The sequence below is a fragment of the Haliotis cracherodii genome, unplaced genomic scaffold (genome assembly GCF_022045235.1).
Source record: "Haliotis cracherodii isolate W230 unplaced genomic scaffold, xgHalCrac1.p SCAF_6, whole genome shotgun sequence".
In the NCBI taxonomy this organism is placed as follows: Eukaryota; Metazoa; Mollusca; class Gastropoda; order Lepetellida; family Haliotidae; genus Haliotis; species Haliotis cracherodii.
In genome coordinates, this window is record NW_027266319.1 from 33,908,719 (window position 1) to 34,044,152 (window position 135,434).

General features: G+C 40.1%; 4 protein-coding genes across 12 annotated transcripts in view; 2 read left to right on the forward strand and 2 right to left on the reverse strand.

Moving 5' to 3' along the window:
- LOC139445596 (nicotinamide phosphoribosyltransferase-like) overlaps positions 1–2,344 on the reverse strand; it is an 11,886-nt gene extending 9,542 nt beyond the window's left edge. Inside the window, exon 1 of the mRNA XM_071226755.1 lies at positions 2,077–2,344. Within this exon, the coding sequence (XP_071082856.1) occupies positions 2,077–2,163 (87 nt within the window). The 5' untranslated portion in view covers positions 2,164–2,344. The remainder of the gene's footprint in view (positions 1–2,076) is intronic.
- Positions 2,345–14,430: 12,086 nt separating this feature from the next.
- On the reverse strand, positions 14,431–85,145 carry LOC139445210 (tubulin tyrosine ligase 3-like). 8 transcript variants are annotated; one of them, XM_071226347.1, is made up of 21 exons: positions 59,973–60,059; positions 50,496–50,588; positions 48,844–49,012; positions 48,348–48,470; positions 47,672–47,814; positions 45,644–45,908; positions 45,025–45,080; positions 43,287–43,415; positions 42,028–42,142; positions 40,556–40,804; positions 39,837–39,973; positions 37,989–38,050; positions 36,634–36,785; positions 35,809–35,904; positions 34,940–35,198; positions 32,958–33,063; positions 31,855–32,002; positions 30,274–30,954; positions 24,134–24,225; positions 21,891–21,920; positions 18,324–18,409 (listed from the first exon to the last, which is right to left on the reverse strand). In XM_071226347.1, the coding sequence occupies exons 1-20, from the start codon at positions 60,012–60,014 to the stop codon at positions 21,894–21,896; spliced, it is 3,144 nt and encodes a 1,047-aa protein (XP_071082448.1). In that variant the 5' UTR covers positions 60,015–60,059; the 3' UTR covers positions 18,324–18,409; positions 21,891–21,893. The 8 variants fall into 8 exon arrangements, 7 of the variants coding, with proteins under 7 accessions (XP_071082444.1, XP_071082445.1, XP_071082446.1 ...); XR_011651862.1 differs by having other exon boundaries at positions 18,385–18,409; positions 24,037–24,225; XM_071226343.1 differs by lacking the exon at positions 24,134–24,225 and having other exon boundaries at positions 14,431–18,409.
- LOC139445162 (protein rolling stone-like) lies at positions 60,766–75,012 on the forward strand. Of its 2 annotated transcripts, none has more exons than XM_071226275.1 (3): positions 60,766–60,843; positions 66,786–66,898; positions 67,511–75,012. In XM_071226275.1, the coding sequence occupies exons 2-3, from the start codon at positions 66,797–66,799 to the stop codon at positions 68,306–68,308; spliced, it is 900 nt and encodes a 299-aa protein (XP_071082376.1). In that variant the 5' UTR covers positions 60,766–60,843; positions 66,786–66,796; the 3' UTR covers positions 68,309–75,012. The 2 variants fall into 2 exon arrangements, with proteins under 2 accessions (XP_071082376.1, XP_071082377.1); XM_071226276.1 differs by lacking the exon at positions 60,766–60,843 and adding an exon at positions 62,077–62,119.
- Positions 85,146–90,013: 4,868 nt separating the features above from the next.
- Positions 90,014–110,077, forward strand: LOC139446689 (kelch-like protein 3). The gene is made up of 9 exons (XM_071227960.1): positions 90,014–90,476; positions 100,726–101,692; positions 102,218–102,329; positions 102,751–102,928; positions 103,707–103,829; positions 104,931–105,111; positions 105,782–105,985; positions 108,241–108,458; positions 109,914–110,077. Exons 1-9 carry the CDS (start codon positions 90,014–90,016, stop codon positions 110,075–110,077), a joined length of 2,610 nt encoding a protein of 869 aa, XP_071084061.1.
- Positions 110,078–135,434: the final 25,357 nt, after the last annotated feature.

Genomic DNA, 135,434 nt, shown 5'->3' on the forward strand with positions numbered 1-135,434 from the left:
AATGTGGGAGGAAAGCAAATGATATGAGTTGTTTACCACTTTGGTGTAGTAATTGAAAAAGGAGTCCAACTTAAGTCTGGAATAATTTGGCAAGTCTAGATTGACTCAGCTGAAATAAGGATTGTTCCGGATTCTTTATTTTGTATTTTGTATATATATACTAAAAGATAATACAACTTTATTTTGGGGACTAAATGTCAGTTCACACTTGGGTGTGGCATCCCAGGGATCATAATCAGAGTGAATCTGGGATTCAAATCTGCGACTAGCACTTCTGGGTACAGCTAAGGTATGCAACTCTGCATAGTAACAATGACAATCTAATGACATTGAAACTGTAGTGACAAATGATTATACCTTTTGTGGACAGAATACTAACATAATACTGCCCCATAACTTAAATCAAGAATTTGGAGCATTTTACATTTTTGTCAAATATCTATATAAATGTTGATAGACACAGTTCTCTATGTTTTCTTAATGGCATGGGTTCTGAATACTTTATTCATTGTACAGTTGTGCTAATGACAGAAATCAATCTAAACAACTGATCATGGTCGTACCTTGACATAAAACTGGGGGACCCCAGATAATTAATTTCAAGGGTTCTTACAGGAAATATGAGGGTCCTATAAAGCAATGAAATCTTGAAGTGTACTGTTAGATTTGATAATTATTTTAATTGCAGGACCTTTATAATTCTTGTTAAGAATTTGGTACAAAGAATATTATTGTGCACTATTTGGTCTACGTCCATTCTATCCATGTGTGTGTACTGGACAAACATTTCTCTGTCATACAAAACACAGACTTATTACATAAAAAAATATCAGAACCAATCTTGACATACTTCACTGAACCAAAGAGGTCTTTGACAACTTAGCGCATTTTAAAAACAGATATTTGCCATGAATAACCAGGGCCTGATTTAGCTACATAAAACATGCAACCTATTTATATTGAAAAATGCAAGCTTATATTTATGTCCAGATGCACCACGTGCAAGTCTAGAAAATTCAAATTTATGTCTGACTTAGCCTTAGGACCTACTTGTCAACCCATCATCAATCTTTGGACATACTCTACATCTCTAGGACTTATTTACCATACCATATCACTCGCCCCTGTGTTATGTGTAATTCATATCACATGACAGTCATCAGAGATCGGAGATAGGCAGTTTGTGTTTCAACCTTGATAAATTTATGGGACCAGGGCACAGCCCAAACTGGTTTACACTTTGCACCTTGGGCAGATTAAACATATCAAACTAAGTTACTTTGCTCCAAGGACTTTGTTACTAATAAAAAACAACAAACTTCTGCGAGTTTGTTTATTATTAGTAGTAGTAGTAGTCATGGGCTTCTATTCTGCCCTGACACATATCTATGAGACTAACATCTAGTCTCTGAAATGAACATATCTTATGAAAAAACAGTTATATTAATAAAATATAATGAAAAGGAGCCCAGAGACTCTCTACTGCAGTAATCTAGACTTGCCAATCATGATAGACTTGCATGGACTGTATTGGATATATTTGTATCAGGGTCTGTAACAGAGACTATACATATCTACTCAATAACACACACATCAAGTTACAACAAGCAATATCCATAATGTGTACATCCATAGACATCAAATGGAACGTACATTTCAGATCAGTGCAGTGCTTTGAATTTGTAGGCCTATTAATAAGCTAATTGATTATAGGTTAGGCCTATTCATACACACATCTTCGAGTGTCTAAAAATACCAAAACTATTGTCAGTTTTCTGTGTATGGCCTAACCAACTGCTTACGACGCGCGCTCAAATCATAAGATAAAATTATTCCAAAAAAATTGAACGCATTAACAGTGCAACTACAGAACACATAGATATAATGACTGGCAACCCCCGTCCTACATTCACTTTAGCACGAAAGCTTAGCAGGTGCGCGAATGCACCAAAACGAAAGTTAAAAATGCATTCTCCCAAAGTAACGAATGTCTGTTAACAAGTGTGCATATACTAAAGTTATTGTGTTTATATTATCACATCCTGGAAGTTTGACAAGTTTCAAATAACGGTTTACCTTGTAAGAATCGGTGACAAGGAGAATGTTTTCCGTTCCGGCCGCTTGATATGTCGCCATCTTGAACGCTTTGGCAGGTGACGTCATAGCAACCTGGAAAGTGGGCGGGGCGTCGTGTCAATTTGTAGACTGGATTTCTCCTATGCGGAACGCTACACTAACATGGTGTTTAGAGACAGAAACTAGTCCTTTATCAACGCTGAACCAGCCATCACTGTCTCTGTCGCTTGCTGTGAGCGGCTACGGCGCCGTGTGGCCGGTTATATAGTTATCAGTAGTCAGCAACTTATTTTATCTTGTACAGTCACACACACACACAGCCAATCGCTGATACTGGACAGAAAATTGCGAAATATACCATTTCAACATGACCAAACAACCACAAAATCGACAACCAGAATTAGCGCAGAGTGATATCTATATTTATCTTTTCAAATGAGTTAGTGAGTGGGTGATTATTGCTAAACGCTGCATCTGCACTTTTCAAATGAACAGTGTTGAATAAACAAAACACATTGAGCATGGATATTTGTAACTAGAAATATATTAGAAACAAATTACACATTATTTTGTATATATACACTGTATGAGAAATATGAATACCGGGCGTTTATATAATTTCAATCTAAATAAGGAAAAGGACGTTCTTTATCGTCTCTGCTCGTGTATTGGCAGGCGTGTTTCTGATTCTTAACTGATTGTTAAGCAACACCAACGATTTGTTGATAACACGAAGATAATGGACATTGAATGTAAGTAAATCTGTGTGACGCAACATGATATATTCCCTTCCCGGCCCCACCAGCTTATAACACGATCCTATACGCTGCATGCACAACGCCCCGTGGTGACGAACAACCACCTACTAAACTGGAATTTAACGCCTCGATCTCGCTATAGTATTGCACTTGTACAACGTTTACGTGGTGAAATTATGTTAAGAAAATATAAGGAGCCCAGAAACTCTTTATTTGCAGCCTGAAACTGCAGTAATCTAGACTTACTATATATTGTTGTATTTACTGTGGATGTATTGGATATTTTTGTTTCACGGTATTTATGACAAAACAGAGTAGTGCTAGCCACTGAGATACCATGCCGCAGTTGTAACATGAATACCCCACTCAGTGAGTGAGTGAGATGGGTTTAACGCCGCTTTTAACAGTATTCCAGTCATATCGCGGCGTGTCAGCTTAATGTGGGAGGACACACTCCACAGTAACATCATCTTCCCGAGGCAAGGGAGTTAACTGACTTTAAAAGTCCAGTTTCCACACTTGCCGAACTAGGCTGGAATTCCTGGGCTCGATCGTAGCGCCACCAGTGTCTATTACGAGTTATGTCCCTTCTATGCCTCTCCTATGGACCAAGCAGATTCCACCTCTCGTATCACTTGCATTTGCTTCAAACAAAACGGTGGCGCCCAGTCAAGACGATCTGATCGATAATCAAGATCTATATTGTGATAAAACGAGTCTTACATTGCGAAGTGCATCAAATCACGTGAGCACCTTGATTACAAAGATGAAAAGATATGGAAAGTATCTGCTGACGACGAGTTTGCGGTGCACATCCTTTGCAAATCTTGCAATCGACCGAAATCTGCATGACACTTTACGAACCAGATTTCGATTTCGGTGCGCGATATTGATTGGACTATGCATAGACTCGTTAGTCCAGCCAAAATGTAACTCCATACCAGCCCAGTTCGGCAAGGGTGGAAACTGGACTTTTATAGTCAGTTAACTCACTTGCCTCGGGAAGATGCAGTAACATAAACTCAAAAGATATCAGCAAGATATATCACTTCCGGATCATAGTACTATATAATAGGATACTACTATGACCCAAATAGTCACTCTACTGACCATGTACATGTACCCGTGACATGTGCACTCTCCGGGAAGACGCTCTATCCCCTGGGCCCACTTGCACAAAGCGATCTTTGCTCTACAGCTTTTGTAAACCCATGTTTAAGTATGGGAGTTGGGATCATCTTAGTGCGACCGACCAGAAACGGGAAACTGAAAATTCAACGACAGAAGCATGCATATATCGCATGAAAGAATGGAATCAAATGTGTAAATACATATTGTCCCACAGATGAAGTACCCAATTATACTTGGTCACTGATTGACTGACCATGTACCATGCAATTAACCGGCAAGTTCGTCTAGGGAATAATCGATCGATCAATCAGTTAGCTCGTTTAGAACTATGCACAACACGAAGAGAATCAATTTGCGCAGGACTAGACATAATCTGAGTTACCGGTTCATTTGTATATGGTGTGTGTATATATATTCTTAAAAAAAGAAACGCACAGGTAAATTTTTAGTAAATTTATTGTACCTAATAAAGTCGATAAATTTAATATCATAGATACAAATATGAAATTTTGGAGCTCGATAGTCACATGTCTTTGTACAAAGGCATTGAAAACTGTTCATTGTCATGTCACATAAGGTTGCGCTGAACCCAGCAATTACAGCTCTGCATCTCCTCGGCACTGACTGGATAAGTGTAGGAATTCTGTCCTGCGGAATTCTGCGCCATTCTGCTTGTTCATCCCAGAGGTGTTTGAATGGGTTGAGATCTCGACGGCCAGGGCAAGCCGTTGGTGTTGGTATTATGAAGGTAATCTACCTTTACACCAGCTGTGTACGGTGGAGTGTTGTCCTATTGAAACAGCTTCCCCTGGCGGTCAATGATTGGAAGAAAGTGAGGTTGAAGAATTTGATTCATGTAGCGATTTGCTGTCAATTTTCTCTCAATCTCGTGGTGTAGGATAGCGCTCCCCACCCCCTAACAATTGACAATTGAATGACAAATTATTGGCTTATGCTTGCCTTTTTATAGCCACTACCACGAGTTACGAATGCCATAACGTGCACGTGCATTTTGCTTTACTGTTTTCCCCCATGACATTTTTAACAAGTGTGAAAACAATACCCTTTAAATCATTGCAAATCGACAATGGCTGCGTTTTGACGCACTGTTTATCGAATTTTAGGCCACCAACATTTTCCAGTTTACATATCGGATTTTTTGTGTCGTCAGGTTCAATGAACTACATACTACCTGTGCGTTTCTGTTTTTGAATAGTGTATATATATATAGGGTGTGTGGCAGGGATGGTCAGGGTTGGGGATGGATGTATGACAGCTGGTATTTAAAACGTACCAGTTGAAAGGTTGACAAGTGTTCAGCTTCCCTTATTATTTGAAGAAACTTCATGGTTTTGGTGAATTTATTGGAAATATTATGGCCATACATAACATGCTGGAAATTTGTTATATCCTTTTTTCTAAATGTCACGTGCATGTCCATCACTCCTTTAAAGTCATGTCCTTCCCTGCCCTGCCCTGCCCTGCCCTGCAATACCATATCACAGCTAGATGGCAGTATTAAAAGTGAAGACTTTGGCTATGAGAAGTTACACGACGGTACGAAAAAAGACAGAAGGGTGTTATCTTTTTAAAGAAGAAATTAATTAGAAGTCATGCAAGATGCATCGATATGGATTCAAATATGCTCACCTCAAACTTCAATTTTATCATGCACTGTTTACAGGTTGAAACATAAATTGGTGAATTTTTGAACTCACTTATAGATGGTAGCATTGAAAATATCCTGTATATTTCGTGCAAGGTTACTTTTGTTGGTGGAATAAATGAAAACAAATGTTAACAGAATTACTGACCATACCAGTAGTTTTTTGGATCCTGTTATTATAAAGGAAGATATGAACGTCCTCGATAGTGGTGTGATTGATTTTGATAGTAGAATTAGCGATCATAGGGGAACTTACATTAATGTACGAACAGAATTAGCATATACAAGAGAAATTTAACCTTTTAACAACGGTGACTATGATAAACTAAATTCGCTCATTGAAAACACCAGCTATTAATTATAGAATCAAAATTCCTCCTGAGCATTTTGATTTCTCTAACCCAGAGTGAGTGAGTTAGTGAGTGAGTATGGTTTTACGCCGCTTTTAGCAATATTCCAGCAATATCACGGCGGGGGACACCAGAAATGGGCTTCACACATTGTACCCATGTAGGGAATCGAACCCGGGTCTTCGGCGTGACGAGCGAACGCTTTAACCACTAGGCTACCCGACCGCCCCCTAACCCAGAGAGATGGACAGGATGGATCCTTTGATTCGAGCGGTATCGCATACAAAAGACCAAGGAACCCATGTAAATCAGCTCATATACCTTATGGGAGCAGAAGCAAGCTGATGACATTTTGCCGACTTTCATGCTCTACGAAGAGGAACAGAAGAGCTATACTATTTTCAAAGCTAAGTTTGATCAGTACTTTTCCGTTTGTCGTAATGTCATATCTGAGCGAGCTAAATTTAACCAGCGTGTACTGAGAGACGGTGAACCAGTTGACAGCTTCATCACGGATCTCTATTCTCCTGCAGAAAACAGCAGTTATGATGCACTTCATGATGAGATGATTCAAGACAGAATTGTTGGAATCTGTGACCTCAAATTATCAGAAGAACTTCAGCATGACTCTGAACATTACAGAAAGCTGTCACAAGTGCCAGACAATCCGAAATTATCCACACGCAGCAACCTGTGATTCGAGGCTGTGTTTCATTCGAGTTCAGCAAGTGGAAATTCGAGAGTTGAAGAACTTGTGTCACCTAAAGGTAATGGCAAGAAACCTCGTGGCAAAACTAAGCCCAAGACTTCACCTCGTCAATTTGTTAACAATGCAAATCCTAAACCCACATGTTCATACTGTGGTAGAGATTCAGAATGTCCTGCAACCAGATCAACCTCTCGTAAAGTTGGACCCTGGGTATAGTGTGCATGAGTCAAACAAAACAGTGGGGTCTATCTGAGATTCGTCATGAACGAGGGCCTAACAGTGAGTGTACCAACGAGGAGGAATATGCTCCGATCCATCACAGCCTTGGCTTGTAAATCTTGAGGTCAACTCATGACTAGTTTGTGACTTTAAGATTGACACGGGTGCTGACGTCACAGTCATTCCCTATGACCTTTTATGTGTCTAAGCCTTTTCCAAAACTTCAGCAAAGTGGTAAGAGACTGTATTGTCCAGCTAACTCAAGTTTGTATGTTGTTGGAAAATTCAGAGCAAAACTTAAAACTGTGTACGGTGATGTTGTGACAGAGCAGGACATATATGTTGCTAGAGGTCTTACTCGTTCTCTGCTGGGTAGACCTGCAATTCAAGCTCTCAACCTTGTCAGGTTCATTGATAGTGTTGTTGGGGACAAGTGGAAAGACATGTTTCCTGAACTATTCACTGGGCTAGGAAAGATGGAAGGTGAATATTCTATCAAGCTCAAAAAGGATGCTTAGCCTTTCTCTATCTCAACAAACAGATGTTTGCCTCTACCTCACATGAAGAAAGTGAAACAGGAGCTCCAATCAATGGAAAGCAGTGGTGTCATATATAAGGTGGACTGTCCTAGCGACTGGTGTGTTGGTATGGTAGTCGTCCCGAAATCTTCAGAGAAAATCAGAATGTGTGTTGATCTGACTAAATTAAACGAGTCTGTGAGGGGAGAATGTCACCCTCTTCCTGCTGTGGATCACACACTAGGTCAGTTGAGTGGATCTAAAGTGTTCACAAAACTGGACGCAAACTCTGGATTCCACCAGATTTCATAATCCACCGATTCCTCACTACCTACCTGTTTCCTCACATCCTTTGCCCGGTATTGTTTTAACTGCCTACCTTTTGGCATCTCGTTAGCACCAAAACATTTTCATAAGAGAATACAACAGGTTCTGGGAGGTCTGGATGGGGTTGTGTGCCAGATGGACGATATCCTCATTCATGGTCATGATGAAAGCGAACATGATCAGCATGTAGCGGCAGCCTTGTGCAGATTCCGTGACGCAGGTATAACACTAAATCTAGAAAAGAGTCAGTTTTGAAATAATACAGTGAAATTCCTTGGACACATAATTTGCAGCACTGGTATTTATGCAGACTCAGACAAAATTCATGCAATTACCTGAATGAGCGAGCCACAGAAAGTCTCTGATATCTCAACATTTCTCAGATATGGTTAATCAGCTAGCAAAGTTTGTACCCAATCTTGCGTCTAAAACACAACCTCTTCGCGAACTCCTTGTCAAGGACGGAGCTTGGGCCTGGGAAGAACCACAGCGTTCTGTGTTTCAGTCTATCAAAGACCACCTGACATCTGCTCCAGAACTCGGACATTATGATCCAAATGTGGAGACTTGTGTTTGTCAGCCGATGCTTCCTCATTCGGATTGGGTGCAGTAATCTGTCAGAAAGACTGCTGTGGAGTATATAAAGCAGTAGCCTACTGCTCTTTATCAATGACGAACACAGAAAGGCGCTGGAAAAGGAGGCGTTGGCAATTACCTGGGCTTGTGAACGTTTTCGTGACTACCTGCTAAGTAAACGGTTTCACATAAACACTGACCACAAACCACTTTTTTCTCTGTTGGGAAACAAGAGCTTGGACCAATTGCCACCTCGCATACACCGATTCAAGATGCGCCTCATGGCCTCCACTCTCTAGAGCTCCAACGGATATTCCAGTCTCAAGCAAAGAGTCTTGTCTACTGAGTCACACAAATATCTATGTTGAATCTGTTCTTGCTACATTACCTGCAACAGATCAACAAGTGGATGAGATACGTCTCAAACTATGTCAAAACCCGGTATGTGAACTCATAATAAAATACTGTACTGATGGATGGCCAAAATACACATCTCTGCCGGACTGTGCACAAAACTGCTTGGCATATCAAGGGGATCTCACTGTAGCAGATGGGCGACTCATGATGGGAGTAAAAATGGTAATTTCAGCTTGCATGAGAACTGAAATTCTTGACATATTGCATTCTTCTCACCAAGGCATTACTAAGTGCAGGTCTCAAGCAAAACGAGTCAGTTTGGTGGGTATGCATCAGCTCACAGATAGAACATGCATGTGGGCGATTCCGACCTTACCCACCTGAACCTCTGAGATCTGCAGAAATTCCATCCCGCCCATGGAGTAAAGTGGGGACAGACCTATTTCAACTGGATTCAATACCATACTTACTTGTAGTGGACTACTACTCGAAGTATATTGAGATTGCAAAACTTGTCAGTACTACCTCTGCAAGTGTGATAAACCATCTGAAAATCTATTTTCACAAGACACGGTATTCCAGACATTGTGATTTCCGACAACGGTCCACAGTACTCGTCCTATGTCTTCACTCATATCACAAGCAGCCCGAGGTACCCCCGATGTAACGGTGAGGCAGAGAGAGTTCAAACTGTGAAGCAACGTTTGAAGAAATCATCTGATCCTTACATGGCACTCCTCACCTATAGCAGTACACCGTTACAAAATGGATTCAGCCCTTCTCAGCTCTGGACGCAACTTGCGGACAACTCTCCCGGTTCATACACCTCAACTTCAGCCTAATCAACCATCTTCATGGGAAGTGAAGTTGTCGTTTACCAAAATCCAACAGCGTAAAAAATCGAACTATGACTCTCGTCACAGATCAGGCATTCTTCCCCAGGTGAAGGATGGAGATACGGTGCTTGTTAATGACGGTGGATTCATCAGAGAAGGTCAAATCCAGAGGGAGGCTGAAACTCCAAGATCATTCTACATCATGGCAGGTGATAGCATTCTGCGCAGGAATCGTAAACACCTCACTCCTGTACCAGAAAAAAGCGGCCAACAAACACAGACGCCAGGTCACAGCCCTTGAATGTCTCGTCTGGTGTGCCATCAAGTGTGCAGCTTGACATTCCACCTGTGACTCTGACCAGATCCGGAAGGGTTTCAGTTAAACCTTAGAGACTTGATTTGTAGAAAAATGAACAGTAGTCAGTTAAGAAACATTATTGTTTCATGTTAGTAGTTTAAGTTAACAGTTCAGTAGATTTAAATCTACATTGTGTTTGTTTTCAGTTAAAAGACACTGAGGATCAAATGTTGGCTTACTCCAAAAATCGAAAGGACATTATTATATGTGATGTATAGTTTTATATATAACAGTTTTTCTTTTATTACTAGCTTTTAATGTTAGAGAACTCTCAATTTGCTATTGTGCTTAACAAAGGGATATGTGGTATTAGCTTAACCCTAAATGGTCCCCATCCTAAAATGGGCCTCAGCCAAAGACAGGAGGGGAGATAACTCTCACGAGCATGCTGCTGGCTGCAAGCACATAGCATCAGGTACACTGTTGTACACAGCTACACTTACAGTGATTCAACACAGTTATAAACAAAGATATATTTGTCATATCGCCACATCTTGCACCATGATATTGATGGAATATGGCTAAAATGGGTTTCAACTCAAAACTCCCTCACTCCACTACTGGTGAGGTGGTGGTTGATGCTGATGGCAATGGTGTGTAGATCGATGTAATACCTGCAGCTGGCGGACAGACGGTGGCTGCTCTGTTCTGGCGATATGGTGAGCGATGTCAGCTGCTGGTCGAATTTTGGATGCTGTTTCTGTGGTATGTACAGCAATGCTTGCAGACGGTTGGTTAAACTGTCATGATATGTACAGCAATATCTGCTCATTGCATTATGTCGATTGCTGCAGTGGTGGCGATATTGAGAGGGTATCTGCTACTTGTGTTTTGGTTGTTGCTGCAGTGGTGGCGATATTGAGAGGGTATCTGCTACTTGTGTTGTTTTGGTTGTTGCTGCTGTGGTGGCGATATTAAGAGGGTATCTGCTACTTATGTTTTGGTTGTTGCTGCTGTGGTGGCGATATTAAGAAGGTAACTGCTACTTGTGTTTTGGTTGTTGCTGCTGTGGTGGCGATATTTAGAGGGTAACTGCTACTTGTGTTGTTTTGATTGTTGCTGCTGTGGTGGCGATATTTAGAGGGTAACTGCTATTTGTATTTTGGTTGTTGCTGCTGTGGTGGTGATATTGAGAGAGTATCTGCTATTTGTATTTTGGTTGTTGCTGCTGTGGTGGCGATATTTAGAGGGTATCTGCTACTTGTGTTGTTTTGGTTGTTGTTGCTGTGGTGGCGACATTGAGAGGGTATCTGCTACTTGTGTTGTTTTGGTTGTTGCTGTGGTGGCGATATTTAGAGGGTATCTGCTACTTGTGTTGTTTTGGTTGTTGCTGCGGCGGCGATATTGAGAGTGTATCTGCTACTTGTGATGTTTTGGTTGTTGCATCTGTGGTGGCGATATTTAGAGGGTAACTGCTACTTGTGTTGTTTTGGTTGTTGCTGTGGCGGCGATATTGAGAGGGTATTTGCTATTTGTGTTTCAGTTGTTGCTGCAGTGGTGGCGATATTTAGAGGGTATCTGCTACTTGTGTTGTTTTGGTTGTTGCTGTGGCGGTGATATTTAGAGGGTATCTGCTACTTGTGTTTTGGTTGTTGCTGCAGTGGTGGCGATATTGAGAGGGTATCTGCTACTTGTGTTGTTTTGGTTGTTGTTGCTGCGGCGGCGATATTGAGAGGGTATCTGCTACTTGTATTGTTTTGGTTGCTGCAGTGGTGGCGATATTGAGAGGGTATCTGCCACTTGTGTTGTTTTGGTTGTTGTTGCTGCGGCGGCGATATTGAGAGGGTATCTGTTACTTGTGTTGTTTTGGTTGTTGTTGCTGTGGCGGCGATACTGTCACCTCAACATAGCTAAAACATTAACTACTGCAGCGTCAATCAACAGAAGACATGGATACATCTGAGCTCTGAAGGGGAATGTGGACTGATTGTCCTACAATCTGTCAAAAACCCTGGGTAACCATGGGATACTCACGACCTCAGAATTACAGAAGGAGCATATGCAACTCTGAACCTCCACAGTGCATTCATTCGCCAATGGTACAGTATTACCGATACCATTCTAAGTAAAACAGAGAAGTCCTGGGATTTTTGTTCTGAGAAGCAATGTTTTTTTCAGTCATTGCTTCAAAACATACAAGTTTGGTCTCTGAATGGAAGAGCCGAACATCTTATTTTTTGACAGATCACCCAGTAGGTCCAACGAACAATCACATTTTGTGTGTTAATCCACCTGCAAAACCATATTTGTCCAGTATTTTCTGGAACCCTCCCACCTAAAGTAAACTTTAAACAAACAACCAAAAAACAAAACACTCCCATTAAAGCCAGCTACCAAAAAATATTTGTACTGTATTTTCTTGAACACATTCCCCCAAAAACACTCCCAGTCCCCTCCCCTTCTACATCATCTTCCAATATCTATGAATATAATATTCTGTTTTAAAGATGGAATGAGCTGATGTTTTCGTAATGAAAAACGTATTAAACATAACAAACACCTTCATAAAGCATTCAATATAAATTTACTTCATTTTAGAAATCACATAAACAGCACAAACTCTGGATATGAAAACCTGATCTTCAAAAATAAAATATATCTTAAAACATATAAGCAGCAGGTAACGACACACACTTCAATAAAACAAATAATCATATCACAGATCGATATCAATGCTGAGAGTTGTGTACACAAGAAAAAAAACAACATCTGATGGGGCATCTCAAGATGCCTTGTGTTGTTTCATCTGTTCCAGACATCACAGGTGTTTGATCAAAGCATATCTCCACTAAAAAATATGTATTCTTGGAAAATATGTGAACTGAAAACATTATGTAAATGTTTTCAAAAATCAACATTTTATCACAAGCCTACAGAAATGAACATGGTGTTTCTTATGATGCCCATACCTGTCTTTGACTAATTTCATAATACTTCAGTACTGGCATTTGTCTAGTTAAAGCTTACAAAGAAACTAAGAGTTTATAGAAAATAACATCAATGTACTTCACAACTAATGTAAAAAAAATAAAGGATTATCTAAAATCAGATTAGCCAAATGAACTCATTTTATACTGGTAATTTATCTGAAAAAATACATTTGGTTTAAATTGGCTATAACTTAACATTGGATTTATAATTGAAATCTGCTTTTAGTTAGGTTGGTAATACAAAAATTAGTATGATAAGTCTGTAAATAGAGAGAAAATAAGAGATCTTTTAGCGACTTGTAGCAATAAACCATCTGACATCTGTTGATGTTGAAAATACATCTTCTGCATAGAAGTAATAGGTTTTGAGACCTACTGATACCCTGAACCTAAGTATTAATACTGGTGAAGTTAGTAAGTACTGAACAAACAATCACAGATACTGGGTGTGAAGAGACAATGGTCGGATAAATAACTAACAAAAACAATTAGCAAACAATATTCAACTCAAGAGTTAAAGCTATAGATAAAACAATAATTGTCTGGCCTGTATTGTACTATTTGGATTACCAGTAACCACGGTTACAGTGTGAAAATATTTTAATTGTTTTTAGGTTCTCTCCTAGTAGAGAATGTCTCGCACATCATGGACAGCTGTCGCCAAATACAAATTTCAAATGTCTGTGAATATTCATATAGCAAACATAGATTCATTATTAGTGCAGCTATTAAAAAATTATTTTGACATGTTTACAAAATTTAAATTTCCACACTGTACTTTCTTTTAAAGTGAGTTAACACCTTTGCCGCGGCAAGATGTTGTCTTGGGGCCCATGACACCCATATTAATCATCCTGGGTGTACTTTAACCATAAATCTGTCACATCAGCATATAATTTGCCACAGCAATGAAAGAATATAACCATAAATATTTCTTTATATTGTTTGTAATCAGCATTGCATAGAGTTTCATGTGATGTAATTAGTGGGTATTTGAACTTTTGTATAGTAACCATGGTAACAGCGAGAGACTGGTTAATTACAATCTGTGCCTAAAACATCCGATCTACAAGCCTAAATTTTGGGTTTCTTTTCCGATTTTCGTCTTAGCTTATGGATAGCCTAAGGTGATCTTAGTAGACCAGAAAAAATATAATTAGACTCAGGCTTCGGGGCAGTGGTTGATGTTCCAGACTGTAATGAACAAACCTCAGAAAACAAATTGATCGCAACACAGCATAAACATTTAGGCATCTTTGAGTATCACCTAAACTTGCAATACGAATCAGTATTATCATTAATTCCTTTGTATGGCTCAAAAGAGATTTGGTAACGAAACTGATAAATTAAATATTCCTTGACATTTTGGCATGATAAATATCCCTGTATTTGAAAACCTGTTGTTTGAATAACAAGTTTTATAAACAAGTTGGCAAGTGAAAGGAACTAGAAGTTCCTACCCGGTAAGTCAAAGTATACTACTCAAAAGAAGTTAAGGATCACCAGATTCTTTCATATTACAATAGTTAATCTCTCATGCCATGACAGATTAACATTACCAATATGAAAGAATCGGGTGATCCTTAACTTCTTTTGAGTAGTATACTTTAACTTACTGACTTTCTGTGGTGAACGACAAAGGGCATTGTATGCATGGTAAAGCGGAGTGGAATCCATCGTCAACACATCATGGGTACACACTACATTCCTCGATCACCTGTGAATACATTGGGCTGATATGTAGTTTAGTGTTGACGTGTGTATTTTCAGTCAGCCAATGAATGAGGCTGTGTATAACCTTGCATGAACTTGTGCTAACCTGCCATTGTCTGATATGGCAGCAGTGTGCACAGTAGATACCTCAAGGCTGTTACACGATATCATTGCCATTTGTGTGATGTAATGTGGGCACGTATTGGTCTGAATACTCACTGCTTTACGTCCTGCGGGAAGCAGGCTGTGTCTTGATTGGTTGATTTAGAAACAGCGACTACACTGCAGAGCAGCAGATGTATCCACTAGTGATGGAGCAATGGAGTGTCTTGAAACCAGTTTAGTATTGACAATGATATGAATCAGATGCAGCACATTTCAAATACAAATGGCTACTTTGCATAGAATTTTCAATAATCAAACAAGATCTTGACATTGACTATATTCCATATCAACTGTGTTATCAGCTGACCTGGTGAACTAAATATTCAATACTGATGACTCGGCTGCACGATGCTGACACAAAATTTAACATTTAAAATGTTAGACATTTATCGGAATAATCTACTTCATGTTAAGATTTCCTGCAGGTGATATTGCAATAAAGATTTCTTATATCATCATTAAGACACATGCAGGGACCATTACTCACCTGTTTGTGTCAGTGCATCATTTCACAGTCAGTCTCAGACCCTGAATATACTTAGAGCAGTCGTGTTTTCAACTTATGAAATTGTTTTAAAAAGCATGCTAAGTAACAGTCTTTCAACATTATAAACATCATTATAATAACACTCGAAACAGTCATTCTTAATTATAAAAAACTGAACTGTCAAAATACACAGAATACTTTGGCAGTTTCCAAAAGATATCTAAGTATGTATGCATGTAATTCATTACGTGAATGTCCAACTTTCAAGCCAATTCCAACACACACCTGACAACTATGTACCAGTTGAATAATACATCGACGACAGGAGATTCTATTCACATAAACATACCGAAACTGTCATCTATCATACCGTAGAATTACATACCATTCCTGAAGTAAAGTAAAAAATTGTAGTACAGGCAAAATTCTACATAAATATATTATTTGTGTGTAAATCAGTATATTTGGCACTTGTCACCCTTCACCACTAAACCTAGCATAGCAGGTTTTCTCAGGATTCTCAACTGACCTCCGATACAAGATGTTGATTTTTGCCTTGTTACACAAAGAGATCCTAGTGCCAAGACTAGCATTACACTTATTCCTCAATATATACTTCTGAGTTAGAGTTTGACTGTTTTGTACTACAAGGCCCAGACATGGCTAGCTTATAGAAGTTAACATAAGACCTCAATAATATACTGTTCACTGAAATTATGTACAAGCATTTGACAAGTGTGTTTTCCCTCAAATTGTTCTCAATGCTACAACTGCCATAACTCACATTCTTTAACAACAGCCTACGATAGTTGTAGCGCTCAATTGATTTGAAGAACAAGGTCAGGACGCATGCCAAATATGGTAAGCAGGCAGAACGTGTAATGAGCCTTCTATACCCGATCATCAACTTAGATTCAGCATAAGTCGTAAACGACATTAGCATTACGACTATCATAAGCCTATGTTAAGATATGGGAATTACGATCATCTTAATGCTAAGATCACTTTGTGGAACAGGGTCGAGGGTTTCAAATACATCTTAATCCTATGATTTTCTCATTCTTTCAACAAAGACTAATCAAAGCACTATAATCATTTTCTGAAACGGTTAGTTTGATATTACGCTATCCAAAACCAAATTTACAGTGATGTGGGGAGCTGTCTACAGTTGGAAACAAATACCAACATGATTTAAGTAATAAAATCAACTCTCATAGTGAGTGAGTGAGTATGGCTTTCCATCACTTTTAGCAATATTCCAGCAATATCATTGCGGGGGACACCAGAAATGGGCTTCACACATGTCGGGAATCAAACCCGGGTCTTCGGCATGACGAACAAACGCTTTAACCACTAGGCTACCCGACAGCCCCCAACTCTCGTATATTAACAACATACCACTGTATTACTGACTGGCTTATTTGATCTCTGTTTGGTGGCAGTAGTTGTTAAAGGTTATAAATTAAATTTGAAACCATATTATTGAAATAAGAATAGAATTTGAATAGATGTTAGATGTACTGTACAGAAGTATTAACGGTAAACCAGAAAAGTATTAACAGAAAAATAGAATATGAAAATCAGAAATGTGTCTGTCCCAACAAGCAGAAACAAATCTGCCCTGAAAAAATATTTTCAGAGTTTCGTTAACATAATTATATGGAATGGAATGATACTGTTACGACAACAATGATAATGCTGCTATCATGAGGTTAATGCATAAACAATTTGACAAATATTTGTCTATACACTGTGGAATGTATTGAAGAAACATATGACTATTAGTACCTCCATTGAACAAAAGATTATACTTCTAAAAAAATAGGTACACCATTTTTATTTGTAAGTCTTGATTCATACACTGAATTCACAGAATTCACACCTCCGTGGCATAACTTCCTGAATTACTGAGATTTGGCGATGTTATTTCATGGATAAAGTAAAAAAATGAAAATAATTCCACAATACCATAAAATTGGAATGTAACTGTAAAATGCTGCTGGTCAGGTTATAACATAATTGTGTGCAGGGTATTGCATGACTGACATGTCTACTGCTTTAAAGATAAATCATTGCAACAAAGATTTGTCAAACTGCATATGTTAATAACACATAAATGACACACCAGTGATTTTCACAGCTGATCCATGAAGATGACAAAAGCAATTAATGTACGATGTATGTAAAAACCGAGAAATCAACACCCGTTACGATGATACATCACACAATATCATTGTGACTCTATTGATGTGACTACCATAACAATAATAACAACAATATGTCACTCAAACAAACCCATATAAATAACACTGAGATCTCCACCTGTCCCTTGTGTGTATATATATACATACTATATGATTGAGCATACATCAGGTGGACGCTGACAGGGAACTCAGGCTTCAAGAACATTTCAAACTGAGGACATGTTAAATTCTTTTAAAGAAATAAATAATTTTTCGTTAATTACAAAAAATACATTTCATTCATAATTCAAAAAAAATACTTATCTAGTGATGAAAAAAAGCACTGGCTAAGGAAGTTATCATGAACTATGGTACCTGAAGAGACCATGTCCATCTAGTGACTGCATGGCCAAGAAAAATGAGTTTTCTGAGTAGAAATCATTCTTGGCTGCTTAAAGTGTGAAGGAATCGCTTAGCTCTTCATCTGTGACGGACAAATGGAAAATGACAAGTTTCCATATCAAGGCTGGTTTGTGAGATCAGAGCAACACCTTCATCACCGACAGTAGCTCTGGGATACAATAGATAGAGGGTTCTCTATCTGTGAAGTGTCTATATAAACAGAGCTCTGGAGCATGTTTGTGTCATGACTAGGCGCCATTCGGCGCCCAATGTATCTGCGTACCAGCTTCGGAAGTTGATTAGTCTGCATTGCTAGAGGTATTGGACGTTTGATTCCACCATCAGTGTATTTCAACAAAACCTTCTCCATTTTCATGTTCTTGAAGCCTGTATTGCTACTGGCCTTGCCCTTAGTTTGAGGGATGAAGGATGCACTTGGGGGACGGGTATGATTGTACCCGCTGCTGGGGTGGAAGGGGGGCGCAGCAAACCGTGCACTCCGAGCTCGTCCGTACGCCATGGTAACGATAACGCTGTCTTGTCGACATCGGCAGTTAGGGTTGACGTTATCGAGATGTAAGTTCATTCCACCCCCACACTCACTACAAGTTCGGCCCCATGTGCCGTCGATTAATGCATCTACACAACCTGTTAATAGAGGAAAACAGTTAGAAGTTAGTCAGGAACAAGACAAGCATGATTAAAGTAGCAAAAATTATCAAGCTGGATTATTACAGCACACGTCACTCAAAACTTTTACATACATCATCAATATACTGGCAATATTCAATCACAATTAATATGATTAAGAGCACACATGTAAATCTAATATTATTCTCATTTCTAGGGAACTGTGATACATCTGAAGTTCATCAAGACTTCTACGGTTGCCATTTTTATGACACAAGGAAAAGAAAATGAAAATGAGGAACTCTATTAGAATAAACATGATAATCATTTTAAGTATAAATATTTGATAATATATATGAATAACTATGAAATATAGAAAATATTCATCATTACACTTTGGTAAATAATTAAAACTTTATACATATATTAATAAATATAGGAAGAAGCAAAAAAAGAGCTGAACAAAAAAGTTCAACTGATAGGCCTATAATATGCAGCTATTGTTAACAAATAATTCATTAAGAAAATGCACTGTCGACATATAACATGTATAAATAGAATACTCTCAATACACACTATACATTTAGTTGTCATCTGTCAGCCATTAAAACCTTTGTATACTGGAGATTGGGTTATATCATGCAGTTATTTACAATACATTGTATTTGTTAATGTCACTGCAAAGCCACGATTATTAAATGATTTGACATCAAAAGGCTGAAATGAACCTGTTTTCTGAAGTATACTGGACATGATAAACCATGCATGACAGAACTGTACACATGCTGGCTCAGGGTTGTGTATGCTATGGGCAGGATAAGAAGACAGTTCTTAACATTCCTCATACTCTGGACAAGACTTACATTAATATCTAGTAATTGAGTAAACCTCTGTGAGATCGTAACTGGCACACGCTAAACTTAATCCTTGTCAATTTACCCAGTAATTCCATTCCCAATATGTTTAGTGAGTGAGTATGGTTTAACGCCACTTTTAACATTATTTGAGCAATATCCAGGCAGGGAACACAGAAATGGGCTTTACACATTGTACCCATGTGGGGAATCGAACCAGGTTTACAGCGTGACGAGTGAACGCTTTAACCACTAGTCTACCCCCCACCCCCACCCCCAATATGTCTAAATAAATACAAATGATCTGTGAAGATCTGGGGACGAATAGGTCTTCAGCAACCCATGCTTGTCGTAGGGGGGACTAACGGGATCGGGTGGTCAGGCTCGCTGACTTGGTTGATGCATGTCATCGATCCCAATTGCATGGATCCATGCTCATGATATTAATCACTGGATAGTCTGGTCCGGACTTGATTATTTACAGACCGCCATCATATAGCAGAGATATTGCTGAGTGCGGTGTTTAACAACAAACAATAGATCACGACTACACATTCCTCTCTAACCCGCCATCATTACTTCCATGTCTCACACCTGCACTCTGTACAGAGATACGTAAATACAAACAACATTCACCAGACAGATGCAGACTGACCTACACTTAGTTGACCCGTGTCATCCTACTGTAACCATGGTAACCTATGCTATCCCATGTTCACGTCTTCAAGAAGGAAAGCACATGGATGTGGACCCTCTTTGGCCCACTAGGAAAGTCAAATTATTAATTCTAGAAATGGGTAGGAAAATAGGGAATTACCTAGGACGTAACATTACACCTTTATAAGGTTCTTCTATTCTTACATTCAGAGATATTCTATTGATTTGATGCACTAATCAGTAACATGAAACCATGCCACACAGAAGAGATGCAAAAAATTTAAAATTTACTAAATTTACTATTTTTAATTTTATTTTCAATGGGAAGTTTTACCAACATTTGTTGCAGACCTGTGGCCAAATATCAGAATCCCTTGACAAAACATGCAGACATGTTCATATAACTGATAACTAGCATCTGTTTTCTTTCTGTCACAGGTTTAAGACTTGAAGACATGGTGGAGTACAGATGACTGGCTAAGATGAGTAAAAAAGCCAATTTCTAGAACTGCAAGAGAAAATCATACGCAAGTGGTTGACCCCACATGAATTTGTCACTGTAAGTTTGAACGGTCCTTACCTATATCATGTACATTTCCTTAGAAAATCAGCTTGGGTCAAAGGACTTGCTCCCTAGAAACATGCTACCTAGCCACACCCCTTCATGTGGTGGTTATTACAGCCCTACCATACAAATGTTGAAAGAATAAAGTTATTTCTATTTCTTATCCACCAGTGATCAACACATCTGATAAGTTTCACTGCAAATTCGAAAGGTTTTCCTCACTTCTTAAATTAGGCCAATCTGGGGGGGCCAAATAGGGTCCCTCCTAACTAATAACCTCTTTCTTTTCAGAATCTTACAATTACCTTTACATCACCAAAGGTAGAAAACTTTGTTTTTGATTTGGGCATTCATACTTTCAGATTGAAGACTGAATTATTAATAGAAATTAAGCTGTTGACTCACCAAGGGCGTGTTTCAGTGTACAATACAATCTCATTAAAATCAGATCTTAGTTCTCGCTACCGCTAAACAAAGATCTGAGGACGTCCCATTACGGGTCACGTCAGAACGACCTTTCGCGAATTTCGACCGACCAATGAAATGACTGACAAGAAATCGACATTGGCCAATCAGAAGCAGCTTTCTCGAGCTTTACGACACTAGTTTCAAACTGGCGACTATGCTTCGAAACATATCTTGACGTATTCTAGGTTAAAAATTTTAAAACTGATGAGAAGAACATTCTGGAATAGCTTATAGATGGCATAGATTGTATGGATATAATCATAAAACCTGTAACTGTCATTCGGAATACCCAGTGTAAAATATATCGTGGTTCATGATTAGAAAACACATTCTGACTGTCACTTTCATGATCTGGTAAGTGACGCTTTGATTGGTTGGATGAAAGGTCGTTTTGACGTGACCCCTAATGGGATGTCCTCTGATCTTTGTTTAGCGATAGCGAGAACTAAGATCTGATTTTAATGAGATTGTGTACAATATCTATTCTAAGCACTTACAAGATGAAATTCAACATGATGCATAAACTAGGTCATGGCACAGGATTTGAGGTCACATGTTAATGATGATGTGAATGAATGAAGTGCAGAAATATGACGCATACAAAAAACACTGAAACAGACTTCTCTTGACACCTAAAAATTAATAAAAAATGAGATTAAAATCCATGTAACATCATGACTTCATGTGCATCTGTAAAATCCCATTCACAATTTTTTTTCATTTGTATTAAAAAAAAGTGCAGCTGTGTCTATCACGCACTATCTCCTGCTGAAGCAAAACTGAGAAAAAACACCTTGAAAGGATAATAGTATCATTGAAGTCTGTGGTGGCTATGCTTAACGGCTGCAGGTGTATCAACTTCAGCATGCATTCTAACGCAGTGAATGTCAGCAATGTGGCATGCAGAGGTGCATCAGATATTTACTGCAAGCTGTTATGATATTTGTGTAATCACCTTCTACTGCGAATGTTTTTTCTTTCGTTTCTGATATAAAAAAGACAAGAATAACATAAATTCTTATTTACTTGATACAAAATTTAAATAAGTCTATACTACTCAAAAAATGTTAAGGACCACACAATACTTTCATATCACTGTATTTAATCTGTCATGTCATGACTGATTAACGATACTTACTATAGTACTATGAAATAACTGGGTGGACCTTAACTTTTTTGAGCAGTACATTTGAATACATCTAATGTTTTTATTATCTTTTCTCCAAATTTTATTTACAACTAGTCGATGGAACAACAGAGAAAAAGGAGTTAGAGTGAGTGAGAGAATTAGGTATAACACTGCTTTACACAGTATTTCATTCATCTTGTTGTGTCCGCATAATGTGGGAAGTATGCCCAAATTGACACAATTCACTTTATTTACCACTGTGATACATCAGTAGCACATGAATGGTGCTGACAGACCAAGGACAGTCATCTGGGATTTGAACCCATGACCATGTGAGATCCTGTTACGGCAAAGGGAAGCAACTCTGCAAAGTGAATACCATCAACACAGAACACTGTGCAAACAGTGATCCCTGGTTCTTGAGAAGTACATTCTGTGATATTGTTTGAGAACTTCATATTTCTAACAATTGTGATAAACAGTCGTATATATACAGATACACAATAGCATGCTGTTGTTAGTATACTGAGGACAAAGAGATGGCAAGAGTTGACAAAGGATAGTGGGAATGCATGTGTGACAATGGCTTCACTGAGCATCATCACGTCTCCTATCTACTGGAACATTGAGAGTGGAATTACAAACAACCCAACACTATGGAGTTGATAATTGAAAATAATATTCTGCAAATAAATAAGGTTTGAATGGTGTTTCTACACATGCTTGACTAACTAATTCAGAACCACAGTTTAATTAAATACACATTAACGAACACTGGTAATAACTCTTTTAAACCAAAAGATTAAATTTTGACATACCATCTACATCTTTTATTGTTGCTTTTGCGGAAACGTGGACTTGACTCAGAATATAATAGTTATAACTCATTATAAAGTTCAGAATTGGTAAATGAAGTGCTTCAAATGCCGTACATTATTTCCAGGTGTGTAAGGTTCTGATGCTGGTAGGAAAGCATGTGTTACACTCTGACAGGTCAAGTGTCCATTGGCTGGCTGATGGCAGAACTTCTGCCTGACATGCTCTTGGCCAGTGAACAGTTGACATGTTAACATGCAGTAGGGAGATAGTATCTCTACATGATGCCAAGGAGAGAGAGGATGCAGCAGGGTGGGGCAGGGTGGAGCGGGTGGGGCAGGTAGGGTAGGTGATGAAACATCTGAATGCTACAAAACAACATGGCAAACAAAACTGGATCTGTAAACGTCAAACTTTGAACATTTTCTATAAGGACGTATTGGACTTTGCTTCCCGTGTTTTCATATGTAAACACTACAAAAACTAAATCCAGTACTTTCTTCACTGTCAATCTTAAAAAATTTGACTATCCATGACCAGGAATGTCATTTTCCATACAGATTTAAGATTTCAATAAATTGAGAATGCCATACTAATGCAAATATTCAGATGAATGAGTTTGACACACCCACATTTGTTTGTGTCTGTAGATTTGTGTTCTCAGTGTACGGATATGTGCGGCAAGATGAGAAACAAATATACGAACAAGTTTTGTTTCGGGTTAGGTCTGTGTTGGTCTGTGCATGTGCAAAGCATGCCTTGGTATTAGTAGAAATGGTCATTGACTAAGCTATATCCCATACTAGTCTAATCACCTCTGAATAAATTACCCAAAGTTTTTAAAAAAACAAAATTCCAAAAAACACAGAACTACAGTTTTAGACTAAAAAAGTTAAATATTTCAAAAGATTAGCCAAAGAATAAGTAAAGAATTACATATATTCAAGATAAAATGTTTCCACTTAAAAGAAAGTATTCAATGCTATTCATATTATGAATCATATACATATGTATGATAATTGAGAAGCATATAAGTGAAGCAGGCTGTTAGAGATTCCCAAGATGCCCGAAAATCTGATCTGCGGAGAGCTACTTATAGGTACGAAGCAGAGGGAAGTAAAAGGCATGCCTTGCACATGCTGTAAAAGGGTGCTACCTGGTGCGTACAAATTGACCGATGTCTGGACCTAGATTAGACAAGGTCAGCTGTGCTTGTTAAAGATAGGGACCTTAACGAGAGGAAGTTTGCGCACCACAGTGTACGGCGACGATTTGCTGGTCATTGTCAATTTGATTGGTCCAAGTTTTGGCCGAGCCTGGCCTTGTTTCCTACGCCGCTTTTTACCTTTCGGGAAACAAAGAGAAATAATATATGAGTCGACATAATGAGCTAGTAGGTTGACTGAGATGGAACACAGGACAACACAAGACACATGGCTGCGACCTCAGAGAGAGGCTCCACAGCTGTGAGAATGAGGCTGATGATCATGTGACAAGACCCAAATTGTGATTTCAGTTATGACGGATGAGGGTTATTTGGTGAGTGTGACTTGTTATTTCAAACTATGTTATTCCAGTCGATAGTTAATGGTGTTACAGTATGTTTGTCCTTATTTTAATGGTGTGTATATATACATGATGTTGATTGACTAAATTGTTTCCCCATTCAAATCAATAAAAATAAAGAATGAATATATGTAGAGTTAAAAGGGTAATTCATTGCTTCAGATTGCTAGGAGGTCAATGACCTCTCAAAAAGTAGGGCCTTGCATTACTAATTATTATGGGATGTTGCTCAATATATTTCTGAAACAAGGTCCATCAGACCCGTGTAGATCCGGGGTAGAATTGATCTTCAGTAAACCATGCTTGCCATAAAAGGCGACTAAGTTTGTTGCAAGAGGCGACTAATGGGATCGGGTGGTCAGGCTCAATGACTTGGATGATGCATGTCATCGATCCTAATTGCGTGGAACGATGCTCATGATATCAATCACTGGATTGTCTGGTCCAGACTCGATTATTTACAGACCGCCGTCATATAGCTGGAATATTGCTGAGTGCGGCGTTAAACAACAAACAAACAAACAAACAAACAAGACAACAAGGTCCATCATTGTCACAGGCAGGCAGTGCATATCTCTGATAACATACAAATCATCATGGTGATCTTCTGAACAGAAAGCACTGGCCAAATATGATAGGTAATACAAACATCCTAAACATAGGTGTGAACTATTACTCAGAAGATAAACACACAGTGTTTTCAATGTAGAGCGAGGTTACCTGTAGATTTAACTGCAATAAATTAAATTTGGAACCGAACGTGCCATGTGAGGTTTCAAATGTTACATTAGGGAGGTTAAATCTACAGGTGACCTAGCTCTACATTGAAAACACAGTATGTTTATCTCCATTCTACCATGACTAAATAAAACACGAACTCTTTGGAATAGGAACATACATTCAAGTCCAGTGTTTTGAGTGGGTTGTTTATCTGAATTTACGGAATCACCGACAACAGCCTTAAAACAAAATGTGCTGCTGTGTATGCTCAAGCAGTTTGTCTATACCGTAATACGTCACTAGAACTTATGACAGGCACTCAAAGCATGTATAGCACGGCAACTTCTTACGCTAACACGGGGTGGACACACCTTACAGAAAACTAAACAAGCCTTGCAAAGGTTTCCTTCTACACCATACATCACCATTATGATGTCAAATCGCTCATTCATGGTAAAATGTCTAATATATGGTCTAAAATATATGAAAAAACGTAACAGTTATTTCAGTAAAATGGAGATCCATATTTTTGCCAAAAAGACAGAAAACCTGCTCAATGTGACACTCAAGAGGATACTCTTAATATCCCAAGTTAGGGCCTGCAGGTAGGACACAATGGCCCTAACTGTGCATCTATAGTTGTCCATATACAGGTAGCTGCCATGGAGCTCTCAGTGAGAAACTGACACTTCTTATTTCAACATCCACAGTCTGTAAACCATATATTTCCCAGTGGGCCACAGTAACATATTATACACTGCACCATTCTTGATATCCAGTGTATCCTATCTCCATCCTATTATGATAAATACCCTGGATTCATATGCCAGCAAAGCTTCACTGTGACATCACCACCATCACCAGAGTTTCCCTGGCTCAAGACAGAACTTTCACTAGAGGGCTATATTTAGCATTGTGCCATTGGGATCATTTGACATTGAAGCAATGGTGGTTGTGTCCAGGGACCCGTTCCACAAAGCCATCTTAGCGCTAAGTGATCGTAACTCCAATACTGGCTTACGTTAGTCCTAGGGCTAAGATCGCTTTGTGGAACAGTGCCCAGGATATTTATCACAATAAAATGGGATACCAATGCATGGAGTAAAGAAGGACAATACTGCACCAGTATAGGCAGTTAAAAGGAATGACAATGTCTTTTTTTGTATGAAAGTTTGTCTGGGAAAGTTAAGAATCATTCCTTCTCTCACCAAAATAAACTTTGTGTACTGTGTTGAAAAGGAAGAGAGTTTCCCCTGAGAACTGGTTGGCATTGACAGCGTGGCAAAGTCATGCTGGGTAACCCCAGTGGAACGTCTCATTACAAGCAGAAGGGGAGAGGGGAGAGGGGAGAGGAAGAGAGACAAGGTAGACACTTTCACGGATGCTGATTAAATGCTTTAGTTTTGACTTGTACATTTTTCAGTAATTTTTTTTATCAAAAAAATTCCACGAAACCATTATGTGGTTCTGTACCAATTACCCATCTCCTTTTCCAATTGGAAATTGTAACAGAAATCTCAATACACATACAGAGAAAATGACATGATAAAAAAAGAACATTAACAAAGGCTTGAACAACTGTCAATCATTATTTGTTTAAGAAACGAAATAATTAAATTCATCCTTTGCAGGCGAAAGTGTCTTTAAGGGGGGGTCATTGAACCAAGGGGAGGTTATCGCAGTTCCGTGTATGTCTCTATAAGCAATCCACTAAGAAATATCTAACATGTCCAAATGCTTCAAACTTCATTTACTTGATATTTCTAAAGTTTGATACACTTGACATTCTAACTCTAACTGATCTGATGGTTACTTCCTCTCAAATCTGTTGGTACAACACTGGTGAGTTCTAAGAAGGTCCTCTATGTTAATAGGAGGTAATGACATTCAGTGTTATCAAAGTATAAAAAGTGGACAATCAAATTTAGACTAGACATCTGACTTTATGTTAATTAATGCAAAGGCTTTTGCACACAGGTATCTATTGTTTGCTAAAAACTGTCCTAACTGGTTAATGGAGTTAAGAAAAAAACACTTTTACCATGATTGTCTTAGACTGGCCGAACAGTGAGTGAGTTGGGTTTAATGCCACTTTGAACATTTTTCTACTTATATTATGGCCTGTCAGCTTAATGTGGGAGGAAAGCCCGGAATGATGCCGGTCTTAGACATTTACCACCTCGGTGAAACCCATGAGCATGGGTATGGTGCTGACAAACCAAGAAACATAATCAGGGCAAACCGGAATTCGAACCCAAAATCATAGGGATCTTGCGCGAGCAAGGGATGCAACTCTACACAACAAATTGCAGTGCCTTGGATGGCTGGGCCAATGGCTTAACAATGATGCAGAGTATGGTATGTAAGTTTGAACCTCCATCAGCAAGTGTCTTAAGGACTGAAACTACAGAATAATCTCAGGCTACAGCGTAATAGTGTTTACTGGTTGATCAAGAGCTACAGGCATCTACCAACTCATGGTGACAAATGTAGATGCCATTTGAAGTCAGCTGTGTATGTCATAGTCAGAAATATCACAGCCATATGAAGTCACCTTGTATGTCCTCAAGTCTTGGCCACAAAAACCAGTGGTCTGAAGCACAAACAATAGACACCATTGTGGTCTGTTGACACGCAATCATTCAGATAACACACTGTAGAAACCTGATGTCAAGTTCTCCAATCGTGTTACTGCATACATCTACAGCTCTAATAATAAATGACAATAAGCTGATAAAATAAATAAAATAAATATGATGATTGTTATAACTAGAATAAACTGCTGAATTTAGAATTAAAAAAAGGATTAAAATACTTCTTTGGTAAGCATGGTAATACCCAATTTCAGATAAAAGGTAAAATAATTATATAAAAATACTGTGCATAACATAATACTGCAAACTGATGTTGGAAACACATACCGGTAACATAATGCCTGTTAAAGATATTTACCCTTTCAAATCCTTACAGAACAAGTAAGGATGTACACAATGGATGACTACAAGGTCATGGAGAGAGACTTGCATCTGTGTGGACTAACTCCCCCAATGTCTCACAGACTAATTAATCATGCTCATTTGTCTGTGTGTGAGTATGGTTTTAAGCCAAGTTATTCCAGCAATATCAGGTCAGGGGACACCAGAAACTGGCTTCATACATTGCAGCTATGTGTGAAATAGTGATGCACGAATGCTTTAACCACAGGGCTACCTGACACACCTTCCTCATTTACAACAGACCAAATCAAATCCTTTTTCAGTTTGTAGGTCTGTCAGTTTGATCTCAAAGGTTGTTTAAATGATAAACATTCTCCTCAGTGGATAGAGATTTTCTAGCTCTGGTCTTGGGGAGTCTTATCTAAACATAATAAACATCGCGAGTCAAGCCATCATCTACCCATACTGATAAATCTCCTGATGTCACAATCAATTCAACTTATCAGTATAACTGTAATACTACAACTTCAAAGTAAGTTCTCCTGTCTACAATATCAACTGGCAGCAACTACTGTTTCAACTTGTGACCATGGTTTGGTATAGTTATGGCTGACACAACAGCCAAATGTGATGGCCAGGTCAAGACAGTCCTAAACCCAGAACCCCCAAAATTATATTTAAAGCCTGCAGTTTTTCAGCGTCATTACAAGTCAGTCTCAACTTCTGAAGACAATACTGCATCTACAGCAACAGCTTCAACATAGCCAAAAACTACAGCCATGCTTCATTTATACAGTCACACATTGCATGGCTGTGGCAATTGGCACTACATAAGCAATCAGCCACTACACAATGTTAGAAGGAATATAGTAGTTAAAGAGGTGTATACTGGCATATTTCTCTGTCTACTGTAGTATCAATCTCACTAAAATCCGATCTTAGATTTCGCTGCCGCAAACAAAGATCTGAGGACATGCTATTCGAACCAATGAAATGACTGACAAGAAATCGACATTTGCCAATCATAAGGCGGTTTTGTCGAGCTTTACGACACTAGTTTCAAACTGGCGACTATTTTCGAAACATATTTTGACGTATTCTCGATTAAAAAATTTAAAACTGATAAAAAGAACATTCTGGAATGGCTTATAGATGGCCTAGATTGTATGGATATAATCATAAAACCTGTAACTGTCGTTCAGAATAATCTCTGTTAAATATTTCGAGGTTGCATGATTAGAAAACACATTCCGACTGTCACTTTCATGATCTGGTAAGCGACGCTCTGATTGGTTGGATGAAAGGTCGTTCTGACGTGAACTTTAATGGGATGTCCTCAGATCTTTGTTTAGCCATAGCGAGAACTAAGATCTGACTTTGTTTAGCGATAAATCTGATTTTAATGAGATTAACTGTAGTATATTCATCACCACTCTTGTACTACAAGGAAACTTCAGTTCTCAACCAAATCTCCCAGCTCATATTTAGCCACATGGATAAAATGACAGAGATAGTAAAAAAGCCTGGTCGGAAATAAAAAAGTCATTTACTCATGTATTTAAATGTTTCTACTCCAAACCACACGAACTTGATCCTAGATGCGATGAGCCATATTTGAGAACTGAAGAGCCTATGTCGTGTACATGCTTCTATACTTTCTGTGTCAGTTCATTTCACCATATTGACCATTGTCACATCGAGGTAGAATTCAGCTGAATAATACCAAAACATAACAATCTGAAAGTTTGAAAATCAACCATTTCTCAATATCACTCAACTGACCCTCTAGTGACAAAATCTATGATACCCTGAAATGAACTGGCGAGCATGTCTAACTAGCCTGAAGCAACACTGGACTATGCAGATCTATGTGAAGGGGTTGACCCAGAACATACTCCGCTACGAGCTCTCAATGCCCCCTAGTGGCAACCCTGGTCGGTAAATATGCTCCGATGAGCTGGACAGGTAGCTGTATCGCAGACGAGGGGGCGCCACCAGGTCGTCCCCGCTGGGCGAACGGTACGCCACGTTGAGACTGGCATATGGCACTTGAGGGAAAGTGATGGTAACTTGAGGCTGAACGAAGCGTTCGAACCTCGGCCTATTGACTTTGTTAACCCTTTTCTTTATCTTATGACACGGTTGGAAGGACTTGGCCTTTAACTCATTACCTTTGACAACTCCAGTGGATTTCATTGTCTTTAAGTCTGTGGATTCCACATTGTTAACGGACACAGTGGCCTTGTTTTGCCTGTCCATTATCGTGGGTGGGATCGTATAGTTGTTCGACACAGACGTCCGTGATACAATCCGCCGAGTTGTCAGTCCTGCCAGATACGGCGTCTGAGTGCACACTTTGGGATGCAATGGAGGCTGGGGATGATTCTTTATAGGGAGGTGACTATCAACATAGTCCGATCTTTTACTTTCCGATTTCGATACAATTATAACTGAAGCTTTGTGACCTGAGTCCTGAGATACTGGCTCTGACTTGGTAGAATGTCCCTTAGTATTGCCAGACTCGGAACTGCTGGCTTTGGAAGAAGATCCTGTGGATTTCCCACCCTCACCACTTGACTTCCCTGCTGCTGGCACAGAGTTACTTCCCCCTGACTTCTTAGTTTCGAACACTTTCTCATTGGACAAACTTTGCCGGACACTATTCCGTGGAGTGAAGTAGGGCTCCACTGGAATGGCAACATCAGGCCTACGTACTCCTGGTTTGCGAATGGCCTGGCCATCCACACTGAGATTGATGCCAATGTATGGCGGCACTGTCACCAACGGCTGCTTGTACGCAAGCTCAAAGCGACCAATATCGCAATTTCGGTCATATTTCCTGTCTACTGCAACTGAAAGAAAGATGGATTGAGCCATATTATTAATACTAACTAAATTCTTCAAGATGTGTTATTTATCAACCAGACACCATATATGCACTTTTTTCTTATTCTCAGTTCCCTCGGGAGTACATAACCCAAGGTGCCTGTGAAGTGATAGAAGGCTAACAGTCACATTACAATCTCATTCACTGCTGGGTGAACAGAGGCATATTTCGAACAAGTCAACTGTCTAAGGAGACACCACATGTGCTTCAGTGTGGGCAGGACCGAAGCCCTAGAGACACAGTAGGAAAAGCATCTGTACCTCAAACAGTCTAACTAAACTTCTACACTAACTAGAAAAAATATCCAAGCCTTTCTTGTTCTACCTACAATTTCACCAGAACAGATCACGTATGACCCCCATGAAAATGACCCGTGAAGAGCCGGGGTAGAATAGGTCTTCAGCTTGCCGTAAAAGGCGGCTATGCTTGTCGTAAAAGGCCACTAACGGGATCAGGTGGTCAGACTCGCTGACTTTGTTGATGCATGTCATCGATCCCAATTGCGTGGATCGATGCTCATGATATCGATCACTGGACTGTCTGGTCCAAACACGATTATTTACAGACCGCCGTCATATAGCTGGAATACTGCTGAGTGCGGCGTTAAACAATAAACCAACCAACAACCAACCCCATGAAATATTTGCCCAATTTCATTCTCCTCTTTGTAGTTTGTATATCATGGTAACATCAGTCAAATACCAGTGATAATTTTGACAAGCCAGACAATCATGCTCGTATATTTTACGAAACTATTTGGCATACCGCTGTCAAAAGAGGACAATACAATTCAAAAACACCAAAAACATGCATGTAAACCGACTCCTTTGCACGACATCAGCTGATGATGGTCTTGCAGCTGTACCTTTGATGGTGTCCTCGAGGACGTTGGCACAGAGTCGGGCAGTGATGGGCGTGCTGGCCTCCATGCTTGGTGAGGAGTTGATCTCGATCAGCAGGGGCTGGCAGTCCTCCGTCAGCATGAAGTCAGCACCGTACAACTCAAACGACGCCTGAAACAATGTGGTGTCATCATCAGAGAGTTATTTTACTCTAAATAGTCTTGGTCTGAGTCCATGCAGGGCAGTTGTTGACAGTAGGAGCCATGCTCCACAACACTGGAATATGATGACAACCATTCAGCCAGGGCTTAGAGTATAGTTCTTACTATAAACATGGGATGCTGTGACCTATTCTTACTATAAACCTGGGATGCTTTGACCTATTCTCACTATAAACAGGGGATACTGTGACCTATTCTTACTATAAACAGGGGATGCTGTGACCTAGTCTTACTATAAACAGGGGATGCTGTGACCTATTCTTACTATAAACAGGGGATACTGTGACCTATTCTTACTACACAAACATGGAACACTTCGGCCTATTCTTTCTACACAAACATGGGACACTGTGGCCTATTCTTACTACAAACATGGGATACCCCCTGTATTCCAGGACTCATCACCTGTACTCTTGGACTCACCACTGTATTCCAGGACTCACCCCCTGTATTCCAGGACTCATCCCCTGTACTCTTGGACTCACCCCCTGTATTCCAGGACTCATCCCCTGTGCTCTTGGACTCACCCCCTGTATTCCAGGACTCATCCCCTGTACTCTTGGACTCACCCCCTGTATTCCAGGACTCATCCCCTGTACTCTTGGACTCACCCCCTGTATTGCAGGACTCATCCCCTGTGCTCTTGGACTCACCCCCTGTATTCCAGGACTCATCCCCTGTACTCTTGGACTCACCCCCTGTATTCCAGGACTCATCCCCTGTACTCTTGGACTCACCCCCTGTATTGCAGGACTCATCCCCTGTACTCTTGGACTCACCCCCTGTATTCCAGGACTCATCCCCTGTGCTCTTGGACTCACCCCCTGTATTCCAGGACTCATCCCCTGTACTCTTGGACTCACCCCCTGTATTCCAGGACTCATCCCCTGTACTCTGTGACTCACCTTCCTGTATTCTATGATATCCTGAGTCACCAGGAGGGCACAGATGAGTGCTTTCTTCATCCCGGGGTAGATGATGTCCTCCCACGCAGTAGCCTGCTTCCGAGTCCTGAAACACACACGGCATGTCACACACCTGTCTACATGTGTGAAGAGATGCCACACTACCCTGTACTTTCAACATCCACATGACACAGTGGGTGGGTAGCCCTATCAGCACAAATATCTTACCTACTGTGTATGAGAAAGAAATGGTCAGCATGGTCAGCTTCCTTAAATGTGGATCCATGCTGCTTTTGTTAGGATGATCATTTCAGGGAAACTTCAAACAGAAGCTATGAAGCTAAAACTAGATGAGGAGAAATGAGGTTTTATGTCACATTCAAGATTGTTGCATTTATACAGTGACTTGCATGCATGTGTATGTGTGGCTGCTTGTACTAGTCTGGACTAATGCCGATTTTATAGTGTTAAACCACCATGCCGCAGTTTTAACATGGATAACCCACTCAGATCCAGTAAACTGATTCCAGACGACACGTCCCTGTCTTATCCCATTAATGACGAGCAGGCATCTTCCTGAGGCAAGAGAGTTAACTGACTTTAAAAGTCCAGTTTCCACCGTTACCGAACTAAGCTGGAATTACTGGGCTAGATTGTAGCTCGACCAGTGGCTATTACCAGTTATGTCCCTTCTAAGCCTACCAATCAGGTTCCACCTCTTGTATCACATGCTTTTGCTTCACACAAAATGGTGGCGCCGAGTCAGGACGATCTGATCGATAATCAGGATCTATATTGTGATAAAGCGGGTCTTACATCGCGAAATGCATCAAATCACGTGAGCACCTTGATTAAAAACATGAACAGATTTGGAAAATATCTGCTGACAACGAGTTGGCGGTGCTCATGATTTGCAAATCCTGCAATCGATCAAAATCTGCATGACAGTTTACGAACTGGATTTCAATTTCGGTGAGCGATTTTGATTGGACTATGTATAGACTCGTTAGTCCAGCCAAAATGTAACTCCATAATACCAGCCTAGTTCGGCAAGGGTGGAAACTGGACTTTTATAGTCAGTTAACTCTCTTGCCTCGGGAAGATGACGAGCAGGAAGCAGGTAACAACAAGTACCATATTTTAACGTCTTTTGGTTTGACACGGCCAGGGCTCATTCTATCGACCCTTCTGCTCTATTCACTAAATCATGGAGGTGGTTGCTAAAACTAGATTGTTAGCATGAGTGAGTTTGGTTTGAATACCTTGAATGGTATTTCATTTATATGGGGACATGGCAGCTTAATGCTGACAGAAAGCTTTAAGTGATGCAAGACATATACATATAACTTCAGTGAAACCCTAGGTATGGTGCTGAAAAACCAAAGATCCTAATCCTAAGCTGGGATTCAACTCAACGATGCTGTCCTCAGTCAGCAATAATCCAGCTATGTCATGTCAGTCTGCAAATGACTGTCTGGACCAGATAAACCAGAGATTGATGTCATGACAAATGTCAGGGTACAAAGACACAATCAACCAAGTCACTGAATCTAACCAAGCAATCCAATTAAGTCACCTCTTACAACAAGCATAGGTTGCTGGGAACCTAATTTAATAGTGAATGAGTATGGTTTTGTGCCGCTTTTAGCAATATTACAGCGGGGGACACCAGAAATGGGCTTCACACATTGTACCCACGTTGGGAATCGAACCCCAGACTTCAGCATGACGAGCTAAAGCTTAGGTCACATTACTGAGTGAGTAAGTATGGTTTTACGCCGCTTTTAGCAATATTCCAGCAATATCACGGAGGGGGACACCAGAAATGGGCTTCACACATTGTACCCATGTCGGGAATCGAACCCGGGTCTTCGGCGTGACAAGCGAACGCTTTAACCACTAGGCTACCTGACCGCCCCTTTGGTCACATTAACATGTGTGGGGAATTGAGCATCTCTCCACCCTGGCTATAAGCTATATACTTGAGATATTCCTGGAAGTCCTCGTGGGTCCACATGTTGTCACTGGGCAGCTTGTTGGAGCGGGGACCGTTCTTCTTGTGCTTCTGTATGGCATTGTTGGAGAGGTGGATTGCCTCGTTGAAGTCGTCCAGCGTGTACTGCTGGGAACAGAAGCGCAGGTAGCTGTCCTGGTAGAACCAGATAGTCAGGGGATTCCAATCCGTCACCAGGAACCACTGGCGGATGTCGAACTTGGTGTTGTAGATCAACAATGGCCGCTCTGGAATGATAGGCATAAATGGAGTTGGGCATGTGAGATTTGTTTGGTTGTGTGTGTGTTGTTCAACACCACACTCACCACACTCACCACACTCAGCAATATTCCAGCTTCATGACGGCGGTCTGTATATAATCTGGACCAGACAATCCAGTGATGGACATGCTTAGCATCGATGCACGCAATTGGGATACGATGACATGCTTCAACCAAGTCAGCAAGCCTGACCACCCGATCCCGTTAGTCGTCTCTTACAACAAGCACAGTCGCCTCTTACGACTGAAGACCTGTTTAAACCTGGATCAGAGAAAGGGCTATCATGAGGAAATTATGACTCTTGGTCAGACATCTGTAGACTGGTTGATTTCAGGCATTTGGGCCGTAAACAAAGCATAAATATTCAAATGGAAATAGTTTTCTCAATGAAAGTTAACCATTTCTTGGCATATGTTAACTAAATATGTACACTTTTCAAATATGAAATGGACAACAAACATATGTAATTTGTTGAATGGACTGTGTAAGATGTAACAAATCGTCACTTCGCACTAGCCTGTGGCAGAGGAACTATGCTGACTGCAAGGAACTCTGGGTAGGATAGTGGTCTGCTCACCTATATACTTCTGCACAACAAACTTGCTGTCTTTCCGCACAACCTGGGAGTTGACCAGCTTCAACATGTCCTCGATTCTGTCATAGCATATGATGCCTGCAAACAGAGTTGTCTCCCCTTGTACACACAGTAAATACTCCCCTCTGAACATGTCAACAATTTCGACTCACTGTAAAGATGTATTGCAGACATTGAGAAAAGAGAACAACATTTGGCGATTTTACTATTATACAATAAAAATGATAAGTGTTAAAATCAACAAAAAGACATTGTATTATCTGTCATATTAAGTCATAATACTAAAAGGTATGAATCGATATAAACAACTTTGTTGCGAACATTCAGTGTGAATGTGCTGATAAGCCAGACAATGAATGCCTTGCATGAGTGAATGTGTCCATTCCACAAAGCACAAAACCAGTTATTAAGTCTATACAAGTCTGAACAGAACCCGTTTCCTGTATACTGGATCCAGTGATGTGCCAAGTAAGGGTACATTCGTATACTGTGAAATACGTTTACACACACGAACACACTTATAACCAACTGACAGATATAACGAACAGTGTTATTGGAACCCGTCCATTTGCTGTATATAGACTTTATCTGTGCTTATAACGAAATACGGTTCGTTATATCTGTCAGTTCGTTATAAGCGTGTTCATTATAAACATAGTTTACTGTATAATGAACTAAAATTAGTGGTCCCTTTGAGTTTGTTATAACCATAGTAAACTTTCATTTTGCTTAGGGTATATACAGAAAAGTATGTGGGTACATCTGTAAAACTCGAAATGACATTAGCCCAACAATATCACTGCATACCTCTCCCTCTTGACTTGGCCCCAGGTTTGACAATCCAGACATTTCGAGTGCCGTCCATCTCAAACTGAGGCCATCTTGTCTTGAGTCTGTTGAGGAGACTCTCACACTGGCCGAGGATGTTCTGAGCCACAGGCTGCATGATGCCCTCGTCACTGAAACAAGCACCAGTAGTTACTGCATCACCATCAGCATCTCAAAGGCATATTACACAAACTGTCACCATTTGTCTGTTCCTAGAGGGCGTAAGTGAGAGGCTGTTTACACCACAATCATAATATTCAAGCCGTTCGAATAATAGAGACTAGGCTAGGCAAACCAGTGATTATCAGTATCAGCAATGATCCATGACGTTGTGTCGCCATGACACTGTCAACCATGTGACCACCTAACCTCATTTGTCAGCTACTGTGTACCCATTCTTCCCTGAAACTCCACAGCAGTGTGAGAGGAAACGATGGGGGTAACTAATAGTCAATCAAGGGCAACCCCCAGGAAAGACAATCTCATTGACAGAATTTACATTTTGTAATTACAATCTCATTAAAATCAGATCTTAGTTATCGCTACCGCTATACCAAGATCTGAGGACATTCCATTACGGGTCACGTCAGACCAACCTTTCGCGAACTTTGACCAACCTATGGAATGACTGACAAGAAGTCGGCATTAGCCAATCAGAAGGCAGCTTTCTCGCGCTTTATGGCACTAATTTTAAAATGGCGACTACCCTTCGAAACATATTTAGACAAATTCTCGATTAAAATGTTGAAACCTGAACAAATGAACATTCTGGAATGTTGTTAAGCCCATAACTATCGTTCAAAATACCCCATGTTAAAGTTTTCAAGGTTGCATGATTAGAAATCACAATCAGACTGTCACTTTCATGATCTGGAAAGCGACGCTCTGATTGGTCAGATGAAAGGTCGTTCTGACGTGACCCCTATTGGGATGTCCTCAGATCTTTGTTTAGCGGTAGCGAGAACTAAGATCTGATTTTAATGAGATTGGTAATTAATGCTAGACAATCAACTGTTCACAATTATCATGATTAACATCTAACCAGCTCTCTGTTACACCATTTAGTTTTACATGGGGCTCAGGTTACCCTGGGCAGGAGCCTCTACTTGTAACAGAGATTTCTGTAATATAACAATAATTACAAAAAAACATCTAACCATCTGATCAGAATTTAGAAACAGTTCCCACTTCATTTTAAAATGAAATAAATACATACTAAAATGTTTATTATCATGTTTATTGTATTTAACCTCTTCAATCTGATAGAGACAATGGGTGGAGAACGGGCAGGCACTGTTTGGTTGATAGGTAATTAACATGTGTCAATCACTCACTGTGCCAGGTGATAGTAGTGCTGGATCAGCTGATCCCACTGGCTATCTGTCAGAGTCATAGGCTGCAACAAGATGAAACACAGCATAGAGAAGATTTTCAGGAAATGATAATGAGTGACTCAGAAATAAAGCCCAGCTGTACTGAGCGTGACTAAACTATCAGAAACAAATGTCCCAAGTTCTCAACACCTAAAACCAATCTTGCCAGAACTGTCACTACTAAACCCTAAATTAGGAGTGAGTGAGTGAGTATGTTTTTACGCCGCTTTTAGTAATATTCCAGCAATATCATGGCGGGGGACACCAGAAATGGGCTTCATACATTGTACCCATGTCGGGAATTGAACCCGGGTCTTCAGCATGACGAGCGAACGCTTTAACCACTAGGCTACCCGACCGCCCCCCTAAATTAGGATTAAGAAAACAATATATAATACACTGGATAATATGACCCCGCCTATACAGTGACCCCAGTAGAACCTTCAAATTCAATATATACTCCACTCTACACTGAGACCTGGAGTAAAGAACATCAGCACAGCTCCTGGTGTGTGATATATTAACAAAGCAGAGTGCAGTTAGCCTTCGTATGTAGGTACTACAATAACCTGTTGTCATGTTGTCCATAGCAAATAGAATGATAAGAATTAGATCTAAGTCTTGTGAACCAAATTTCACAAATCATCCCCCCACAGTGTTTTGCAAGACAACAATTAAAAAATGTCAGTTTATGGCAAGCGCCTTTTTACCATGATGTAAATTTTCAACATTTTTTCGCTTATTTATAAAAACTGGTCATGTTAATTGCCCTTGACTTACAAAAGTGGGGGTCCAGGGGACCTCCCAAAAATACTTTCAAGTGTCCTTGAAAGCAATATGAGGTCCTGTAAAGTAATGAGTGAGTGAGTGAGTTGGGTTTAGTGCCGCTTTTAACAGTATTCCAGTTATATCATGGCGTGTCAGCTTAATGTGGGAGGAAAGCCCGAAGTGATGCAGGTCTCAGACATTTACCACTTCGGTGAAACCCACGAGCACGGATATGGTGCTGACAAACCTATAAACGTAATCGGGGCGAACCGGGGTTCGAACCCAAAATCATAGGTTTCTGGTGTGCCCAACGGACGCAACTCTGCACACCGAATTGCGGCCCCTTAGAGGACTGGGCCACCCATGCCCCCCTGTAAAGTAATGAAATCTTATAGTGTACTGTATCTTTTGATAATTACTCTATAGCCTGTAATGAATCAATGAATCACGTGGACAGTGCTAATGATTGATGGATGATTGGTTGGTTGGTTGGTTTGTTGTTTAACGCCGCACTCAACAATATTCCAGTTATATGACGGCGGTCTGTAAATAATCGAGTCTGGACCAGACAATCCAGTGATTGACATCATGAACATCAATCCACGGAATTGGGATCGATGACATGCATCAACCAAGTCAGCGAGCCTGACCACCCGATCCTGTTAGCCACCTTTTACGACAAGCATAGTCGCCTTACACAGCAGGCATGGGTTAAATTGCTGAAGACCTATTCTACCCCGGGTCTCCACGAGTCGATTGACGGATGAAATGACAGACACCCATAACTGCCTTAATACACTGTAGGTATTGTGCATCCCTCGGATCGCAGCATATTCTTTTTCTGAGTACATTCTCAGCATTTGTGCATACTGGACACAGTTTTGTACATAATGTAAAACCCTGCAACAAATTTCAAATGCAAACCCCCAAATAAAGTTTTCTTGTGGAGAAACGGGGCTAACAAATATTAAATGACCGGGAGGTCAATTTTGACAAGGCTGCTCATATGTTCACTGCTAACAATGGAGGTGTTGCACTCACATCATGATGAACATCAATATCATCGTGGTCCTTGGAGGCGAGGAACTGCTCACATCTATACATGGCCTGCTCCAGAACCCGCAAGGGCACCTGCACCTTCTTCTTGGGCTTCTTCCCCCGGGGCGTTAATGATGGGGCTACAATGGGAAACAGAGATGTCACGGGGGCCATGATTTAAACCGCAGCAATATATGACATCTATAGGGCCTCATTCCACAGAGGTGTCTCAGCACTAGGCAGGTTGCAACTGCTGTACCGAATATTAAGACTTGTGATGATCATAGAACCAGGATCATTTGTGCATTCCTATGTTTAAGTTAACCAATAATGTAAAAAAAACTACAAAAATCACCACTTTTTTGTGTTCTGAGACAAAGTTACTCATTTTGCTTTTAAATGTATCAAAAATATTTAACCAATACATTTATTAATTATGTAAATATAATTGATCAAAAAGCTTAAGAATGCCATAAAATTACATTGCTTGTTGAATCTGGTCAGGGCGCTGTTCCACAAAGCAATCTTAGCGCAAAGACAACTCCGATACTTTAAAATAGACTTACAGCAGTCATAGTGCTAAGACTGCTTTGAGGAACAGGGAAGGTCAATTAACTGCCCTTCAAAAACATGACTATAGAGATCCTTGTTCCATGCCCTGGCATCCCTACTGTTGCTTGTTGCAGCTCCACTTGTATGACGTAACTCTCAAACCATCTTACGTTTGGATGAATCGGATGAATCCTTGGGTTCCTCTTTGTCCTCCGCCGGTTTGTCTTCCTCCGCCTTCAGTGTGTGGGCACACTTGTTGCCGGAGATGGAGTTGGGTACAGATCGGGTACACTCGGGGTTAGTACAGGCAGGGGAGGTGGGCGTGTCTTCCCCTGTCTCCTTGGGTTGTACAGTACCATCCATGCTCTGACTCACCACGATCTTGATGATGTTCATGCAAGCCGTCAGCCGGTAGTCGTCTGGAACAGACAAAGAATTTATAAGGGGTGTTTTGAACTGATGGGGAATATTGAGTCAAGGTACTTTCAACGGGCAGTTTGACCTAAGATAAGCTCTTCAGGTGTATCCAAACTTGCAACAAGTAAATAGCCATCTGTCACCAGATTTCTTGTCTAGGTGAAAAATCAAATTAATAAAGCGATGCTGGGGACCCAGAAAAAGTATGTAGTTGTGAAATATTCTTATAACAGTACTGGTTAGCAGAATTTGAGCTTTATTATAAGCCAGTGCCTATTCCTACAGCATTATAAGCCAGTACCTATTCCTACAGCATTATAAGCCAGTACCTTTTTCTACAGCATTATAAGCCAGTACCAATTCCTGCAACAATACAAGCCAGTACCTATTCCTACTGCATTATAAGCCAGTGCCTATTCCTACAGCATTATAAGCCAGTACCTATTCCTACAAGATTATAAGCTAGTACCTATTCCTACAACATTATAAGCCAGAACCTATTCCTACAACATTATAAGACAGTAGCTATTCCTACAACATTACAGGGCAGTACCTATTCCTACAGCATTATAAGCCAGTACCAATTCCTACAACATTACAAGCCAGTACCTATTCCTACAGCATTATAAGCCAGTGCCTGTTCCTACAGCATTATAAGCCAGTACTTTTATCTACAGCATTATAAGCCAGTACCAATTCCTACAGCATTATAAGCCAGTGCCTATTCCTACAGCATTATAAGCCAGTACCTATTCCTACAACATTATAAGCTAGTACCTATTCCTACAGCATCATAAGCCAGTACCTATTCCTACAACATTATAAGCCAGTAACTATTCCTACAGCATTAGAAGCCAGTACCAATTGATACAACATTATAAGACAGTACCTATTCCTACAGCATTATAAGCCAGTACCAATTCCTACAACATTTTAAGCCAGTACCCATTCCTACAGCATTATAAGCCAGTACCTATTCCTACAGCATTATAAGCCAGTACCTATTCCTACAACATTATAAGACAGTACCTATTCCTACAACATTATAAGCCAGTACCTATTCCTACAACATTATAAGACAGTACCTATTCCTACAACATTATAGGCCAGTGCCTATTCCTACAACATTATAAGCCAGTACCTATTCCTACAACATTATAGGCCAGTACCTATTCCTACAACATTATAAGCCAGTACCTATTCCTACAACATTATAAGCCAGTACCTATGAACGCTGCCTTGTCCTCCTCCTGGCTGAGTCGATAACATCGGGGAAAGAACATGTCAGGGTCAGCGTTGTCATACCACGGCACATTCTTCATGTTGACGCACAAGCCAACCTACAACACACACACACCCATGAAGCCTACAAAAAAGAAGGTGAAATCAATCCATTTAACATGTGCATCATATTTTCCTTAATTTTAGCTATTGTTTTTTCAATGTTCAATCTCATTAAAATCCGATCTTAGTTCTCGCTTTCGCCAAACAAAGATCTGAGCACATCCCATTACGGATCACGTCAGAATGACCTTTCACCCAACCAATTAGAGCGTCGCTTACTAAATCATGAAAGTGACAGTCGGAATGTGTTTTCTAATCATGCAACCACAACATATTTAACAAGGGGTATTCCGAACAACAGTTATGGGTTTTATGATTATATCCATACAATCTATGCCATCTATAAGCCATTCCAGAATGTTCTTCTTTTCAGTTTTAAAATTTTTAATCGAGATTACGTCAAAATATGTTTCGAAAATAGTTGCCAGTTTGCAACTAGTGTCGTAAAGCTCAAGGAAGCTGCTATCTGATTGGCCAATATCGATTTCTTGCTAAGTCATTTCATTGGTCGGTCAAAATTTGCGAAAGGTCGTTCTGACGTGACCCGTAATGGGATGTCCTCAGATCTTTGTTCAGCAGTAGCGAAAACTAAGATCAGATTTCAATGAGATTGTTCAATTTTTTGCTATTTCATTTTAAAATCTTAAATAGCACATGTGAAAACACAGATCTCAGGTAAATCTCCTCTAAGCATGCCAAATGTCACTACCATTAACAAGTATTGGTAAAGTTTCTGTGGTGAATGATCCATGGTTGCAGAAATGATTGACCCTGGTGAACCATTGGTAGTGAATGATCCATGGTTGCAGTAATGATTGACCGAGATGAATTACCTTGGTAGTGAATGATCCATGGTTGCAGTAATGATTGACCCTGGTGACCCATTGGTAGTGAATGATCCATGGTTGCAGTAATGATTGACCCTGGTGACCCATTGGTAGTGAATGATCCATGGTTGCAGTAATGATTGACCCAGGTGACTCACCTTGGTAGTGAATGATCCATGGTTGCATTAACGATTGACCCTGGTGACCCATTGGTAGTGAATGATCCACGGTTGCATTAATGATTGACCCGATGACTCTCACCTTGATGGCGAATGATCCATGGTTGCAGTAATGATTGACCCAGATGACTCACCTTGGTGGTGAATGATCCAGCCTTGCAGTAATGATTGACCATCTGCTCCTTTGACAGGAAGCGGTAGTCTATCACATCTCTTTTCAACACCCAGATAAATGACGGGTTCACATTGCGAACCATCCGTGACTGCAAGGTGCAAAGTTCACATGAGAAAGTATTGAGCAACTTGAGGACAGACATGTCCATTAGACAGAGAGACACTGCCCAAGACAAATACACAGAAATAACACACAGCCCAAACAACTTACATATACTACTCAAAAGAAGTTAAAGAACACCCGATTTTTTCATATTACTATAGTTAATCTGTCTTGGCATGTGAGATAAACTATTGTAATATGAAAGAATTGGGTGTTCTTTGACTTCTTTTGAGTAGTATATATATATATATATATATATATACTGCTGAGGGGTTATCAAGCATGGAATTTGAACAACAGTTTTAGGTGGTGAAATGGGGTTTAACATCACATCCAAGATTATTGCACTTACATAGCGACGTGAATGCACGATTGTGTGTGTGTGTGTGTGTGGCTGCTTGCACAAGTCTGGACTGATGCCGATTTATAGTGCTAGCCCACTGAGATACCATGCCGCAGTTTAACATAAATACCCCACTCAGACACAGTATACCGACTCCGAGCCACCAGTCTTAGTGTTAGCCCCTTAATGTCGTGTGCCAGGCAGGGTAACAACAAATACCATCTTTTAACATCCTTAACAAGTTTTAAGGTACTACGATTAGGATTTTCCAATTTCAGATTCTTTTGGCGAGAAAGCACTTAATTAATTACTATGTGCCATGTAAATGGGAAGTAGAAAGTCCCTGGTCTGACCTTATGCTGTCGTAAAAGGCGACTTTGGCTGGTCAGGCTTGCTGACTTGGTTGAACCAATTGCGTGGATCGATGCTCATGGTATTAATCACTGGACTGTCTGGTCCAGATTCGATTATTTACAGACCGGACTCGTATAGCTGGAATATTGCTGAGTGCGGCATTAAACAGACCAACCAACTGATCTTGGTGTCATCCAACCACAGAGAGTTAGGAAAGAGTTCTAAAAGTAGGTATGTTCTCCCATGTATAAATGTAGATTAAGTACAACAAACCTTACATTTTCATGTAAAACTTTTCCAGTGTAAAATTCTCCAACATATGTGTATAAACACGACCCACCAACCTGTTAACTGAGCCAGATAACAGCCTACATCACCATGATTACCGCGACAGTTGCATAATAAGTTCATGTTAACAGGACCGCAAACATCATCACCAGAGTGAATATTGCTTTATGCCTCAGTCAGCAATATTCCAGTTAATTACAACAGCCTGTAATAATCAAATCTAGTCCAGACAAACCAGTGGTCGATGTTATGAGCAAGGTACCACTCTGTCAGGGCATGAAGACACCCATGAAACTGAGCCTGACCGACCGATCCTATTTTAACCCCAGGGATGTGAGCAGGTTGTCCCAAAATAAGAGGAACACTCTAAGGGGGTCTAATTTTTTAAACATTCGATTGCATTTTAAGCAATTTTATGCAGTGAGAAATCGGTGACGTTTTGCCGAGGAGCATCGAGGTTCAAACTGCGGGAAAAAAGCTGATGTCATTTCCGGTCGAAAACTAAATTTCACATCTCTGTAAACCACAGGAAAAAAGTTCCCAGTGTGATATTGTTTCTCCCATACAACACAATATGACAACTAAGTGGTCAGTTAGGTGAACTACTCACCATGATTCCATACAAGCCATCATCCTCCTCCCAGGGTGGTATCTTTGGATGGTCACCTGAAATATCAAAATATTACACAAATTATTACACATTTCCTGATTGTTGGAAAAATAATCATTAATTAATAACATCAAACCATATGATTGCAACAAAAATGTCTATAATCACAACACAGATACGCTGATGAACAAAGGTTTAACACTATAAACAGAAAATAGATTATCATAGAGAAAACCCATCACTGGTCACCATCATGACCACGGCAGGGTTAGAAACTGTCTTGTATTTTCACAATTACACAAAATTGATCCGCTACAGCATTGCATATGTGTAATGGTGGTAGTGGTAATTGTAGTCAGCAAGGAAATGTCTCTTGACTTTTCTAAATTTAACTAGTCTCAGACTAGCAGAGTTATGTTAATTTCAAAGGGATATAGACGATGTGCTAAACGGAAAAGTTTCATTTTCATAATATACTCACGATTCTCATATACATCCAGTTTTATGCTTTATGTTGTATTAAACATGTAAAACTTTCTCTAAATACTTCTAACAATACATTTTTACTATTATTTAGTTTCCAAAATAATTTCTCAAATTCCGACAAACATGTACTAACCACCATCATCGTTGTCAACATCGTTGTCATCATCATTATCATCATCATCATCATTGCCATCAGTATTGTCATTGCCATCAGTGGCACCACCACCATCATCATCGTCATCATCACTATCATCATCATCCGATGTTCTCTTATGTTTGGACTTGTTAGTCTTCTTCCCCGGCCCAGGTATCCGGTAGAACTTCTCCACCCAACCCCTGCGACGCAGACTCTGGCGAATCACAGAGTAGCCACCTTGGATGGTGAACACCTTGCGGTACTGAAACATTGTTGCCATGGGTTACAGTTGACATGGTGACACGAACAACACCATGCAGCATAAATATATTTACCTGAACAAATACCATATTTTCTTGAGTAAAGTGCGCACCCAAGGATAATGTACACCCCCGTCTAGGTGATTCAGTATTTTGTAAAAACGAATATTTCGATTAATATACACAGAAAACAAATACTGTATTTCGACGTAATAAGCGCCCCGCTCTAATAAGCGCCCACGGCAAGATTTGCTGATATATTGGCTAGTGAACAATCCCAATTAGCACCCCATGTAATACGCCCTGCTTCCTTCCCCTATTCGCGTATAATACGCACTCGTGTGTTATATGCACCCTTTATTATTGGCAATTAAATTCTGGAAACATATATCTGTCATACATAAACATTTCAGGCTGTCAGTATAAACCATGAAATTTAGCTTTCAACTTCTTTTTTTCACCAAAATAATATTCTAATAAGAGCCCCCTATTTTTAAGTTTGAGAGCGCCCTGGGCGCTCATTACGTCAAATATGGTACATTGTATCCCTTCAGCAAATTGATGTTAATGAATTAGTGATTAAAATTTGGTCAATACGAATATAAAATTTGAGATTATGTTTTAAAACATAGAGAGACATGATGATTAACCATTAAAATTGTATTTCCCATTTTTTTCGGTATTGTTTTGTATCTTTAGATTAAGATAAACGTGTGTATTTTCTTGCAAACTAAGCCGGGAAAAGCAATTAGCTGTACACGTTTTCTCTCAATCTAACAGTGATTTGGTTATAACTTTCCCAGTAATATAACTTTAAAGAATTTTGATGCAATGACTGAAGAATTGTATCTGAAATAGTGGTGAAATATACGGTGATACAGTTTTATATCATCATACGATGCCCATGATACAATACATCAATTTACAACCCCTGCATCACGTGTGAATAATAACAGAATCTGTTTAACCACCAGCTTATGGAGATTCTCTCGTATGTCATGGTAGGATGTAATAGCATAACATTTACAGCACCCTCTAGCCAAACTGTTTCTGCATTACCAGTACAGTATAAAAACTAATGATACAGGAATGTGGTTCACCTGCTAAAAGAAAGAATATCAACTTAAAGTACTGTACATGCATCAGGATACAAATCGAACTGCACCCATAGTATCGGGTAGGGCTGCAACGAATACACTATGAGACGAATATGATTTTTATCATGAATGTAGGGTAACGAATACGAAAATTAGGTCACGGAAACAATAACAAGTCAGAAGCTGTTGTATTATTTGTTATATTCAGTGAAGCAATAACAACATAAATTATTTTACATTGTTTGTTAATTATTAATATATTATACATTTATATACTGCACTTATCCAGGTTCTAGTATCTGCTCCAATGCGACAATGACCAGTGACCACAATACTGTCAAATTAAATAGTATAAGAGTGTTGTCTTTTGAAGAAATCTATGCATATAATATGTTCTTATGGATATTTTTATGTAAATGCACATGCTTGTATATATATATATTAATATTTGATTCTAGTGGCCACGAATAACAAATTCAATTCATGAAGGGATACGGTTCAATTCACCGAATAGGCGAGTGAATCGTAACAGTCCTAGTATCGGAATATGTATCGTATCGCGACCCGACCATATCATTACACCTCAAATACAAAACATCCAACATGAGGATAAAGATTGGTTGTCATCTGTTTCAAATCTTGATCTTGACTTTTCAACCCTTCATTACCTTAATTGCTTTCTCTACAATCTCCTTGGCTTGACGTAACCTCTCCCCATCTGCCACTCCCGTCAGCCTCCGAGTGAGTTTGGGACGTCCCAGTGATGGCATGGTCTTGCTGCGTGACAAGCTACTGGACACATCTGAGTCATCTGGGGACAACGACATAACTCAGGGTACTATCTGGCACATCCCAGTCATCTGGAAATGCTTACATAACTCAGGGTACTATCTGACACATCCCAGTCATCTGGAAATGCTTACATAACTCAGGGTACTATCTGACACATCCCAGTCATCTGGAAATGCTTACATAACTCAGGGTACTATCTGACACATCCCAGTCATCTGGAAATGCTTACATAACTCAGGGTACGATCTGACACATCCCAGTCATCTGGAAATGCTTACATAACTCAGGGTACTATCTGACACATCCCAGTCATCTGGAAATGCTTACATAACTCAGGGTACGATCTGACACATCCAAGTCATCTGGAGACAATGACATAACTCAGGGTACTATCTGACACATCCCAGTCATCTGGAAATGCTTACATAACTCAGGGTACTATCTGACACATCCCAGTCATCAAAGAAGATGACAGCCAAAGGACTGCCCTTATGTCCAGTGTGTTCAGAAATGGGCTTAACAAGAAATGTAAAGATAAAGTTAAGGAACTACCTCCTTTCACTTCACTGTCCCCTGAGTCAACAAGAAGCCTCTGTTTACCGAAGGTTGGGTGGGAGTGGTAGCGAGCCTGGTGGCGCTTCATCACCATGTCCTGGGCACCATTAGTGTAGGGACCTGTAATTTAGTACCCTTGTTAGATACAAGTAAATGAGTTGGGTTTAATCCTGTTTGAACAATATGTTCAGTTATGTCATGAGTTTACTGAGAGAAACCAAGACTGGGTTTTCTTCTTGACCAGGAAATGCATGAACTGTTTGCTTACTGTTTAAAAGCATAGTCAGCAATATTCTTGCACTATCATGGCCGATAGAAACAATTGACAAGACAAACCAGTGATTGATATCATTAGCAATGTCACCATCCGGGTACGATGACATGCAATCAACCAAATCATTGAGTCAACCCCTGTTCATTTTGTTGCATGGGCACAAGCATTAACTTCAGTCAGTCATTACTGATGTACTACATCTTCCCACTTGTCTCTTACCATCCAGCAGCCTCTGCAGCCCGGTCGTGCTGACATGTGTCTTGGGGAAGGTCTGTGCTGGACACATGGTGTCCGTCTCTGCGTCCCCTCCGTCCGAGTCCGAGCGTGTGCTGCCTAGCTGGCTGTCTAGCCCCTCCGGTGATACAGCATTATTGTTAGCATCCCCACACTGTAACAACACACGTAATGGGGTATACGTTATCTGGATCAGAATTATTTTCTGATATCCACGAGCCCACTACTGAAATGTCTTAAGGTTCCATCCAAGATCAAACGAGTGATTATTTTTGTTTATGTGGATATCTATAACTTGCAAATGTATCCGAAAACATATCGAACGTTTTTTCTCTAAAAACTGCTACTGGCTTGTAGGTCCTTAAATATTGCAAAATATTATTTAATGATAATTATACTTAGAGCATTAAAAGGATTCTGTGATCACAGAAATTTCCCTTGATCATGCCGATTTTTCCACAGTCAATGATTGTTGAAAAAACAACCGTAGAGTTTGCCTTTTAGGGAATGTTGATAACAAGCTGATATATTAACATTAACTCCAAACATGGGATGATCACAAAATATCACAAAACTACAGTAACGCTTGCAGCAAACTGACTCACTTACAACACAGGAACAAAACATATCAGGGTACAAAATGGCTGCACATTCCTTTTGGAGCTGATTGTGTGAACAGTTTTGTTTCGTTTGTAGATTGAGACCATAAATGGAACTTTGATGAGTTTGGCACAAGATGGCAAGACATTCGCCCAAAGACTTATCATCACTCGTGCTGACCATAAATAGTGCTTGACTTATGTTGATGATGATGGAAGATGTTGGTATCTTATACATCCTCAAGTATCCATGTGTCATATCTTCATTCCTTTATGAAAAGTACCCTGGTCCTATTCACTACCTAGGTTCTTTTTAAGTCCATATCGAAAAACACAACACTAAAAATAGCCATCCAATCAAATCCGAAAATAATGGTTACAGGCACTCCATATAGGGGAAGTTGCACATCACAAGTACTCCACTTATGTCATAATGTACGGTCACAAAAACAAATGTGAACTTGTGGTAGCATAAGGACTTCCCGCCCTGTCTTAATACTTAAAAAAACATCTTTTTCACCTAGAGGTTCATTCTAATTTGAAGTAAAATCCTTTACTGGACTTGATGCCTCTGGGGAGAGGCCACTATTTTTAATGTTGATCAACGACGAACTGTTGCTAAGAACAGTCATTTTGATTGGTTGTTGAGTTCAAGCTCACCAGCGACAGAAAATCTGTGCTAGGTTAGCGATACGGGCGATGGAGATTGTCACTACCCTTCCACAACGAAGCTTTGGTTGGGACCCCGGCTAGGGTCAGTGTTCGAAATTCAGTCTCTCGCAGGGGCCTTAGTTTCAAATTTGTATGGGTTCTTAGGGACGGCTGTAAAATTTGCGTGTCAATTATTTTTTTCACAATAAGCTGCATTTTTTTATGAATGCCTCACAAGTTTAGTCAGGGCCTGCAGCTTCTAAAGTCTGTGGGTCCTGACGGCAGCCTAGTGATTTCTTTTATTTCAAACACTGACTAGGGTATGTATGTCATAAAGGATTGGAGATATATTATGCTAGACTATCGAGGATGTACGCTACAACTTACTTCTTTTAACACTTTCTCCCTAAGTTTACGACTGCGGTTAAAGGGAGACAGATGGGCGTTCTCTATACGATGATGTAGTGTTGCCTGCTCAATCTGAAATACACAACGTGTATACATGGTATACTGATCCGTTTACTACTGGACAGAGGATTTACATTCAAGAATGAACAAATGGGAGAAAAAATCTATTGTTTTACATTTTGAAGTATGTTATCATAGTTGCATTGTCTGATACCTGTTAATGATTTTTACTTCCATCTACAATAACATATCTCAAAATATATAACACAGTTGGCTCGTCTCCATTCTACATGTTCTACCATGACCATGATGACTGGAAAATAGAAAGAAAGAATTCTTTAGTTAGCGTTCTGATTATACAAGTGTTATGCCTTTTGCAATTACATTGATAGCCCAGTAATAAAAACCTTACATTTCTTGCCTATGTTTGAAAGTAGTAAAAAAGTACTGGATTTTGGATAATTAGGTAGACTTGACCAAATGATTTGTCCTGACAGCTCTCATAAAGTTACCATCATGTAAATAAAATGTTTATTACAGAAATAATTGGCGCCGTCATATAGCTGGAATATTGCTGAGTGCGGCGTTAAACAACAAACAATCCCGCCCACCATGATAATCGGACATCGAGAAGAAAAGTAGGTTCCTGCCCAAAAGTAAATAGAAGTGATGGGGTAGCCGAGACCCGGGTTCGATTCCCGACATGGGCACAATGTGTGAAGCCCATTTCTGGTGTCCTCCGCCATGATATTGTTGGAATACTGCTAAAAGCAGCGTAAAACCATACTTACTCACTCACTCAAGAGTAAATCTTTGTCCAAGACAACACAGGTGTGCTCATACATGACTAACAGTAACAGTTGTAAATATAGGTTATCAGGCCATCAAATCATACACATACATGGCTAAATTCCGATTATTGGTACTTCAGCTGTGGCAACAAATCAGCCTTATCAGCTGTCACGTAAGTCACAACAGCCTTTATCAACGTTCACTTTGATCTAAAATATCCAGTGTTCTAGTCAATGCCATGTGAGTTCCCCAAGCTATGGCTAGTACAAAACACCACTATTATACTTTGTGTACATGTAACACGAGAACATCACAGGGAATGTAGTAAAACTTGGAACTTGGATTATTTCCACACTGCTCGTTGGTTATCACTGACTATAGACACACTGTGTGAAGAAAGAGTACATTAAGCATTATAAACGTATTAGATTTATAGGTGAGCTGAAATGGGGTTTAACGTCGCGTCAAAGATTATTGTACAGTAAACTACGGTTATAACGAACACGCTTATAACGAACTGACGGATAAAACGAACTTACTTTTTTCGTCCCGACTATTTGCTGTTGTTATACTGTATATATGCTTATAACGAACTACGGTTATAACATGTATAACAAACTAAAATTAGTAGTCTCTTTGAGTTTGTTATAACCGTACTTTACTGTACTTATATAGCGATGCGCTAGCATTTGTGTGTGTGTGTGTGTGTGTGGCTGCTTGTACTAGACTGAACTGATGCCAATTTATAGTGCTAGCACACTGAGATACCATGCTGCAGTTTAACATGAATACCCCACTCAGACACAGTATACTTACTCCGAGCCGACCAGTCCTTGTTTTAGCCCCTTAATGCCGAGCGCCAGACAGGGTAACAACAAGTACCATCTTTTAACGTCTTTTGGTATGACGCAGCCAGGGATCAAACCCCGGACCTTCCTCTCCCCGGGCGGACGCTCTACCACTAGACTACGGAGGGGTCTATTAGATTTATAGACATCTGTGATATACCACTATTACTAGTATTTATTGGTACATAATGATCACATAGTGACTGTTGTACAGTTTATGAGCCAGCTGTTACACGACACAGGAAGTATTAGTGGGATGTCATGGAGCTGGATTCCGGTGATAACAGATGTATGGTACTTAAACCATGCAGCAATGCACAATGCTTGACAATTGAAATTAATCTATTAAAGTTGGTGAGCTCCTGGTGACTGAGCAAGTGAGTATGGTTTTATGCCACTTTTAGCAAAATTCCATCAATATCACGGCTTGGGACACCAGAAGTAGGCTTCACACATTGTACCCATGTAGGGAATCGAACCAAGGTATACGACATGATGAGCAAACGCTTTAACCACTAGGCTATGCCACCACCCCCATGGTTAAGAGACGGTCACATTGAAACAGGTTTTTTTTAAATTTTACAATAATACAATACTTAACATTGTCTGAGCAGTGATTCTTGTATTCTTAGAATTCTGGATACCTATCCACCACCCCTACCCTCTCAACACCTGCAGCTTCTAAGTATATGGGTCCTAATGGCAGCCAGACACTTTGCTGTGGAATATATGTAATTTTCGAAAACAAAACCAATCTAGATCATAAAAAGGCAAGTCTAGCCAGCTCTATTCCACATTTAAATCACCATCAGGAAAACAAACAAAAAATAATGGAGAGAAATGTATTGTGTAATAAATTATTTAATAGACCACTGTAAGTCTACCCATCCACCCTCTAGAATATCAAAGGTGATTCTTTACCTTGTACCCTTGTTTCCACTGGTTATATGAACTACCTTGGACTGACTGCTTTATTAGACAAGTATCCAAGTTTGTATACCGTATTTTACATAATAAGCGACCAGGGCGCTCTCAAAATTAAAAATAGGGGGCTCTTATCAGAATATTATTTTGGTGAAAAAAAATAGAGTTGAAAGATTGTTAATTTCGTGGTTTATGCCGACAGCCTGAAATGTTAATAAATTTAAGTCTTGTGTACATTGATCAATTGGAAGGGGTGCTAATTGGGATTGTTCACATGCCAATATATTAGCCAATATAGCCGTGGGAGCTTATTAGAGCCGGGTGCTTATTAGAGCGAATATGGTATATGCAAGAAAATATTCATATCTCGCTCTGTATTCATGGAAAACCTAAATCCAGACCAGTCTGGGGGTGCCTTACAGGACAAAGACTTGACCCCCTCAGAGCCTAATAAACAAGATAGGACAATCTCTCCCCCAGAACAGTTCCATCAAGTTCCAGGAGACAATAAACAAGGGTATCTGTAGCCTTCAGTCAAAGCAGGTATATCTGTGAGGAGATTGAGTTATCACTGAACGGGAACAACTGGGACATTCCTGGTTCCCTAAGCTGGACAATCACTCAAACGAGACTGAGGCAAGCGGTGATTGTCATTAGGGATAGAAATCTGTTCTGGTGATCATGGTGGTAAAGACTTTATCATAAGCCATATTGACAAAAGGTCTCAGCAGGATGCCAAGGCTTGGTAGACGCAGTGAATTTGCTTGCGACAAATGGCATTAGGACCTATCAAAGATTTCATCAGCTTATGATTCCTCTATGTCATTCCTCTATGCAATTCCTCTATATCATTTCTCTATATCATTTCTCTATGTCATTCCTCTATGCAATTCCCCTATATCATTCTCTATATCATTACCAAGTTTGAGCAAAATATTCAGGCCATTTTGGATCATAATCAATCAATGTCCTAGAAAATTAACATATCTGAAACCCTGTAGAAATGGCAATTACGGAGCAGAAGTGTTAACATGTATATATGCAATGGCAAAAATTCTGTCGACAAGTTGTAATTATTATCAAATTTTTCGATGGTTAAACTGCATATTGCACACTTGTCTAATTAGGTTAGTCTTACGTCAAGTCCATGTGCATTTTATGTACCTGTATCCTAAGATTTTAATGACATGAAATTTGGGATGAAAGTTGGGATGAGGACAATAATTGGTGATTCATTTTGTTTGTTCCCGGACTGACCCACACAACTTGAAAAATGCCATGTGTATATTAAGTAATCAATTTATTTTTATCTAACCTACCTTAGATAATCTGTTGAAAAAAGAGATTTATACCAAACCATGGCAATATCATAAAGTGTGGGCTTTTTCAACAAGTTATTAACCACCAATAACTTTGATTTCTGTTGACTTGCTTCAACTAACCATATCAAACCCTGACAACGCTCTTCAGTCCAAGCTAGAAGATTTGGGACCAGTGAACCCAAACTAGACTTTCAGTATCAGTGGACACTATTGTAATCAACACGTGATATCTACAAGCCTGGCAAATATGTATTCTGAGGCTTCAGTGTTGCTGTGAAAGGTGGTATATGTATGATCTGGGGCCATATTTAGCATATACAATTTCCCCTGGTGACAAAGCTGTGGAATCCAATATGACAGAGTTGTCTGGTTGGCTGGTGGTCAACCGTCACTCAGACCTCTGGAAGCTACTTTATGTTGGCTGTCAAGCCATGTCTTACAATTGCACACAACAAAAGGGATTATGGCCGGTAGATTGAACAGCGATTAGCAATATCATAAGCCTTATTCTGGCATTCAATGAAAGCTTCCTGTATAAAGCACTGCTATAAGAAAGCAGGCATATTGTTTCTTCACTTTCTACAGCACTTTGGTGTAGGTGACAATGCTATCACTGTAGAACTGATTTAATTGTTTATATATGCCTTAATCATGCCGTAATAGTTCCATCTATTTAATTATAAATATCTGGACAACTGCTGCCTAAAAAAACATGAAACAAATGTTTCAATCACTGTTTGATAACATTTAAAATAACAACAACAACAATAATAATAATCAAATGATGATGATGATGATGATGATGATGATACTACGATTGTAAAATGCATGACTCCAAATGTTATGTTTGCTTGAAGCGATGCATATTACATATGGATTACTATCAGCTGATATCTCTTTAACCAAAAGAACTTTTAGAAGACCCATACCCAAACTAAAGAAGACCACTAGTTATCATGTCAAATCTGACATCTATATACAGAAGAACATGTTAAAAACCAACAAATACATAGCAAACAAACGGACATAACAAATTATTCCAAAAGTCTTGAGTGCATGTGTATAGCAAAGTCTGTACAGCGAACTAACGGATATAGCAAAACAATAACAATCCCCCACAGACCAAAATGTCAATAATTAATTATGTGTATAGTGAACTACAAAAACTCAATCAATGTCACTCAGTGTCACCAGCAATTAACAGTACTTCTCTCAATAAGCATGATTAGCTGCAGTCAGCAGTGCAAAACAGAGGCAATGTTCGCTTGAGGACTTGGTCACTTGAACAGGCAGTCCAGCCCTCCTTAATCATGTTAATGACGATTCAGTTGAAACATACCCAACCCAATGATCAGAAGCAATTAAATCTGAAAATTATGCTTGTACTAGGAATAACATTATTCTATTACTTCTTATTTTAATTGTTGCTTTTGCTATATGTTTAAAATTATCAAATACATGTGAAACAGTTTGAGAGTCACCATATCATATCAACTAACCGGGACATGAAGGCTTCTCGTTGCCTTGCTATTTCAATCAAGAACAAGAGTTTGCCACTAATGTGGCTATATCCCCCGCCTCTGTTGCAGAATTTATGACACAATTAAATCTAAACAAACCCTAACTTTTTTTAACCAAGGTGGAACTTGTCATGGAAATTGTAAAAAAAAAGAAGAGTTTGGAACCTAAGTCAATCTTGTTGCCATGGAAACGTAAAAAATAAAAATTTATAAAATTTATAAATGGCAAAAGGCACCAGTTCAGCATGTACTTGACAGATCTGCAAAGTTTCATGAAAAAATATTGAACGGTTTCTGAGATATGCTCTGGAAACAAAACGTGACGGACGGACATACAGACGGACGGAGCCCGTTTCTATATCCCCCGCCCAACAAAGTTGGCGGGGGATAAAAACAAGTATGTATTGAAATACAATACAAAAAAAAACATCTGTGACTTTTTACGAGTCATGTCATTTATGATATATACTATATGTATTATTTCTCTAACAACAACGGTGATCTGTTACAGTCTACCAGCTCGTTCAAACACGATTTCGCCAAAATTAATGTTATCACTATTGAATGAAATTTTGAACAAAATTAACGAAAAAGAATTAAAACATTTGCAATATTTTCGTTAACATTTACAATTCTCATTTCAATCCAAGATGGCCGACATATTCTGTAGTTTCACAGGTAAAGTCCTACGGATATATATAACAAGCAGATACTCATGGTCCATTGGAGTTCTCTATATTCAGGTTTCTCTTATAACCATAGCAACAGCACAGGGCATGATAAGCCCACCTTCAACATGTCTCTCATTCCCAAAGGCATGGTTATACAACAAAAGACTTCCAGCAAATGAAATAGGTTTGCATAAGGTATTTAGCTCTCCGCTACAATAAGTACCTCCTAACACCAATATCCTGATACTGAACCATAGACATGACCATCTGTATACTTTTGCTTATCACGAATAATTTCATAGTAAACACTGCACTGTTGAGAAAGGGTAAGCAACTGCCACAGTAACTAGTATGGAAACTCTTTCGACGTTTGAACTAAGTTTGTTCTTTTCTGCTCAATCTCTGGCAACAAATTTAACTTGTGTATGGTTTTAATAAGAGCCCCCTCGTCAATTTTCTATGCACCCTGTTTGCTTATTCTGCAAAATATGATATATTTGGTATTGTTGTTTATGTTTAACAGTATACAACATGATATTACTTTCAATGCATCAGTAGAGGACGTAACATGTACGCAAGACGGCTCTCCCCCCTCGCGTACAAGTGACCACCTGAGAGGGGTCACTCGTATGCGTGACGGCCTGTCAGTGGACCATGGATTTCTGCATGTTGCACAAAAATGTCTCTACAAGTGTTATTTGTGAAAATAATAAAACAAAATTAAGTACAGTTATTGATGCATGCATGGAAACTGTCATTATGTTCATTTTCGTATTTGTCAAAGATATAAATTTATAGCGTGCATACACCATGTACACTAATATGGGCCCTGCATAATAAGAAAAGTCAAAGAACTGCTCCCTTCACCATTGTTCACCATGTTGGCAGTCATTGATTACCGGCATCAAATGCAAGGTCTTGGCACAAAAAATAAGTAATTTATCCACAAAATTAATATTTTTATCATTATTAATCAACACTAGGGTCATGTTACTTTCTTCAACCATATCTTAAGTATACCGTATATCCCTGTCTATAAAGCGACCCCACGTATAAGGGGACACTCCTGTACAAGCCTTCCAAATCGCTGCTAATTAATATGCTCTGTCTATAAAGGGAATCGGAATGAAGTATGCCACCAGCGCATGCACAATTCCTACATTTGCAATAAAAACGTGTTTGTCTTCTGCAGAAAAAAATTACATCTTATCCCTTCAACGAATTCAGGGAAACGAACAGATCACAACAATTAAACTTGGTCAAATTTGAAATTTGAGAAAAAAAACAACAGGAGACACGATGATTCACCGATTAAATTGTATTTCGTGTTCTGATAGGCATTGTTTTATACGGAGAGATTAAGCTTACAGTGTGTATTTTCTCATAAACTAAGCCGGAAGTAGCAATCAATTATTTGATCAGGGATAATTTATTCCAACATGTCCAATATCATGTTATTTTAGTTGCAGCTTTATTATATATATTTGAAATAAATTACTAAATGTAGCACATTGGTACAGCTGATCGCTATTGCCGGATATTTTTTTGAATGGAACAAAATAACCATAATCATGATAATGACTATGATATACTAATGCCTTAGTCCACATTTCAGGACATACAACAGTCAAATCTGTACATATTTTTTTTCTGCTCTGATAAACCAGCATCCTTCATTTAACACATATGTTTAGGCATGTTAGGGATGAGACAGGTGTCCCCAAACCAAAATCTGCATGTTTGCTGTCCATGGCTTTACAAAAGGAAGAGGCCATATTTCTGCAATTTCTTTTTCCTATTTATTAACATTGATAACCATGTTAACACTTTCATCACAGGTTTGTCTATATTAGTTATGAATTTTCAACACTGATATGTGGATGTTTGTTTCATAACCGGTCAAGCGATTCATAATTTGGGTCTTACATTTTGCTTATCTATCTTTGACATTTTTGAGAGCAATGGTTCTGCACCACACGGACCATGTTCGCCATGATAAGCACCCTGGTCACTTAGAAAATTACAAATAGTATTTCCTGTACGGTAAGCATTTTTAAAACGCTGTTATCAATATTGTTTGTCATTTTCTTGTATGACACAGCAATCTCATCAATATGTTTTTTACCTTTGCTCCCGTTCATTATCGGTGAAGCAGTAAACAGTGTCCCACACAATTATTTCGAGATTGTTTAGCACAAAGAAATTAATCTGCAACCATTATTGTACTACAGAGATAACTCTCAGACTCAGCGTTAGAAATTGCCACTAGTCCTATAGTCCTTGCCAAACTGCCCAATAGTCAAGGTATCGTAAGGACTAGTAGAAATTTGCCATTTTTAGGGATATTGCTATATGTTATTATTACAAGGACTAGTGGACCGAAACAGTCCGGAACAGTCCGGAATAGAACAGTCCGGAATAGAACAGTCACTGCATAATAGAACACATCACTGAAGCAACTAATTGACAGTTTTGTAATGACAACAACCATGACTTCAGCATGTGTCAAATGATGCCAATTAAAGTATTCATTCTCTGACAACAAAGGTTTGTTTTATGGTAACAAGAATGATAGTCTGGTCAGTGTTTCTTGCAATGATGTGATTTGCAATTCGGTTAAAAACTATTTCATCAAGAATTAAACTCCCCAGGCCTATATTGAAAAAAATTCTGAATAATCATGATAATATGACAGCAGTAATGAAATTGATCAGTAATAACTAAAACACTGATATGCTCACGATTCATGTTCATGATTTTCTTGACAATTGCTTGAATAATGGTACTAGAAAATAATTTATGCGAACCAGTGAACATGGTGAAAATAAAAGTAATTTCTAACAATGGTAATAATTCCATGATATCCTTCTCCAGTGTTTGGAATCACGATGTACCGCTTTATGGAAAATTTTCACATATCGTGGTAATTTGACTAACCCCACATGTATGTAACCAATGAATTAAAATGTTGGTTTAATAAAAGTTGGACAGATTTCTAACACTAAATTTAAAATGTATTTGTGTTCATAATTGTAATCATGGTAAAGATAAAATTTCTGAAGATGCTACATAAAAACTTAAATAATTCCACTGTGAGCAAGGGCGTTAATATTAAAAGTCACATCAGCGTACACTGATAATAGTATGTTAAAATATATGTAAGTCATAGACAGTAAAAATAACAAGCAATATATCAATATTTGTTTTAAAACCAGTCTGAGAATATTTAAAAAAATCGAGAGAATGTCTTCTTTTCAACATTAAAAATGAAGAAAATTTACATGATTAGTAGAAGCTACAACATGGCATGTTGTTAGATTGTTGATAAAATCATGAACCCTATAAAATTACAACACATGATCTAACAACAATAACTTACAAGTTTCTTTTGCCGATCCAAATGCTGTTGTTGCCTAGACATGAAATCTGAACCGAGATTTTCAGCTATTCTTACACTAGCTGAACTGACTTTTGGACGAAAAGTGAAAATATTCTCATCCAAGTCGACCCTTCTGGGTGGAAGTACAGCATTTTTGCTCATGACTGATGGAGAAACGATTCCGTCGGTGTCTGGGCTTATAGCACAATCATTTACTTTTGATTTGTGAAAACCTTTAACCCATCCTTCTTTGACAGTTGGATAAATGTAATTTGGTGATATTGGCGGAATAGGTTCAAGTGGCTCATGCAATTTGACTTTGCTTCTGGTTTCCAGCATAAAATGGGGTATGCCTTTCGTATCCAAGTTCTCTAGCCTTCGCAGTGCGAGTTTCTTGCTAGTCTCACTGATCTTTGGAACAAATGTATGACACGGGTCAGTGTGCTGTTTCCTTTTCCCCATTTCATTGTGCCAGTTGTAATCAAGTTCAAAGATCATTCATAGTATCTTTTGTGCCGCTGTCCTATTCATCACGCATATCACCAAAGTCCCATTCATTTTGTCACTTCGCGTACCCCGTCGCTATGGAGCCGCCATATTGTTTCTTGAAGTCTCGCGTTTATTAACTCCGCGCGAGTTGGTGAGATTAGCATATTTAGCCAATTAAATTTCGATTCACGACTGAAAAGACACCCCAAGGTATCCACACTATGTAAATATAGTTTATCGATGAAAAATATTTAATAAGAAATAGTTTTTAACCTTGACCTGTTGACCCATAACCCTCCATGTAAACACGGAAAGGGGACTGTTATATCAGCTGGTCATGTGCTGTAGTTCCACTTACCGATAAGAAGATTACGGAATCAGGGTAAGATTCTTTAGTTTTGAAATGATGTTCATTGCTTGATTAGGTTAACATGTCATACCGTGGTTGTACACTTGTGTTGTAAATTAAATGCGAAATGTTGCTCCGTCTTTGTTTGACAACGCGAGGTAGATCTAGCAAGTTTAGGAACTGTCCCCAGGGTGATTCCTCAGCACGAGGTCAGAACATTATCGTGCACGCTCGGCGTCTAGATCAACGTTCAGATGTTGCGTCTCTCTCGTCGACTTGTAAACCCATTGTTGCCAACCTATCGCAGTACCAATTGCAGAAACATATTTGCCCCCCAACTAAATTATCGCCAAATAGCTGTTGTTATTCGCCAGTTTATGAGTTTGTCACACGGTCCAGGTAGTCGAATGCTACTGTATAGTGAGAATATAATGTGAAAGTTTGATTGAAGTCTTTCAAACACCACTTCATGTTTAGTCCACATTTTATGATACTGTAGTATGTCAATCCAATTATACCCTGCATTTAACAGAAACATAATCAATTATAAAGCGCATATACCATATTCACCCAAATTATACCCTGCATTTAACAGAAACATAATCAATTATAAAGCGCATATACCATATTCACCCAAATTATACCCTGCATGTAACAGAAACATAATCAATTTTAAAGTGGATATACCATATTCACCCAAATTATACCCTGCATTTAACAGAAACATAATCAATTATAAAGTGCATATTCCATGAGACCAAACATGACACAGCAGTCTGTTTTGTGTGTGAATATTACAGATGTTTTACATAAAACATCAGTGTAAAAGGGTAATATAACAGCTCCCCACAGAGCTAGGGGGCCTACAACCATATGTATTGTGTTGAACTCACAACTGACCTTTTTTAGCCATTATATTTACAAACAAGTTACGTCTATCGTGAAACCAAAATCTCTTCTCCCAGGTAAATTTGTTTGTTTGTCAATTTCATGTCAACTATCAAGTCAATAATTTAGTGAGAATGTGTGGGGGAATGTGCATGATTTCCTACTAATCTGCGCAGTTTCCAACCAGTCTGAATAAACAAACAAACAAACCAAATTCATTTGGGAAATTGTATGTTAGTTTTCCCAGTTTACTATAATAGCATTCCCAAAGACATATACACACAAATGTAATACATATACACACATTTGGAATTAGAGAGAAAATATTCAAGAATTGTAATGGCTGCTTGTACACTGATAGCAGCCGTGATGCTGGCAGGGAAACAGAGGTATCGCACGCTGGGAAGGAGCTTGTACTTATGTAAGAAAGGGGAGGCAACTCTTTGTTGTCTGTACTAAGAAACTGTAAACCTCATGTTTGTGTTTTCTCTTTCAGAATTCTTCTATTTTCTCTTCTTTTCATTAAAGTTTTGACAAGAATATAGAGTGAATAAAAAGCTCAGTCAATGAGTTTGAAGTATGCATAGTATAGGCTAGACATAATAGATAGCGAACATGTTTTCCCTGTTTAATGTTTTTTTTATTACTATTGAAGACATGTGAGATACATGATCTCTCTGAATCGAGAATTGTCTGAAAAAAGATGTTACTATATTAACAGATTTCATTGAGATTATTAGGACACGCTTGTACATTTTCATGATGCTACTGAATGTGTAGGTCTACAGACATGCTAGACAGATATAAATATCAAAGTAAGCTATGAAATGAAGGAATAAGATCCAGTTAAGATCCAGATCAACCTCGTCGTGTTATCATCCACACATTCACAAATCTGAACTTGATGTCACTGCAGGGATACTTTCCAACTGTAATCATTAAGCATGCCAGTGGGAATACAGAGTAGGTTAGCATGGCTTGTGCTCACCTCAATCACTATCTCGTTCTTACCAGCAGAGGTGGGGAGCTAACTGACTTACCGTATTCAACATAATAAGTGCACAGGGCGCTCTCAAAATTAGAAATAGGGGGCTCTTATTAGAATATTATTTTGGTGAAAAACAAAAGAGTTGAAAGATCATAAATTTCGTGGTTTATGCTGACAGCCTGAAATGTTTATATACGGCAGATATATTGTTTCAGAATTTAATTGCCCATAATTAAGGATGCATATAACACGCATATTATACACGAATAAATTTAAGTCTTGTGTACATTGATCAATTGGAAAGGGTGCTAATTGGAATTGCTCACAAGCCAATATATTAACAAATATCGCCGTGGGTGCTTATTAGAGCGGGACACTTATAATGTTGAATACGGTATACCACATGAGCTATGGACACAATGCACTTTACACCAACATGAATTTGTATCTTTCTAGTAGGACTGGGATGGGTAACTTGGGTACTCGGGTCAAGTGGGTACGGAGGAGGACCCTGACACCCACAGGACTACCCGGTCCATGGTTAGTCACGTGATATATGACAAAAATTATCTAGAACTCCATCTTTAAACTACAAGTCACTACTTTTGCAGTTTGTTCTGACTACTAAGCCCATTCCTTCTGACTTTTTTATGTTTGAATAAATCATACAGTTTGTACTTACCTATTGAGACCTACAGCGGGTACTCGCGTAGGGTCGGAAATTTGGACCATCCCAGCCCTACTTTCTAGCATATCCATATATCCAAGATACTCCCTGTACCTGCTGAATGTGTAGTTTTCTAAAGTACTCACGGAAATGAAAAAAACACGTTTTTTCGACCTCAGATCTTAAATAAATGCAGTTAATATACAAAATATGTAAATATCCAAACAACTAAATTAGTACTAATTGGGCCGTGGCACAAATACAGCGTATCAAATGTTTTTATGCGAATAAAAAAAAAATGTGAATAAAACAGACTATTGTGAAACAGGGCATAACCAGGTGTAAGTAGATCAAGGTGACCTATGACACCTTGACAACAGGTGAGAACAGGTGCATAATGCCTATAGTCTGTTTCTGCTATGTCAATTTGGACTTAGTTTTTGAATGTTGAAAGTGCCGACAAATTACCTCCTGTAAAGTACATTTTGTATTGTTCACTGAGATCAAACTAGCAAATCCAGACTAGTACTTTTCGAGTTGTTTTGTCATTTCGTATTTACAGCTACGGAACACTTTGTGTCGATTTTTAAATTGAGAAAAACAGTTTTTTTTCATTTCCGTGAGTACTTTAGTCTATCCAATATGGCCATGATGATATCATTTGACAAGTGAACAGCCCAAACTATAACACATCAACCATTTGTTGAAGCCTTAGTTTAATATTATTTATGATCAAATTGATTTATGTGAATAAAACTATGACCATCTAATTCTACAAATCTCCAGCCAGAAGTCATGGCTATAAACACAGACTCCTATCGTATCTACCAGCCGTGATGTAAACACTTTCTCCCTTGTTTACCCTTAGCTTGTCAACCCTTCACTGGTGTGAAGGACAGAGAGTTTGAATATGTTGAAGATCTGTCTGTGATGCCCCTTTTTCCAAAATGAATTAATTACAAAAACATTAATATTCCCATGTGTATTTTGTTCCATGCCACTGGTGTGTTCTGAATGCGTGAGTTACCTCTGTGGACAGACTGTATTTCATAATGTCACACATTTTAATTCAATTCAGTATAATGAAATTGAGTGAGTGAGCTTTTGACATTATTCCAGTTATATCGCGGCGTGTCAGCTTAATGTAGGAGGAAAGCCCAAAGTGATGCAGGTCTAAGACGTTTACCACTTCGGTGAAACCCACGAGCACGGGTATGGTGCTGACAAACCTAGAAACATAATTTGGGCGAACCGGGATTCGAACCCACAATCATAGGTTTTTGGCGTGCCCAAGGGATGCAACTCTGCACAGCGAATCGCGGCGCCTTAGACGACTGGGCCAACGGTGCCCCACTAATGAAATTGAGACTGCTCTAGTCTAGTCCTGATAAAGAGCAGGACAAGCAGTATGAATATACTGAGTCACTGTCACAGTGTCAACAGGTTCAGTAGGCTTGGAACCCTCCAGTAGTACTGATACGACTATCCCACAACTAAGATCCCTTACAAAGATCGCTATATATATATTATCAAGGTAGTTATTGGATCGTAATGGTGCACGCTTACTAACTTACTAAACATGTCATATGCAAAATGTTTCTTCTTATTTTTTCAACTTTTATGACACATCAATTAGGATTGATTTTGATACCGAGTCTGGTTAACAAAAAAACCTGTCATTGGCGATTCAAGGGTGGGCAACTCTATATTATCGTAGTATGGCTATTTTGTAGTGTGATAAGTGTGGAATATGTGCTTTACATCACTTCCTGTTTTGGATTATGCATTATCAGTATGCATACGACTGAGATAAGGTGAAGGAACTTCGTTCAAACAAATGGGTTCTTTTCTAACCAATTTTGGAGAACATTCCACAAACTATCATAAAAAAGGTAACGTCTAACTTATAGCCATGAGATATTGCAATGAGTAATATAAAATGCATTGACACAGGATGTTTTAATCATATTAAATTTTGATTTAGATAGGCAGATGATATTTGTTTTTCTAAACCTATTCCTGTTTTGGCTCCTTATAAATATAATTATTAGTCAATATCTGACTGCAGCGTTTCATTGTCATTTTGTGAACATTTCTGTCTGACCTTAGAGATGAAGTCATGTTTAGCAATACTGTTTACAGGTAGGGAATTCCAAACAGATGCTGCTGAGAGAGGGTGTATGGTTTAATGCCGCTTTTAGCAATACTCTAGCAATGTCACGGTGGTCACAGCTTTGGAAACAAAAATTCACACATTGTACTCATGTCGGGAATAGAATTTGTTCCTTTGATGCGATGAGTTAACGCTTTAACCACCAAGCCACCACTCACCCTTACATTGAGTGGGCTTTATGAAACATTAGAATATAGAGGTTTAACAATGAATTCTACCCAAAAGGAGTAAAAGAAAACCTGATCTTTAATATGACCATCTCTATCGTAATATGAGAGAAATTGGTGTTCTTTAACATGTTTAACTTCTTTTGAGTAGTATTCATAGTCATTAACGAGAGGCCCTTCATCAACATGATAAGGGAGGATGAAGTTTTTTTACTAGAAGGGAATGGAGTTGTCCATGATAACTACAGACTACCTATAAATTCTTGTCATCGATCCCAATTGTGTTGGTCGATGCTCATGATATTAATCACTGGATTGTCTGGTCCAGACTTGATTATTTACAGACTGCCGTCATATAGCTGTAATATTGCTGAGTGCGGCATTAGACCACAAACCAACAAACAAACAGAGACCAGATGTACAAGATATACATGAATTTGTGACCCAACTAGACATACATGCTTGTAAACATACATGCTACTAGCCAGAACTTAAGTCTACTAGCCCGAAATAGTACATCACTTAGTGATATTTCACCTTGAGCGAGTGAGTGAGTTGTGTTTAACGCCGTTTTTAACAGTATTCCAGTTATATCAAAGCATGTCAGCTTAATGTGTGAGGAAAGCCCGAAGTGATGCGGGTCTCTGACGTTTACCATTCGGCCAAAAGAAATGTGAATACCATACATGTTGGTTAATATTAATAAGTGAAGAATTACTCAAGAGATATGAGTTTGGTTCGATGCACAGACGAACATACGAGTATGTTGTGTGAACCGATGTTCATGCACGTGTAATATGTGAGGTCATGAGCCATGACTCGAGATGCACCATTTGTCTCCCGTAGGATTAGCGTGTAAAGTTTAGAAATCATGTGTAGCATATCACGATAAGAATGAAGACACTGTGGTAGCACTTGACCGATTGTGTTAGTTTTGTCATTAATTGGAAACATCTCTTCTTAACTTATATACTTCTCCATGTTTCTGTGGTTTGTTTTTATTTTGGTGGTGAGCATAGTTCATGGCACTGTTTTTATACCTGTACATTGCCCTGTCTGCTGTCTATCAACATGTCCTACTTGACATTTCAGAGCCCTCCAGAATGAGTTGTCCAAGAAGATGCTGTCTAGCCTTACGGGAAGAATTCCGCTTGAAGAGGTTTGGCTTTGGCGATGTTTACCGAGGAAGGTTTTTCATGTGGCAGGTAAGAAGCTATGTGATTGACTGTTATGAAATTCAGTGTGTCCCCTTAGGCAAGTGACTTTGATTGAGGTATGCCTCTGTTCACCCAGCCGGTAATGGGTACCCGGTAGAGATTGCAATGTGAATTCTAAACCCTCTAGCTCCGGACAGACTTGAGTTGTATATGCCCCAGGGAGCTGAGAAAGCAATAAGAATGCACAACGATCCATAGACTAACATATAGTCTCTGAAATGAACATATCATACAGAAAATAAAAATCTAATAAAAAGGGAGCCCAGTGATTCTCTTCATTTTATACTGCAGTAATCTAGACTTGCCAAACATTATAGACTTGCATGGGCTGTATTTGATATAAATGTATCAGGGTCTGTAAGACAGACTAAACGATCCATTGATCAGGGTGCTGTTGTACAGAACAACCTTACCGCTACGCCTGTCGCAATTTCTGTAGTTATATGAGTTATGAACACCTTTGCGCTAAGATCGCTTTGAACAACGGCACCCAGGGTGATAATGTAGTCTATGAACATGCCTTGAAGTGGATATTGTTGATAGGTGAATTGCTTTCATGGTTTCATGCTGTAAACTGTCAAAACCTTTTTTTTCTTCCAGTGGCGTATTCCCCCAATTCTGTATCTACTGTACCGCCTTGTGTTGGCGGTATACGTGGACGTATGGCTCATCTACCTCACTGCTGGGTCAGGCAGTATGGACGTGAATGGTCTATCTATGGCAGCCTTCCTGACCATCTGGACCTACACCGTGCTAGCACTGTACATGACCACAAACTTTGTTGCAGCATTCTTTAACTACTTCTGTCTCCGACGCCAGGACACCCACTTCATGAGAAGGCCGCCATCAGAAGGCCATCAGAACATGTTCCCAGAAATCAGCTCTGATCCCTGGATGGTTTCCTCGGGTTATGAAGCCGTCCCAGACTCGGATGAAGAAGTGGATATTCGTCTCTATCGGTTACCATGGTATCTCAAAATTGTCTGGATTCTGTTTAATGTTGTATCAAGCTCTGCTGTCATGGTTACGATCATTTTTTTTGCTGTCCTGTTTCCTGAGATGACCGGAGCGAAAGTTGGTTCCATGGGTAACGTACAACTTCACATGCTGAACTCCGTTATTGTGGTCGTTGAGCATCTTGTGTCGGCAATTCCGATCCGATTACTCCACGTCATCTACCCAATAACATACGGTCTGGTATATGTATTCTTCAGTTTATTTTACTGGATTCCAGATCACAATCATGTCATGTATCCTAATGTCCTTGACTGGAATCAGCCAGGGTTGACGATAGGAATGATCTGCCTCATTGGGTTCGTCATCATACCCGTTCTTCACTCCGTTTTTTATCTGATTTATCAATTGAAAATGGCCATTTACAAGAGACTAGTTAAATAGTATCTTTCAACCATATATTCTATATTTTTGTAATATGTATACCATGTGCACTGATATATATTTTATAATGTCTTAGACAGGTTTTATATAGTATTTTATGTTAGTAGTCTTAACTAAGGGAAATGATTACTTGAAACAAACGATTGTCAGTTGACTGAAGCATTATCTTTATTCAAACATAAAAGTCAGAATGAGTTTGTGCCCAGTCAGAAAGAAATGCGAACATTAGTGACTTGTAGTGTAACCATCGAGTTAAAGTGAATTTTTGTCATTGAACGATATATCACGTGCCTAACCATGGGTCCGGGTAGTCATGTGGGTACCCGGATTCTATTCAGTACCCACCCGAACCGAGTACCCAAGGTACCCGTTGCCTTACTTTGTGCTATGATACACAGCTGGATAGGAAATCGTCTCACATATACTATTATACAATATGTATATCGATGGACACACTGCCATCAATATGAATAGCCATAGATCCGATATAGGTCATGTCAAAGTGTATATCCTCCAGTGGGTTCCTGGTTGGTAAAGTCTCCCAGTAACCTATGCCAGTCATAAGCAATGGTACAATGTTTTGGTACCGCATTAGTATTATGGTATTATGATGTGGGTTCGATATGCAGATTTCCTTGCCTTTTTCAGCTTTATGTGAGTGAGTGAGTGGGTGAGTGAGTTTGGTTGGTTGTGTGAGTGAGTTAGTGAAGGTTAACACCACTTTCAATAGTATTGCTTTTTTAGCTTTATTTGTGTGTGTTTGGTTGGTTGTGTGAGTAAGTGAGTGAAGGTTAACACCACTTTCAATAGTTTTGCTTTTTTAGCTTTATTTGTGTGTGTTTGGTTGGTTGTGTGAGTGAGTAAGTGAAGGTTAACACCACTTTAAATAGTATTGCTTTTTTAGCTTTATTTGTGTGTGTTTGGTTGGTTGTGTGAGTAAGTGAGTGAAGGTTAATACCACTTTAAATAGTATTGCTTTTTTAGCTTTATGTGAAGGTAAACACTGCTTTGAACAGTATGTCAGTTATAGCACAACGTGTCAGTTTTTTACAGATGGAAGGCCTGAAGTGGATGCGGGTCTTAGAGGTTTACCATGAGAAACCCATGAGTATGGGTATGGTGCTGACAAACCTTGAAGTATTGTCAGGGCAAGTCTGGGATTCAAACCCAGTGCTGAAGCAGAAGTGTGCTGTAAATTATACACCACACACTGGCAGACTCCGATAGATCCAAGGTCCATAGAATCAAGCCAGTCCCTGTTCCTGGAACACAACCATCAACCTCTCACAAGTGTTGTCAGTCATTTTGGATTTCATCATCAACTTTTGGTCACCACACACAATCATTTGTTTCAGTTGATCAGTAGTAACCATGGCAATGTATTATTGTTTGCTAATGTCTTGTGTTTTGTCCTCTTTATGAACAAGATGACCAAAGTGCCAAATTGATTATGTAGACTCAGATGATCATCAATTGTGTACTTAGTCATTTTACATGAGCCTATGAAATAGAATTGTACTCGGATATTGGTCAGATATTGATCTTATCATGTTTATGTGAATGCTATGATGGATTAGTTTATCTATATCATTTCACACTGTACTTAATCAGGATCTCTCTTAACTGTTTGTATTTGTCCAAAATTGAAACAGTAAATTTCGGTTCCATCTTATATCATATATATATTCAAATTGCATATTTTCCTAAGCTGTAATTTGGTTTTGATAATACATTGTATACACCTACCATATCTTAGCTGCATGTTGAAAATATATCCAGTATACATACATTGCCTCATTGAGTTGTAGAACAATGTTTAGAGGTGCACAATTTATATGGAAGGGGTTACTTCCCTTGGGCATGCCAGTATGTACGTGTGAAGTGTCTCTCGCTACAGGACAGCGACAACTGGCATATATTTTGACTGAATTATTATTGTCAGTTGACATGCGCATGATGGCTGCTCTGGGCCTGTTTAGCTCTCATACATGTACAATTTGCATGGGGGGCACGAGTGGCCCAGTCGTCTAAGGCGCCGCAATTTGCTGTGCAGAGTTGCATCCATTGGGCATGCTAGAAACCTATGAATGGGGGTTTCACTGAAGTGGTAAATGTCTGAGATCTGCATCACTTCAGGCTTCCCTCCCATTTTAAGCTATTAAATGTTGTTTGTTTGAAGTTTTATTATCATTTTGAACTTCTTTCCTTAGTTTTAACTTTATTGAAAGAGGTTGTTTTCCATGTTTTAAGAAAATTAACCTCAAATCCATTTAACATTAAAATCAGTTTACATTTTTATTTCTTCATTTTGTCATTTTGAATATGTTTGACCCAGACAATCGGTAACCATGGTCCACAAGAAACTAAATTGGTCTTGCCTTTTGAAACTTGTAGACAATGTACCTTATGGAACAAGTACACATAATAAGTATAGGAACCGTTATCGTGTACGTGTCTTCATCTCCAGGCTACATGGTGCCAAAGTGAAATCAAATGGTTTGTTTCCTCATCGTGGACTGACAAGCACAAATATATTGGCTTGTGATTAAATGTTCCTGGGAACTGTCGAGATTAATGTTTTTTAAACTAGGAAAGGGAAAGAACCAAAATGTCTTTCTTTCATTATTATTCTAAGAAATATTATTTTTAAGAAGTGAGTATGGTATTCATTTATGTTGAATATCTATAACAACTTATTTTTGATATGGTGTTTTTTTATAGTCATGATGATGATTATGTTTTTTTTTCTAGATCCGTGATAATGAAGGTCAAATGGTCTTGCATTACCTTTTGACCTACTTACCCGGGTCTGGAATACCAGGAAGGGTATGGGCTAGTTTGTTGGTTTGCAGCTGTTGTTATGTTATATTCAGGGTCTGTGAATACTGATTGTATTGTTGAAGCTTATGCTGCGATATGATTGTAAACAAACTGTATAAACACTGTCAGAATATTACTGTCATATGAATAAACAGATATTTCAACTTATTCTAATGTTCTATTAAGACGAAAATACATGTATTGACTTATTGATAAGACTCTTACTTTTCAAGTGTAGAAAAGATTAGCCGAGATTTATTGGCTTTTGAACGTAGTCAATCAATGTGAAGATATAACCGTGATTGTAGATTAGCATACCGGGCTCCACAATCAGTTGCCCACACCTGTCTAGCTTGATTTCATGCAAACGCTGAAGTGAGACAAATATAGAAATTCTATATTTTACCCACCAGGTTAGAATGATTGTGGGTATTGACTTTCCGATATTTGCACATGTGCATTTTAGGGACACTCAATGCTGATTGGTCAACTGAAGCCATAAGATATCAGTGCTTCATTGTTGAGAAAAGTATGATGTGACATCATCCATTGTTTATGATGTCACAAATTAATCACATGATTTTATCTGAACAACAGGCAGCCTACCATAAAGTTTAGCTGTAGGGGTGACATTTCATACGTTTTTTCTTCATTTTATCTCTTAAAATGTCTGTGTAATATACAGAATAACTCACTCAAAACTGGGAATTATGGCTTATCTGTCCCTCGTGAGTGAATGCTGTACGCATGGTAGGTCCACTGCCAAAGGGTCGGGACTTACACCATCTATTTACTCGGGACAGAAAATCCTTATTTCCTCGTAGCTCGTTGGTTATTCTCAATTTAGGAGAGACCAGTTTGTTTCTTGTCATACAGGCTTCCTTGGTCAACATGCCATAATTACGCCTCCTTAAAAATTGAAAATTCAGAAGAAGAAAAAATCAGAATGACAATAGAAAAAAATACAAGGGATTTTTATGTGACTAAAACAGAATCTTTTTCTGAAGATAAATCATTGTTACCCTTATCAAATGTCAGACCAATCCAATTCCAGATGATTTCTGAGGTAAAACTTCCAAACTTCTGCAGTAAAATTTCCAGAATTGTAAGGCTATAAAATTGCACCATTCTGTTGTAAACACAAAAACATATCCTGCTCAATAGTTAAAACAAACTCATTTTTTATTTACGAAATTTAATCTCTTGCGTTTTGAAATTTCAAGACATAAATTATGGAAATGAATATGCATTTGTCTGATTGTAAATACCTGGAATATTCAAATATTTTATTGAAGCAATTATTGATCCTGCTTCCTATAAATCGAGTTGCACTGTGGGGTATTTGGATTTTGTTTCAGCTGATGGTGTATTATGTTGTCCGGTTGCTTCTTCTTGGTTTTATTTGTTTAATTACTGTATTTCAAATAATGATATCTTCTTCAACATGTTCAAGTCTTTTGTTTTATATTTAGCAATAATTTTAGCATGCAGTGTATTTTTACCAATTTGTTTTAATTTGTTTGTTTGTTTAACGCCGCACTCAGCAATATTCCAGCTATATGACAGTGGTCTTTTAATAATTGAGACAATCCTGTGATTGATATCATGAGCATCGATCCACACAATTGGGATCGATGACATGCATCAACCAAGTCAGCAAGCCTGACCACCTGATCCCATTAGTCGCCTCTTACGACAAGCAAAGTGGCCTTTTACGGCAAGCATGGGTTGCTGATGACTTATTCTACCCTGGATCTTCACAGGTCTTTAAATACTGATTATCATCAAATGTAGCAGCTATTGCCAGTGATATGTGAAACGTTTGCTGTGTTCATTTTATGCACTGGCTGTCATAGTTGACATGAAAACTTTGCTTTTTGGATATTATGTATATCACAATATCAGTTTTGTTAGCCTTGAAATATAACACACACACTTTGTGCACTATATACAAATTGGAAATTGTCTCATTTGATATGTCATCGGTATAAAAGTTTCAAATCTTATTTTCTTATTTCCCCTTGCTAATCATTATCTTTTGTTGGTTTTGAAGTTTCGAAGATAAATTTTAGACAGGTTTAATTATAGTAGTTTAAGAGATTGATTTATTTTGATAGAGACAGGAAATGAATTTTGTTTAACATTTGACTTATTTCTGGTTGGCTTTTCATTTCTCTTTTTCACATTTTAATTGTTTGGAGTCGGTTAGCGGTATATTTCCTCTCCAGGATACGAATCTTGGGTCAACTGTCCTGTGCGATGTTGCCTCTTTTTGACAAGATGAGTAGGAGTTTTAGGAGTTTTATGCACCTATATGTTCTTAGCATACTGTGATAAAAAGATATTATCTGCAAGCTCCATTGTGTCCGGGATATTTTGCAGAAAGGATTGCTAACAGTATGCAGCTGATAAAGTTAGCATGAATGTGCAAGATTAACGTATTAGATCTTCAATTTATGTTTACCTAACACCCATGAAACCTCCATGTAAATGTTTATACGTCCAGGGACAAATGTGTCTCCCAGCCCCAGTTTGTCTTTTGACATCATATTCAGTAGATTTTAGTGGTAAAATATGGACTTTCTTAACTGAGGACTCCAGGCCAGACACATTTAACTAGTGTCACTGTCAGCCTGGAGTCGCTGACTTACTTGGGTGGGTGGTATTCCCACCACTGCACCCTCTCTCTGGTTCTTATAAAACCCTGATGTTTGCCGACATCTTTGAACGATGTTACTGCATGCCGTATTTGGGGTTTGTTGTCGTATGCCAAATAAGGAGAATACCAAAACTTGAAAGTCAGAATTTTTACTTTTAATGAGGAAATCCCAAAATAGTTTGTTTGAGAAACAAGTATTATGTTCACATACCTATTTTTACACTATGACTGTATATAGCCGTTGCCTTGAGTGTTTTTGTGATATTGTTTCTGCTCAGGAATATTTTTATTCTTCATTCCAATATTTGAAGTACTACCATAAGACCATCAGAGGCATTTTTATAAGACCAATTTTATGAGACTAATTTATATATTCCCGACATGTCTCTGCTAGCTTAACTTAAATCTCATTAAAATCAGATCTTAGTTTTGGCTACCGCTAAAGAAAGATCTGAGGACATCCCATTGTGTGTCACATCAGAACCTTTCCCGAATTTTGACCGACCAATGAAATGACTGACAAGAAATCGACATTGGCCAATCAGAAGGCAGCTTCCTCGAGCTTTATGACGCTAGTTTCAAACTGGCGACTATGCTTCGAAACATATTTTGATGTAATCTTGATTAAAAAATTTAAAACTGATAAGAAGAACACACTGGAATGGCTTATAGATGGCCTAGATTGTATGGATATAATCATAAAACCTGTAACAGTCGTTCGGATACCCCGTGTTAAATATATCGTGGTTGCATGATTAGAAAACACATTCCGACTGTCACTTTCATGATCTGGTAAGCGACGCTCTGACACTCTGATTGGTTGGATGAAAGGTCGTTCTGACGTGACCCGTAATGGGATGTCCTCAGATCTTCGTTTAGCCATAGCGAGAACTAAAATCTGATTTTAATGAGATTGGCTTAACTTTTGAGATTTTTTAAGGCTTCGCTGCCTCACACTGAAGCACATGTAGCACATGTGTCTCCTTAGGCAGGTGATTTTCTTTAAATATACCTGATCACCCAGCAGTAAATGGGTACCTGGTAGGCAGAACCTTCTAAAGTACTCACGGAAATGGAAAAAAACTGTTTTTCTCAATTTAAAAATCGACACAAAGTGTTACGTAGCTGTAAATACGAAATAACAAAACAACTCGAAAAGTACTAGTCTGGATTTGCTAGTTTGACCTCAGTGAACAATACAAAATGTACTTTACAGGAGGTAATTTGTCGGAGGTAAAGTCAGGAGGTAAAGTCCAAATTGACATAGCAGAAACAGACTATAGGCATTATGCACCTGTTCTCACCTGTCGTCAAGGTGTCATAGGTCACCTTGATCTACTTACACCTGGTTATGCCCTGTTTCACAATAGTCTGTTTTATTCACATTTTTACACACTTTTACGTGTAAAAAGGCATAAAAACATTTGATATGCTGCATTTGTGCCACGGCCCAATTAGTACTAATTTAGTTGTTTGAATATTTACATATTTTGTATATTAACTGCAATAATTTAAGATCTGAGGTCGAAAAAACAGGGTTTTTTTCATTTCCGTGAGTACTATAGCACCTCACATGGCAGCTTGGCTTGTATGGTACCCGTGGAGCTGAGGATGAAAATTGAGTACACGCTGATCCATTGACCGGGGTAATAATGTTAGCACTTTGGGCCTGCTTATAGATGGATTTGGTGCTCTGTAAACCAACGGTACTATTATTATTATTACATGTGATGGAGGATCAGTGTAAATAAATATGCAGCTTAAATAAATGGTTGTTTTGTTCATATTTCTGCTAGTGGTTGCTGAGTACAGATTGTAACCAAGATGGTCTGTGGATTATCCAGTCTGGACAAGATGAACCAGTATTTGGTATTATGAGTGAGTGAGCGGGGTCAAGTATTGTTTTCATGGCTTTTAGCAATATGCCAGCAACATCACGGTGGAACCCTGAAATGGGTTCACACATTGTACCCATGTGGGGAATCAAACCCAGGTCTTCGGCATGACGAGCGAGCACTTTAACCACTAGGCTACCCCACCGCCCCTGGTATCATTAACAACATCCCATGCTGGTCCATAGTCACGAAGCCTGTCATTCGAGTTCTGGGGACTGTTTCTAACCCGGGTCACCATGTGGGTTAGTTATATGTGGTGAAGATCTGAGTTACGATTCATCTTCAGCAACCCATGATTGCTGAAGGTGACTAACGGATCTGTTGGTCAGGGATGCTGACTTGTTTAATGCATGTCATTGTATCCCAATCGTGATGCTCATAACGTCGATCAGTGGACAGTCCAGACTCAGTTATTTAGCTGGAATATCGCTAGCTGAGTGCAGCATTAAACAACAAACATCAACAACCAAGTGATGGGTTAATAAGCTGGACAAGGCAACACATTTACCACTAGATTACCCCGCTGTATGGTGAATGAGCTTGACGAGCCAACACGTTAACCACTAGACTACCCAGGGTTAGAAACTAACAGTTTTTGTCCACTAGTCCTTATGATGATAACATAGAGCAAAACCCTTAAAATCTGCCAATTTCTACTAGTCCTTAGGATACCTTTACCATTGGGCAGTTTGGTAAGGACTACAGGACTAGTGCCATTTTTTAATGCTGCTACCCCTCTGTTTGGTGAATAAGCTTGATGAGCCAACACGTTAACCACTAGACTACCCCTCTGTTGGGTGAATAAGCTTGACAAGCCAACACGTTAACCACTAGACTACCCCGCTGTTGGGTGAATGAGCTTGACGAGCCAACACGTTAACCACTAGACTACCCCTCTGTTTGGTGAATAAGCTTGACGAGCCAACACGTAAACCACTAGACTACCCCGCTGTTGGGTGAATCAGCTTGACGAGCCAACACGTAAACCTCAAGACTACCCCGCTGTTGGGTGAATAAGCTGGACGAGCCAACACGTAAACCACTAGACTACCCCGCTGTTGGGTGAATAAGCTGGATGAGCCAACACGTAAACCACTAGACTACCCCGCTGTTGGGTGAATAAGCTGGACGAGCCAACTCGTAAACCACTAGACTACCCCGCTGTTGGGTGAATAAGCTTGACAAGCCAACACGTAAACCTCAAGACTACCCCCCTGTTTGGTGAATAAGCTGGACGAGCCAACACGTAAACCACTAGACTACCCCGCTGTTTGGTGAATAAGCTTGACGAGCCAATACGTTAACCACTAGACTACCCTTCTGTTGGGAGAATAAGCTTGACGAGACAACACGTAAACCACTAGACTACCCCGCTGTTGGGTGAATAAGCTGGACGAGCCAACACGTAAACCTCAAGACTACCCCGCTGTTGGGTGAATAAGCTGGACGAGCCAACACGTAAACCACTAGACTACCCCGCTGTTGGGTGAATAAGCTGGATGAGCCAACACGTAAACCACTAGACTACCCCGCTGTTGGGTGAATAAGCTGGACGAGCCAACACGTAAACCACTAGACTACCCCGCTGTTGGGTGAATAAGCTGGATGAGCCAACACGTAAACCACTAGACTACCCCGCTGTTGGGTGAATAAGCTGGACGAGCCAACTCGTAAACCACTAGACTACCCCGCTGTTGGGTGAATCAGCTTGACAAGCCAACACGTAAACCTCAAGACTACCCCGCTGTTGGGTGAATAAGCTGGACGAGCCAACACGTAAACCACTAGACTACCCCGCTGTTGGGTGAAAAAGCTGGACGAGCCAACACGTTAACCGCTGCTGAGCAGTATTTCAGATATATGACGGCGGTCTGTAAATAATCCAATGAATGAGATGATCTACGCAATTGGGATACGATGACATGCATTAACCTTGTCAGCGAGCTTGACCACCCGATCCAGTTAGTCGCCTCTTACAAGCATAGTCTCCTCTTACGGCAAGCATGGGTTGCTCACGACCTAATCTAACCCGGTTCTTCACGGGTCCCACCACTGTAGTATTTACCCTAGATAACGGTGCCCAGGGGCCTATTTTAGGAGGCAGGTGATGATATAACCAAAGATTTAGTCAACCTTCAAATGTCCTCATGAAACCTACACACATGCAACATCCATGGCTCAAACAACAGGCAAGTAAGGAAATCTGTGATAGCGCCCAACGCATGGACAGAATTAAATATGCAATAAGAAATCGTTTTATTGTTAATAGCCAATACCAATACTCGGAGAACTTTAATAGCACTCATAAAATGAAACAGCATAACAAAAGAGCTGACGTGGATGGAGAGTGAGTGAGTGAGTGAGTGAGTGAGTGAGTGAGAGGATTGGGTTTAACGCCGCTTTGAACAGTATTTCAGTTATATCACGGCGTGTCAACTTAAAGTGGGAAAAGAGGAACAAGTGATGCAGGTCCTATTAGACGTTTATCACTTTGGTTAAATCCACGAGAAGGCATATCGTGGATGGCACTGACAAACCTAGAGACCCGTGAAGATCCGGGGTAGAACAGGTCCTCAGCAACCCATGCTTGCCGAAAAAGGCAACTATGCTTGTCGTAAGAGGCGACAAACGGGATCGGGTGGTCAGGCTTGCTGACTTGGTTGATGCATGTCATCGTATCCCAACTGCGTGGATCGATGCTCATGATGTCAATCACTGGATTGTCTGGTCCAGACTTGATTATTTACAGACGTCATATAGCTGGAATATAGCTGAGTGTGGCGTTAAACAACAAACAAAGACGAAGACAAACCTAGAAACATGATCAAGGTGAAAAGTAAATCTGCCAATACGATGAAACGGTCGACGTGGACTTTGCAAAAGCACTCCTAGATTACGCCCCCGTAAACAATCTACGTGCGAATGATGCAGCAGTACACTCAAGCTCCCGATCAAGAAGGGCCATTATGTATGTAAGGGCTTATCACGCTCTAGCTGGCACGGTGACGGCAATGGTCGTCTGCTCGAGTTGGTTCCACTATGGAAATCTCTGCGACATTAATGGCGAAGATGTAAGATGATTGTTTCTCGCCCACGTCCCATGGCGAAGAACCAACTGACCTCTCTTGATCTTACATGGAGACAAACAGCTTACTGACAGATGCCACGAGCTACAGGCACCATGGTTACCGGACCTGAACTTCGAAAACCCGTACGTGAGTGATGACGTCATAACCGGAGCCCGAGTTCCACAGTACACGTTCACAATAACAGATAACCAACAGACACGCATCACTCTATCACACATACGCTGTGATACTGTCACACATGCAGTCTGGCCTCACCACATCATCACCCGTAAAGCTACGGGTTAGAATACGCCTTCAGCAACCAATGCTTGCCGTAAGAGACGGACTTACGGGATCGCGGGTGGTCAGGCTCGCTGACTTACGGTATTTGACGCAGGTTATCGTATCCCAATTGCGTTGATCGATGCTCATGATATGATGTCAATTACTGGATCGTCTGTTCCAGTCTCAATTACATACAGATCGCAGTCATATAGCTGGATATTGCTTGGCGCGGCGTTAAAAAAAGAAAGAAACAAACAAACAAACAAACACCTCATTATCTTACATACTGTTTGGCCACACGACTCCGATTTTTCCAAATGACAATAGTTAATCTGTCTTGGCTGGTGGATATTGCAACGAATTTGGTATTCTTTAACTTGTTTTGGGTATTATACATATGACGGCGTCAGTTTGGTCTGCAACGTTACACTACAGCAATCATTTGGATGAAGATAACCCGTGCATGCACTCACGCACTGCAATCCATCGACACAGATGGCGGATAAACAAATAGGCCACATAAATAAATACTTGAGTTTCGGTAATCTGCTCATCCCATATTCTTTGAAGATGGAACTCATCAAGCACATCAATATTTTTTTCCAATTCTACCTATCGACCACGCGTTCCCTACAATCACGGTGGGGCACGGGTGGCCCAGTCGTCTAAGGCGCCGCGATTCGCTGTGCAGAGTTGCGTCCCCTGGACACGCCAGAAACCTATGATCGTGGGTTCGAATCCCGGTTCGCCCCGATTATGTTTCTAGGTTTGTCAGCACCATACCCGTGCTCGTGGGTTTCACCGAAGCGGTAAACGTCTGAGACCTGCATCACTTCGGGCTTTCCTCCTACATTAAGCTGACACGCCGTGATATAACTGGAATAATGTTAAAAGCGGCGTAAAACCCAACTCACTCACTCACTCACTACAACCACGGACGTATATACAAATTCTATAAACGTCTTTGCTACAACCTATGTATCGGGTGATTGTAGTACCCTTCTTTGGAAACAGGATACGCACCACTGTATGTGATGTTGCATCGACCTCACCAAACACGACACGGCGGTTAGATCTACCCCCTGCGTCTCGGCGTATCCGGTATCAGCTGATCACCAATACTTCTTTTAAATACCACAATACTTGATGTATCAAATAACAACATTGAGGGAGTGTGGTTAGGCGGCTGAAGGAACCGTACATTAACTGGACACACATCGCTGGTCTCCTGGAGGGGAAATTGGCATAGTGTTAGAGCAGAGACCATAGATCTATTATATGGTCTCTGGTTAGAGGTAGCAGCTCTGCGCGCACGACATGTCTCTTTAGATTAGAACAAATTAAATTAATTATAGCATCGGGGGGCATCGGCACACATTAGCGCAAACGATCACTACACAAAAGAGTGAGTGAGTATGGTTTTACGCCGCTTTTAGCACTATTCCAGCAATATCAAGGCGGGGGGACACCAGAAATGGGCTTCACACAATGTACCCATGTCTGGAATCGAACCCGGATCTTCGGCGTGACGAGCGAATGCTTTAACCACTAGGCTACCAGACCGCCCCCTACACAAAAGAAGTTAAGAACCATCCGATTCTTTCATATTAGTATATTATTAAGCTGTTGCTCTTTTTTATGCGCAGACGTAACAGAGGATATTGGCTCCATGTTAAAAGTTAAAAATAATATTTATCAAATGATATCAAGATCAATTTTTAGTTTGGATGCAATGGATGACTTGATATACTTCAGTCATTTGTAACGTAATAAATCTTTTCGGAATATTTAAAAAATGACTTGGATTGATATTCATAGTAATATGAAAGAATCGTGTGGTCCCTATCGTGTTTAGTAGTACATGTATAGCCATCATGTAACTATTGTCCATCGGCGTTATTGAGTGAGGGAGTTGGAGTTTTATGTTACAGGGTCTGGTTTCACAAAACAACCTTAGCAATGAGAATTAAGATCGAGCTAACGTTGCTTTGTGAAACTGGTGTTTCTTCAGACAAGGATAACCTCAGTTTTAACCTTATAGGGGTTAAGGTTAATCTTAATTTCTAGCTTTTATAGTGGTAAAAGTTAACCTTAGCTAAGGTTTCTTTGTGAAACGGGTCCCAGACCAAGGATCATAACCGGATGAGATAGCACAACGGGCAGATCCTCACACCTATAGCAGCAATGCAAGTTGCGGCGCCTTTTAACTAGGCTACGGGGCCAGTCGGGTCACCGGCCAACAATGTGTGCCATGGTACAAAACAGCCAAACTAGACACGCCCTAGAGTATCTATTTACCATTGTATACACACCTGCTCGTCTATTGCAAAACGCCACGCGCTTCGCAAGATTATATACATAATATCTTATATAAGTATATATCAGATTATACTTTAATTATTTTTCGTGTTTATTATGTTTATAGCACACGAGTTATTAAAACTTGATTCTTTATCGAGTTTGTAAGATTTAAAGTACTAAATTAACAGACAGACTATAAAAATATTTTAATCATAATAATTATATAATTTTTATACTACATTTTAGAATATGACTCTCGTCAGAACTCATTTCTCTAAAACGTATGGCAGACTCTCCATGACAATTCCATCTTTATATTTCTATAGAATAAATCAGTGCTAATCCAAGGATTGCGCCGCCTGTCAACAGCTGTAAAACACAGAGACTTACCTAAGCGTTAACGGCGGCTAGTTTCCAGGCGGTTAGCTGTTCCTTGGATATCCTATTCCCCAACACCCAGAATCACACGGACCTACTCGGTACACCTTGATCTCTCACACTTGTAGAAGAGTCAATATTATTAGTCTCCCATAGTAACCTTTAATCGATGCTGTCGTGTGCGCGGATGTGGCGCTCAGACACAATATACCCCACAGTCAATAGACGGCTCCGAAACATGCTTAATAAACTAGGTGCCGTCTTAGCATGCGGTGAGCTATTGATTGTCCTGTTCAATTCCTACTGAGGCTTTTTAGCCAAATACCCAAGTAACATATCACTCGCAGCGTTTATTTGAATAATACATGTGGGCCACACTGAGGCCAAGGCAGCATGACGAACGGCGCCATTGTATTCTGGTATTCAGTAACGTGAACATATACTCTCACATCAGTCAATGGGTAAATGTACCCGTGTCACTGGGGTATTTTGCTCTACGGGCAACGGGAAACAGTTTTATCTACATGAATGTAAAAACTAATTGGTGTTGGGTCTGCCTTTGTGATTTTCCTTTCAGAGTAATACTATTATTTTCTTAAGAGCTTTCAATATTCCGAACAATATTAGATGTTTAGATGTGGATCAAATGCACAAAACGTTCCCATAGTTCATGGACTAGAAATCAGATTCCATTATCATAGCTCTCTAGACATGTTTTGGTTGGGATATTGACAAAGCGACGTTAAACTATATCAGCTCACCCTTCTTACGAGTATGCATGTTTAAACACATGTACATCGATTGTGTGGGTTATGGCGTGAGACCTGTTTGTTAACGATTGAGTGAATATGGTTTTATGCAGGCTATATCACTACAATGAAGGGTTCAATCCCTTTGTGCCTACATCCAAATTTGCCTACAGACATTAATGTAGGCACATTGGGAACTCCCTATTTATGTTAATGGACTGAACCACTATTGTTTGACTTCTTGTATTTAATATCTGTTGCTCAATCACGTAAGGCTCTAACTGTAGTAGATTCATGTATACATTGTAAAAAACTAAAACACCGAGTAGATGAATTCTATTCTTTGACTGTATAAACAACATCAACAACAACAACAACAACATAATATTGAAACTATCACATAAATTAACTATTTTTGAGATCAATGCAATTTATTTCAGATTTAATGCATTGTTGTTCAAACAAGCCAGTTCTTAAGCTGAGCAGAGGTGTAAATACTGGTACATATGACTGTATAAACTTTATTTTCTTTTAGAAATCAATACAATTAACATGAGTCAGTAAAATGTGTCGATGTATATCACTTCCATTATTCTATTTTAATCTCATCACATGTGTGATGGTTCTATTTCATTTCACATGGACACCCAACGGACATCAGGACATCGGGAGCGGATATAGCTGTTTGGAGTGAGTGAATGAGTAGGGTTTACACCGCTTTTAACAGCATTCCAGTTATATCGCGGCGTGTCAGCTTAATGTGTGAGGAAAGCCCGAAGTGATGCAGGTCTGAGACGTTTACCACTTCGGTGAAACCCACGAGCACGGGTATGGTGCTGACAAACCTTAAACATAATCGGGGCGAACCGGGATTCGAACCACCAATCATAGGTTTCTGGGGGTGCCCAAGGGACGCAACTCTGCCCAGCGATTTGCGGCGCCTTAAAACGGCTCCCCCCCCCCCCCCCCCAACAAAATATTAAGTTATTAATATTTTATATTACTTTTACGTTTAGTATACCCGATAACCTACAAAGCGTCCGAATATATGAATCTTTAGACAGGCCAGGAAAGTTTAATGTCGTTATATTTTTTTAATTTGAAGTTTACACTACATACGAATTTACCGTGGCCGCGATACTGTATTTTTGAAATGATGTAAATAGTGACATACAGACTACTTCCACATTCTTATGGAAAACCCTTGGATTTCCCTTACAGAATAAAATACAGGATCGTTGTTTCCGATTATTTACACATATTAATGTCAATGTGTTTGATGTCATGTCGGTGAACGGAGATCCTTTCTACGGTCCATCCTAGTGAACAAAACGAAGAAATGCGCACCCGATCTATGGACTCGAACCATGTGTAGACTGCAAATGACAGCGAACAACATTCTACTACTATCTATATAATTTACTTCATTATCTGTTCTACACGACTATAAAGTCAGCTTTGAACGATCGGCCAGCTGATTAGTGCTGGCCAACACTTATAGTCACCACACGTTCACTGACAACTTTGGAGATCGTGTCGACCATTTTGATGGCCAAAATCCTATATTAAAGTATGGGGGTTACGGTCGTCTTAGCGCTAAGATCGCTTTGTGAAACCGGGCGATGTACTTGAAGTAAATGCATTACGAGGTAGTTTTTAACAAACATTTTGCATCTGATGATGATATTATTCAGATTTAGATTTATTGTAACCAAACTGTAGAACAATCTGAAACTATTTATTTCAGCTGTAGAGATGATTTTTGTGTGGCTGTCAGTGTATTCAGAAGTCTTACGGTCTGAAATGGAGTTGTGTGTACGTCCTATAAAACATCCCAAGAACGGATATTGCATTCACTTTGTGCGCCTTCACTGGAGTTTATTACACGTATATGGCGAAGTGAGTGAGTGAGTATGATTTTACGCCGTTTTTCTCAATATTCCATCAATCCCCTTATTGCACAACAGCGCCAGGCAGGGTAACAACAAGTACCATCATTTAACGTGTTTTGGTATGACGCGGCACCGGCCGTGTGTCGAACCGCTCTCCGGACAGACGCTCTATCCACTGGATCACTAAGGCGGTCAGGTTACTGTTGGGAACACTCGGACACAATGCATGTAGTAACTTTAATACTGTGGATGTCGTGATCGAATCTGAACTGCATCATAATGATCATCATGATCATGATCATCAGCAGCAGCACCCGAACACTGTGAATTCAGTATCTGTTTCCGCAAACAAGTCCCAGTGTTACTATGTCAAGTGATCCCTTTGAAGATCCGGGGTAGAATAGGTCTTCAGCAACCCATGCTTGCCGTAAAAGGCGACTATGCTTGTCGTAAGAACACGTAGGGCAGTTGCTGATATGGTCCGAGATGGCTGCTTCCTGTCTGATTTGCTGGTTGAGAGTTTGTGCTCTTTGATTCTGGTGTTGATGGGGACCTTATCAGCAACTGTCCTAATCACATCAACTGGGACAACGTTCAAATCCCCTCAAATAACCTACGATTTCTATAAAAGAAAACTAACAGAAGCTGTCCACATTGGCCGCCACAAGCCATCAATCAACAGAGATCAAGGCTAGTTCATCCCACCAGCCTACTATGAACTCATTAAGCAATAATCACCACACCTATACAAACTTACCCTGTGCATTTGGCTTCATGTCCCATGTTCGCCGTCCATCATGTTGTGAAAGTATTATCCTTCTGCTGTCATTACTCACTCATGGTATCCCACTCATGTATGTAATTGTTATTACTGTTAATCCTCAACCACTCTGCATATTCTGTAGAATGTTCCTCATTCAGTCTTGCTTGACAACGGTATAAGGATCAATACCGAAACGTCGTCTTTACAGTATTAAGGAAGTTGTTATCCATAAATTGTGTCTACTTTGTAAGACAGTGAATTGCTATTAGCTTGAGTCTTAATGACATAACACTTTTTGACAAACACAAACGCAAATTATAAACAACTTCCTTGTTTAAATGAATTTTTCCAGATATATAACTTTTTTTATCTGCATTTACTTCCTGCTACAAATCAGCGAGGAGGAAATATCCATGGAAACGAGAAAATATATGCTCGATCATCAACATTAATCTGTAACCACTAAAAAGATACACATTCATTTATCTGATAAGGTTTCTTTTGAATGTTACTACACCGATTTCACAAGCATGTACATATTTGTCATCGCCCAACGCTAAACATTGTTTTAGATATTAACGCCGAATGTGTTCAATGTGTTTGAGACTTTTAATGATTCTTTTACAGGCGCTTCAGCCAATCGGCCATTCGTGGCTAACTCCTGTCATTCCGGGACAAGCCCAATCGCGACTCGTGCCCCTCTCGATGTATTTGACAGTAATGTCGTATGAACGTCAGAAAGATTCCAAATCATCACACTGCCCCGCCAAACGGTACAGTCTCCTGTATACAACAAGGAGCCGTTCTTTATCCCACACGTCGGCGGATCCGTGTTCTGCCGTCGGCTCTGAACAGCTGGAACCAACTCTCATAAAAAAAACCACCACACTGCCTAATACAGCATTGCAACGTTCAACTTGGCGTGCCCACCACAAACGCCGAAGCCGGTGTTGCCTCGTCAATATCATGCCTCTGAGTGGTCGATGTACGCCCTGATATCACGCCCTCGAAGTCGACGACGTATGGTGTGACGTCTGATGAAACGCTCAAGCGCAGTCAGCGCAGATGACGTCACAGTGGAGAGTCTGTCACGTAGGTGTAAGATACGGAGGCAGCGGTCCCGATTAATAGTGCTGGTTCACTGAGATACCATGAGTTGAACATGAATACTCCACTCCGATACGGACGACCAGTCCTTGTTTTAGCCTTTTAATGCCGAGCGCCAGGCAGGGAAACAACGAGTACCATCTTTAAACGTCTTTTGGTATGACGCGACTGTGGATCGAACCCCGGACCTTCACTAGACCACGGAGGCGGTCCGTTGTTATGTTCAGAACGTGGTAGGTATATCTCTGTGATCTATCTGTTTCAGATACATATATACTACTCAAAAGAAGTTAAAGAACACCTGATTCTTTCAAAGCAATATATCATGTGACTTGTCACACATGCCATGTGGGCGGACGCGAGTTTATCGACGACGTTGTGAACGTATGGCCCCTTGTTGTGTCCAGGAGGTGGAACCTTACGGAGGCGTAAGTGTGATGGTCTTGGGCAGCATTTGCGGGGACGAGAAGACGGAACTTGTCATCATCGAAGGCAATCTGACAGCATAACGCTACATTGACAATATCTTACGGACAGTGGTTCTTTCTTTCATCCAGCGTCAACAACGGACGGTGTTCCAACAAGATAACGCCACACCCCATAAAGCCCGTATTACTAAAGACTTCCTCAACGCCAACAACGTGATTGTCCTGCTGTGGCCAGCTCGATCACCAGATCTGTCACCCATAGAACATCTCTGGGACCAGCTGGGGCGTCGTCTTCGGAAACGTCAACATCCCCCCTTCACGAGACAAGCGTTGATCGTTGCCCTCCGTGAGGAATGGAATCGGAAACCTAAAGTCGATGTGAGGACGCTTGTCTACTCAGTTCGACGCCGCATTCGAAGATGCATTGCCGCTCATGGAGGTCATATCCCGTATTGAACGGTCTTGGCCGTCGTCACCTTAAAGTTGTAACCAATGTTGTTGATCGGATACTGGACGCATGACCCCTTGTCAAGAAATGTCCCTGTTGGAGGTCAAGGACTTTGTTGTTGAATTAGTAAATTCGCATTTTACTGTACTGAATGATGAATTTCTACAATACAATTGTTATTGCTGCTTCAAATTGTGTTGGTCATATTTTATCCTAGAAATATCGTTGGTAACGTTTCTTTTGGCCGTCAGTTTAGTTTTGTTATTTTAAACATTCACTCTCCATAAGCCAATTATGTCAGCATTTATTGCTATATTTTAATAACATAACTGCTTTTGATTGTAAATACATTTAGAGTGTTAGTTCCGAATAATTATCTTGTGTCTCATGAGTGAGTTGGGTTTAACGCCGCTTTTAACAGTATTCCAGTTATATCACGGCGTGTCAGGGCGACATAATCGGGGGGAACCGGGATTCGAACCCACGATCATAGGTTTCTGGCGTGCCCAAGGGACGCAACTCTGCACAGCGAATCGCGGCGCCTTAGACAACTGGGCCACCCGTGCCCCCATTTAGTTAGTGTGATACATCAAAGCAACCATAGGTACACTTTAGCCCTAAACACTTGATGGCTTTGAAATATCTGGATGTCTATAGGTACGTCTAGATAGTTATTATTCCATAGTCTGTCTCGGCCTAGATACCTCCTCTTCTTGGGTGGCTTCAAACTATCTGGATTGTGATCGCAGTATTATGTTGCTCAACCTGCAGCATCTCAATGAATTTGAACTTATTTGGATGCCGCCCTTGATTTTTGGCGTCGTCCCACTAGTACTGCTCGGAGACATATAATTGTTCTTTGTGATAAAGTCATCTTTGTTGTTGAAGGTGGTTGGGCATCCTCTTTGCATGGGAACATTTCCAATGAATGGAAGTCAGTCTGGTGTTACTCGTGAGCTTGTACCCGGCAAAAACCAAGCGCCGATCCCTCTTATAATTGACAATAAACTGTAAATCCACACATTTTCTTGTCTGTAATTCCTTTTATAGTCCAAATCGTACCAAATGATTAATATGAGATGCGCCCCCTTATTCCCCTAGTGTCTTACCCACAACCACGCTCGGGTGAACTTGTACCTATATCAATATGTGCTGGACCTAGCAGGAAGACAACTAATGATACACCAGGAAGACTGGGCGCCGGCCCGATCGTTGAAATTGCGCAGCGCGTCAAACGCCGGTAACACGTACCTCCTCTCAGAGATTCCCCGTACTGGCGTAATTTTTCGATTTGGGGAAGATTTTGCCTGTCGTTTTATTATCGTCCGTTTTACGGTTTTCCCCTTTTTCAAATTTTGGTCAACCATTTGTGAGCAGGTATCCGCTAAAGCATTGGATTCTGCTAATTGCTATGTTGACTTTACTTGCCCTTTATGTTTGGGAAGCCAAATAGATCGTCTGAGATAACACTCATTAGAAACACCCGTGCTGTCAATTGAGCTGCTAACTGAATGTAAACAAACGATTTGAATCGCTTACAGTATATGGCCCTATCTGTGTTAATAAATACAATTAATACAACACAATGTTTTTCACTATTTGTTAAACAATCACATATTGCCATTATTGATTTAAGTACTCGGGATTAATGTTATCAAATTGTATCGGGATTATTTTAATCAAAATTCTATACTTACGCGCATTCTGACTGGTTTTTCGTATTTTTACACAGATATGGTAATCTGAATGATTCCCTGAACACGTATCGATCGAGTCATCATCACCCGCCCCAATCCGTCCTCTATCGATCAATGTTATGATTTTTGAATCTCGAAAACGAACTTCAACGATCCAATATATGTCGTTTCTGGGCGCCATGTCATATACAGTCAAAAGGGAGTATCGTCGAAGAAATTTCACAATTTGTATAAAGTGCACGCGCAGAACTTGGCTCTAAATGTAGTATCTGCGATACACTTGGGATGAAATACTCGTGAAGAATTTTTTTCAGCAACAGTTGCTTGTCGTAAGAGACGGTTGCTGCATGCCACCGTATCCCAATAACATAGATAGATGCTCATGATGTCAGTCCCTGGATTGTCTGTTCAAGACCCGATTATTTACAGACACTGCCATATATCTGGAATTGTGCTGAGACATAATCCTCCCCAAATGAATTAGAATCACAAAATATCGCGATTATTAATTAACGAAGATAGCTACATGTTTTCAAATACTTACAAGTTGAAAAAAAGCCATTCTGTCTATGAAGGATGTTATTTACAGTAACCGCAAATTTGCAAAGTGCGCTTTTCAAGAAATATCAGGCCCTGGGATTTTTTATGAAGACAGGGTGTTTTTCAGCAGCGTCTGAAGAAGCAGATATATCATACTATGAGTCTGAATATAATAATAATATAAAAAATATCAGCCTCTTGCAACATTATATATTTTGTGGCACAATCCCTTTTTTCAAAGATAGAAGCACAAACATATTTTTTAAGCAATTTCTGGGACAAATTATTCTTTTTTCAAATGGTCGGTCCCTAATTACAGGAACGAAAATGAAGCATGAACCTATTTTCATTGTGAGGTCAATCACAATTATCTAGACACTATCAAAAGAAAAGGAGCTACTAGCTGCAAATAAAATGTTCATGTTCTAATATTATTTTTTATTCCAAACATCAGCGTAAAAAATAAAATATTGATAGTTCCTCTTCAAAATGGGAAATTCTTGGTGCCGTTACGGCCACTGGACAAGGGCAGAATATGACGTCACAATACTCAACGTCATTTGATTCGTTATGACGTCATCAACCATGTCGTTTGTTTGTTTCTAGCGACCGTATTGTTGAAGGTGTCATTTGAAAAGCAACTCCGAGGTTTTTATTTTCTTCACATCAACCATCATGCAACGATTCCGCTTCAGCCCTGTCTCGGGTCAGCTAGGGGATTCTGAATCCGCGGTTAGTCGTGGTTTTGAGGCACACGCAGTGTGGGAGAGAAAACAAAGACGGTCTAGAGGTGATGAAGATGCAATCTCCAGAGCAACAACGGAATTGTATGAATCTGAGTACGATCAGCAATCTTGTGTAAGTCAAGTGACACAAAGTTCATCCTTTCTAAAAGGTCTCCGTGAAACTTTTAAAAACAACAGCGGGAATTTTGAAATCTTGGGTAATGATGGACCCAAAAGCTCTTCACCAAAAGCAGGGCGCGCCTCCCCTAAACCATACTACGTAGACTCTCTGGGAGACAGTGGGTTTGTTGCACTGCAGAATCAAGGCAAGACGTCTCAGAAACCTCCACCGGACGAAAAAGATGAGGTCATAGTGAATAGAACGATGGCCTATCCAGGCGGTACTGAAAGAGGTTAGTACTTTTACATCTTATTTCAATTTAGTCCTCGTGTTTTAGATAAGATTCTACATTCATGGGTCAAGAGTTTGGTATCTAACCCCGCAGCTGGGAACACGTATTTATTTCAGTGTAACATAAATATTTTTTACAACAGCAGTTTTTAAAAATCACCTTGTGTCATTCATTTTCATTATTATTAATCTCAATGCGACAGGTATTTTCAATCTGCCAATCGGTGTAGCAGTTTAGTCTGTATATCCAATTATATGGAAGTTTTACACATGATCTCCTTTCTGTAAATTGAAAAGACAAACCCACATACAAACCTGTCAAGCTGCCATGGGTAATATTATTTAGCTGGGCATTAAAGTCCCTATCAGTTGCAATTTTCCTTTCAAAATAAAACAACAGTAAACATTTTTAGATCTTGAATATAATACCATGAATGAATCCATGTTTACATATGTGATTTTTACACGTCTGGTATAGTTGAACGGATGTTTAGATAAACTGCCAGGAAAAACTAAGAAAGTATACAACCATGTTTGATGGTGGCCTCAAGTTTGTAGTATTTCGTCGAGTTTTCAGCCTAGTAACGTTTTGATAACGTTTATAGCTTTAGGTGATTTCCAGTTTTCAATTTTATAATTTCTGTTGCCCAACTCTATATTAGTATGTGAAAATCAGATTTCGCCTTGACAAGTGTCCAACTCCAATTCAGGGCTGTGTCGCTTATAAGAACAGATTTGGCCTCTGAATTGTCCGCCTCCAAGTCGGGCAATCCAACTCGTTGCCGGCAATGTGGCTATGAATCTATGTTGAAAGGTTTGTAATGTCCTTAAAGTAAGCGAATATAATATTGATGTTGAAATAGACCTACACTGTAAAAATTGTGTTTAGAATGTAGGCTGTGAGACGATAGCTCATTTCATGTGTTTAGACCCTACCAAATATGTATTCCGTTTAGAATTTAAACACATTCCCAAACAAGTTTAGATCAGGTAGTGCAGGTCTTACTTCTAGGGGGTCATATTTTAATACTTTACAAACTACCCAAGACATTGAAGGCAATGACAGGCAAACGAAAAAAAACACACAACGAAATTCATTAAAATGTCACATTATGCGTGGAACGTTTTTCATTCGACAACTTCCGTAAACACGTAAAAACGTTCCTTCCGAAGTGGGGACCCAAATACTGCAGTCTACCCAAATGTCTTTATTGGTGAAGAAGCAATGCTTCTGTTGTTCTGCCGAGGGGTCCAGATAAGGCCCCTACAATAATATGCGTACACAAGTTCTTCTGCTGTTACGACCTGGTCACGACAGTAATGATATGGTGTCAACTTCTGTGATGTCCTCAAATATCAGGGTTCCGTTCCACAAAGCGATCTTAGCACTACGACTATCGTAAGCCTGTATTAAAGTATGGGAGCTTCGGTCATCTTAGCGTTAAGATCGCTTTGTGGAACGAGACCCAGGTCAATATTAATGTATATATGGAGACGGAGATGTCTAAATTTTCCATCAATTACCGCAATCAACGTTTTTAAATGTCCATTTAATATTCATTGATAATTGAGCAGCTTAGCTATCTAGCTTACTTAACTTTGCAGATATCAGATATAGAGGATCTGACACAACAAGAATGATGTATGTTCTTTTACAGGTCTGTAACCAACAGGCTATGAATGATAACGAACTCACCACAAAATAAGTATCTTACTAATTATTTAATTCTCACTCTCCTGAGGTCAATTCACATTATCAGTATTTTCATATACACAGTCCTCCGAGTTTAATCCAAGTAAATCTGAAGCCGTATTTGCGACAACAAGACATTTAAAAACAAATTCATCTCCTGGAATTAGACACCAAGGATACTTTTAAGAGTACGCTACTATGTCTTCAAATTTTGCAAGTTTTTTTCTCTCAGCAGAATACGGAAGAGATTAATACATCTGTCTTGATAATTCTATGAAGACTGGCCTCTAAAGATCCTGGGCCCCGTTCCTCAAAGCGATCTTAGCACTAAGGTGATCGTAAGTCCCATACTTTAACATAGGTTTACGATCATCGTAGTGCTAAGATCGCTTTGAGGAACGGGACCCTGGGTAGATTATGTCTTCAGCAACCCATGCTTGCCGTAAAAGGTGGCTTTGCTTGTAAGAGGCGACTAATGGGATCGGTTGGTCAGGTTCGCTGTCTTGGATGAAGATGTCATTATATCCCAATTTCGTGGATCGGTGCTCATGATGTCAATCACTGGATTGTCTGGTCCAGACTAAATTATTTACAGACCGCCGTCATATAGCTGGAATATTGCTGAGTGCCGCGTTAAACAACCAACCAACCAACCAACCAACCATTATTAGGAACACTATGTGTTCCTCATAATTAAGAAGTTGACATCCATATATTCTCTTCTTTGTGTGATTCACTTCTAAATACCTTTCAGAGAGTGGTGTCATGCTTGATACACTTTGTACTGACATGAGACAGGATAAAAAGACATTATTACTCTCAGGTGATTTGATTATATATTTGATTTCCAATTGAAAATAACTAAAGTTAGGGACTGACGCTAAGTCAGCACAAAATACTTCTACATGGATTTTCTTTACAAATATATAATTTGATTTAAACTTTAAAAACAAAAATAATTAAAAAATGTTTTCTCATAATATATAACTGCTGGTTGGTATCTTAGAATCTCATCTCTGAAAGTCACTAAATTTCCCTTTCAGGCACAAATGTACTTTTCATGGTAGGGGGCATGTAGTTGCAAATTCATTTATTTGCCCAGTCTTCATTGAACCAATTCATTTTTACACAAAAATACCCAGCCACAGATATTTTTTACAAACTGTTGCTGGAATGAGTGATGGTTAAATAGACATTATCAAATTTAACAACAGTTCTTTCACTTTTCAGTCACATAAAAAAACAAACTCGGCATACTTTATTTCCCCCCTCAGTTTATGTTTTATGGGCTGCCTACACATCAACGGCCTGAAATGGTGAAATGGTTCAGTAATCTTAAAGGCCCAGATTTCCCGTAAAATGTTACTCCATCAATTGATCCAAACATCTACCTTTTGCATTAGGAAGCGGAAACTTCCAATCTTGTGGCTTACACTCTCATTCCGGTAGGACCGGTGTGGCTCGAAAGTAGGTTAATAAAGCAGTTTCCTACGCTATTTATATTTGTTGATGTGATATTATATTTATGATGACAATTTTCAAATACTGTTCACAAAGCGTCATGATAATATACAAGACAATAGTGATGGAGAGTCGCTGATAGGCATCACCATAATTATGTTAAACATACTGGTACATTTTGTACCTCACTGTATTATTCAATAAGTTAATCACACCCGGCCTTCATATAAGCGGCCGTCTAAGTCCATGGAAAAGCGAAGGTAGTAATGTTAAGTGAACAGATTGAAACCTCACGAGAAACAAAACACAATATTCAATAGGTGCCTAATTTTAGAATGCAGTCACTGACTAGTTCGTATTTTCCGATTTAGTATTCTCAAAGAAATATATAAATATATTTGGGCTTACTATGAGTGAATGGTTTGGAAAAGGGGTGTATCCAACGTATTCTTCAACTTATTTATACTTAAACGGCTCTTTGGAAGGCTTTATTGTAACTACCTTTATTGTAAATTTCTTCCAGAGAAGGGAAAAAATAATATATATTCCTGAATAGCGAAGTTTAGCAGGTGCTTAACGCATAAAATTACGCTTCGGAAACTAACTCTACTTATATTTGAAACAAAGTCCAACTTGTTGCCCTGGAAACGGAAAACGGAAAACGAAAGGCACAAATTCAGAACGCCTGGTTCGAATGCAAAATTCCACAATTAATAGTGAAAAGCTCACAAGCTAGATCTGACGTGTTTCCTTAATACGCAACAATGCAAACAATATACATAGCAAAAGGCACACATTCATCAGTTCCCTAAGGTGTTTAAAAAGTTTCACAATATTATTTAACAGTTTATGGGTTATGGTAATGAACCAAACCTTATTTTCCTTATGAGTCCAACTTGGTATCGCAATCTTTTAGCACTTTATTTGTGTGCATACAAATTTTGAACCCCAAACAAACCCCCGCTCAAGTGACGCAACCAGGAGACGTACAATAATGTTTCAGGAAATTTAACTTTCTCCCTGTAAGTGTCAATGTAGCGGAAATAAGCTTCTTTCAAGAAGTGCTTGAAGTTCGGAAAAAATGACCCGGCTCTCATACTGTAGCAACATTTCTTCAAAATTCGGGCATTCAATACCTGTTCAATACTTATATGTTTCGTGTGTAACTCCATGTATGCAAATCACTTCACGTTAAGACAACCTATAAAAACACTCCGAATAAATTGACAATGCATGTATTTCCCACAATATAACCCCTTTGTCCGAAATCACCATCGCAACAAACTCTACGCTGCTGATAGTACACCCATCAACCAATAACTGCTTCGGTGGAGCCATTTCAGTGCAGAAGAAACCTAGGCGAAGATAGTGTTGGGTTGTTAGAATAGTTTCGAAGCAGTATTACGTATGACTGTAAAGGATACACCAGAACCATTTCTGAGCTTGTCCGACCTAAGAACCTGAATATATAACAATAAGGTCGAGCGCAAATTTAATGCTCTTTAAATACTATTTAATGATCTTTAACTACTATTTCCGTGTTTATTACTGAAGCTTGTCTGGTCCAGACTCGATTATTTACAACCGCCGTCATGTAGCTGGAATATTGCTGAGTGCGGCGTTAAACAACAAACCAATCAACCAACAATTCAACAAACCTATTTTCGATCACTCGTATAACTCGGGCGCCGTATTTCATACAAGCATTGCTTCGACGTGCAATCACACAGACCGCTTATTGATACTTCGGGTGTTATGATGTGTTGTTAATGGTATTAATCTAACTTATACAAAGCTTGAAACGAGACGTAATTGGACAATTTTAAAACTTGAATTTGAAAGCTCAAGCTAGAAGTGTAGAGTAATCCATATTTAATACAAGGAAACGATAACTTGCTCAAGTGAAAGAAGGCAATATTATTGTTTTACGGTGCAATTATAAATAATATTTAGATTGAATGAAAGAGAACATGACGAAAATATGAATTACCTTGATTAAAGCAGTGTTCAATGTATATTCAGTTCAGGTGCTCAAAACTCTGAACAGGTTTTTGGGCCTACCTTTAGAATACAGTACCACAAACTTTTCAAACACGTGATCATACCCTATGACGTAATTTGTTGCCAGTCACACCGGCGAAGCAATGCCCTGTGACGTCAGGGGTCATCGAGTGTGCATAAGCTCCTCCCAGTGATCTATCTTCTCTACACGAAATGTCATTGAATATGCCAAGCGCTGTGGAGAGTTTTGAATATTTGTTTACTGAATATAGCCTGCGGCGGCGCATTTTATAGCAAGCGCTAGTTTACGAAAGCACTTTAATTTTTATTTATTTTTTATTTCGTTTTTCTCGTAATTCAAGTGGCTAAAAGGGTTATAAATGGGAACTAATATACACATATTATTTTTTCGGTGCATTAATTTTCATTATTATGCAAAAGAATGTAGTTTGTTAGGGATATTTAGTGGTGCTGAACACATCCAAATGTCACCAGTGTTAGGGTAGGTTACCCCGAACTCTATCCTTAGCCCTTGGATCCCCTTTACGATAATTCACCCCTTTACGATCATTAGGGTTAGGAACCCGTTTAGTGGCTATTAGATTACCCTATGTCTATCATTAATCCTTGGATCCCCTTTACGATCAATCACCCCTTTACGATCATTAGGGTTAGGGGCTAGGTACTCGTTTAGTGGCTATTATAGATCATATAGAGGCTCCTTATATTCCTCACACAAAAACGTCGAGTAAAAAGGATGAAATGGTTTTGTGACGAATATTTTGGCAACTGGAAACTGTCCCGGAACATTCACACAAGCCACTTTCACCGGCTACATTTTTCAGTACTGATTCAAAAGCGAACTCACCGTTGTGTCGTCACTAGTCATGCTTATTCCTCCATCGTTCCTTACTTTTATCCACATCATCCTTACAGTGTTCCCTACCACACTTTTCTGTCACAAAAATCACCCGACGAATTATTAAATACCATATCATTCATGCGCACTCGCGAGTTCGACGTCTGACGTCTGACGCCTGGAGCCGTTTTCAGTTCGCGGCATATCGGCTCATTACTCACCACCCGGTATCTTGTAGATTACGGAATGTGACGAGTGTGCCAAATGGCACGGGGTCATTCGTAAGTGTCCGTAGACTAAAGTCACCATTCGTGACCAACTCGTGTTATTCCGGGACAAGCCGAATAGCGACTCGTGCCCCTCTCGTTGCCATTTTGGCGACCAGGTTCCGTCTTTGCGCAAACGGGCATACCTAAAACAATTGTCAACTCGTTGCGTAATGGTTCACACATTTTCCCCATATATTATATATATTTCAGATGCAATTTAAAGCACATCGGGACGTGCGGAATTATACAGTATGATTGAACACATTTAACTGTGTCTGGGGTATATTTTTAGATGCAAGACATATGTAAAATCAAAAATTATTTCTGAGGGATTCTTTGACGAAGAACTTGAAATCATACGCGCATCCTGATTGGTTTGTCGTATTTTCGCACATAACATTCATCGATAGGGGGACGAGTCTTCTTGCAGGTGACGGAAAGGGGCGAGTGGTGACGAATGTAAAGTCACGAGACACCATGCCCACCCGTAACCTTCGTAAGTGTCCGTCACCTATTCGACCCTTTTCGTTCAGTTCCGTAACGACATAGGCATGACTAGGTAGATTTGCACTTGGTTTAACAGTGTGGACGTAGCTCAGTCGGTTAGCTGTCAGGCTAACAATACGAAGGTCGCGGGTTCGCGTCCGACGGATTCTCAGTAAAACTGGTTGCTTGTCTTCATTCGTGACCAACTCGTGTTATTCCGGGACAAGCCGAATAGCGACTCGTGCCCCTCTCGTTGCCATTTTGGCGACCAGGTTCCGTCTTTGCGCAAACGGGCATACCTAAAACAATTGTCAACTCGTTGCGTAATGGTTCACACATTTTCCCCATATATTATATATATTTCAGATGCAATTTAAAGCACATCGGGACGTGCGGAATTATACAGTATGATTGAACACATTTAACTGTGTCTGGGGTATATTTTTAGATGCAAGACATATGTAAAATCAAAAATTATTTCTGAGGGATTCTTTGACGAAGAACTTGAAATCATACGCGCATCCTGATTGGTTTGTCGTATTTTCGCACATAACATTCATCGATAGGGGGACGAGTCTTCTTGCAGGTGACGGAAAGGGGCGAGTGGTGACGAATGGCTTGTCTTGTGACATGTGACCTTCGGCAGAGATCGTCCTCACGAGAAGTTGTGGTACTGTATTCTAAAGGTGCTCCGGTTTTTGTCATTATGACCACTAGAAAACATACACCCTCGTCTCAGCTTGTATTTCGCACTTGGCTGCCTTACTTAGACCTTTGCTCAAAATACATGTATACTTGACCATGAAATACAATTTTTTTCTTTAATATTGTTTTATAAATACGACCTTGGAAGTGTATTTACACCAAGGCATGTACATGTACATTCAGGGGTCATACGTGCTAGAGTATTACCAGTAGAGTTTCCCATTTCATCTCACTGTACTGAAGGAAAAGTTTGAAATAGATAATGATCGTAGGCCAATGAAGGAAATGGAACTATTGTCATGAAAGGGGCCTACCTTTAGAATACAGTACCACAAACTTTTCAAACACGTGACCATACCCTATGACGTAAATAGAGAATACTACACTCATTCTCGTTAGATACCATTTTTACGAAACGAGTGGACTTTCTATGGTATCTGACCGAGCGAAAGCGAGGTCAGATACCATAGAAAGTTCACGAGTTTCGTAAAAATGGTATCTAACGAGAATGAGTGTGGTATTTTATTTATTACCCACGTTAAATATATATTTAAGTGTAAATACATAACAACTGAAACCGGTTGCAAAATCTGGTTGCGCATGAATATTGATATATGACCGAATATGGGCATTGTTGACATGTTAATGCATACGCATTAACAACATGCGCCTGCTGATCTGTTTGCAAACAAACCAGCACCAACGCTCAAGATCCTTTTGGAAGAAAGTCTTCAACTTATGGTAATTCAAGCGCCATGTTGTTAGTACGCAGGACACCGATAAGAAAATTTGAAATGTCACAATAGCGCCGCGCTTTGAATATCGGACCAACAGTCACACGCATCACACTGCCGGGGTCCCGTCTGTGCAATCAAAATGGTTCGGTTTCCTTGATCTATCAGCTGAATTTATATCATGTCCGTACCATTTTGGAAGAGGGAAATCAGACTGTTCGCCAAAGACATTCATGTTAACTGTACCACCCTTTACTGAAGACGTGAAAATCAACAAACTCAAATCTGCTTGCATGTCAGTGACAGCTTCGAACGATCGAAGGGCAAGGTCGCCACCGGAATAAGAAAAGACAACCGCGATCCACTCACAGCGTTTTACGCTAGAGATAGGGAATGTTACTGTTCACATTTGGGATGTTTGGGGCCACAAAATCAGAAGTCAGGCACACTTCCACGGAGTTTTCGAATGATTTGTATCGGAACTGTGAACTTTAAGTGATCTGGTCGTGCTGTCGTGTTCGTTCATTCATGAACAACACTTCCCGAAACAGCGCCACAACATACGCTTCAAAGGGGACACCGATGGCACAACCGGATCATCCCAAGTAAGTCTAGATATCTGTCCAGATAGTTTAAACAGACTTCATTTCACCACGCTTATCCTTGTACGTTAAATCAAATTGAAAGTTGCGAAAATGGTCGGGTGCGTCACGCTCAAGGGACGCGCTCGATCGGCAGTCGTACATTGTAAATCGATTTATAGATCTAGCTCGATTATATGTCTGTAGGAGCTCTATGCATAACTTATATAGAATGCAAACCGAATTTGATGCGTGTGACTATCTTGTTTGGTTTAATAAAGTGTTTGTAAATATCTCTCGTTCTCATGAATTTCTTCAGTTCTGCCTTGTAATCGCAAAATCAATGACGTCTCATCTCTACACGCAATGTCATTGAATACGCCTAGCAGTGTTGAGAGTTTTGAATATTTGTTTACTAAATATAGCCTGCGGCGGCGCATTTTATAGCAAGCGCTAGTTTACGAAAGCACTTTTATTTTTTATTTCGTTCTTCTCGTAATTCAAGTGGCTAAAAGGGTTTTAAATGGGAACTAATATACATATATGATTTAATGAGTGGTGAGAAATGAGCCGATATGTCGCCAACTAAAAACGGTTCGAGGCGTCAGACGTCAGACGTCGAACTCGCGAATACGCATGAATGATATGGTATTTAATAATGATTTTCGTGACAGGAAAGTGTGGTAGGGAACACTGTAAGGATGACGTGGATAATAGTAAGGAACGAAGGAGGAATAAGCATGACTAGTGACGACACAACGGTGAGTTCGCTTTTGAATCAGTACTGAAAAAATGTAACCAGTGAAAGTGACGTGTGTGAATGTTGCAGGACAGTTTCCAGTCGCCAAAATATTCGACACAAAACCATTTCATCCTTTTTACTCGACGTTTTTGTGTGAAGAATATTAGGAGCCGTTATTTAATCTATAATAACCACTAAACGGGTAACTATTTAGTAACCTGTAATTGTAGATTGTAATCGATTAAGTATTTAAATATGCCTACCGACAATGACTGAAAAAAGGACTATTCTATGAATATTAGCTTCCGCGGTGATGCGGCCGTCAAACAATGCAGCTGTTTCAATCAGAGGTGTTTATTGTGATTAAATAGCCTCTGATTGACCAATCAGAATCGACTAATTTCCAAATTCATGACAGAATCGATCGTTGAAGTTTCATGAATAAGATATGGTGTTTTTTTACGGATGGCTTGCAGAAGACCTATTCTAACCCGAAGGTTCACGGCTCGATCATTACTAAAATAGTTTAGAACAGGCAATGAATCCCGAATGAGGGACCAACATTGTTAATATCGTTTTAAACATGCCTGTGTTGATTACATATTCTGGGGAAATTATTTTATTGTAAAAATATTTTTGACGAACAAAGAGTTTACCGCCTTTGGTGCATCTCATCAAACGCTTTCTTGTTAAAAATGATGTCAACGTTTATTCGACAGATGGCGACAATAAAGCACTGAAGAATGTGAGGTCCAACGCTTCACGCCTTGCCAACCTCACCCAGTCGCAGGGTCGCCTACTCATCCTCAACGATAACCTCACCCTACGATCACTAACGTCGGATGATGATCTGAACGAGCTGATACGAATGTGTGGCGACGCTCAGCATGGGAAGCTAAATTACACAATGGAGGACATTCTTCAAAGTTTCAGTCGCCTGCCAGTGGACAAACTCCACCACTACGCCGTGTTAGGGGAGTACCTCCGATCCCTCCACGTCGAAAACAAAATGGTGGATGTGCTGATCCACGTCAGTGGACAAACATTTGCTGCTCACAGAGTAGCCTTGGCATGCCATAGTAGATACTTCGCGGATATATTCATGAAAAATACCGAAAAAATCAAGCTGCCAGTGGAGGTAAATCTGCCTGGCGTTAATCCATATGCCTTCCAGGCATTCCTGAGATATATCTACACAGGGCAGATGATTGTCTCACCTGAGAACGTCGCCGACCTTATGGCGGTAGGGAACAGATTCTACATTCAAGAAATTTTGCAGATATGTGCAGAGTTCGTTCAATGTATAACCAGCGACCAGGCAGTGTTCATCCTAGCCAACCAATCCATCCCCCAGGATTCTGTTCTGTTCAAGCACGCCTACAATCTAGTGTTGGAGAACTTCTGCGATGTGTTCGATGTTGAGCAGTTTCTAAACTTTACCCTCGATCTGGTGTGTATGCTACTGAGCGATGACTACCTATACGTTCACACCGAGATGGACGTGTTCTGGGCGGGACTTAAGTGGATCGCTTTCCACATCACGGAAAGACAGACCCATCTCATCAAAGTGATGAAGTGCGTCCGTTTCGCTCTAATGTCACAGAGTGAACTCTTCCAGTGCATGGAGGTGACAGACATGCTCCGAAAGTCAGCAAGCTGTCGGGAAATGGTAATTGCTGCCAGCTGGTAAGTATACATGAAGACCACACGAAAACGCAGAGGTCCTGGCCTCGATTATACCCACATTTCTAATTTCTAAATGACGGGTCCCTACAGGATGTTAAAATTTATAATCTAAACCCGTGAAGATCCGGGGTAGAATAGGTCTTCAGCAACCCATGCTTGTCCTAAAAGGCGACAGACTATGCTTGTCGTAAGAGGCGTTTAACGGGATCGGGTGGTCAGGCTCGCTGACTTGCTTGAAGCATGTTATCGATCCAAATTGCTTGGATCGATGCTAATGATGTCAATCACTGGATTGTCTGGTCCAGACTTGATAATTTACAGCCGCCGTCATATAGCTGGAATATTGCTGAGTGCGGCGTTAAACAACAATCCAACCAAGCAAACAATTTTTTAAAGTAAAAAAATGGAACTGTCATTTATGAATTTGAGCGACAGCCCATCGCTCTGGGGTTTTTTCACGACCCCAAAATGTATCTAACGTATTTGTGTATGCCTCATTTAACCTTTCACGTCTTTATCTTTTAGGACTATTACAGCAGGTGAACTAGGTCGGCCTGACCCGCTTCTTCTGCACAAACCTAAACCTCGTATGTGCATGGATGACAACTATGTGCCCCAGTCTCACGAAACCTTCAAGGTAGTTTTAGTGAAGTGAAACATCGTTAACTCGAAACTAAATAAATCGATACATCGCTAAAAGAGATGACGGTCTAATATCGGCGCCCAGCTTGGTCTCGAAAAATTGATATACCTGAAACCTCGTAAGTGCGGACTAAGGTAATCCGGCCATATCACCTTCTGGGCGAACGCTGGGAACGTTAACGCAGTGACTTACTCCACACCCCTGACTCTTTTATTCGGACGATTACACAGGGACACTACCGTCCGGACTAACGGTGTTTTTTTTAAGAATGACAATTCTAGATTAACTGCCATGGTTTTTCAAATACTGAAATAATGCCGGAATCATATATGTGTACGGTGTTTTGTTTTGCGAATTGTAATGGTAAATAAGATACATTATTGTTGTATCATGAACATTATTTGTTATTCTGTAGAGCATTTTGGAAGATGAACCACTATACGAGTTCTCTCAGATGCCCTGTATTGAGGAGACCATGCCTGCCAAAAGGCCTCAATCGATCCAAGCAGACAACGTGTCGATAGCATCACAGCCGTCGCCCCGGCCCGGGGACATCCTCGCCATTGGGGGGTTCCACAAGGGCGTCAAGGAGGGTAAGGATGTATGAAGCTCCAAACAGCGACATGTGCAGGTCAAGACGTAGCTTTAAAAACGTAACAAACATACCGTATGACTGATCTCATTTGTGAGAGTGACTCTTTTTGCAATATCACAGCGGGGGAGACTACAAAAGGGCTTCACACATCCTGCCCATGTTTGGAATCGAACCCTCGCCCCCAGTTTATGTCTGAACGGACGTTTCAGGAAATAACTCGAAATCACTGATTTGTACGTTTTTCGGGAAATCCCCATTTTAGCGTGATCCAATTATTTTCATTTTCATGTTTTTTAAATAAAAACTGCAGTACCATTTCCAAAAACTTTAAGTTCATCGATGTGTGTTTCATTGTTGTTAAACACTTCGGAGACTTCAGCCATTCCAGCAATATGTCGGCAGCCTTTAAATTAGTAAAGTCTGGACCAGATAAATCAGTGGTGTATGAGCAACGTCGTCGAGTACGATTACGCAATCGACCAGCGGCCACTTGCACAAAGCGATCTCAGCGCTAAGATTATCTTAAGCCTATGTTAAAGTATGAGAGTTACGATCGTCTTAGCGCTAAGATCGCTTTGTGCAACTGGGCCCAAGTTACGGAGCATGACCACCCAATCCATTTAGTTGCCATTAGATTGTTGGTGACCTATTCTAACCCGAAATTAGTTCAAAACTGAAAACTGAATCATATATATGTTGTGGCAATTGGTTTTCGAGCTATCAGGAAGCAAGTCATTTGAACTGTTAAAGATTCCCTTACAATACCTCCTTGCCAGTTCAAGCCAAGGACATTGAGCGCTACAGCACGACGGAGAACCAGTGGAAGTACTACACGGGCCTACCGGAAGCCAGGCAGCACCACGCCGTCACCATGTTATTCGGAAAACTCTATCTAATTGGTGAGTGGAAGTTTTCCGAATTCCTGATTTTACTCAGTAGCACTAACAACATAATTATCATGTTAAAGTTTTAAACTCTATATTAAATCAAGGTAATATGATCCAAGTTTGAATTGAGAATACCTGTTCTACTTTCAGCTCTCTTCAAACGTAGATCGCCACGCTTACTAGATTAACATTACCAATAGACAAACACGGAAAAAAACCATAACACTGGGTAAACTTAACATACCTATATACAATAAGTCGAATTCGTTTCACTTTGGAAATCTGAAGTCCTGATTGAAATAGTAAAATAATGATAAAGATATAGTGTTTGATAGTGAAAAAAGGCATATAATTTCATTATTTCAATCAGGACTTGAGATCCCTGTCGTTTCACACTGTTCCAGAGCAAGCTATTCCCTTCACTGACATACAAACTCATTCTCAATACAAGCAGATATTTTATTCTGATACGATCCCTCCCTGCGTGAAGATAGATATGATGACACTTCCACAGAATTCGAAAATCGGGTCGAGTGAATGAATCCTGAGCTGCCTTGTTTAAAAGAAGGCTGCCTGTGTTATTAATAATTCGGCTTCATTTCTTCACCACCTCGATTGGGATATTTCGATGAAACAAAAGAAAACACATACAATATAAATATTCCCTCGATGATACTCTCTTTTGGATATTGACGTCATAGCGCTGAGAAATGAAATGAAGGGAAATATAGCATGTCCACAACGATATATTTACATTCGGAACATGACTTTTAAATTCGCAGACATTTTGGAGGTGTGGATGTTTGTTCATTCGTATCGAGACGCCTGGACGCTGATCTTCAATTGAAGTGACCTCAGATCTTCAGTCTGAGAGGAATCGTATCAGAGTAAAAAGATCTTTAAAATTTTATTGAGACTGCGATCAACGATTTGTTGCTATGTTGTCGTGAGGATCATCAGGATTTACGTATGTTCTATTTACTAAGTGTCAGACAATGCCGTTCGTGAAACTCACAAAGCCAAACATATAATCAACACTTCATAAATAACTTCTCTGGAATGTCCAAAGTTGCCTTGCATTTGTCTGAAGCTTCCGATCATCATTGCCTCTAGGTGGCAGTGACCCCAAGAAGTCCAAGAAGACCCCTATTCCAACCAATACGTGCTTCGTGTTCGACCCTTCCAGTGGAGAGTGGGCAAAGACAGCGCCTCTGAAAACCCCCCGGATGTACCACTGTGCCCTTTCGTTGTTCGGCATATTGTATGCTATTGGTGGACAGACTGATAAGAACAAGTAAGGACTTCTTGTGTGACGTTTTTTCATGTTGCTATGGCTCATAGAGTAAATGAGCTCATGCATTAATACATGTAACAATGTTGTAGAATATATTGGTTGGTATTAACGGGGAAACCAATAATCAGGCCGCAGATCAAGACCTTTACCTCTTTTGTATTGGTGAAACCCACGAGCCAGGGTATGATGCTGATGATTTAAGGGTCATAATCTGGCCGAATGTGAAATAAGAATCCATTACCTGCAGATACTGACACGACTAAGGGACGCAACTCTGCACGGTCCAACATTCACTAGTCGTTGTATGACCGTAGGTACACCAATACCACTCCAGTGCTCATTGGTATTACTGAAATAGAAAATGTCACATTAAACCCGTGAAGATCCGTGTTAGAATTGGTCTTCACAAAACCATGCTTGTCGTAAGAGGCGGCTAACAGGATCGGTTGATCAGGCTAGCTGACTTGGTAGATGCTTGTCATCGTATCCAAATTGCGTAGATCGTTGCTCATGACGTCAATCACTGGATTGACTGGCCCAGACTCGATTATTTTCAGATATCCGTCATGTATCTGGGATACTGCTGAAAGATGCAAACAAATATTTCCGTATGCATCTGGCCAGTCCCGGAAGTCTACGAATGAGGAAGATGTATATTTTTTATCTTCAGAGTACTGTCTTCGGTGGAGTGCTACAACCCTAAATCTGACACATGGCACACCGCTACGGACATGAGCGCACCCAGGTGTGGATTCGGAGCCTGCGTCGCTGACGGTCGAATCTTCGTGGCCGGAGGACTAGGAGCCCCTGCAGATAAACGCTCCATCATGCCGGTCCTTCGGAAATTTGAGTGTTTTGATCCCAAGTTGAACACGTAAGTACCCTCGTATACGGTTAACATTGCGACCTTAATGCTACGACTTTCTTACCCAGATACTACGGTCGCACTGGACAAATGTTTTAATAGTTTCAGATAATGAACTTTGTACGCAGTATGTATACTGTATATGTTTTTATCATAAAACGCTTAAAGGAGGAAATATTACGTTTTTCTTGCAACAAATCCAGGGTCTAGATTTCCGATTTAAGGAAATCGTACGGTCGTCGCCTATTTTCGAAATAATCATAGACAGATATCGTAAGAATGAGATAGATCTTGATAGGTATGTAACCTACATACCTGTCGTAATTTTATGTAGCCAACATTTCAACTTCTCCCAAGATTGCGGCATGTTTTGCCGTGCATGTATTTAATGAAGATGAGGGTGGCTTGATAAGAAAACCACGAATATTCTCCATAGGCTGGACGTTTCTCAAACTGTCGAATGCACGGCCAGGCCAATTTTTCATTTCACTGAAATGCTGATCGTTCATGTCCTTTCATACCCGAAAATCAAGCATTCGTCAAAGCAGTGTTAGGCAGAGCTGGCCGACTGCTTATCAGTATGAGTTGAAATACAAATTTACGATTGAACAATACCAACTATGATCATTGGTAATTTGTCAAACAATGACATTTTATTTTGCTATACTGTTTGATTCAAACCTGACCCTTCGCAAACAAAGCAGAACATCCCACAAATTTTCGCCAGAAATGTTGTTTATCGCGAAAGCCGAAATATATTTTCCATCAAAGTCTATCCTGATAGCAGTGTGAAACATAGACCTACCTTTTCAATATAATAATTTGGGAAGGATGAAAACGGAAGGTGCCTGTGCATGCTTTAGTTATGACCGTGACCTTTTTGATAGCGCCAAGGGCAGCTTATCGTAGTTCATACTCTAGTTGGGGGTTTCCCTTAGTTGTCATAAAGCGTTCCAACTTTATATCATTTGGATAACTTCCCAATCAATCTATATTTATTCGGTACTAGAGAGGCCATTGGCCTATACATATGATACACATAAATACACTGCAGAGTAATAGAGCATGCGTTGTATAAATGTGTTTAGAACGTTGTTTGTTTGTTGTTTAACGCCGCACCCAGCAATGATCCAGCTATATGACGGCGGCCTGTAATATATAATTTGGAGAGGCATTCAGATAAGCAAAATTTGCTTGTTTGCCAGTCCCTCCACTTTATGGAAACAAGCGTATAGTTGACAAAGTCATCTATAACCCCCGTCCATTTTAACACGTTATGGTCCCAAACCAGGTAACTGACCCAACATTACTCTTAGCCCATGTCAAAATAGCTGCAATGGAAATTCTAAAATAAACATTTCTAAAACTCCTTAATATCAAATGGCACTAGTTCAGTATGCGCTTTATATAAAGACATGCAATGTTTGGAAAGGAAATATTTAACAGTTTATTTGTTATACTCTGTAAGTGAACCCACCCTATATTAAAACTTAAATCCAACTTGTTGCCATGGAAACATAAACAAGAACAATTTCTAAAAGTGCTATATATCAAAAGGCACCAGTTCAGTATGTGCCTGGTAGACATGCAAATGCAAATGCTTTAACGGTTTTTTGAGTTACGCTCCGGAAACGAACAGCACCCTTATAGAACTTAAATCCAACTTGTTGCCATGGAAACGTAAAAACTAAAAAATAATAAAATTCCTAACAAAAGGCACCAGTTCAGCATGAGTCTGATAGACATGCAAAGTTTCGTAGAGAAATATTTTACGGTTTCTGAGTTATGCCCCGCAAACGATTTCGGGACGCACGCACACACACACACAGACACACGGACGGAACCCATTTCTATATCCCACGCCAACTTCGTTGGAGCGGGGGATAATAAATATGTTTACATCATATATAATTGAGTCTTGGTCAGACAGTCCAGTGATTGACATCATGAGCATCGATCCACGTAAGTGGGATACGATGACATGAATCAACCATGTCAGCGAGCCTGACCATCCGATCCTCGTTATAGTCGCCTCTTACGACAAGCATGGTCGCCTTATGCCAAGCATTGGTTGCTGAAGACCTATTCTAACCCTGTGTTTAGAATGTAAACAGGAGCAGTGACCCGAAGAGTTAAACAACCTGTAAACCTGAGGCAAGATTATTTGTTCTGTGTCTTTTTGAATGAAATATCAAATCGTTGGCCTCAGAGATGTAGTGTTAAAACTGTTTGTCTAGTGGATTTTCGTGTTTCTTTTACTTTAGGTGGAAAGCGTTGTCTTCCCTGGATCGAGGTAGCTGCTACTGTAACCTGGTATGTGTAGGTCAGTACCTGTACCTTTGTGGAGGAGCTACAAAGGCCAGCAACAAAGACTCCCTGCAGAGTATCGCCAGTATGATGTGCTACCACATAGAAACGGACCGCTGGATGTACAAGACCGACTTCATCAAGCCGAGGCACAACGCTGGCGCCGCCGTCATCGGTGAGTCAGCCGTTTATATTCTCGTGAGATATTCTTATCTATCGGTGAGGTCCCCAAAACATATTATGGTTGTAGAGCTGTGTTACCTGTAGATTTTACGACCTACGGAACCAAACGCGCATCGTGTCTCTTCAAATGGAAAATTTAGCGCGGTTAAACATCAAAGGCGCCGACTGTACTTTATCTTGCGATAAATGGGCGGACGTTATGATCCTGTTCAAATTACCCCCTCCGTGATCTAACGTATCCTTGGTGACATCGTTCTTTCATTAGTCACACAAGATGACGCATAAATAGTTTCTTTTAACTACGAAAATTTGAATATTTTCACCTGGGAAGAAGTGTGACGTGGGGTTTTCCTGAACATATTCAAACCACTGTGTCCGTGACACCACAACCACAAAGTTGTCCGAGGCGGGCGTTGGTACCCTAGTATTTTTGTTGTCGTCGTTGTTGTTGTTGTTAACGCCACACTCTGGTACTTATGTGTAACAGAACGGCCAGTGGCAAGTTCTTCCTTACCCATTTCCGTTTTTCTTATCTCGACGTTTTATTGGTAGGTAAAATGTTTATGAAAATCAAGGGCGGGTAACTTGAGATCGCGAGAACCACAGGAATGGATCGGGGGGGGGTGTTGTGTAGATTTTCCGTAAAGGGAAGACCAGGGCCCACTTGGGCAGAGGAATCGTCAGTGGAGGCTGGAGATGTGGAAGAGGATTGTTCAGCGACTGGAACAGACGTCACTTCTTAGCGATATGGACACAAAAATATGACAACAATACAAAATATGTTTAATGTCTTCTCTTATTTCGCAATGCAAGATCGACGCTAGGATAAAGAAGTTTGCATGGCACACGGTTGACATCAGTCGCGCCATAATCAAAGTGAGCTGTGTCATTGTGCTTTTTAATAAATTAAGATTAAATTTAAAATCAATATAATGTGGGTACTGTATTTACTGTTTTATTCATGTTGCACATTCATATCAATAAGGTGTAACAACCTAAATCCGTCCAAGAGTAAAAAGTAAAAGAAAATTAGTTGTGTGAACTTTGAGCATTTGACTTCACAGCTCGTAATAGTTAACAATCCAAGCCATTGACACTGTAAAGTATTTATCAATATCATTTCACAAATTACACATATTTTCGCTGAAATAGTTGCTCTGACAAATATAATATGTATCTCGTGTCTGCTATTGAACGCTTGATCTAAATCGAAATAAGATCAGAGCCAACTGTAACGTGATAATCAAATAAGAAACTAACATTACGAATTATCGGCCCATCAAAACACCAGGTTTAAATAATTATTATTCTATTTTAAAACCACTACGAATTATGTCTTGATATAAAACCGTAAGATTATTTAAACGCATTCATTAGAGTGACCTAAATCAACCACATTGTAATTCCTTCTATCCCTTTCATGTTGCAACTGCCATCCACTTTGCAGGAAGCAAGATCTACCTCATCGGCGGCGTGTCAACAGTAGATGACCAACCACTGCAGTCCATTGAGTGCTTTGATGCCCGCACGGAATGCTGGGATACTTCCATCCAAGACCTCCCATATCCGGCCAAGTGGCTGGGATGCGTGGCTCTCCCGGTTTCCAAATGAGACAAAAGGAGTTTGCAATTCAACCTTGAAAGTCATGAAGTAGAACAATTAGTTTCAGGATCTGGATATCTACAATGAATTTTTTTAGCTTTGAGTGTATTTCTTTAAAAAGAAATTACATTAAAATAAAAAAAGGATATAATTAGTTGAAACGATTAACTAAACTTAGGACAGGGGTTATTATTTTTACCGGTAATTCTTCTAAACAGTCCATGTTTTGCCTTTACAATATTTCTGGTAGATAATCTGATCTTTGTGACACTGTTCAGTGTATTGGTGTATATTCTATCCCTCTTGGAAAGGATTCGTAATATTAATTTCACAGAGCTATCTGTCTTTCTTTAATGACCACGGTGATGAGCGTTTATGTACTATCTGATTATTTCTTCTTGTTTTGTTTTCAAGTTAAACATGTTATTGGCATGTTTCAGTACCCAGCAACCGATTCATGTCGGCTATCTTTCTTTTGTCCATAAGCTCAAAAATAGCTTGCCAATGGTATGGACGTATTTGATTTGTTTGAGTACTGAAATTAGGTATTATTACGTTGTGTTAGGTATTTTTCCGTTTCCACATGCATGATCAGAGTTTTGATTCTCATTTGTTTGCAAACTAATATTCCTTTAACGCTATTAAAAGTTCCCCGCCTTAGCTTCAATTTGGATGCGCCGGGGACACATGGTCCTGTACAGTGATGATGTGACCGTACATGAACCGGAAATTGTGGAGCTTGAAATGTGTTTATCAATTATGTTCAACTTCATGTGACCAAAAATGTTTTTTGCTACACTAATTTATTCGTTATTTGAGGGTTTCCATCTGCGTTCGCGCGTCTAACTGGAGAGTTGCTTATATGTGTGTCAGGGATCAAATATGACATTTCTTTCGTATTGTGTAATGACAGATTATAAATCTGGCTGTGAATGTAAGAGTAGATTTAGAAATGACTTTTCCCCCAGTATCATGATTCTGAAAAACGGCGAACAAATAAACATCCTTTGTACACCTAAAAATGTACGCTTGTGATCTTTGTTCAGGGATGCCAACAGTAATGTAATAGTCCTGGCAACGCATGTTTTATTTTTTAAAGAACACACCTATATTAATTCGCCACCAAGACCCCGTTTCACAAGACAATAACAGTGTTGCGATACCATTCCAATGTTAAAATATGGGAGTTGGGGGTCATTGTATGAAGTTGTCATGATGGTCGTCTTTTTCGATCCATTTTCTTTGTGATTTCTGTTTTTATACATACAGTCTGTTGACTTGTATTGTATATTTTATACAGTCTGTTGTCTTGTATTGTATATTTTAGACTATATTTTACAACATTTTGTATATTTTTGAAAAATAAAGGCTTCCACAAGACATATGAAACTCTTGTCTTATAAATACGGCTTACAGTGGCGTCCGTGTGTCTGTCCGTCCGTCCGTCGACGTTCGACTTAGAATAAGGGATGAACCTGAAAGTTTAGGAGGATGTCTATATATAAGCTAGCACCATACTAGGACACGTGTGTTCATGTCGTTTAAGACCCGTGAACATCAGAATAGCTCTTCAGCAACCTGTTTGCCGTAAAAGGCGACTGTAAGCGGTGACAAACGGGACCGGGTGGTCAGGCTCGCTGATTTGGTTGATGTATGTCATCGTATCTCAACTGCATGGATCGATGCTCATCATTTCAATCACTGGATTGTCTGGTCCAGACTCAGTTATTTTACAGACCACCGTCATGTAATTGGAATATTACTGAGTGCACCCGTTACACATCGAACCAAAAATGAAACCATACCTTTAAGGTCCACTTAGTGGAACGGGTCCCAGGTTTTGTCTGGACAGCTCTCGTGGTCGTGCAATGGTCTACAGGCGTCCAAGAGAACGTTTAACCACGAAGATGAAAACATTCCTATTCGTGATAGTAGTGAACTGGGGGCTTCAGTCGGCACGCACGCACACACAGCAATAATCTTGAATGCGGCTTTAGCCCTATTTTACCTCACCTACATCTCTATGTCATTTATGTGTGATGGTATGGTATGAAGCGGTGAAGAACAGAATCACAGACAAGTCAAATCATAAAATATGTCGTTATTCAAGCAAAAACGTGGATCACCTGTCTAGCAAAAGAAAGCATACACTTGAAAATAAGATTTGAACAAACAATTACAAACGCTATCAAACGTTACATAACGCCGAAACATTGCAAACTTAAGGTCCAAAAGATAACAAGTTGATTTGAACCTGCCACAATGAGGTACTTGATTTCTCTGTTTTATACATATATGTATTTATTTACATTGCAAATTTGTTTTGCATGTTGCCAGTCAGTGGTAACACTTGATCCATGAATGATTGTCAGTTTTGTCATTAATTGGTACACACTGGAAACATCTCTTCTTAACGTACATACTTCTCAATATGTTAAAATGGTTCGCGTTTCTTTTTTCGCTGAGTATAGTTTAGTTTTCACAGCGTAAATTGTCCAAATGCTCCAGACAGCACTGGTGCATAAGCGTTCATAAAATGTTCATTTAACACACAGCAATTAATTTCTTGATCCATCTGAACACACAAGAGCTGTGGTTGTTCTGTGGTATCAAGGCCACTGCGATTAATCTCCACAACGTCAGCTGTGATGACAATGGGAACGTAGGCCTGAGGTGAAGGGTCGGTGAGGGAAATCTCGGTTACCGCAGGGATGTCGGAGGTGGACCAACCGAAATGACTAGGAAGAAAACAGCAAATACAACAACTTGTGGTGATATTTAGGTGTCAAAGTGTCAAGTTGTTTGTCGTTTAACTTCACACTCAGCAATATTCCTGCTATATGACGGCGGTCTGAAAATAATCGACATCCCAACATCTACACCTTATCCCTACTTTTCAACCTGGCCATAACCCAAACATGAGGCCGAGATGAGGATTTTTATCCTTCTAGGAATACGGAAGCCGTTTTTCATTGTTAGTGATGACAATGAATTATCATCCTGACAAGGTAATATGCTAAACTGAACACATATTGAACCTTGAGCAACATATGATCCTTTGCGAAGCTACACTACAAACAGTAAAAACAACAAACGCAAAATTTGTGTGGAATAGAATATGGGTGCAGTTTATTACATTTGTGACGATACCCTGGGAGGAGAGGTTTAAGACTAATAATAAAATAATAACTGAGCGCCGATATATCATACGTGAGCAGCTCAGAGCATAAACAGGAGGGGCTTGTCTCACTGGGGTCGCCACAGATGAGTAAAGCCCCCCCCCCGAGTCAACAAGCCGCCGACTCCAATCTGGTAATTATGCACAACCCGGCCAGCCGCCGGTAACCACCACTTCTGGCCAGCCGCCAGTGACAAACCCCTCCGGCCAGCCGCCGGTAAAGCCACACCCAGCCAGCCGCTGGCTACCACCTACCTACCTTATTGGAGAATGTTATCTGTGAGGGACATCACATCAACAAATCCATTCTCCAATTCAGATCATAACAATAGTCTGTGCCTCTAGGTAGGATTTCCAACCACACCAGAAGTGTTTCAGGCATAGACTCTGTGATACAAGAAACCAACCCTTCCATTTTCTTACTTAAGTCTACACCACTATCCTTCACTAGGTCATTTGAGCCAAGATGTAATACAAGTACCTTTGGAGGAGGATGTGTCTTGAGTCTATTCTTGATGCATGGTCTCAAGTCGTCCATCTTCATTCCTCGCTTGCCAAGCCACTTCACCTCAGCACCCAGCTGGTCTAGTCGCAAATTCTTCCCAAATCCTAACCGCTGTGAATTCTTCTGAGTCCAATACACATAGGAAGATCCGACAAACCAAATGTCTGAAAAAATTAGTTGACATGTTAAGCATACACATGAATTGTAACAATTCCTTATATTAAAGCTATTCTGAAATATAGTTTGAACGCATCCAACTTCCCCAACACTTGATGACATCAGTCGAGATACCCTGCATAGCTGCAGAGGTAGCTGCTCCAATGCGAAAAGAGTGAGACTTGTATTTATTGTGCTCCAGACCAACAAACCCTAACGCTTTTGATAACATTGAAGAAAACTGGTATCTTGTAACTGGAAGACCATCAATATGTATGAAAAAACTCTTATGGGATGATGAATGGGGTCTGATATCCAAACACAATCTCTGCAATGCCACTGGGCAAATTGAAACATCAGCATGAGCTCCAATGTGCAGTTGAGCTGCTCTCAAATCGGTTTTGGACATGCAAATTGTCATAACAATACTTGATGAATTTATTATGACATAAGATAGCAGCAGTCCCTGATACGCTGGGCCTGTTACTCACTAGTTCACTACACGCAAGAATCCAAAGAATGCCAAGGAGAACATACTCTGAAACAGAATAGTCTCTTACACTGACTTTGAAACAGATCGCAAGGCTTCCGTTAACTGTTTTAACAATGGTAAGGTGATAGGAGCTCTTGTATCCGGCTTCTGAGCATCTCTTCTTATTCCTTGCAACAACTTCTTGATGACAAAATTCTCTGTAGGGTCTGATAATGAGGCTAATTTATGATATCTACTGATAGCTGAGATATGTTGATAAGCTGTTGCTGGAGACTTACCCTCCAATGATAGGTTGGCTATGTAATGAGCAATCTGCGCAGCTGGAACCGGCCAGGTCTGATCTAGGTTATTGCTGAAACAATACTGTTGAAATCCATGCAACGCATACCTGTATGCCTTATTGGTGTTTTGAGATACTGACATACTTAATAGCCTGTTAGCTTCCTCTTTCATATCTGCCATAGAGAATCTGGTATTGGGGTTGGCTGCGGACAAGCCTGGGGTGCTATAATCCGAAACTGCTGCAACTGAAAGCGGGATAAAGAATCTGCTATGCTGTTGTAGCACCCTGGAATATATTGAGATTTCATGATTATGTTAAGCTTCAAGCATTTGAGAGTAAACAAACGGACTAAAACCATTACTCTCGGTGATGACGATGTTAACCTAGTCAGTATATGCACTACTGCCTGGTTGTCAGAATTAAATATCACTTTCTTGTTTGTGAGATGTTCCGCCCAAATATGAACTGCCACAAATATTGGGAAAAACTCCATGAATGTGATGTCTGAGGTGTAACCGTGGAGTCTCCATTCCTTAGGCCATAATCCAGCTGCCCACCTGCCTTTGAAGTACAAACCAAATCCAGAATGCTCTCCACCCGCACTATCTGTAAACAACTGTAGAGAGTCACTTGACTTCCAGTATTGGTCTGAGAACACTGTAATACCATTGTGACAGCAGATAAAGTTCAACAAACCTATAAGTGACTGCATTTCCCTCAATTTCACTTTATTACGATCTGCAAACCTGTTATGTAATTTTTTACATTGATTGATTTTGTCTGTCGGTATTCTCAATTCCATTGTTACTGTATCAATTTCAATTCCAAGGAATGTCAAGGACAAGTACAAGGAAGTACTGTCTTCTCACTAGCAATAGGAACTCCCAACTTCTGACATAGCAACAAAAAGGTGTCAAGAGCGTCTTGCCAATGATTAGGGTTAGGTGAGCTACCAAAAAGAAAGTCATCCAAATAGTGAAGTAATACCCCTTGTTTCAACCTGCATTGAGTAGCCCAGTGTATAAAACTTGCTACTTTTTCAAAAACTGCACAGCTCGTGCGGCATCCCATTGGGAGGCACATATCTACATAATAGTTATCCTGAAAATATATACCTAAGAGATCAAAATCTTGCTTATTGATTGGACATAACCGAAATGCACTTTTAATGTCTGTTTTTGCTAACATTGCCCCTTTGCCAAATTGGTGGACTAAGTCCACTGCTTCATCAAAACTTGTGTAAGAAACTGAGGCATACTCATCATCAATATAATCATTGACTGATGTACCCTCTGGGTATGACAAATGGTGAACTAACCGATATTCTCCTTGTTCTTTCTTTGGGACAAGCCTAATTGGCGACACCCTTAATTTTGGAAGCGGTGGGAAACTAAATGGTCCTGCCATCCTACCTGATGTAATTTCTTTCTGTAATTTCTGCCTGACTACTTCTGGTAGTTCTGTACATGATTTCAAGTTTTGGGAATAACATGATTCCCTTGGACCTGTATAATTCAAACTAAAACCAAAATAAAAAAACCCCATAGGTATTCAGCAGTGTCTCGGTCTGGGTAATGTTTTAACAAAGCTGATAAATGTTCAAGATTGACTGGTGATTTAGTTTTATCAGGCAAAACTAGGTTGCTTTCCCATTTGGGGAGTTTACATGTGCCAACTTTGACATATTCTTTCAAAGGCGGGAAGGGCGAGGCTTACTGCAACTGGTACACATATGTGCATATCCTGCACACACTGCGGCTACATTTTGTCAGATTGAAGTCATAGCATGGAAGCTGGCGTTTTGTCTGCATGTTGGGCTTAACATCTTGGCCTTGGCCTTGCCTGTAGTATGGATTAATACTAACACTTGATGATGGGGTTGCAAACATAAGCCAGAGTTCATTATTGATGACAGACCATGGTTCGTGATGCTTGTGAGCATGGCGAAGTCGAAACTGCTGATCATATGAACGCCAACCATAACCCTAAATCCTTGTAGCTGCCATGCGTACAATATTCATGTATTTAAGCATGTGCTGTGTTTTGCCGCCAAATTTCTCCAGATAAATGCTGACAAATATCAAGAATGCATCTGTCCATTCCTCGATTGTGTTGATTCTGGGATAATTGCGCCTTATAACCTCAATACCCCCTTGTTCATTGAGGCCCACGAGTCCTCCTGGTTTGTTGTCATAGGTCTCCTGTCTTAGCCCTTTAGTTAAGATCCCTAATTCCACATACTCATTTTTCCAAATTTTCTCCTTGATATTTTGAGGTATATTGGAACCTAAGTTATCTTGGGAGAGAACGATAGGCCGTGGAGCAATAAACTGTGAGAAATCATGCACGCCAAGCCTGTGACTGACTAATGCCGGTTGCCATAGCAATCGTACCGCTGTCGCTTCTATCAAGCTCAATAGGCCTATCGCCTACTGTTTGGAATCTAACTGTTGCTGTACTACTATCAGTATTACTAGACCTACCACTTGTAATATTTATGCTGCTGTCAGACCTGCTACACGTATCATCAACTAAGGGGGATAACTCACGAAACTGGCGGGCGCAATCCTTGTCTGCTTGGCCGACGTCGCTACCTCGCTGTCCGCTCGCTGAACAAGTTTCCTCTTTCTTCTAGCCCCTCTAGACTTAACAAACGCCCTGAACGTCGACCCTAAGTATCTTGATACATCCTTTTTGCGTGGCATAGCGAGCTGGAAAGCAGTTACTCTTGATAAAATACTTCTTGTGCAGAGCGAGCAAAAATTGTTGTTGCTGTCTATAGCGCAACATGAGCGGAAAGGATTAACACGTGACAACTGCACGTGAATCAGACAGATCTAGAGTAACCTCTCTTTCCCTATAAAATGAAACTGGGAGTTGATAATTGAATTTTATTATTATACTGAAGATGTAATAAAATTATTTATGTTATACATTTACTTGATAGTCCATATTTAGATACAGCCCAAAGGCCAATTTCATCGGCTCCCTTCCCCTGTAAGCAGATGTTTCATATGGTTTATGGAAAGGTTTTTTATACCTAAACCTACTATTTTGTTGATATGCCCTATCTGTTGACCTAGAAACACGCACCTGCTGATTATACAACACGAAAATAATCTTGGATTGGACTTCAGAAATGAAAAACAATATTTAAAGATTGGTTTGGTCTATGTTATCTTTATAAAGATAATCATGAAAAGAGCCCAGAGAATATTTGTATTTTCTGAAAGTGAAGATTTTCCCCCTTTCCGTCCAATGTATAAAAGATGCAATATGCTGTGTCCCTACAGCTCCTGGGCTCTCGATTGGACGATACGCAGAACGGTAGTTTGAGATTAGCACGTAAGTTAACGAGTTTTCCCTGTAGTGACATGCAAACTAAAATTGTTTTTAACCATCATCCCAAAAAAAAGACAAATATTGACCAAGAAATGGCGCCTGCTTCTCGTGGAAAAACAAAGGTGTGCTTTAAAAAAAAATATATTTGCATTCTTCCAGAACTATTGGAATAATTACGAAGATTTTAAGAACATATATGTAATTTTCAGTGCCTTTCTATATCAGAAATTCATGTAAGTTCATGTAAAATTCTTAAAGAAGTACTGTACTTATACACTGTAAAACAGTTATTTGATATAATCGTATGAAGACCAAGGATGCGCGGTATTACCTGTATATCGGTAAATGGAGGTTCGTTCTTTCCATGCTACGTATCATGTTTTAATGCTCACTATATCATGTGATTTCAAATAGCTATTTTATCATGTGTTTAATGTTATACACTTGCCAAATACCTTCTAAATGTTCCGTAATTCCAAAATGCAAATTCGTATTCTGAAGTTCTTCTGTGGCAGCGGTGTACCACCAAGTCATCTCTGTCCCCCGGAGCGTGCATCTTTACGTATATATTAAATGAGTAAACATTATGATGTTCCAGCATCTCTTTTGGTTCCATTTAAGAACCTCAATTCCTACAGTGACACGTTTAAATTGCTTCTGAGTTCCAATTTTTGAATTATACAATATATTGTGATACGTATCGGGATTTGTGCATTGTTAAATATTGTGATACACTTTAAACATCCAATACCCATCCCTAAAAAACACTGAATTGAATTAGTTTATTAGTGAAACGAAAACCTCCCGGGGCGGGGGTGGATGTGAGTCGGAAGACACATGTTCTGTGTCATGCATGCAGAAACCCATATGAGATCGTTCCGTCCCGACTATGAGGTTATGTCGACTTAGATGGAGTCGATGGAGATCGAGTTAACGAGATGCCACTTTCTATGCAGAGAAAAATTAAAAACAACAAAATGCCAATCTTTTGGATGAATACTATAAGTTATAAGTGATATTGTTTCCTAACATGTATGATATTCACACACAAAATTTCATTATTCAAAACGTGGTCACGGTAGTGTTGAAAACAGTTTTATTTCTATCACATTTACGTTGTGTTTTTCATTCTTTATATCGTATTAGTGTCTAAGGTAAATGAGGACAAGGTGACCTTTTTTTAAAAAATGAAAACTGCATACGGTAGCTCATGACCCGACCCCTGAAGATCCGGGTTAGAATTGTTCTTCAGCAACCCATGCTATTAGCAAGAGGCGACTAACGGGATCATGTGGTTAGGCTCGGTGACTCGGTTGATGCGTGTCAACGTATGTCATTTGCGTAGATCGAAGTCAATCACTGGATTGTCTGTTCCAGACTTGATTTTTTACAGACCGCCATCGCATAGCGTTGTGTGCGGCGTTAAACAAACAAACAAACAAACAAAAGCTCACGTCCCAGTGTATGTTGTAGTCGGCGATGGCATTTGTAACGCTTGGGATGTAGCGAGCGCGGGGACAGGAGAGGAATACGTTACATTCAGTTGCAGAGATTCTGGTTGACGTTTGTGAAAGGTCAAGGTCACCAGAATTAGAGTGAGTGAGTCGGTTATAACGCCGTTTTTTAACAGTATTCCAGTTATATATCACGGCGTATCAGCTTGATGTGGAGGAAAGCCCGAAGTGATTCAGGCCTCAGACGTTTACCACTCTTGCGTAACCCGCTAGACTAGAATTATAAAATGCAATCGGGATAGATATTGCTTGGAAACACTTTAAATCAATCTATATATCCTAATATGCTTTCTGGTTGGTTCCCTATTATCTACCAAATTGACCTTGTTTTCGAATTAATATTGTAACATAAAAGTAGGTATGTTCCCTGATCTGATTGGCTAAAAAGTGTTGTCGAATGAGCATAACATCACTGAATTTTTGGGGTCTCATCACCGTGTATGTATACATAAATCAATGGAACTATTTTTGAAATCATCAACCTGGAGGAACAGATGGAAATTTACCCTGACTTCCACATCGGAGATTTCAATGAAATATTGAGTGAATGGGACGACGAGACATTTTCTGAGATAATTCAAGAATTTGAAGGTAAATGAAATTTACCTTTTTTCAGTAATTACACAATCATAATCATAATTGATGTAATTTTCTTAGGGCTTGGCTAAAGGGAAAAACAAAACAAAATAAATTTTTAACAGAGTAAATAACATTTATTTCAACTCTATAATAGTTATGATATTCATAAACACACCTAATTTTGTTATTATTATTATTACTCACAACAGCTGTTTGAAGCTGAAAACCGTTCTGAGATGGCCCCTGAACTAGGAAATACAGCCAGCGTTAAAATATTTCGACGTAAGCCATTGAAACAAAAGAATACATAAACACATACCTAAAGATTCGATCAACATCAGCGAGAGTTACCTCCCTTACACCATTGCCATGATAGCAATGTAAAGCGTGACCAATGTGTCATCGCAAAAATTGGCAATAATATAACGAGATTGACCAAAATCTTAACGTAAATTAAATATTTCGTTTTGTAAGATTTGAGATATATTATGCTAAATGGATGTACGGACATTTCATTTAAACACGACGCCGTAATATTAACAAATTACTCCCACTTACTGTCACATTTGTACCCTGAACAAGGCAATATTTTCACTTCCAGAATGGCCTGGATCCGAGTTCGAAGAGCTTCCTGCTTCTCAACTGAATAAGAGACTGAGGTTCTTTTATGCCGAAGTCAGAAATGCTGAGGGATATCTTTACTCAAAATCGAGTTTTGTTGGGTTGCGTGCTGCCATACACAGGCACATCAGGGGACCGCCATTTGAGCGCAGCATAAACATTATTCAAGACCGGGAATTTCACACTGCAAACAATATTTTTCTGTCCATGATAAAAAGAACCCTTAAGCGCGACGGCCTTGACCAGACAACACATCATGCTGCTATCCCCGAGAATGATTTTAAAAAAAAATCGTGAAAGTTTGGATACGGAAACTACTTCCGGCCTGCTTCGTAAAGTGTGGTTCGACCGTACGCTCGGTTTCGCCCGTCGAGGTAAAGAACACCAAAGGGAATTAACTGCATCTTCCTTTCGTGTATCCACTGATGAACAGGGGTTCAAGTTTATTGAAATGACACACTCCGAAGTCACTAAAAATCACAGGGGGGGGGGGGGGGGGGGGGGGGCGCCTAAAAACATCAAATGGACCCAACAAACGCATTTATGCAACATCGGACCAATTCTGTCCTGCAATTTCATGTAAAAAGACCTGCTGGAAATATCCTTATGCCAAGTCAGGAAAACACTAACGATATTTATAGCATTCGTTTCTAATTGAAAATAAGTGTTTTCTAGTTTTCAAATCAAAAGACAACTTGAAAACCGCGCAAACGTTGATATTAACACTATTGCTTTGTCTTTTTCACCTGACTTGCATCATTTTTTAAAATTGTCTAATATGGTCCAAAAAAATTTAATTCTAGAATGAAATGATATCTTATATAATGTAGTATAGATAACTTATTAGAGAACAATGTCACATAATAAGTCCTTTCTTTCCAATCTTGAGTATTTCAGTTCAAGTTGGCATAGATATAGATATCAGTTAGTTTCAGGGTGCTTCGTATGAGAAATGGCGGGACAGTGCGGCGAAGCGCACATAAATACGTAGAAGGCAGTTGACAGGTCTCGTCGAAGTCCAGGTTTATATTAACTTTGGAGTAAATAATTATTCAAGGGCTTCCATTTTCTCTGACATTTAGTCAGTAGATAATTTCTATGAAGCCATTAATCTTTCAACTTTGTATATATCTGTTAACATTCAATAAGGCACCCAGTGACAAGACATTGTTTATGATGCTGGATACATGGGCATATGTTTTGGATATACAAATGGCATGTGTCCAGGAGTCGTGAGACGTGAACGCCGACGACAAAGGCCACCGCTACGTTAGCCGAACTGGGCCAGGCGCATCAAGAGGGGTGGACAAGGGTCAAGTACCCCCCTCAAGTTCCCCCCCTCCCTGTCGTCTTTCTCGGTTGTTTATACCCTTACAATACAACACATACACGCCACGTTACACCTAATCCTTCCATTTCCTTAACCATCCATCGCCCTCACTCTTTGTATTCTTGTAATCATCTGTTATTTGCGAATATTCCCACTTTAGCGGAGAGTATGTATGTGCTTCCGTGTCAATAAGGGGTGGTAGGGTAGCCTAGTGGTTAAAGCATTCGCTCGTCACGCCAAAGACCCGGGCTCGATTCCCCCACATGGGTACAAAGTGTGAAGCCCATCGCGGTTTTACTGGAATATTGCTAAATGTCAAGCTCCATGAGGGTGCAGTGTGGTATTCCGACTGGTTGCGTCTTGTTGTCAAGAGAAAGGCGCCAATCGACTTCAGTTCTGTATACGGGACAAACAACTAAACTCTCGACCAGTACTCTATAAGCCTGACTAACTTTCAACTATGGGCCATAACAAAGTGAACTAGTCAATGTAGTAAAAAGATTTAGCAGTTATTTGCAAGTGTCTTTGGTCCGTTTGCATATAAGTGACAGCAGTTGAACGTGATATGGGGAGAAAATGGACACAGAAATGGAAAAGAACGAGTCGAAAAGAATGGAAAATAAATTCATGACCGCAAGAGCACTGCTAAACGTTGGGTAGCTATGTTAAGGCTGGGAGAACAAGCCTTGATGATGACCCTAGGTCTGGACGTTCCACAAATTACATCAATGAAGATTCAATCAAGGAGATAAAAAATACTAGTTCTGTCAAATGGACGTGTAACTATTGCTGAACTTGAGGAAGACACAGGTCTAAGTCATGGATCCATTGGATTTATTATTCATGAACATTTACAGACGAATAAGATATCTGCTCGTTGGGTGCCAAAGTTTCTAAATTCTGATCTAAGGAAAGAAGAACGGACATTGCCAAAGACAATTTAAAGCTAATTGAGGAGGATTTCGTCAAATTAATAAAAGATTAGTAACGGGTGATGAAACATGGATCTACCACTATGATCCCGAGTGCCCACGTCAATCCATTTAATTAGCACTATTTCACTACACCTGCACCAAAAAACTTCAAGTCTTCACGATCTGGGATGCAAAGAGGAATGCTGACCGCTGGAATTCTATTGTTTCATGATAACACTATCATCTATTGTTTCTTCTAACTCCTCTCGACTTGCAAAGGCTGCTGTGCTACAATGTGGGTTCGAAGAACCTCTTCACCCCCCTGCTCGCCAGACCTGGCACCAAGTGATTCCTACCTGTTTCCTAAATTGAAAAAACACACCAATGACGACAACGATTACCTCCAAGCTGCCGTGAATGTGTTTTTCAGGGTGGCTTCGGAAAACTCCTTCCTGACTGGAATTGAAAAGCTTCACGATCGATATGAGAAGTGTATCGAAAAGCAGTGAGATTATGTTGAAAAATAAAATTAAAAACGCTTTCACAATTGTTGGTTTTGTTTGTTAGGCTTAGAGCTGTTTGACCTGCCCTCGCTATTATTGTATTCGGGTGTCCGAATAAATCAGATGTAAATATCACAACGATACTCGAATGATTTTACGTGCGCTTGTTGAAGGATATTTGAAATGGACACACCCTCATCTATTATTTTAAAAAAATGTCAGCATGTAACTGTAAATCAGTCAGATTCAGTTTATGACGTGTACCGTGTAAAGCAGCGGAAAATGTTTTAATAACAGTTAATGAACAAACTAGATAATAAGCCAATATATATTCTCTTTATATAAACACATCAATCTCCGCAAATCGTTAAAAAACGTGCGCCTTTATTACGTATTTCATTCCATGGATGACGTCATACGAAAGTGACGTCATAAGTTAATAACCTTTGCAGCGTAACCTTATTTTCTTTCGCAGTGACCAATATGCGACGTGTCGTAATAAATGGGAATTGTATTCACTTTCTTATAGACAAAAATAACACCCCAGTTATTTTGACGCTGAATCTTCACATACTTGTTCCCACTAATAATGACACCCGAATGTTGTTCATGATGTTCAAATCCGAAACGAGTAAAATATATTATTTTTGCCATTATTCAGACACTTTTGTTCAAAATGTAATGAAAGTTGGTACACGTGTCGTGAGTGGTGGGGCACAACATACATGCATTGTAGTCCGTATTTTGTTGCGATATTGTATATTTGACAATTTGTTTTAAAAATATTCCAGTTATATCACGTCGTGTCAACCTGATGTGGGAAGTAACCCATTTGTTTGGTGCTGGGATTCGAACCCCCGACCATGTGTGTCATAGCTCTGAGTGTTACAGATCTTTGACTTAACTACTTTGGTGAAATCCATACAAGCATGTGTATAGTGACAAACTCAGAAACATAATTAGGACTAATTCGTGGGATTCGGCCATATGTTTCTGGCACGTCTCGTGGGCTTAGCTCATCAATGTGAATGAGTGAGTGAGTGAGTTGGGTTAACGCCGCTTTAATAATAATCCAGTTATTTCAAGGCGTGTTAGCTTGATGTGGAAGGAAAGCCCGAAGTAATACCTTTGTATGGTGCTGGAATTCGAAACCACATCATAGGTTTCTGGTACACAGCGAATTGAGCCGCCCCAGACGAATGTACAATAAATACGTCATCACCTGTCTGGCTTGTTCCAAATGACAGACACGTGAAGATCCGGGGTAGAATAGGTTTTCAGCACCCCATGCTTGCCGTAATAGGCGACTATGCTGCCGGTCAGGCTCACTGACTTGGTTGATGCATGTCATCGATCCCAATTGCGTGGATCAATGTTCATGATCTTAATCGCTGGATTGTCTGGTTCAGACTCGATTATTTACAGACCGCCGTCATATAGCCGGAATATTGCTGAATGTGGCGTTAAACAACCAACCAACCAACCAACCAAATGACAGAATGATAGTATTGTCAGAATGTCTTCTACACTTACTCAAGTGAAATTATTAGTATTGTCAGTCTGTAATCTTCTCCTCACTCACAGAGCCCGAATGTTCCATCTTCCCGAGGCATTGAAGTTAACTGACTTTAAAAATCCAGTTTCTACCCTTGCCGAACTTGGCTCTATCGTAGCGCCAATAGTGGCCATTTTGAGTTATGTCTCTTCTGTGTCCCACCTATTAACCAATCAGATTGCACCTATCGTATTATTGGTATTTGGCGCCAAGTAAAGGCGATCCCATCGATGATCAAAATCTGTATTGTTATAAAACGAGTCTTACCTCGCGAAGTCCATGAAATAACTTGATCATCTTGATTTATAAATGAAAATATCTGTAGTCTGTCTGTTTGTCTGTCATGGCTGGAATAATATTATACCTTACTTTAAACCCCTCAGATCACCTCACCTCACCTCACCTCACCAAGTACTACCACGATGAAGCTGATCATGCCAAATCTGAAAATCCCTGACGCCTTTATGACGCTGTATATGAAATATGATTTTGATAAAATTCTTTCAATTGGTCGCGAAAACTGATGAGTCATGCAATTAATATCACAAAGCTAAACTCGTGTTTCCACAAAACAGCCTAATCCGTCAGAATGATGAATAACACTCCCCTGTAACTAGCATTAGTCGTGCGTTTGCGTACAGCGTTCTGTTGGGTGGCGACGAGTAAGCCTCTGTCATTCTCATGTTGAATAACTGAGCACAACGCAGCAGAAATAGTTCCTGTAATTGAGTGGCGTTTGATTAACGAGTAACCTATAGCTGGCTATTTACTGGGGTTGTGCTTCCATTGCAAAGACCTGATTAAGAGGATCTCTGGTTCACGTGCTAAAGTAACCTTGTCTCGTGGTTTTTACTGCATGTCTTGAGTGACTCGTGTACGCAGATAAAACGTCTGTGATTTTAGAACACACATTGCTCTGTTATAAACGAAACACTGTCAGAAAGCATGATTTCACATTTCATAGCTCAGAAAATATAAACGTGGTACATAGTTGTTTTAATATATCGAACTAGGTTTAATAATACGTGACTTATAACGTTATACAATACCAGTAAATATAAACGATCAGGAAAAGAATTTACATGTAATTGACAGCCCAAGCATAACGGGCAGGTGGGGTTGGCATGCCAGAGAATACATACTGGCTTTAAATGTCCTAGTAACGGTTATTGTGGTTATAGCCGTGCAGTAAGTGTCCTAGTGGTGGTTACAGCCGTGCAGTAAGTGTCCTAGTGGTGGTTATAGCCGTGCAGTAAGTGTCCTAGTGGTGGTTACAGCCGTGCAGTAAGTGTCCTCGTGGTGGTTACAGCCGTGCAGTAAGTGTCCTAGTGGTGGTTGCGACAGTGTTGGCCAGAGGGTGAAAGTACGACAGTGTCGGACAGAGGGTGAAAGTTCGACAGTGTTGGCCAGAGGGTGAAAGTGCGACAGTGTCGGCCAGTGGGTGAAAAAGCGACATTGTCGGGCAGAGGGTGGAAGTGCGACAGTGTCGGCCAGAGGGTGAAAGTGCGACAGTGTCGGACAGAGGGTGAAAGTGCGACAGTGTCGGACAGAGGGTGAAAGTACGACAGTGTCGGCCAGAGGGTGAAAGTACGACAGTGTCGGACAGAGGGTGAAAGTTCGACAGTGTCGGACAGAGGGTGAAAGTGCGACAGTGTTGGCCAGAGGGTGAAAGTACGACAGTGTCGGACAGAGGGTGAAAGTACGACAGTGTCGGACAGAGGGTGAATGTGAGACAGTGTCGGACAGAGGGTGAAAGTGCGACAGTGTCGGACAGAGGGTGAAAGTCCGACAGTGTCGGCCAGTGGGTGAAAGTACGACAGTGTCGGGGCACGACAACGCACTATTTAGTGGTAAAGGATTGCACGCATCTCTGGCTTATTGCGTCTTATCGTTCCCTGATGGCGTGGATCGTGGAAAATGGCTGACTGTGACCTCAAACAACTTTTAACACAAATGGTGAACTTTTCACTGACCCAACTTCAAATAGAACCAAGTTCATCAAGAGGGGCATAAGTATGGACGAAACATATGCACACCAACTAAGCGACTTCCAAAAGTGTCAAGTGAGGTGAGGTGAGGTGAAGTGAGGTGAGGCGAGGTTTAACGTCGCGTTGTAGGTTATTGCAACATAGCGACGCGCATGCACGGTTTTATAGCGCAATCCCACTAATATATATTGCGCCTCAGTTTAATATAGATATCCCACTCAGACACATTATAATGACTTTGAGCCCACATGTGCTTGTTCCATCGCGAGCCCCAGGCAGGGTAACAACAAGTTCCATTTCTTACCGTCTTTTGGTATTATCGTGGATCGAACTTCCGATCCCCGGGAAGACACTCAATCCACTAGACCATGAAAGTGATCTCCCAATAGGGATTCATATATGTTATTGTCAAAGTATGTATACTGTAAGACTGTAAGACCAAGTACAACGATGTCGTTTTATTGTTTTTGGTTTGACCAAAATACAATTTCTGAGCACTAGATTCTCTGCCATTATTTACCAACGTAGCGATCGGCAGCTATAAACCTCTCCATAATATCCTCATAACACTCTGATAATGTATACTGTACACAAAACGACAGCAATAAAAGTATTTTCGTACGCCGTGCACATTTAAGTCCCAACATAATCAATGAGCTTTGTGGCAACGCTCCTATTATCCGAGTGTCGTCTCTTCTACACGAGTGACTCCCCTCAATACATGCTATAGTAACTCGCAGACCATAAATTCACGATAGATTACGTCTTACAGTGGTCTTTTAAACGTGTACACATCAACAATGGAAACATCAATATTTACTTTATTTAGACCTATTAATAAGCAGAGTTTTGTAATGTTAAATAACTTAAACATCGTCACGTTTAAGCTTTGAGATTGTTGACATTTGGGTTCATGTTATACGGGGTATTACTTAATTTCTACATATTGAAGGCTTTCAAGGATCAATAGATTTGCTTGAAAGCTTTTGAGTTATGCTAGCAGACGACACACTGAATAATGTGCTGCGCCCGTATCGACTAACTTCGGACACCAGATTTTATCGAAGGAGCTCTCATAACGAGGCCTCAGTCACGTGATATAGGTGTCGTCTGCGCCGGGTCGAGCAGACGACAACTGATCCCCTCAGACAATCACCTCACCGGGAGATCTCTATACATATTGAGAGCACTCGTATAGGCAGCTGGAATAATATTAGTGTGTCATCAATGTGTACAGGCATAACTTGGAATCGGGGATGAGAAAGGATCTCGTAATCCAAAAGGCAATCGGAATTCATTGCTGGAATTGAGCCTGCCCAGTGGAGTACTGTTTCATTAAGCCATGACGTTTAGAATGGGTTCGCGACCTCGCAAAGAGTGGGGTCGGTTCCCGGGTGGCGAAACAACGCTAGAAAACAATGTGACCCGGAGTAAAAACATTGCTGTTACGGTTTTAGCCCTCGACACAGACGCGCCACACGAGAAGGTCAGTTGGGGTAGGGATGCGGACATGCCGGAACAAAAGCTTGTACAAGAGTTTCAGACCCGTAGGAAATACAGCAGGATCAGAAAACCATCCAGGGAAATAGCACGGGACAAGACACTGCTTGAGCTGGGTCTCTTAGGGACCAAATACAGATTTGGGGGTGCGAGAGCTGAGTCTAGCGAGCTCGATTGCAGTGTTCGGAGTGGCGAGACGGGGAAGGAGAGAGAGGAGAAGGTTGCGTGTTCTCCCAGACTGTCCCTCCCTCCAATATCGCCACGGTCGGGAAAATCGGAAAACGCCACCCCATTCCCTTCCGGATTTTCTTCGCTTCTTGGATGTGACTTTGGTTTCAAAAAGCAGGTCAGTGATACATTCTTGGGAATCCATAATGGTCGACGGACTTTTTTTCCGTCCGAGTTGGAGAAGGAGATGGAAGTAAACGCAAAGCGACATATATACGCATGTCACAACCTAGGGAGTGTTCGGAAGGGAAGCCGAGCGGCACAGAGCGTTCTGGGACTGAAAGAGACAATGTCCCATGGGTTCGGAAGCGAAAGTCCTACCAGGAACATGGACAATTTAGACAAATCAAAATCTTTAGAACGAAAGAAGCCTTCTGTCTTAATCCATAAAACGTATCCGAGTTTGAGTCATGTATTCCTGAAACCTACTGTGAACCCCGAGGATGGACTTCCTTTTGTAAACGGAAGCTCCCTGTTTAACGTCGAGCCTGAATTGGAGTACTGATATTAAAGATTATTGCGTCTTCGGAAGTTATTGTATTGGAGTGTATATTCTTCTGGGAGATATATCTACTTAATAATCCTACCTACTATATTTCCGTATACATCTTGACAAGACTATTCAGGGACAGGCTAGCTTGCAAAACGTATCTGTCACTCCTTGAACGTTATGGGGCTTGCTCTGCATGTAAAGTGTCTACAATAGTGTCATATTATCAAGCTGTTTCGTCGGTGATGGTGCCTGTGTTACTGTGACGCTCAGATTACAGCTCTTGTAGTCGTAATGACACCCTCTGAAAACCTGACACCTATTGGACACGTGGACACGGTAGCCTGTTACTAAAACTATTGGTGTCTGCAGACACCTATTGGACACATGGACACGGTAGCCTGTTACTGCCTATTCTTGGAGTCTATGGACACCTGTTCGACCACTGGGCAGGGAAGAGTGTTACTGTACATTCTTAGCACTGTAGACACCTATTGGACACCTGGACACGGTAGCCTGTCACTGAAACTATTGGTGTCTGCAGACACCTATTGGACACGTGGACACGATAGCCGATATGTTACTGCATATTCTTTGAGTCTATGGACACCTGTTCGACCACTGGTCATGGAAGAGTGTTACTGAACATTATCGCGATGTAGACACCTGCTGGACACCTGGACACGCTAATCCGTGTAACTGAGACCAGGAAGTCAACAGTATCTGATATATGTGATATGTGTTATGCCACCAGATTTCATTATCTCAACCTTGGCAGGATGTGACCACACAGAGACATCCTGCTGGGTGAGGGAGTTAACTACCTGTTTGTTGACCACTCTGTGATGTATAACCTGTATCACCATAGGGCTTGTTATGAGAGGGTATTGTATGAGGGATATTTTCACCATTGTTGTTCTCCTACATTGTGATGTGTTTTGGATAAATACAAAATGCAATTAAAATTATAACTAGTGAAATGTATCATTTCAAGTCTAGGTTTCTTAGTTTCTGAAAATTGAGCACACATCTTGAACTTCCAAGTTAGCCGACATTATTTTAGTTCCACCAAACAGTCTTAACCTCTAGGTATCGCGTGTTGCGGGTGGGGCAACTGTAGCGTTGTAAGTGCTTGATGGAACGGTGATTTGGTACTTCCACTTTTTACCTCCCATAATGAACTTAGTACTCGCCTTCTTAGTCTGTCCATGAAGGGAGTCTCCAGGTTCCCTTTTCTGTATTTTATTGAGATAATTAAACAACTTTTTTTTCTGTAAAGCATTTTCGATTCAGAGACTAGATGTTAGTCTAGAACCATCTATGTGTAATTGGTGGCGGGGTTAAAGTGTTGACTCGTCAGGTTGAACACCCTGGGTTCGATGCCTAACATGGACGCAATGTGTGAAGGCCATTTTCGGTGTTATCCGACCGTGACATTGCTGTGATATTGCTATAAGTGGTGTAACACCATACTCACTCTCTCACTCACTCAATCGCTCACTCACATTCTTATCCTACGCGTATGAACAATTAGATTTGTTTGTTTCTTGTTTAACACCGCACTCAGCACTATTCCAGTTATATGACAACGGTTTGTGAATAATCGGGTCTTGACCACACAATTCAGCGATTGAAATCATGAGCATCGTTCAACGCAATTGGGATACGATACGATACGAGTCTGTCCATCCGATCCCGTTAGAGGACTTATAAGTGAATGAGTGAGTTGGTTTTACACCGCGTTTAGCAATATTCCAGCAATATCACGGCCGGGGACACCCAAAATGGGCTTCACACACTGTACCCATGTCGGGAATCGAACCCGGGTCTTCGGCGTGACGAGCGAACGCTTAAACCACTGGGCTACAAGACTCTTATGACAATCATGAGATGCTGATAACCAATTCTAACCCATCTTCCCGAGGTAAAGGAGTTAACTGTGTTTCCCCCCTTGCCGAACTATAGGCTAGAATTCCTGGGCTCGATCGTAGCGTCACCAGTGGCTATTACCAGTTATGTCCCTTCTAAGCCTCTCTTATGAACCAATCAGATTCCACCTCTGGTATCACTTGCATTTGCTTCAAACAGAATGGCGGCGCCCAATCTATATTGTGATAAAACGGGTCTTACATCGCGAAATGCATGAAATCACGTGAGCACCTTGATTAAAAAGATAAACAGATTTTGAAAATATCTGTTGATAACGATTTGGCGGTGCGCATGCTTTGCAAATCCTGCAATCGACCCGTTAGTCCAGCCAAATTGTAACTCCATTTTACCAGCCTAGTTCGGCAAGGGTGGAAACTGGACTTTTATAGTCAGTTAACTGACTTGCCTCATGACGATGATTTTAACCCGGATCTTCACGGGTGTGCTGTGGTCCCAGTCCGAAAGGAGCTCTTGCTGTTGTTGAGTTTAATCGCCGGGTTTTACCAACATTAACATTTATTTAGTTAAATACAGGAGGAAAACTCAAAGTGATCGAGTAGTACCAGTTGACCACTTTGTTGACACACACGAGAACGGATGTGGCTGATCATAGTAAAATAGATTGAGGTTGCGTGTAATTTTGAATTCATTTCAGTTGAGACGGAAAAAGTGAATTATATCACTATCAGTATTATTGTTATTATCATCATATATATTATGTTATTATACATTTATATACCGCAGATATCCAGGTATCTGCTCAAATGCGGTTGAATTTGTTCCCCGACCAGTGGATCCGTTTGCATTCCAGGTATCATTTTCAACTCCCTTGGGAGTATACAACCCAAGCTGCCCATGGGCGCTAGAAGGTGTTTACATCCACCTCACATATCGGGTACCCATTCATTGTTGGGTGAACATCATCACGTTTGAAAACGCACGTAAGGCTTCAGTTGTAATTAAACGTGAGTGGGGGATCGTGGGAACGTGTGGTCACATTCGCTCAAGAGGTGCAAATTTAACCTGTCTTTCCTTCGTCACACAGGGTTAACGTGTGACCTCTGACTACGGCACCCGCAGGTGTTACTGTTGCGACATATCCGCCATTGCAGGTGACAGTTTATGGCAGCATGGCGTGCTGCAAGTTTTGTTCTGTCAACCTGCATGGTCTCGCGGTAATTACTCACAGGTTGACGTTAAGGCGATGACCTTGGCAACCACGCTTACACGGTACTGTGAACAGCGTAAATGATAAGATCGAGTTTTTTTCCTGTAATCACCTGTTACTTAACGCTGAGTCGTTTTTTTTTATGATAATGTGTAAAATAGCCGTATTTAGCGTTTCTCGGTAATTAAGGTATAGCATTACCCGAGACGTAGGACAACGGGACGTTCTAGACAACGGCTGCTTAGCAGCTAATTTTCGTAATTGATCAATAGACATTATGATTTAAAGACACTGGATATACTCAATATATACACGACAAAGCCATTAGGAGAGACACTACTTTGAATCTTCGACATTCCCTTGGTAGATTGGACTTAAAATTGAAGCAATATAGAGGTTATCACGCGAGTGTGTTTGGGATGGTAAATAACCTGTATTAGGAATAAACATCGTGTTTAGCGAACCTACTTGATCTTTGATATTTTGCAAATCTATCCGCATATAACCCCAACGGATATTGTTTATATCCGTTGGCTTTATCCTGCCGAGAAACCTACCCATTTTATGATAAATCATCTTCAGTGTATGTATATATCAAACAATCTGTGGGGAATATTATAGGTCCCCAGCAACCAATGCTGGTCGTATAACGACGGAATCGGGTGGTCAGGTTCGGTGACTTGGTTGATGTGGTGCCATCGTACCCCGACTGAAAACACGGTGCTTGGATGCACGGGAGAGGGCTGGGCGGTTCGTGTTGGTTATAGGACACCAAGGTTGTTTTAGACACAAAAGACTGTATTTCTGTTGGTCAAGCACATGGTCAAAACTCCTGGCTGGAGGCTGCCATTTTGGTACATGTGGAAATTGGAAAATGGTAAAGGAAACGAAATCAAATATAACAAAAGTGGAATTAAACAACGAAACGAAATAATAGACATTTGGGCTCAAAAGGCTATCTGACACCAACGGCGTGGCCCGCGTCGTTGTTCAGAATTTCACTGGATTGTCTGGTCCAGACTTGATTAATCACCGACCGCCGCCATAGCTGTAGTCGTGCTGAGTCGGCGATATTGTTTTTTTGCGTGCTTAGCAATACTACAGCTTTTTGACGGTGTTTTGTTAATAATAGAGTCTTGACTAGACAAAACAATAACTGACATCATGAGCATCGATCTAGGCAATTGGCATTCGATGACATGCGTCAACCAAGTCAGCGAGTCTGACCACCGGATCCCGTTAGTCGCCTCTTACGACAGGCATAGTCCCCTTTTACGACAAGCATGGGTTGCTGAAGACCTGTTCTACCCCGGATCCTCACGGGTGGGATGCATATCCACCCTAGAAAATTAAAAAAAGTTAAAAATTGTTGAAATAGCCGTGTGCCTCATCCGTTTAACTACACTGCCGTCTTCACTGAACAGAAACAATATGTAAATAATGTCTCATATAACCTTAAACAAGCAAACTTACAAAAAGAAAAAAAAAATATAATGATTTCATACGTTTTTATGCAGACGGAACACTCCAGAGGCGAGGACATATTTATGTTTTTATATAAATTTTAGAAAGGGTTGCAATTAAAAAATCCAGTGATATATATATATTCCTCCATCCCAAAAAGTTTGAGATGTGTTTGTCTTATCAACACAATTTTAGTTGTCGATAGCATAACAAACGATTTGTTTGTTTGTTTGTTTGTTTGTTTGTTGTTTAACGCTGCACTCAGCAATATTCCAGCTATATGACGGCGGTCTGTAAAATAATCGAGTCTGAACCACACAATCCAGTGATTGACATCATGTGCATCGATCCACGCAATTGGGATCGATGACATGCATCATCGAAGTCAGCGAGCCTGACCACTCGATCCCGTTAGTCGCCTTTTACGACAAGCATAGTCGCCTTTTACGGCAAGTATGGTTTTTTGAAGACCTGTTCCACCAAGGAATCTTCAGGGGTCGCATAAAAAAACGAAGACCTTGCTACACCGACTGGGTATCGGATGGTACCCATGGGACCGACTGGGTCATCGTGCCCCGACGGGGTGGATAGTTGCTCATGATATCAACCACTGCTCAGTCTGTTTAAGATAGTTGACGGCGCGATCATGTGGCGTAAAATACCATTCAGCAAACCTCCCTTGAAATAATATGCACGATAAAGCCAAAACATGCACCATTTTGCACTTTGCAGGTGTACTTAAACAGACAACAGCATAACTATATTTCGAGTCCGCGTCAGTTAATGATAACAATATATCTACCGCCAGCCCCAACATATCACACTGTTAAATATACAACGTTTATACACATACCAGAACACGCCCTGTACCCCCCCGTGGAGTAGAGTGGCACTTAAACCCTCGTACATTCCCAACCCAGGGTATGTCCACCATGTTTCTGTGTGTTATACCCACGACTGAACTCGAATTAAATGTCCCCAACGCCCACGGGAGGTGCGACTCGGAGACGAGTAGCGCTGCTGTGTACTTGTGACCGAAACAAAGCCTACATATTATATTTCTCCTGCTTATTTCAATCAATCTTGTTGCGATCATTTCAAACCTATGGCGCGATATATTGACCCAAGGGTTCGTATTTCATGCCCCCTGGACGGCCGAGTTCGTCACTAAAGTAGGCGTGTATATAAACACTGGGATTAGGTTATCATTGTCTTAAGCTTTAGTCACAGCACTAACGGTGCTGACTGATCATCTGAAGTGAAGGGTTGTAGTACCAGTAGTGAATTTGTGTAGTCCCTTTGTGTAGTATTTCAGTTGTACCACGGCGTGTCTGCTTTATGTGGGAGAAGATCCCGTAGTCGTACAGACCCTAGAGGTTAATCAACGAGGCCGGGAATGTTGCTGAAAAAAGATTATGATCAGTACAATCGGAGCTGCTGCTACTACTACTACTACTACTACTACTACTACTACTACTACTAGACCGGGGAATCTATTCCCAACATGGGTACAATGTGTGAAGCCCATTTCTGGTACTACTACTACTACTACTACTACTACTACTACTACTACTTCTACTAAGACCGGGGATTCTATTCCCAACATGGGTTCAATGTGTGAAGCCC

Coding starts and splice junctions, on each gene's coding strand:
- LOC139445210 (XM_071226342.1), bottom strand. CDS start 60,470: ATGATCTTTGAACTTGATTACAACTGGCACAATGAAATGGGGAAAAGG. Junction 43,416..45,024: donor ATGGCTTGTATGGAATCATG/GTGAGTAGTTCA, acceptor TGCACCTTGCAG/TCACGGATGGTTCGCAATGT. Junction 32,003..32,957: donor ATATCATAGAATACAGGAAG/GTGAGTCACAGA, acceptor ACATTGTTTCAG/GCGTCGTTTGAGTTGTACGG.
- LOC139445162 (XM_071226275.1), top strand. CDS start 66,797: ATGAGTTGTCCAAGAAGATGCTGTCTAGCCTTACGGGAAGAATTCCGC. Junction 66,899..67,510: donor GAAGGTTTTTCATGTGGCAG/GTAAGAAGCTAT, acceptor TTTTTCTTCCAG/TGGCGTATTCCCCCAATTCT.
- LOC139446689 (XM_071227960.1), top strand. CDS start 90,014: ATGCAACGATTCCGCTTCAGCCCTGTCTCGGGTCAGCTAGGGGATTCT. Junction 102,929..103,706: donor CCACAAGGGCGTCAAGGAGG/GTAAGGATGTAT, acceptor CCTCCTTGCCAG/TTCAAGCCAAGGACATTGAG. Junction 103,830..104,930: donor CGGAAAACTCTATCTAATTG/GTGAGTGGAAGT, acceptor CATTGCCTCTAG/GTGGCAGTGACCCCAAGAAG.